We start from the raw sequence: 144,179 nt of genomic DNA, 5'->3' as shown, positions 1-144,179 counted from the left end.
GGGGTGGGCACTTTGGGTCAGAGGGCTCCTTGCCCTTGGGTGGAGGCTGGCAAGGCTGCTTGGTGTGCTGAGGTGGAGTTTAGAACTGCTTTGGATAGGGGCAGCAGTACCTTGCTGGGGGGCAGCATTGCTGCAGAGGGGGACAGTACTGCTGAAGTGGGGGGCAGCAATACTTTGGTAGTGGGCAGCATTGCTGGCGTGCGGGGAAGCAATACTTTGGTGGGGGGCAGCAATACTTTGGTGGGGGGCAGCAATACTTTGGTGAGGGGCAGCAATACTTTGGTGGGGGGCAGCATTGCTGGGATGGAGGGCAGCAATACTTTGGTAGCGGGCAGCACAGCTTCTGCTTTTGTTGATACATTCTGGTCTGGATGTGCACTGCAAGGGGAAAGACACACAAGTGAGGAAGTCTGGAGCCTTAGAGACGCTCCACCCAGGAGAACCTCCTGCCTCGTTCAAAACTGTCCCATTTCAAACTTGGCCTGCTGCCTTCACTGATTCAATGTGTGTGTGTGTGCAATGAGGTGCGACAGTATAAATTGTAGCTGCAGTTTGTAAGCCATTGCAAGGTTTTAATTGAGACAAATAAAGAAATACAGAAGGAAGGAAGGAAAGAAGGAAGAGAGGAAAAAAGGGAGAAAGGAAAAGAGAAATGGAGAGGGGTAGAAAAACACAAAGATGTAAAAAGGGAGAGAGAGACAGAGAGACAGAGAGAGAGGAGAGAGAAGGAAAGAGTAAGAAGGAAGGACAGGGGTAATGAGAACAAAAAGTAGTATGATGCCACAGCAGATACTGTGGAATTTAGAACATGATTTTCTTGGATCTGAGTCCTGTCTCAAAAATTAACCAGCTGTGTGACTTTGAGCAAGTTACTTAACTTCTCTGTACTCTTCTTAAAGTTGTTGTAAGGATCAAATGAGCATATATAACTCCACACAAACACATGTAAATACACAGGTAAGTATGAGTGTAAAGATATATGTATGTGTGTGCTCACGTGGTCACACACACACACACACACACACATGACAACCAAAACATGTTGAGTACTCTTGAAAAGATTTCGACTTTTTAAATAAATTTCTAACAATTTTAACAGATCATCTTAACGACTCTCTAAGAGAATTCATAAAAAAGAGGCATCTAGAGACAAAAGGACCGTTTAGATCGATTCTAAATTCTAGGTTAGAAAGCAAATCTTAGAGAGGGAAGTCATGGTTCCCCAGGCACTGAGCACACCGGGGTAGAACACTGGTCCCCGACTCCCAGAGAAGGACCTGGCCACTGTACCACCTCCTATTGTCCTTGCTGCTCTGAGCTCCCTGGGCCTCTGCCCCCTGCTCCCTGAGGAGCTCTCCTGCTTCCCTGCATGGGCCTTGCCCTTCAGGGCAGCCCTGCCCCAGAGTTGGTGCCACCCTCTCCTAACCAGCCCCGCTCAGCTCCTGGCCACGCACAGCAGCGCCGCCACACAAGCCAGCAGGAGCCTCATCACCAGAGTCTGTGCACACCCTGGACCCCCATCTCAGCCCCCGCCCCACACACTTCAGATGTTGACTTGCAGCCCAAGAGAGGTGGGTCCCAAATGGTATGGAGGAGACACATGCCCACACGAGGCCTTTCTTTGGGACCAACCACCAAGTGCTCCAGCCCCAGCTGCCCGCAGAATTTGGGACCAGGTAGAGCCAGGCTTCCAGGAGAGACGTTCCTTTGCCCAACTTACCTTAGTTCACCAGGGGCTGGAACGTGGAGATGCTGAGGCTTTGGGGATGCTCTGAGACTGCACACCTTTTATACATCCCATATCCCTCTTGGAAGCCATCAGGTGGCCTACGATTGGGGCATGCTTGGCCCTAGTCACAATAGGATGCATCTGCCCTTCCTCAAACTTAAGGTTTTACTCATATCCTGGGCTGGCAAACTCTTTCTTGGTTTGATGGCGCTTGGGGATGACAGTGCCTTCACTCTGGCCCTGGCCCCATTTCCGCATCATTTTACGAGCCCTGGCTTCCCCGGGTTTCCAAACCCACTCATGATGTTTGCCCTAGAACTTTGACATCTGGGATGGTGCTAAGCAAGCATTCAGGACACTGCTGGGTGTGGGGCGGGGGATGAGGGCAGTGTTCCAGGATATTCCCGTTGGTGGGGGAAGTGGTGGGCGGCGCCGGGTACCCAGAGAACCTTGTTTTAAGAAAAACGACTACTGCGGGATGAGTGGCTCTCTGGGAGACCCATTCAACTCAGTAAAGTGCTGACCTTGACTTAACATTGACTCAGAGCCACATTCAGCCTGAACTGGATAGAAAACAGGTCAAGCCACTATGATGTTTCACCTGTTGTAGTATAAGCAAAAAATGGGTGCTGCAGCCTTGTCTCCTGCCGCTTAGTGAGCAAACCATTAGGCTTCATTCAACGAAACTGGGTGTTTACAGTAGACAGTACATATCTCTCTACATGTGTATAAGTCACCAGACTCCAGGGTTCCCAGCGAAATGATTATCATAATGTGGAGAGGCTGCGGAGCTAAGAAACTTTGACCTGTCATGAGCTGCTGGACGAGTCACCTGGGCTGGCTCCTGGATTCTGAGGTCCCAGGGCTTGAGGCCTGATTTTCCTTCCTCTTCTGGTTCAAGATTCCAGAAAGAAGAGGGATCACACAGGGTATATACTTGGTTGAAAATGATGAAACAGCATCCGAGAAAGGATGAAGCATATCTTTAAAATATCCCCAAGTAATATGCAGACTGGGGCTCTGACTTTTACCAGTTGGGTGACATTGGTCACTATCATCTTTGAGTCCCACTTTCCTCATCTGCTAAAGAGGATAACACCTTTTTTTTATGGGAGTTCCCTTAATTTTAAATATAGCAGTGTATACATGTCAATCCCAAACTCCCAATTTATCCCTCCCCCCTACCCTTCCCATCTGATAACCATAAGTTCACTCTCTAAGTTTGTGAGTCTGTTTATGTTTTGTAACTAAGTTCATTTGTATCTTACTTTTTAGATTCCACATGTAAGCAATATCATATGACATTTGTCTTTCTCTGTCTGACTTACTTCACTTAACATGATATTATCCAGGTCCATCCTTTTTACTGCAAATTGCATTATTTCTTTCTTTTTTATGGCTGAGTAATATTCCATTGTATATATGTACCACATCTTCTTTATCAATTCATCATTCTTGGACTTTTAGGTTGCTTCCCTGTCTTGGTTATTGTAAATAGTGCTGCAGTGAACATTGGGGTGCATGTTTCCTTTTGAACCATGGTTTTCTCTGGATATATGCCCAAGTATTGGATTGCTGGATCATATGGTAGCTCTATTTTTACTTTTTTAGGAACCTCCATACAGTTCTCAGTAGTGGCTGTGCTTATTTACATTGCCCCTAGCAGTGTAAGAGGGTTCCCTTTTCTCCACAGCCTCTCCAGCATTTATTGTTTGCAGATTTTTGATGATGGCCATTCTGGCTGGTGTGAGGTGATACTTCATTGCAGTTTTGATTTGCATTTCTCTAATAATTAGTGATTTTAAGCATCTTTTCATGTGCCCCTTTGGCCATTTGTATGCCTTCTTTGGAGAAATGTCTCTTTGAGTTTTCTGCCCATTTTTTGATTGAGTTGTTGGTTTCCTTTTTTTGATATTGAGCTGCATGAGTTGCTTGCACAATATATTTTGGAGACTAATCCCCTGTTGGTTGCCTCATTTGCAAATATTTTCTCCCATTCTGTAGGTTGTCCTTTCATTTGTTTATGATTTCCTTTGCTGTGCAAACCTTTTGAGTTTAATTAGGTCCAGTTTGTTTATTTTTGTTTTTATTTCCATTACTCTAGGAGGCGGATCAAAAAAAATCTTGCTGCAATTTATATCAGAGTGTGTTCTGCCTATATTTTCCTCTAAGAATTTTATAGTATCCAGTATTACATTTAGGTCTTTAATCCAGCTTGACTACATTTTATTTAATGCATTTTATTTTTGTGTATGGTGTTAAAGAATGTTCTAATTTCATTTTTTTACATGTAGCTATCCAGTTTTCCCATTACTATTTATTTAAGAGACTGTTTTTCCTCCATTTTGTAGTCTTTCCTCCTTTGTCATAGATTAATTGGCATAGGTGTGTGGCTTTACTTCTGGGGTTTCTATCCTGTTCCATTGATCTATATCTCTGTTTTGTGCCAGTACCATACTGTTTTTATGACTGTAGCTTTGTAGTATAGTCTGAAGTCAGGGAATCTGCACATCTGTAGTAAAGATTGTAATGGGCAACATACATAAAGTATGTGCCTAGTGTTTGGTGCAAAATAAGTGCTCAACAAATTTTGGGTGCTCCATGGAGTCAGGCTATGAAGACTAGGGCAAAGCACTCTCAGAAGTAGGGAGTAGGTCATTTCTACATTTGAAGACAAGTAGTGGCACTTGTTATCAGTGTCCTCAGACCTTGACTGACAGAAATGGAAATAGGCAAGGTAGTCCTGAGGATGGACAGGATGACATTTTTCTCTCAGACCTGGAATTTAGCCATAGCTCTGCTGAAAGCCTTACAATATCTGTAGATCTTGTGAATTCACACTGCAGCATGAGAAGACAGGCTTGGAAATCAATGGTCTCTCCCCTGGGACTCACCAGAAGGGCAGGCTGTGCATGGGCTCAACACTGAGGCAGACCCAGAGGAACCCAGGCTTTCCTGGGAGAAGAATCCCTTTCACGTGGTGTCACTCTGACAGAAACAACCCTGATAGCCTTGGAGAGGGATTTCAGCTCAGGTCCCTAGTAGCAGAGAAGAAAGGCCACGTGGGGTAGCTGTCCTGGGACACTAATTCATCAAGAAGTAGTGAGCTCACACAATGCACCAGACACTGGGGACGGTGGTCAGCAAGAAGGGCCAGACCTTTGCTGTTCCCTAAACTGCTTGACATCCTCTTCTCCACCTACTCCTTCCAAAGCTGTAGATACTTTTCAATGGTTTGGCTTGGATTAGCAGAACTCAAACCCAGCTGTTGTATTAGCAATACCTGCATAACTAGGGAAAATATGAACATCAGCAGATCCATGAGTTTTGGGTGTTACATCCTGTCAATCTTCTGGCCTAAGCCCTCACTACCCAGAACAGATTTTTTGGGGGCGGAATCTGCTATCTCAAGCATGCATTATGTAGTATTGCTTCTACCACCAGAGGACAGAAGAAACAGGTACGCTAGAAGCCACAGGCACAACTAAACCCTTATCCTGGGCATTGGGACTGGTATTGTTCCCTGACTTTCATTAGCATCACTCTTTCTCTTTCTCCAAGCCTCTGTCTCTCATGTACACACACACACACACACACACACACACACACACTCACATACACACACGTGAGTCTCTCCCATACTGTAGCAGTAAGTGTTTGTGGGGGCATAATGCCAATTCTCGGTAAAGGTGATTGGATGGGAGGTGGCATTTTCTACCAATTTCCAAAACACATGTACATACTCCCTACCTACCATTGATCCATGTCTAGCAGGCATATGACCCTGCTTCCTTTGTATGGCTCCCATACCCTAAGACTCCATATGGTTCTTGAGAACATTTTTCCCTTTTAGGTTTCCCTTGGTGTTCGTATCATCTTCATTTTACTTGCATGAACATGAATATTTTGGTGAGGTATTGGGGATGAGAGGAAGGAGGTGGATGCTGGACCTTACTCCCCCAGATGTCTCTGTCTTGCAAATAGACAACTTCTAGCTTGATTTATAGTTCTAGGCACTTGGTAGCACATTCTACCTGAGAAAGACCAGGACCTAGCTGCGTAGAAGGTGAAGGGGCTGAGTTTGTAGGGATCTAGTCAGTCATCAAATGCACAGGAAGCAGACACCATGCCTAGTATTCTGGAGTCTGGGGAACTGAGTGACACACAGGCCCAGCCTTCAAGGAGCAGATGATCTTCCTGGGGAGGTAAAGCCAACCCAATGTGACAGAGGCACTAGATCTGGGAGGCAAACACCATGAATCAGGACCTAAGGGATGATATGGACCAAGGTAGGCACAGGACTCAGAGGAGTGGTCACCCCTCTGGGCTGGGTCAGTGTTGACAGCGAAGCATCAGGGCAGACAGGAAAAGCTCCTTGACAGGGGGCTCCTTCAGGGCAGAAACACTGACTTCATCTCTGTATCCTGGTACCTAACAAAGGTTCTGGCTCAGATTCAGAGCTAAATACATTTCTGTGAAACGAATGAGGACATTCCAGGAAAGGGAATATAGACTGAGAAAACATGTGAAGGTGGGGAGATGCTATGTGTGTTGGGGGGAAAAAAGAGACCAACCTGGCTGGAATGGATGGTCAGTTCTAGTGAGCCGTGGGCAGTGGAGGTGGGACCAGACCCCAAGGAAAGCAGAGCAGCCAGGAGAGCTAAAAAGCTGAAGCCAGGAGAGCTGAAATTGCAGGGCAGAAGGCACAATCAGGAGGCCTAGGCTTTGATTCTAAATACTGCAGAGGTGCCCCTTTATCACACGCCATACATTAAAAAAAGATACTATTGGTTAGCTTAGAGAGGCAGATAGGCATTGGCTTATAGTCCGAAGGCCTGAGTACATTTCTGGCTCTCACAATAATTAACTGTGTGCTTTTAGACAACTGGCTTTCCCACTCTGGGGCTCAAATTTTCTACTCTGTAGAATATGATAATTCCTAAGGCCCTTTCCAGGTGTAAGCACAGTGTGATTTTCCCATAGCGAATGGGAGCCAAAGGAGAGACATGACTAAAAATGTGTTTTTGGAGACCAGTGTGGCCGTAGTGCACACAGTGAGGTGGAAGTAGGGGTGAAGTGGGAGAGATGGAGATGGGGGACCCGACCTAATGTGGCAGTGATAGGAGTGGAAAGGGGGAGACAGGTTTAAGAATGTTTTTGAATTAAGAACACACAGGACTGGAAGACTAAGGGGATGGAAGGAGAGGAAGGGAGGAGTCAGGGGAACCCTTCTGATTCTATGTGACAAAAATGGGGAGTGCAGAGATTAGCGCTGGGAGGAGGGAAAAGGAAGACAAGATGCCTGTTCATACACGCTGTGTCTGGTACAGCAGGACCCCCAGGGAGTTGCGATTACCATACACTGTATACATACTGCTGCATATCATATGCGTGCTGTATATAAACAGTGTGTATACACTATTATATATTGTATATACATTGTATAAAGTGTGTATATATTGCTGTATATTGTATGTACACTGTGTATAAATGGTATGTATACACTGCTGTGTATGGTGTACTGTATCTAAACATCGAGTACACACTGCTGTGAATTGTATGTGCACTGTATAGAAACAGCATGTATACACTGCTGTATATGTACTGTATATAAACACAAAGTACACACTGCTGGGCAGCAGTAGAGAGGGAGTGGTGAGGGAATGGAAGGAGAGAGATTTCACCTATTGAGTGCCAGGTTTGTGCTGAGCACTTAGAAAGAAACACGAAAAGCAAAACAAGGAAGTTCTAGGTCCCAGAAGTCCCATCCTCCTTCCTGGTAGCAGGGCTTGGTCAGGGAACAGGAAAGCATTCTAGACTAGCAGGTTCCAGGGCTGGAAGGAGCCCAAGAATCAGACAAAATGCTCCCAATTTGTGGTTCAAGGACTGTGTCAACACTTGATGACACTCTCAACAAGCCACTGAGAAATGAGAAATGTTACTATATTTTGTAGAGGTTAGTATACGGTTGTTGACTTTTATTTCTTTGGAAGGTCTTCTTTTTTGTTTGCTTTTTGAGACTATACTCTTTCCAGAGTTGTTGGTTTTAATATTACCTTTATATATTGAAGTGATGGCAATCATAAAAGGCCTTTGCCCTTACTTGGAAAATAAAATGTTGGCCCTTTTTACTGAATGCAGTTTTAAAAAAATATAATTTTAGTTTTAAGTGAAATCCAAAAGCTTTGGTATCATTAATGTGGGTCCATCCAGTCTTTTTTTTGTTGGCTTGCTTTTTTTTTTTCTTCTTTTTTATTTTATTGAAGTGTAGTTGATTTACAATGTCATGTTAGTTTCAGGTATACAGCACAGTGATTCAGAAATATATATATATACTTTTTCAGATTCTTTACCCTTATAGGTTCTTACAAAATATGGAGTATAGTTCCCTGTGCTATACAGTAGTTCTTTGATGGTTATCTAGTTTATATATAGTAGTGTGCATGCATTAATCCCAAACTCCTAATTAATCTCTCCTCCCCCCTTTCCCCTTTGGTAACCATAAGTTTGGTTTTCTATGTCTGTGGGTCTATTTCTGTTTTGTATCTTTTTTTTTTAAGTTTCCACATATAAGGGATATCATATGATATTTGTCTTTTTCTGGTTTACTTCACTAATCTCTAGGTCCATCCATGTTGCTGTAAATGGCATTTTTCATTCTTTTTTATGGAGGAGTAATATTGCATTGTATAAATATACCACATCTTCTTTATCCATTCATCTGTTGATGGACATTTGGGTTACTTCATGTCTTGGTATTATAAATAGTGCTGCAATGAACCTTCGGGTGCATGTATCTTTTCAACTTATGATTTTCTCCAGATATATGCCCAGGAGTGGGACTGCAGGATCATATGGTAACTCTATTTTTAGTTTTTTAAGGAACCTCCAGACTATTCTCCATAGTGGCTGTACCCATTTACATTCCTACCAACAGTGCAAGAGGGTTCCTTTTTCTCCACACTCTCTTCAGCATTTATTATTTATAAATTTTTTGATGATGGTCATTTGGACCTGTGTGAGGTGATACCTCATTGTAATTTTGATTTCCATTTCTCTAATAATTAGTGATGTTGAGCATCTTTTCATGTGCCTGTTGGCCACATGTATGTCTTCTTTGGCAAAATGTCTATTTAAGTCTTCCGCCCATTTTTTGATTGGGTTGTTTGTTTTTTTGATATTGAGCTGTATGAGCTGTTTATATATTTTGGAAATTAATCCCTTGTTGGTTGCTTCTTTTAAAAATATTTTCTCCAATTCTGTAGGTTGCCTTTTCCTTTTGTTTATGGTTCCCTTTGCTGTTCAAAAGCTTTAGAGTTTAATTAGGTCCCATTTGTTTATTTCTGTTTTTATTTCCATTACTCTAGGAAATGGATCAAAAAAGATATTCCTGCAGTTTGTCAGAGAGTGTTCTACTTATGTTTTACTCTAGGAGTTTTATAGTACAGTTTTATAGTTACACCATCCAGTCTTATCATGAACAAATATGGAAAAAGTGAGGTAGACAAGGGAAGTGCCTTATGTGGTATCACAGCTTATAAAACGACAGAAACAGGACTTGAACTCTGGGTACCTGACCAAAACCCAGCCAAACTGAATGAAAAACAACCAACCAAACAAAGAAAACAGGACTTTGGCTGATGTCAGAATCTTAGGAAATTCTCCTCCTGTCCTGTCTGCCCCACCCTCCCCCACCCTGCATCACCTAAAAGCCAGGCCTTTGCAGTGATGGCAGGACCAGGCTTGTGCAGCACCCACACCCCACGCTTCTCCCAGACTCTCCCGGTCATGGTGTGAGGCTCTGGCTTGCCCTTCTTGGCCTGCCCCTCTCCTTGGGAGACACGCTGTGGCCTGCACTGTGACCTCATTAGAATGGAACCTCTTCTCTCTTGCCTTTCACCAGCCTTTGACATCAAAGGGATTAACCCCTTCAAGTCACCTCTCCCCTTCCTGACTCTTAGGAAGCCCCCAATTGTGAGAAGTGAGCAATTCACCTCCAAGCCCCCCACAGCTGGCTCCTCAGCCACCTGGCTTCTCCATGCCCAGAACCAGTGGCTTCACTGTCAATGATAGGGACGTCCTGGGATACTTTGCTGCCCCAGGGAACTAAGGCTTACCTTTGTTCTGCAGTGGCCCCAAGATATGGAATGAGGTCCCTAAAAAGTTGAGTTTCCACAAGGATCTGCCTCCAGACTCCTCATCTCCTTTGGTGATCTCACTCACTCCTGTACTTCTAATCATGACCTTTCTACTAATGACTTGCAAATCTGTATTTCCAACCCAGTCCTCTACCTCGTGCTTCAGATCCATGGCACATCGTTGCTTCTTCAGTATCTCCATCTGGATGTCTCAAAGGCACACTGGTCCCAATGCCCAGAACAGAACTTGTCATCCCTCCGCTGCTCACTCCCCATTTCAGTGCACAACACACCACCTACTATCTACCCAGCAGATGTGGCCACAAACATGGCACCACCTCTAACCACACCCCACCATTGACCAGTCCCATTGATTTACCACCTGGATATGTAATGATCTAGATCTATCACCACACACAATGTATGTGATTTTAAGAAGCCCCTACCCTGGTCTGGCCTTCATCAGTTCTTGCCTTGACTGCCAAAGAGATTTCTTAACCCACTTCCCTATCTGTGTCTCTCTAGAGGCAAACCATTTTCTACACAGAAGCCAAAATAATAATTTTGAAAGGTAAGTGTATGAGAATTTCTTTTTTTTAGGAAATATACACTGTAGTATTTAGGGGCAAAGCGACATCACATCTGCAATTTACTCTCAAAATGTTCAGGAAAATGAAAACAAAACATAGATAAATAGATACAAATATACAGATATATATGTATATACATGTATATATCTATATGTATATAGATATGCCACAGCTTTATATCTATTTATAGATATACATATATACATAGCTATATATCTATGAATCTCTCTGTATGTATATATATATCTGTCTTGTTTTCTTTTTCCTGCCAAAAATATATATCTGTATCTATATATGTAAGTAAAAAGAGAGAGAGAGAGAAAGAAACATTTGAAATCTGGGTGAATCTGCATAAGCACATCCAGGAATTCTATGTACTGTTCTTGACACTTTTCTATAAGTCTGAAACTATGTTAAAATAAACAATTTTACAAAGCTACAGTAATCAAGACAGTTTGGTACTGGCACAAAAACAGAAATATAGATCAATGGAACAGGATAGAAAGCCCAGAGATAAACCCACGCACGTATGGTCACCTTATCTTTGATAAAGGAGGCAAGCATATACAGTGGAGAAAAGACAGCCTCTTCAATAAGTGGTGCTGGGAAAATTGGACAGGTACATGTAAAAGTATGAAATTAGAACACTCCCTGACACCATACACAAAAATAAACTCAAAATGGATTAAAGACCTAAGTGTAAGGCCAGACACTATCAAACTCTTAGAGGAAAACATAGGCAGAACATTCTGTGACTTAAATCACAGCAAGATCCTTTTTGACCCAGCTCCTAGAGAAATGGAAATAAAAACACAAATAAACAAATGGGACCTAATGAAACTTAAAAGCTTTTGCACAGCAAAGGAAACCATAAACAAGACCAAAAGACAACTCTCAGAATGGGAGAAAATATTTGCCAATGAAGCAACTGAGAAAGGATTAATCTCCAAGGTTTACAAGCAGCTCATGCAGCTCAATAACAAAAAAACAAACAACCCAATCCAAAAATGGGCAGAAGACCTAAATAAAATAAACACATTTTAAATGTAAGTGAGCCAATGTCATTCTCCTACAAAGAATCCCTCAAGTGGCCCTCATTCCCTTACCTACAGGCTAAAGCCTAAGGTCTACCTCTCCAGCTCTATCTCACCCCTCCCCGGTTCAGGCTTCTGCCCCATCAATAAGGATCTGCTTGTAGTTCCTGGCAGACAACCTGTTATTTCTCATTGCAAACTCTGCTCACATAGTCTTTCTGACGGGAACCCCTGACAGTCACCTGGCACTAAGTAAGTGGATAAGTCAGAGGAACTATTCACACTCAGATCATGGTGGATGGAGCTAAGTGAGCTTCCTGTCTCCCCATAATCTTTTCCCTCCAGATGGTTATGGTTGTTTCCTCTCTCCCTGCAGTACAGACACAGGGTTTCTGAGCAGCACCCTATGGTTCTAAGTGTGTTCGAGACAGGTAAAGAGAACTTGAGAAGTGTCTTTGGTGAGACCACAGTCTCCCAATGGGGCTCCTGGATCTTTGGTTTTATGTTTTGTCCATCGGGGATAGGACAGTTGTCATTTAGTCTGGCCCTGCTCAATCCCTGATTCTCCTAAAAGAGACAACCAAACCTCCAGGGAGTCCCCTCTAAAGTGCATCAAGTAAGTTTAAGCTGGAGTCCAGGGGCATTTGGGTGCTCACACCTGTGTGTGTACATGGGTGGGGGAGAGGGGTAAGAGGCAGACAAGGTCACATTTCCTCTTCCTGGAAGTATCCCACCCTTCACCCCAGCTTCAGGGCTGCCAACCAGTTAGTACATCTCATTTTAAAAAGCATTAATGAGACATCCCCTCCCCATGCTAAGCTCCATGTCTGGGGAGGAAAGACATCAGCTAGCCTGAAAAGTCCAGATCTATAGGATACTGCATTTGCTTGTAACGTCTCTGACCTGGGAGGGATGAATTGAGCCAGAGATCTCTGTTCCCTCAGTAGCATTTGTAGAACCAACTATCCTCTTGCTAGATTTAGATTTGATGAAGATTAAAAGGAAGCTATGATAAGTGGCTTCAAACCATCTTGTTCCTCCAAATGGAGGGCTCTTACTTGTCTTTCTGTATTGTTCAGAATCAGGGAAATGGGCAATTGAGAAAAATGAAAACTAAGCTGAAGGAAATAGAAAGGCTAAGTTGATCTCCATATTAAAGAACTGAGCCTTAAAAGAGAGGGAAGGAGAAATGAGAGTGAATACACAACATTGAGTGCCTGGTGTCAGTACAGTTTCTATGAAATTTTAGAAAGGAAGGAGAGAGATATTTTTGGAAGAGGGTGATCTCTGTTGATGATATCTACATCTACTTAGCTAGCTGTCTATATCTAGATAGGGTAGTAAGATATATAATTTTAAGAAATTTTGCTCTGAGTGTTAATAGAAACTTTCCTTGGCATTCTTCTAGCGACCTAATTAAAACATTTAATTGTTTTTTGAGTACTTCTTTGGATGTGATAGCTCTCTTAAACCAGGCCACAAAACTGTCCAATTATATGCAGGTTTCCAAAAATTACATTTCAAATGCATTGTGGACTGTTCTAAAGTTGGCCTAACATATTTAACTATGGATACATGGAAATCTATAAACACATTACTATTTATCTACGTAAAATGCATTCTTACAATATTAAAATGTAGGCTGGCTCCTTGGTTCTTAATAGACCTAAAGAGAAATGCATTAAATAATCAGTTTAAAATATAGCTCCATTTTAGGCAATAAAGAATCAGGCAAAAGGGCTGGGGACTGGTCTCTCAACACTTATGGGCCTGAGACAAGGGAGTTCCCCAAAGCATGGAAGAGAAGATCCTGAGTGGGGTCCCAGGAGCCTCAGGTCCCAACACCCCAGCTTCTGTTCTCTGGCTTACTTCCTTCTGCTTTCAGCAGTGAGTCTGGGTCTGCACAGACAAAGGCGGTGAAAGGCCCCCTCCCTGCATCCTTCTCCTTTTCCATGCATACCCTTCAGCTGGGATGATACTGACAAGTGGGTGTGTGGAACCTAGACAAGCAGTTCTCATGTTTGCATCTAGGTAGAGATATCAGACTTTGTGTCTGAAATTCTGAGTCATACCAAGGTTCTGTGAGGTTGGGTCTCTCTATAACCTGTGTTACACACACACACACACACACACACACACACACACACAAACACACGCACACACACACCCTCAGCTGGTCCATTACTATGCAGGGTACTCTCTCTGTGTGCAATGTACTTTGCTAGGCACTGAAGGAAGTACATACAAATAAGATGCGTCCCCAGGTGTTTGCTGAGCATTTATCCTTTAGCTAAGCACAGGGTTGGGTACCAAAAAGAATGGAAGCAGAGTAAAATTTAGGTCTTCAAGATGTTTAGGTCTTCAAGATGTTTAGAGTCTAGCTGGAGAAAATAAAATTGAACAAAAGGGGAGCTCAATTTTTATATAAATATAGAATTCTATATTTCCAATGAAAATCAGGCTATGGACAGAAGGATAAGACTCTCAGAGGAGATGAGAGAAGAGTAGAACGGTGCTGAGTTGGGGAGAATGGAGTCGGGTAGAGGGCTGCACCTGTGCATTCCCCATCATCACTGTGGGTCCAGAAAGAAAAGCAGCAGGATTACAGTGTAAGGCTGACCTAGGGCTGAGGAACTCATGGGGGCCAAAAAGAAGGCCCTACTAGCAATGGAAACCTTGCGGGTGCGGTAGTTCAGACTGTGGTCCAAGGCCGGGGAAGGAGGCAAGTGGTGGAAATTTAGAGATTACAACAGGGATGTGATTGATGATTCTCAGAGACAGTGGAGCCCAGAGCTGTAGTAGCAAAGAGAGAATGGAAGTACTGTCCGGTATGGAGGTCAAAGCTAACTTGAGAAGCAATTTAGTGCTCTTGGAAATGAAGCTTAGACAAACCCAGAGGGAGCGGAGAAGATGTAGTGAGAAGTCAAATATCTCCATGTTAAATGAGTAGCTTCTGATATTTTGAGTTTCCCATATAGAGTATAAAAAATACACTTGAAGTATAAAATTGAAATGGTATCTTCTTCATGAAGCCTTTTTCATCCCCAAGAAATATGACCTCTCTGTCTAGAGAAACAACTCTCTCTCTCTTTCATAGCCTTTCTTACATCTACTAGGAAGTGTAGAATGTTCTTCTTGGTTCTTGAGTATTTGGGTATTAACCCCAGTGTCAAACCTGTAGGACAAAGCCAGAGATGTCCTCCGCAAAGACCAACACAGAGCCAGGCACAAGATCCCAGTAAATATTCCAGGAATTGAAGTCATGCTGTGTCATGGAGGAGACCCGTGGTAGAGGTAGTTTTTGCTTTGGGGAATATTAAATAGCAGTCTTAAGGAATAAAGTCATCCAAGATCACCTACTAGCAAGCTCAAATGAATGTGGAGCTAAACAATAAATATTTGTTGAATGACTGGTCCAAACAGAAGGTTATGGGAGGCTGAGTTGAGGGATACAGTCATGCAGACGACAGCTTCTTCACCCTCTATCCCGAAAGAGATGCCTGAGCACACATGTGCCTACGCACGTGTACCCCAACCCCCCACAAGCATACTTGCAGACTTAGGTGTGTGGAGATCTTTCATGTTTACAAATATGTCTGTTTCTTTTCGAGGAAAGGTATAAGTAGAATGGTATCTTCGTGATGCAAGTCCCAGATTTGCCTCTAGGTTCCTCCTTTTGTTGTGAGGCTGTTTGGGAATTTGTCCTCACAGCCCGTGGGTCTATGCTGGGGTGTGGTCTTGGATGGGCAACAATGAGTGGCTGCTTGCATGGAAAGTCCACCTCAAGAGTGGTATAGAAATAGAGAACTCACTCCGGCACACCCCAAAATATATTCACCCCACAGTTAGTGAGCACCTACAGTGTTCTAGGCACTGAGGATTCAGAGGTAAATAAGACATATTTTCTGCTCTATAAGTCCTCAGAACCTAGAGCAGGTAGTAGGCTATATAAATGACTTCAGTAGTATATGGTGAGTGCTTTGGTGGAGTTATTTGGAGGTTGTTGTAACAGGTAGAAGAGGACATAAACCAGCTGGGAGGCACAGCTGAAGGCTTCCTAGGAGGCAGACCATGCTCTGTGTTGTCTCCTCAATGCTCTCATGGCAAGCTGAGGTCAAGGACTTCCTCCCTTTTCTCCTAGAGCTTTCCTGGTTTGGGAGATAACTTTACCCATCCTTCTGGCTCAGAGAAATCTTCCTTCTTCACCTATTCCCCTCTACTCCTACCCAACTCTCTGCTAAACCATTCCACCATACCACTATTATTCTAAGGAAAGTCCAAAAGAGCCTGAGGATTGGGCATCTGGAGGGTGAGTCCAGGAGCTGGCTCAAGGCACTGACTAATTTCTAGGTTCATGGGCTGTGGGATAGGGTCTTGTTCTTATTACACCTCAGGGCCTTTGTGAGGCCTGATCCAGTGGAGAAGGGTGGGAATCACTAACAACACCCCACATGTGGAAAATTTGGTCTACAGAGAGCCACTCTGTCCATAGCAACACATGATCATTGAGTGCCTACCATGCCCTGGCCACCTTCTAGGCAGAGAGAACACAGAGCACAGTGAGGCCCACACAAGCTCTTCTCCCTAGGAGCTTACATCCTCATAGGGAACGAGAGGTGATAAGTACATATACAACCAAAGAACAAGAATTGGGGTTGACCCAAAAGTTCATTCGGGCTTTTCTGTAACATCTTATGAAAAAACCTGAACAAACTTTTTGGCCAACCCAATAAAGAGTGTGATTTCAGGTAAGTCATGGGGGCTATGGAGAAACTACAACATGGTCATGTTTAAATAGGGTGGGTAAGAAAGGCTTCTCTGAGGCAGAGACATTGGAGCTGGGTCTGGAGGATGGCAAGATGGTCATACAAAGGTCTGTGGATAGAGGCTGATCAAGAGCAAGTGCAAAGGCCCTGAGATGGGGATGGTCTTGATGTGTCCAGTGAGCATCATATGACTAGAGCCTGGGGGACCAGGAGCGGGTGAGTTCAGGGAGTCAACCAGGGACTGATTTCCATGGAGTGTGGGGTTATGGAGGGGTCTGGGCTGGTAGTGACTTGATCTAAGGTTTGCTTGAGAAACCTTACCCTGACTGCTCTTAGAAGGTGGGCTGAGCCAAGGCACGAGTCGAGGCTCCTGTCTTCTCCCTTATCTTGGATCCTAATCAGAACCCAGAGAGCATACTTCTATTCTAAATTTTTATTTTAAATTTTGTCAGGAGGAAACCAACATTTAGTAAGGTAACGATGATACAATTACTAATGCCAAGTGTAGTCCCTTTGCACTGTATTGTATGTCATGGTTTTTCTGGAAAAGTGTCCTGTTTTAAAAGTGTGTTCTTTGTCCAGCCGACTACATTTGACCTTGGTAGACCGCACACTGTCATTTGAGGTCCAGAGGAGAGTGTCACTGTACCAAGTGGCCTCTTGCCTCTCCTACTCTCCTTCTCCCAGGCAGAACTGCCATCTCAGACTAACCTTACTGGACTTGTTAACTTGGCCTTCACCTGGTCCTCCCACTTCTGCCCCTCAGAGTGCCTGGCTGCTCTGGGGCATCCCTGCTGATCAGTAAGAGTGACACACGGCTGGTGGGTTCTGTCTTTCCACATGGGTTGGAAACAACACCTCTTATTTCAATGTCAGCTGCTTTGTGCCTATCGCAGGGGACTTAAGAACACAGTGCGAAGAACACAGAACATAGTAACAAAGGCAGCCAGCATTTCCATTTTTTTCCCTCTGCTTCCTACCCTGCAGCCAACCTGAACCACTCATTCCATTCACACCCAGTGTTTTCTCAGGCTATGCCTTCATTCAGCTCGTTTCCTCTGGACCCTGTTCCATCCCCTTTTGGGATCCCTTCCTTGGTGTTCATTCTTCAAAGCCCAGATCGTATGTCATCTCCTTCAGGAAGTCCATCTCCTTTAGACAGTCCACTAACCCTCACGAGATTTCCCATTGCTTATTATCCAAAGCATTACCTGCTCTCTGGGGTCAGACATACACAAGTTTGAGTTTCAGTGACTAGCTGAGTGACCTTGGGTGCATGGCTTCTCCTCTCTGAACCTCAGTCTCCTTGACTCTGAGGTAAGGAGGCTAATCACACCTACACCATGGTGTTGTTGTGTCAGGAAGATGAGATCATGCATGTAAAGCTTTTGATGCTGTGACTGATGTATGGCCAGTGCTAAATAAATGGTGGAGGTTATTGTTAGTAGAGTCATCAGTGCATTTGTCTTATGCACCTGCTCACTCTGAATCCTTCAGAGCACAAACTGTCCTGTTCATCACCATTTCTTTGGAGGTGTCCTACATGGGTACCCAAGCCTTGCTTTTTGGACCTTCCTTGGGTGGAACCCTTCCCTTCTAGTCTTGCACTTCTGCATCATGACACATGAGGGTGGTGAGAGACCACAGACACTTTGGAAGACAGTTCAGCTTGGATGCCCTTCCTCTTAGCTAGCCTGTACCATGATGGGCCACCCACGGTAGTTTCTTCTTGCTTGGACTGTACTCTCATTCCTTTGTGCTAGGAAAATTCTAAAATCGCGTAAGCCAAGAGCCAATCATTGTAGTCCTTTTGGGAAGGCTTCCTCACTCCCCAAGTTTGCTTAAGCAGATTGGTTAATCAAAATCAGCCAGGAATTCCTGGTACTTATGTCTCCTTTACTATGTTTCATGTTTTAAGGATTAAATGGCTTCAAGAATACAAAATGCTTTGAACATTGCCTGGCACATAAGAAAGAAATCAAGCTTATTTTAATGGGCCAGTTAGGGAGGTGAATAAAAGGCAACAAGGAAAACAGAAGAAGCTTCTGAAATCCCAAATGCACAGTGTTTCATTTGCTGAGCTCTGGCTGTGTGCTAGATGGCTGGTGCTAAGTACTTTCCAAATATTCTTTCATAACCAAACCAATGCTGAAAAGTCAGTGCATTTCAACCATTGGCATAGACTGAATGTTTGTTTCCCCCCCAAACTCAGGCCCTGGCCCCTAATGTGATGGAATTAGGAGGTGGGAAGGGGGGATCTGACTCTAGCATGTATTTTTTGAACCTCCACAATGGTACCTCATCTGGTCAGGTTGTTTATTTGTTACTTTAATAATAATAGTTATTATTATTATTATTATTATTATTATTATTATTATTATTATTATTACCTAGTAGATTGGTCCAAATGTTTATCTCTGAGGGGTAAGAGCCAAGGTTGGCTTTCCTGTATGAGATATTGTGGCATTACAATAACATCTACTACTGGACATGACATTCAGGAGGAAATTAGAAAATGCTTAACACTAAACAGTAACATATACAATGCATACAAAAACTCATGGGAGGAGATTGGTTCAAGATGGCAGAGTGGAAGAACATGCTCTAACTCCCTCTTGCAAGAGCACTGGAATCACAATTAACTGCTGAACAATCATCGACAGGAACACACTGAAACTCACCAAAAAAGATACCCCACATCCAAAGACAAAAAAAGGAGAAGCCACAATGAGATGGTAGGAGGAGCACAATCACAATAAAATCTAATCCCATAACTGCTGGGTGGGTGACTCACAAACTGGAGAACACTTATACCACAGAAGTCCACCCACTGGAGTGAATGTTCTGAGCCTCACGTCAGGCTTCCAACCTAGGGGTCCGGCAATGGGAGGAGGAATTCCTAGAGAATCAGACTTTGAAGACTAGCAGGCTTTCATTGCAGGTGTTCGACAGGAATGGGGGAAACAGAGACTCAACTCTTGGAAGGCACACACAAAGTAGTGTGCTCATCAGAACTCAGGGGAAGGAGCAGTGACCCCATAGGAGACTGAACCAGACGTACCTGCTAGTGTTGGAGGGTCTCCTGCAGAGGTGGGGGTGGCTGTGTCTCACCGTGAAGACAAGGACACTGGCAGCAGAAGTTCTGGGAAGTACTCCTTGGAGTGAGCCCTCCCAGAGTCTGCCATGAGCCCCACCAAAGAGCCCGGGTAGGCTGCAGTGTTGGGTCGCCTCAGGCCAAACACCCAACAGGGAGGGAATGCAGCCCCACCCATCAGCAGACAAGAGGATTAAAGTTTTACTGAGCTCTGCCCACCAGAGCAACAGCCAGCTCTACCCACCACCAGTCCCTCCTATCAGGAAACTTGCACAAAGCTCTTAGATAGCCTCATCCACCAGAGGGCAGACAGGAGAAGCAAGAAGAACTACAGTCCTGCAACCTGTGGGGAAAAAAAAACATTCACAGAAAGATAGACAAGATGAAAAGGCAGAGGGCTATGTACCAGATGAAGGAACAAGATAAAACCCCATAAAAACAACTAAATGAAGTGGAGATAGGCAACCTTCCAGAAAAAGAATTCAGAATAATGATAGTGAAGATGATCCAGGACCTCGGAAAAAGAATGGAGGCAAAGATCGAGAAGATGCAAGAAATGTTTAACAAAGACCAAGAAGAATTATAGAACAAACAAACAGAGATGAACAACACAATAACTGAAATGAAAACTATACTAGAAGGAATCAATAGCAAAATGACTGAGGCAGAAGAACGGATAAGTGACCTGGAAAACAGAATGGTGGAATTCACTGCTATGGAACAGAATAAAGAAAATAGAATGAAAATAAATGAAGACAGCCTAAGAGACCTCTGGGACAACATTAAATGCAACAAACATTGGCATTATAGGGGTCCCAAAAGGAGAAGAGAGAGAAAGGACCCAAGAAAATATTTGAAGAGATTATAGTTGAAAACTTCCCTAACATTGGAAAGGAAATAGCCACCCAAATCCAGGAAGTGCAGAGAGTCCCATATAGTATAAAAGCAGGGAGAAACACACCAAAACACATAGTAATCAAATTGGCAAAAATTAAAGACAAAGAAAAATTATTTAAAGCAGCAAGGGAAAAACAACAAATAACATACAAGGGAACTCCCATAAGGTAAACGGCTGATTTCTCAGCAGAAATTCTACAAGCCTGAAGGGAGTGGCATGACATATTTAAACTGATGAAAGGGAAGAACCTACAGCCAATATTACTCTACCAAGCAAGGACCTCATTCGATTCGATGGAGAAATCAAAAGCTTTACAGACAAGCAAACACTAGGAGAATTCAGCACCACCAAACTAGCTCTACAACAAATGCTAAAGGAACTTCTCTAACTGGGAAACACAACAGAAGAAAAGGACCTACAAAAACAAAGAAAACACTTAAGAAAATGGTAATAGGAGCATACATATCAATAATTACCTTAAACATGAATGGATTAAATGCTCCAACCAAAAGACACAGGCTCACTGAATGGATACAAAAACAAGACCCATATATATACTGTCTAAAAGAGACGAACTTCAGACCTAGGGACACACACAGACTGAAAGTGACAGGATGGAAAAAGATATTCCATGCAAATGGAAATCAAAGAAAGCTTGGGTAGCAATGCTCATATCAGATAACATACACTTTAAAATAAAGAATGTTACAAGAGACAAAGAAGGACACTATATAATGATCAAGGGATCAATCCAAGAAGAAGATATAACAATTATAAATATATATGCACCCAACATAGGAGCACCTCCATACATAAGGTAACTGCCAACAGCCTTAAAAGAGGAAATCGACAGTAACACAATAATAGTGGGGGACTTTAACACCTCTCTTACACCAATGGACGGATCATCCACACAGAAAATTAATAAGTAAACACAAGCTTTAAATGACACAGTAGACCAGGTAGATTTAATTGATATTTATAGGACATTCCATCCAAAAACAGCAGATTACACTTTCTTCTCAAGTGCACATGGAACATTCTCCAGGATAGATCACATCTTGGGTCACAAATCAAGCCTCAGTAAATTTAAGAAAATTGAAATCATATCAAGCATCTTTTCTGACCACAACACTATGAGATTAGAAGTGAATTACAAGGAAAAAAACGTAAAAAACACAAACACATGGAGGCTAAACAATACGTTACTAAATAACCAAGAGATCACTGAAGAAATCAAAGGGGAAATCAAAAAATACCTAGAGAAAAAAGACAATGAAAACATGACAATCCAAAACCTATGGGATGCAGCAAAAGCAGTTCTAAGAGGGAAGTTTATAGCAATACAAGCCAACCTCAAGAAACCAGAAGAATCTCAAATAAACAATCTAACCTTCCACCTAAAGGAACTAGAGAAAGAAGAATAAAGAAAACCCAAAGTTAGCAGAAGGAAAAAAATCATAAAGATCAGAGCAGAAATAAAAGAAATCGAAACAAAGAAAACAATAGCAAAGGTCAATAAAACTAAAAGCTGGTTCTTTGAGAAGATAAACAGAGTTGATAAACTTTTAGCCAGACTCATCAAGAAAAAGAGGGAGCAGACTCAAATCAATAAAATTAGAAATGAAAAAGGAGGCGTTACAATGGACACCGCAGAAACACAGAGCATCATAAGAGACTACTACAAGCAACTCTATGCCAATAAAATGGACAACCTGGAAGAAATGGACAACTTCTTAGAAAGGTATAACCTTCCAAGACTGAACCAGGAAAAAATAGAAAATATGAACATACAAGTCACAAGTAATGAAATTGAAACAGTGGTTAAAAATCTTCCAACAAACTGAAGTCTGGGACCATATGGCTTCACAGGTGAATTCTATCAAACATTCAGAGAAGAGCTAACACCCATCCTTCTCAAACTCTTCCAAAAAATTGTAGAGGAAGGAACACTCCCAAACTCATTCTAGAAGGCCACAATCACCCTGATACCAAAACCAGACAGAGATACTACAAAAAAAAAAGAAAATTACAGACCAATATCACTGATGAACATAGACGCAAAAATCCTCAACAAAATACTAGCAAACAGAATACAACAGCACATTAAAATGATCATCCACCATGATCAAGTGGGGTTTATCCCAGGGATGCAAGGATTCTTCAATGTATGCAAATCAATCACTGTGATACACCATATTGACAAACTGAAGAATGAAAACCATATGATCATCTCAATAGATGCAGAAAAAGCTTTTGACAAAATTGAACACCCATTTATGATAAAAAACTCTTCAGAAAGTGGCACAGAGGGAACTTACCTCAACATAATAAAAACCATATACAACAAAACCACAGCAAACATTGTTCTCAATGGTGAAAAACTGAAAGCATTTCCTCTAAAATCAGGAACAAGACAAGGATGTCCACTCTCACCACTATTATTCAACATAGTTTTTGAAGTCCTAGCCATGGCAATCAGAGAAGAAAAAGAAATAAAAGAACACAAATTGGAAAAGAAGAAGTAAAACTGTCAACTGTTTGCAGATGATATGATACTATATGTAGATAATCCTAAAGATGTCACCAGAAAACTACTAGATCTAATCAATGAATCTGGTAAAGTTGCAGGATACAAAATTAATGCACAGAAATCTCTTGCATTCCTATACACTAAAATGAACAATCAGAAAGAGAAATTAAGGAAAAAATCCCATTCACCACTGCAACAAAAAGAATAAAATACCTAGGAATAAACCCACCTAAGGAGGTGAAAGACCTGGACTCAGAAAACTATAAGACACTGATGAAGGAAATCAAAGATGACACAAACAGATGGAGAGATATATCAAGTTCTTGGATTGGAAGAATCAATATTGTGAAAATGGCTACACTACCCATAGCACTCTATAGATTCAATGCAATCCCTATTAAAACACCAATGGCCTTTTTTACAGAACTTGAACAAAAAAAATCTTAAAATTTGTATGGAGACACAAAAGACCCCGAATAGCCAAAGCAATCTTGAGGGATAAAAAACGAGCTGGAGGAATCAGACTCCCTGACTTCAGACTATACTACAAAGCTACAGTAATCAAGACAATATGGTACTGGCACAAAAACAGAAATATAGATCAATGGAACAGGATAGAAAGCCCAGAGGTAAACCCACGCACCTATGGTCAACTAATCTATGACAAAGGAGGCAAGGATATACAATGGAGAAAAGACAGTCTCTTCAATAAGTGGTGCTGGGAAACCTGGACAGCTACATGCAAAAGAATGAAATTAGTACACTCCCTAACACCATACATAAATATAAACTGCAAATGGATTATAGACCTAAATGTAACACCAGATACTATAAAACTCTTAGAGGATAGGTAGAACACTCTTTGACATAAATCACAGAAAGATCTTTTGTGATCCATCTCCTAGAGTAATGGAAATAAAAACAAAAATAAACAAATGGGACCTAATGAAACTTAAATTTTTTGCACAGCAAAGGAAAGTACAAACAAGACGAAAAGACAACCCTCAGAATGGGAGAAAATATTTGCAAATGAATCAACGGACAAAGGATTAATCTCCAAAATATATAAACAGCTCATGCAGCTCAGTATTAAAAAAACAAACAACCCAATCCAAAAATGGGCAGAAGACCTAAATAGACATTTCTCCAAAGAAGACATACAGATGGCCAAGAGGCACATGAAAAGCTGCTCAACATCACTAATTATTAGAGAAATGCAAATCAAAACTATAATGAGGTATCACTTCACACTGGTTAGAGTGGGCATCATCAAAAAATCTACAAACAACAAATGCTGGACAGGGTGTGGGCAAAAGGGAACACTCTTGCACTGTTGGTGGGAACGTAAATTAATACAGCCGTTATGGAGAACAGTATGGAGGTTCCTTAAAAAACTAAAAATAGAATTACCATACGATTCTGCAGTCCCACTCCTATCTGGAGAAAATCATAAGTCAAAAAGATACATGCACCTCAATGTTCATTGCAGCACTATTTACAATATCCAGGCCATGGAAGCAACCTAACTTCCCATCAACAGAGAAATGGATAAAGAAGCTGTGGTACATAAATACAATGGAATATTACTCAGCCATAAAAATAACGAAATTGGGTCATTTGTAGAGACGTGGCTGAATCTAGAGACCGTCATACACAGTGAAGTAAGTCAGAAAGAGAAAAACAAATATCGTATATTAACACATATATGTGGAATCTAGAAAAATGGTACAGATGAACTGGTTTGCAAGGCAGAAATAGAGGCACAGATGTAGAGAACAAACATATGGACACCAAGGGGTGAAAGTGTGGGGAGGGTGCGGGTGGCGGTGGTGGGATGAATTGGGAGATTGTGATTGACATATATACACTAATATGTATAAAATGGATAACTAATAAGAACCTGCTGTATAAAAAAACAAAATAAAATTGAAAAATTCAAAAAAAAGAACCTGCTTTATAAAAAATATATATATATAATTAAATTTAAAAAAGAAAATACAACAGAGGGGAGTCAACAGAGGCAAATGGCTTATTTGAACAGATGAAAAAAATTAGTTAAGACTGACAATATTTACCAGGGTGAAAAAGACAAAAAATAATACTGGGAGTTAAAAAAGGGGGATCATGACTATAGTTAGAGCAGAAACTGCAAAGAAAAACAAATTAATAACAAATTTAACTTCAAATGAAAAGGGGAAATTTCTAGGAAAATAATTCAGTTGCTGTCAAACTTTATTATATGTATTTTCTTTTAGTAAGGGGAGACTTTATATGAAGCGATAATTTTAGTGGGGTTGGGGAGAGATGCGGTTGCAGTAGGGAGACTGCTCTGACCATAAGGTCTCCAAGTGTCTCCCGTCAGACTTTTTAGATTCTTACTGTCTGACATCTTCTATGTGCCATTTCCTATTTTCCTGACCCCCTTTTTTGCCTAGGAGTGTGTAGCTGTGTCAACTGCATATGCTCAGGGGTAGTATGACAGCATTTCACTTCATCCACACCAGGGATCTCTTCCTTCTCTCCCAGGGCATAGTGACAGGAACACTCAGGAGCCTGCCCCATCATGTGGGTGCAAGAACAGTGTGGAAGCCTGAGGGAGTTAGCACCCCCTACAGCAACCGCTCACTAGAAGACAGGAGTCCAAGGAGAGATAACATACTTTCCTATCTTAGGTGGACCATTCTGACCCACGTTCTACACAGTCCTTAGAAGCTCCCTAGTGGGTACCCACAGTAACACCCAGCTCAACGACACACCCTTGGACTGACTTTCTTTCCTGTCTTGTTTTACTCTTTCTAGTGCCCCTGACTTCTGCTTCTTGGGGTCACTTATCAGAAAAACTACTTATCTCATACTGTGTTTCTTTGGGAGAACCAAGTGAAGACATCTCTATAAAATATTTCAAAAGTTCTGCTCTGCTCTTTACATTTCAAGTTAAAAATCTAATTTTTTTACTCTATGTTTAGTTACAAAGGATACAATTTCTATATTGTTTATATTAGCATTTTTAAATGTATTTTTTACTATTTTATGGGAAATTTTAAACATATACAAAAGTGGACAGAATAGTAAAAAGAATGTCATGTATATCACCCAGCTTTTATAATTATCGAATTATGGCCAATTTCATTTCATTTATATGCCCACTCACTGGCCCCCTTCAATATTTTTTTAAAGCAAATTCCAGACTCATGTCATTTTATCTATAGATATCTCCAAATTGACTCTTTTTTTTCCCTCCGAAGTTATAGTAAATATTATCACACCTTAAAAATACCAGAAATATTTTTTATTATGCAATGTCCACTCAGTGTTCACATTTCCAATGATCTCATAAAAGTCATTATTTTTCTAACAATTTATTTGAATTGAGATCAAAACAAGGTAGGTACATTGTTATTGCTTAATCTATCTCTTATTTTCATGTATAGATTCCCTGTCCATTTTTCTTTTTTTGTCTCCTTTGAATTTTTTAACTGAAGAAAGTGTATTATTATCTGTCATACAGAGTGTTTCACATCTGGATTTTGCTGACCGCATCCGCATGGAGTTATTCAGCACCACGTGGGCTTTGGTATGGTTCTCTCTCCATTTGGTCACATGGTGGTGCTTCTTCAGATGACTGCCCTTGAACAATCTAATCTGCTCCGTCCTCACAGGCAGAAAGCCTGAGGTACCTGGCATTGTATGTCTCCCTGGAGTGGGCCTCAACCAGTGATTTATAGGCACAAGAGCACAACAGCCCAGCTCTCTTGCCTCCTGCCAACACAGCTCTGAGGCTTATTCTACATTCTAGAGTTCTCCTGTGGGGGCAGGTTGATGCTCTCCTCCCCCATCCATCTTTGCCTGAAACCACACCCACATGGCTCCTTCTCCTTCACAGTCCTGCTTCTCCTACTCCCTGACTAGTTTCCCCTGGAAACACAACCCTAATAAATTACTTGCAAATAAATCCTCATCTCAGGGCAGGAGATGATACCAGCTGTGGTTCCAGGAAGCTGATTCTGGTGGTGGAATTTTGGAGTCGGCTTGCTTGCTGGCTGCAAGGAAACAAAACTCCCTTCACTGGTTTTGGGAGCTCTTGGCATGTTGCACTATCTTTTATGGTGCATTGAGGCAAGATCCAATGGAAGGTGATGCACTGGCTTGTGCAATATCTTTGACATTTGAGATATATGGAGGAAATGGTAACCATAAGGATAGTGGGCTTGGGAAGTTGTTGCTGGATGCTATTGGTGCTTTAAAGAGAAAAAAATGACAAACTCAGGTCATCCACTCATTATCTTAAGACGTGATGTGAAAGTCAGAAGGCATCCATAGTAGTGTTTAAAGACACCCTCATCAACTGCAAAGGGCAGATGGTGCTAAACGCCAGGCCTAGGACCTAATAGTAACCTTTATAGAAAGCTGAATTTATAGCATCCACATGTTTCTTATACCAAGGGAAGGCCCCTAACAGGGAAAGAATGGAACCTCAAAACTTGGGATGGGAACATATTCACGTCTGTGCTTGGTAACACTGAACTCCAGAGTCCTCTGAATTTTCTCAGCTTGCAAAAGCAGGCCACTCTCCTTGGATAGAAGACATCAGTCTCCACATCCCCATTGGCTGAAGATATGAAGAGGATTCACCTGAAACAGATGCTTTGTAAGGCATTATCATCTAACTTAAGATGTCTCCCACCTCCTCTCCTGGCCATTGGTTCAAGTCTTAGCAAAGCCAACTGAGTTAGTCCTGGTCCTGCTAAGGGAGGGAATAATTATTCACTGATTGATCTGCAGGAAATGCGTACCAGCACATGGGAGCACTTACCAGATTGTCTATACAGAAAATCCCAAAGAATCAACTACAATAAACCTTTTGGAACTAACAGTAATTATAGCAAGATCACAGGATACAAGGTTAATATACAGAAGTCATTTGTTTTCCTATATCCCAGCAGTAAACACATGGAATTTGATATTAAAAGCATAATGCCACTTACCAAAAAAAAAAAAAAAAAAAAAAGAAAAAGAAACTCAGGTAAAAATCTAATAAAATATGTATAGGATCTATATGTGAAAACTACAATTATCTGAAGAAAGAGATCAAAGATCTAAACAAATGGAAGGATATTCCATGTTCATGGATGCAAAGACTCAATATTTTTAAGATGTAAATTCTTCCCAAACTGATCTATAGATTCAATGTAATCCAAAACAGAATCCTAGCAAGCTGTTTTGTGAATATCAACAGACTGATTCTAAAGTTTATATGAAAAGGTGAAAGACTCAAAATACCCAACACAAGACTAAAGAAAAACAAAGTTAGAGGACTGACATTACCTAATTTTAAGGCTTACTATAAAGCACAGTAATCAAAACAGCATGATATTGGTGAAAGAGTAGATCTACAGTTTAATGTAACTGAATAGAGAAGCAAAAATAGACCTACACAAGCATAGTCAACTGATCTTTGACAAAGGCATTTCAGTGGAGAAGGATAACCTTTTCAACAAGTCATGTTGGAACAATTGGACATTCATATACAAAAATAATGAATTGAGACCCAGATCTTACACCTTTCATAAAAATTAACTTAAAATTGATCATGGACCTAAATGTAAAATGTAAAATTATAAAATTTCTATAGGATAACCTAGGAGAAAATCCAAGTGACCTTGGGATTGTTGATCAGTTTTTATTTTTCAATTTTTATTTTTTTAATTAAAAAATTTATGCATTTTAAAGAAATTAACATTTTCTAATCACAACAGGTATCCACTACCACATTTCGTTAACCAAAGCAGCTCTCATCTATCACCACTCTAGACCCTATTTTCACTGGTGCCTGCCTCTGTAATTAATTTTCTTCAGAGCTGTGGTCTCTTAAAAAATGTAAATCATGTTGCCCCCCTGCTCAAATCCTCTAATGGCTTCTGTGATCCTCCAAAATAAAATTCAAATGTATTGTCTTGGCATGCAAAGTCACATGTGATCTTTTCTTACCTCTCTGATTTTATCCCATATCATGTTGGTGAGTTTTTAGATACAACACCAAACCATGATTGCCCAAAGAAAATATTAATAAGTTGAACTTTATTAAAATTTAAATCTTGTGCTCTGTGAAAGACACTATTAAGCCGCAGACTGGGAGAAAATATTTGCAAGACACATGTCTGAGCAACCCAGTATATACAAAGAATTTTTAAAAATCAACAATAAGAAAATGAGCAACTTAATTTAAAGATGAGCAAAAGATCAGGACACCTCACAAAAGAAGATAGATAACAAATAAGTATAATGAAAATATGCTCAACATCATTCTTCATTAGGGAATTGCAAATTAAAACAATAAGATACCTCTACACACCTATTAGAATGGTTAAAATCCATAAAGTTGTCAATATCAAATGCTGATGAAGATGCCAGGCAACAGAAACTCTCATTCATTGCTAGTGGCAATACAAAATACTGCAGACACTTTGGAAGAGAGAATACCTGTTTCTGACAAAGCTAAACATAGTCTTACCATACACTCCAGCAACTGTGCTCATAAGGGTTTACCTAACTGATTTAAAAACCTAAGTCCACAAAAAAACCTACGCACAAAGATTTATAGAAGCTTTTTTCATAATTGCCCCAAAATGGAAGCAACCAAGGTATCTTTTGATAGGTGAATGGATAAACAAACTGTGGTACTTCCATAAAATAGAATATTAGTGACAAAGAGAAATAAGCCATCAAACCACAAAAAGACATGGGTGAACCTTAAATGCCTATATCTAAGTCAAAGAAGCCAGTCTGAAAGGCTATATGCTGTACATTTCAATTATATGACATTCTAGAAAGGCAAAACTATAGAGACAGAATAAAGATCAGTGGTTCTCAGGGGTTCAGCAAGAGAAAGGAAAGGGTTGAATAGGTGAAGCATAGGAGATTCTTTTTTAGGGCGGTGAAAATACTCTGTATGATAATGTACTAGTGGATACATATCATTATGTATTTGTCAAAACCAGTAGAATTTTATAGTACAAAAAGTGAAACAATGTATGCAAAATTTTTAAAATTAGGAAATTGGGGGATCTTAGGAAGGAATACAGCCTGTGACAATAGAATCTGTGTTACAAATGTATGAAACTACCTCACAGAGGGGGTGAGAGAAAAAGATGCTAACTTAACTTTGGAAATGAGAGAAATCTGTAGGACTTTTAAAGGCAAAGGAACTGCTCTTAAGCACTGCGGTATAGTTGATAAGGATACTTACACTGGAAGTATGGGGTTTCAGGTTAACAATTCTGATTCTGCTATAAATGTAAACTAGAAATGAGCAACTAAGAAAATGGATGGTGTGCGTGAGGTTTCTCACTGCTGGAGTCAGAATTTACAGATGAGAAAGGGGAAGAGGCTAGTGTGATAATGGATTACAGTTGGAGGCCTTAATATGAACTATGTTTAGCTTAATATTCTATAAATACAGATGGTTACACATAAAAATGCACACACACATGTACATACACATGGGTTAGTATACACACATATATTTCCTTTGTCAGCTGGGAGGGCCCAAAAGAAATAATAAACTAGTAGCAATGAGCACACCAAGTATCTATATCTTAGTTTCTAATACCATTATCCAGTAAGATAAACAAGGGCTCCTTGAAGAAATTATTGACTCTAGGACTGGGGCAGGAATATACAAGATGCGCCTGGAGCACCTTGTAGCACCAGAAAGGATGGAAATGCTCAAAAGACAAAACAAAGGAACAAAGGAAAAAACAGAAAATAAAACAAAATTTTAAAACTCCACATTGATGTTTAATGAAGGACATAGGAGCCAACTGAAAGAGCTCCTGATGGCCAAAGCTGGAACAATCTGAGCAACAAAATAAAGAAAATACTATTCAGGTCCTTTGCCCATTTTAAAATCAGATTATTTGTTGTTTGTTTTGTTTTATTTTTGTTTTTTGCTATTGAGTTGTAAGAGTTCCTTACAAAGCTAAACATAGTCTAATCATGAAGAAAACATCAGACAAACCCAAATTGAGCGATATTCTATAAAATACCTGACGAGGACCCCTCAAAACTGTCAAGGTCATCAAAAAACAAGGAAAGTGAGAAACTGTCACAGCCAAGAGGAGCCTAAGGAGACAAGACAACAAAATGTAAAGTGATATTCTAGATGGGATCCTGAAACAGAAAAAGGCATTAGGTAAAAACTAAAATAATAGGGGCTTCCCTGGTGGCGCAGTGGTTGAGAATCTGCCTGCCAATGCAGGGGACACGGGTTTGAGCCCTGGTCTGGGAAGATCCCACATGCCGCGGAGCAACTGGGCCCGTGAGCCACAATTACTGAGCCTGCGCGTCTGGAGCCTGTGCTCCGCAACAAGAGAGGCCGCGATAGTGAGAGACCTGCGCACCACGATGAAGAGTGGCCCCCGCTTGCCACAACTAGAAGAAAGCCCTCGCACAGAAACGAAGACCCAACACAGCCATAAATAAATAAATAAATAAATAAATAAATAAATAAATAAATAAATAAATAAGCAAGAACTAAAATAATAGGAATAAACGATGAACTTCAGTTAATAATCATGTACCAATACAGTTTTGTTAATTATAATAATAAATGTGCTGTACTAATGTAAGATGTTAATAATAAGGGAAACTGGGTGTGAAGTGTATGGTAACTCTTTTTTACTGTCTTCTTGACTTTTTCATAAATTGAAAACTGTTCTAAAAAAAGGCCTATTACATCTACTACTATATGTAAAATAGATATACAACAAGGATTTGCTGCATAGCATATGGAACTATATTCAATATCTTGTAATAACCTATAATGGAAAAGAATCTGAAGCTGTACAGCTGAAACTAACACAATATTGTAAATCAACTATAGTTAAATAAACAAATTTAAAAAAGAAAATAACAGAAAAATACGGTCTACTAAAAAATCAAAACCTAAGACTTCAAAAAAATTTGCACATATTCTGGGTGTTTCTGATTACTTCTCACTGTGCCCCCAATCTTCCCAACCAGTTCTACTCAGACTTCCTTTTAACTCTTGTCCTGTTAGAAGGACTTGAGCCTTCATTCTCATCCTCTGAATAATGAGAGCCGCCGCCAAGCATTAACTCCAGGAGTGAAGTAGTTAGATCAGAATTTTAAGTAGAACACCCTGTTCTCTGTGTGATCGGTGGATTGCAGGGTGTGTGGAGACAGGGAGCAAAGGAGAACAGCTTGAGAGCCATTGCAATAGTTCAGGTGAGAAATGACCTCAGTCAAAGCTTGGGAGGTGTGGGTAAGGATAGCAAGGACTTGGTCTCTGGTGGGGAGTAGGGAAGCAAAGGAAAGGAGTGGAGAATGATGTGTTGTCTCTGGCTTCGGTGAATGCAGAGAAGGTATCATTTCCCGAGAGAGAGAATACCTAAGAAGGAATGACAGTGGGTGTCCCTGGAGTTGGGTGGGCAGTAAGAGACACTAAGTGCCCTTCAACCTATTGAGTTTGGGTGCCTATGGCAGTCTCAAAAGGGATGTCCCTGACATATGCTCATGGCTGTGATGAAATAGCTTTGGGTAACTTGAGACAACCTGCCTGAGATGATGTGGTTAAATAGTTAGAGCCAGGTGATTCCCAGGAAGGAGAGAGCCCCCACATCCTGATGTGACTGATAGCAGGAAAGGCTACAGAAATGTCAGGGAGGGTAACCACTGCAGTGACCTTGGATCTGTATTTCTCCAGGCAATTCAGCACTTTGGCTTCCATGATTCCAGCTGGCCCAACCTTTATTCCTTTAGTGACACTGTCACTTTCTCCTTCAGAGACCAGTCCCAGGAGTCTCTCTTCTCCCCATCTTGCCCAGTTCTGCTTCTTTGCTTTCCTAAAGTCTTCCTTAACCATGGAGGCAGTTAGTAGGACTCTTGGAAACCATGAGGACATTCTATGGAGAGAAAACCTGGGCAGGGACCAGAACCCAGGTGGAGCCTCCACTCCCTCCCTGTGCCTTTGGCCATGGGCTAGGATTGGTCTCGGTGGGTATAATGTAAAGCAGTGTTGAACTGAGATGAATAGATCCTCTTCCCCCAACCAGAATAACCTATCTCCTCTTCATGACTGCCAAGTGCTACTTTCAGGTGCATGAATGAAGTTGTTTCATGACTGCTAAGTGCTCCTTTCAGGTGCATGAATGAAGTTGTTTTGTTTTCTTTTGGTGTTGTTATGATTTCATTTTTAGAAGCTGTTGAATGTATTGAGTGGTTTGGGGAGCAGAATTAAAAAGGGGTCAAAATGTCTGTCCTCCTTTGGAAATTGGCCAAGAGTCATTTGCAACCATTAATCCCACACAGGTTTTTATATGGTGAGCCGACAGAGGGTAAAAAGCCAAAGAGAATACAGGATCCCAGGCCTTCCAACATTTATTCTGTATTATTGTATGCACTCACAGATTCAGCAATAGTAGTGGGGATGCAGTCAGAGTTGCTATAGTCACTGTCTCTTCAAGCAGAGGCTCTGGCCACCTGAGGTTGGGATTGGGCTCATCAGGGGTGGGTGCTGGGCAATAGCTCCCCTCCCTTCCCAAGCCCTATCCAAGAGACATGCAGAAGGACAGGGTCAGGCAGGTTCACAGATAAGGTGGGCCACCCAGGCTGGGGACTGGAGGTAAGCCAGGCCACTGGCTCTCTCTTCACTTGTGTGGGATTTCCAGGGGCCTCTGGGACCCTGGGGGTGGTTACATATGTTTGGGGGACACTACACCTCCTGCTTCTTTAGGGGGCAAGACTTCTCCCTTCAGGGGCTGGACTGGGTCAGTCTCTTAGACCTGGCCAGGAGCTGGGACAAGCAGAGGCTGCTTCAGCGGCCCCTCCTGCTGCTCCAGCAGCTGCTCCCCTTTCTTTCCCAGTTGCTCATCTTTCTTTGCTGGCTCTTGATCCAGCCGCTGGCCCAAGACCTTCTTCTCCTGCTCCAGCTGTTGCACATGCTGGTCCTGCTTCTGTGATTCTTGCTGTTGCTGCTGCTGTTCTACATGCTTTTCCTGCTTCTGTGACTCTTGCTGCTTCTGCTGCTGTTCTACATGCTTTTCTTGCTTCTGTGACTCTTGCTGCTTCTGCTGCTGCTCTACATGCTTATCCTGCTTCTGTTCTACATGCTTTTCCTGCTTCTGTGACTCTTGCTGCTGCTGCTGTTCCACATGCTTTTCTTGCTTCTGTGACTCTTGCTGCTTCTGCTGCTGTTCTACATGCTTTTCTTGCTTCTGTGACTCTTGCTGCTGCTGCTGCTGTTCTACATGCTTTTCCTGCTTCTGTGACTCTTGCTGCTTCTGCTGCTGTTCCACATGCTTTTCTTGCTTCTGTGACTCTTGCTGCTTCTGCTGCTGTTCTACATGCTTTTGTTGCTTCTGTGACTCTTGCTGCTGCTGCTGTTCCACATGCTTTTCTTGCTTCTGTGACTCTTGCTGCTTCTGCTGCTGTTCTACATGCTTTTCCTGCTTCTGTGACTCTTGCTGCTGCTGCTGTTCTACATGCTTTTCTTGCTTCTGTGACTCTTGCTGCTGCTGCTGTTCCACATGCTTTTCTTGCTTCTGTGGCTCTTGCTGCTTCTGCTGCTGTTCTACATGCTTTTCTTGCTTCTGTGACTCTTGCTGCTTCTGCTGCTGTTCTACATGCTTTTTCTGCTTCTGTGACTCTTGCTGCTGCTGCTGTTCCACATGCTTTTCTTGCTTCTGTGACTCTTGCTGCTTCTGCTGCTGTTCTACATGCTTTTCCTGCTTCTGTGACTCTTGCTGCTTCTGCTGCTGTTCTACATGCTTTTCTTGCTTCTGTGACTCTTGCTGCTGCTGCTGTTCCACATGCTTTTCTTGCTTCTGTGACTCTTGCTGCTTCTGCTGCTGTTCTACATGCTTTTGTTGCTTCTGTGACTCTTGCTGCTGCTGCTGTTCCACATGCTTTTCTTGCTTCTGTGACTCTTGCTGCTTCTGCTGTTGTTCTACATGCTTTTCTTGCTTCTGTGACTCTTGCTGCTGCTGCTGCTGCTGCTGCTGCTGCTGCTGCTGCTGCTGCTGCTGCTGCTGCTGCTGCTGCTGTTCCGGATGCTGTTCCGGATGCTGTGGCTCCTGTTGCTGTGGCTCCTGTTGCTGTGGCTCCTGTTGCTGTGGCTTACACCCTTGCTCGGGCACCTCCTTCACAGGAGTTGTGTGTTTCTCCCCAAGTTCCAAGGGATCCTTCCCTGGGATGACCTTCTGGCATGGGGCAGGCAGTGGAGTTGGCTGCTTCACTTGCTCCTGCTGGATATTGGTGGGAGGAGAAACAGGCTTGACGGGCTCCTTACAGAGGGCAGGGGGCAGGGTCACTGGCAGAGTACCTTGCTGGGACATCTTGGAAGCTGCTTTAGGTCAACCTGAAAAACAGGAGGGGTCAGAGGGTTAATTGAAGGTGAGGAAGTAGATGAACCGCTGGAAATATGCAGCAGCGCCTGGTTTCTCAGCATCCCCTCTTCCCTTGGGTGGGGGTACTCTCCCACCCACGCTGGGCTATCATTCCCCAGAAGCAGCAGAGTGAAGGGTAGGAATGGAGAGGGGCAGGGAAAGGCCCTCCTGGGAGCCTCTTGTTCCCAAGAGCCAACAAAGAGGACTCTTTCCAGAGGTGCTCTGCAAAGGTGGGCTGGGTACCCCTTCACCTCCTGCCCTTGCCTATCCTTGTCTCTCCCTTGTTTCTGACCTTCACATACAAAGAAGAGAGATGAGCTCTGGGATTATGACAAGAAGAGGGAAGGTGCTAGGAAAAGAAAGGTCTCCTGCAGGACTCCCGAGTCCTGGAAAATCAGTAGCCCATCCCGAGAGGATCTGAGAGGTGAGGGTGCACGCCCTGGACTGGAGTCACATGATGTGATCTCGGCTTAAATCTCCCAGTGAAATGCTGTGTGGTTCTGGACAAGTCATTGAGCCCCTCTGGACCTCAGATTTCTCCTCTGTAAAATGAACAGATTGGCCTATTCAGCTCCAGAGCTGCTTTCTCTCCTGACCATCTGAGCTTTAGCTGGTGGTGGTGGGAGGGGGCTGGAAGGTTGCTGAGAGTTGGAGCTGGTTCTTTCAAGTCTCCTACTTCTAAGCTGGGTTTCCCTGCCCCTGCTCAGCCTGGGTTCTCCAAATAGAAAGTGTTCCCCATGCTGCATTTCTCCCTTTGGTAGCACAGCCAAGAGTTACAAGCATGTCCCCGGACACCCTGCCTCCATAAAGAAGGCAAAATCACAGTCAGCCCAAATCAATCAGTTTTAGGAGAGAAATTGGCCATATTTCCCCTTCATCCCCATCTTACTCCTCTCTCTGTCTCTTTCTGTCTCTCTGCCTCTCTCTCTCTCTCTCTCTCTCTCTCTCTCTAAAATACGGTCCCAAAAAAGTATGGGGTAGGAGGAGCTTGCTGTCTGTTCTGTGTTTCCATACCATGGCACCTAGCCCTCAGCACAGTGACCTGAGCCCTCCTAGAAGAACAGTAGTCTTGTTGAATCCAGCACACAAGTGATACCTGCACCCACCTGGCTGGCCACCCCCAGCCATGTTCTGGCCTGTGGGAGGCCCCCGGTCCCAACCTTGGTTCTGCCAGCTAGCACTTACCTGACTCACAGTGAGGACGGCTGGAGGAGCTTCTAGTGGAGCACTGAGCCGAGCAGGGGCCGGGATGCCCTTTATACTGTTCCCCAGCCTGGCCTCTTTCCCAAGGTGAAGGAGATGGACTGGTTTCACCGCTCCAGTTGGTCAACTTCCTCTAGCCCCTTCCTGACTCATCATAGGAACCTTAAGCAAAAAACCCCTCAGGGCCCCTTTTTGCAGGGACACACAGCTCCTGCCTGGCCAGCGGGCTCTGGGGGCTCATTCACTCCTGTGATACTTGTGACCTGGGCACAGGGAGGTGAGGGAGGCATCTCAGGAACCTGGTCCCCTTTTCCTCTTGTTTTGTGACCTCAGCCAAGCTTTTTTTCTGAATCTCAGTTTCTCCACCTGTAAAATGGGTTTTTCCTCACTATTAGGCTGTGGGATTCATTTCCAAGGGCACAGAATAGAAAGTTATATGTCTTTCTGGGATGTCCAGTCTGGAGATGTTGTGTAAAGGTGGGAGGAATCACTTTTCATGAAGGGGTGGGGCTGTTGGGGGGTGCTCTTGGCCACTAGCCCACAACCCATCTGCTCTCAAGACACATCTATAACTCCATTCTGTGTGGAAATAAACTCTGTCCTGGGATGGGGTAGGGTTGAGTCTGACAACTTTAGGCCCAAAAAGTCAAGCAGAAGGCTTTGCAGGGGCTACCATGTGCTAGGGGCTATCCAGGCCCTATGCTGAAGGCTGTAGTTACAGAAGTTCCCAAGAATGCCATGCTCACCAAAACTCCAAGGCATGGACCATTCTAAGTCTGTAATATATAAATCTATATATATATTTAAAATAAATATATAATATATAAAAATTAAGTAATAAGGATTGCTTCTTATGGTGATAAAACAAACATTTCATACAATGTTTTGGGGAAATGCATGAAGGTATAAAATCAAAACTAGATCATCCATTACTTTCTCTAAACTACTCTCTAAAAATAGCTTATGCCAGCTTTCAGAGTGGGGATTAGAGCTTGCTTGTCCCTCCCCGGTGCTGATGATGACTTAACACTCCTGGAATACAATCCAAACCACTGCCTCGTGTTCAAAGACCCTTGCTGAGGGTCCTCAGTTACTAGGACAAGCCCAGTGCTCCCCACCTCTGGGGGCTCTCTGTGTTTTTCAACTTCACTGTAAATGTGGGGACCTGCCAGAGAGCCTCCCTGAGACCCCATCTAGAGGGTTATTCCCTGGTTCACTTCATTTCACTAAGAACAATTGAGGGCCCTTTTATATGCTTTTGTTCACTTGTTTATTTTCCATATCTCCCATTGGAAAATAAGCTCTAAAAGGCAGGAGTTTTGCCTGGTGTGTTTTCTACTATGTCCCCAAAACCTGTCATAACCGTCGAATATAATCAGTGCTCTATAAACATTTGTCGAAGGAATGAAAGAACAGTGCATCTCACCACCTGGAGACAATTACCATTGAGCATTTTAGTGTTGTGTGTGTGTGTGTGTGTGTATGTGTGTATAAACAAAACTGAACTGTGACTTGCCTTTCTTTTTAATGATTGGTTAATAGCTTATTTTATGAACATCATTTGAACTCTCTTCTTCACAACCTAATCAAAAAAGAAATATTAGAATAATATCAAGGAAAATACTCATTTCTGGGGCTAACTTCGAGATGCATTCTGATTTCCCCATAGTTTTCCTCACAGGCACCTACCTCCCTCCCAGCCCCCAATAGATCTATTTATAGTGCTAATTTTGCCATGCTCCTGGGGCTTAGTCTGGAAAGACAGATGGAGGGACTCCTGCCTCCAGATTACTACCCTCTGCTCATGCCCTCTCTGGTCCCTGAGCCCAGCTGGGACCTCACACGTTCTCCCCCTTAGCACAGGGATGGCCATCTTCTGGGGCTGGGAAAGCCCTCTCCACCCTGCCCCCTGCCATCCCCCTCCCCCAAGCAGAACCGACCCAGTATCCTCACACATGGGCACCCATGCCTTGTGCTCTGCTGCTGACATCACATAGGAGGCATCTGCCCCTCCCCAGCTCATGACAGTCAGTCCCAGGGCAGCAGACCCTGCTCCAGGTAGTCACACTGGTCTTATGGGTTTCCAAGGGCTAGTACCCGCCAGATCTACCTCCCGCCCTCTGATTCATAGCATAATGAGAGCTTTGCAGGGAAGACAGTGCGTGTGAGCCTTCGGCTGCTGGGTAAAGCTAGGGTGTGGTGAGGAGGGCGAAGCATGGAGCTGAGGTGTGTGTGTGCAGGGGAGGGGTTGGAGGAGCCCCAGCCGTTTAGGGGCTCAGAGGCCCCATGCCCTGCCCTCAGGTTGCCTCATCTGGGGCACAGACAGGCATGTGTACAGGGGAGATTCTCTTGGTGCCTGCGAGAGTGACCCCACAGGCCCACATGAAGAGGCCGGGTAGCTGTCCATCCCCCGCCCAGGATAATGAGGATGAGCTCATATCCCGTGACACATGCAGAGGCCCTGACGTCAGCTCATCCCCAGCTCAGAGAGGCCCCGGCTCTTTCTCTTGCAGAGCTAGAAACTCTCCGAATGAAACAACCTTCTCGAACTGTTGCTTAGCTGTGGGGGCAGGAGGAATGGGTCACGAATTTCACTGCCTGGGGGAATGAGGACAGCCCTTCGTAAGGGTCGGGATGAGGGCAGATGGTCCTGAGAGGCAGACTTGGACCAGGAGGTCTCACGTTCCCACCTTGGGTCACCATGACTAGGCTGTTTCCTGAAGAGGCAATACCTCCATCCTCTGAGGCCACTAACTTCCTCTCCATCCCCTGAGGCCTCCTCCTCTGCTCAGTGCACTGTTGCCTACATCGTCTCACAATCTGCAGCCCGCACTGGTCACCTTCCCACAGGCCCAGAATCCTCACCCTCCTCCTCCGTGGCCTCCTGAACCTGACCTCCTTGCCTCGTTTGTCTTTTATGCCCATCTGCTGCTCCAAGAAGGGGGAGAAGACCAAGAAAGGGCCAAGAGGCTGACTCTTCCTCTCCGGGCTCCTGGGTTGGCCTGTCTGATGTGCCCTGGTTGCCTTCCTTATGTCTTCCTCTGGCTTCCCCTCCTTGGCCTATGGGGTTGCTGGTTCCCAATTTCAGTCCCCATCGCTGGCCCTTGTTTGTGAATCTGATCCCTGTGGAGAGACAGTCACAGTTCTGCCCCTGGTGCAAAAAGTGGGGCAAAGCCATGAACGTTTATCAGTAGCAGAGAAAAGGAGCTGTTCAGTGTCCTCTCCTCCAGCTGGCAGGACGCCCTCCCCTGGGGCTCCCTGGGAAATCACATTCTGGGCAACATAAGAGTACTATACAGAGGATTGGCATCACCTGATCCTGGAGAAGAGGCTTTCACCAAGAGGAGTTAATTGCCTTACTGGGGTCCTGCTCAGCCCCACTGTGAGCAGCCCCAGTGTGGCCCTTTTCTAACCTCACCTGTTCTTTGTATTTGTGCACTGTTTCACTGTCATTAAGCTGTCTAACTGCTCCAGGCGTCCAGATGGGTCTGTCTGGTGCAGAGTATCAAAGAGTGCCTCTTCCTTCTTCCCTAAAACGTGCCTCCCTGCTTACTATCTGCATCAAACCAGGCCACAATGCAGAGTCAAGGTGAGTCTTGGTCTCTGGGGCCCCAGTTGGGCCAGTGTACTGGGGAAGGCCTTGACTACCACCCCAGCCTCCCAGGGAGATACAACCCCTGACCTCAGAAAGCCCCAGATTTAGGAGGACACAGCTCCTGCTCCCAGGAAACTCCCATCTGATGGGAAGACAGGTACAGGAACAGAGCGATGGGTACGATTCAATGTCATGCCACATGAGCACACAACTAACTGGCCTAGGCATGGATGCAGGGGTGAACAGACCAGGGCTGTGAGTCTCCCTGGGGAGAAGGCAAAGGAGGCAAACCTTCAAAGCCTACTGTTTACCAGACATGATGCTAAACAAGCCTCATCCACTATCTCATTTAACCCGCTGCACTTCACAGACGAGCAGCTGCAGCTCAGAGCAGAGGTCCCCCAGCCAGCAAGTGGAGCAAGCGTGGGTGTGTCTGCTCCCAGGCCAGCCTCTTCACCAGGGAAGGCAGGGATGTCCATCAAGTGCAATAGATACCGGAGATACCGGAGAAGCAGCGTCCAGGGTTGCCACAGAGGAAGATTGGAGAGCTGCAAACTAGAAGACGCCTGAGCTGGAAACTGCAGGAGTGGCCGAAAAGTTATTTTCCTGCCACTCAGGTTTTACTAGAAAGCCTGCTTGGAGTGGGGTGTGGGGGGCAGGGCAGGAAGGAGAGAGAGAAGTCAGAAGGCTTTGGGGGAGAAAGGCGAGCCCAGGTCTTCCTCTTACAGGCAAGTCCTTGCATGCTCAGCTATAGCCTCGCCTTTTCTCTCCCCTGTGGTCCAGCCTCCAGTACTTCTTCTAGGAGCCTCAGGCCCCAGGCACCCCCAAACTAGCTCCTTCCCCAGCTTAGGATCCACATCTGAGAAAGCTGGTGCTGGAGGAGCCTTCACGGTCATCAAGTTCAACCCTGGCTTCATGAAGGATGACACAGTCTAGAGAGAGGAAGGAAGAGCAGGGATCACACAGGGGGTCAGTGGCAGGTCCTGGCCAGGTCCAGATCTCCTCATCTCCTGAGTTCACCTTTACTTACCTCTGTGCTTCTGTGCTGGAAATCCCTTTATCACCTTCTGCCTTACTGATCTTTTGTCCATTGAGAGCAGATTGAGAGCTTCCCATGTGCCTGTGTTCCAGACACTTAGGGGTACAGCCTTGAACAAAACAGGTGAAAGTCCCCACCCTCCTAAAATTTTCATTCCAGTGTGGGAGGCAGGTGGCAAGTGAAATAAACACATACCTGGAATATAAAGCGTGTTAGAAATACTGTGTAGAAAAATAGGGCAAAGAAGAGGTTTATGGAACCCTCAGGGAGGGGATGTTGTGTATTTTAAATGGAGTAGTCAAGAAAGGCCTACAGCAAGAACCTGAAGGAATGAGGTCAAGGTGAGGATAAGTGGAGGGAGAGGGAACAGCAGGGGCCATGTCCCTAAGGCATGTTCTGAAACCAGCAAGGAGGCCAGTATAGCTGGGCATGTGTGAATGAGGGAAAGAGCTGTCAGAGGTGAATGTGGAGGAGTGGGTGATGCCGGGCAGTGGGAGAAATCATGCAGCAACTTGGGCTTTTACGGTGAATGAGATGAGAAGCCACTGCAGAGTACTGCACAGAGGATTGGCATCATCTGACTTACTTTAAAAGGATCTCTCTGGCAAGGGTGGAAGCAGGTCGAACTGTAAGAGGCAACCACAGCCACATAGCAGCTGCTTAGGACTCGGGTGACAGTAGCAGAGGCAGGGAGAAGTGGTCAGATTATAGATATGTTTTGACAATAGAATCAGTAATACTCACTAACAGATTAGATGTAAGGTATAGGTGAGAGCAAACAATGACTCAAAAATTCTTGGCCTGAATGAATGACTAAGGATGGAGCTGCCATTTAACAGATATAGAGAAGACCACAGGAGGGGCTGGCTTTGTGGGAAAAATCAACAGTGAGCTTTGGGACATGTTAAGTTTGAGATACCCATTAGACACACCCAAGTAGAATTGTCAAGTAGGCAGTTAGATATACTAGTGGAGTTCGGAAGAAGGTTCATGCTGTAGACATAAATTTGGAAATCATCAGTGTATAAATGGCAGGTGAAGTCACGAGCCAGGATGAGGTTATCAAGGGAATGAATACAGATAGTAAAGAGAAGAGGCTCAAGGACCATCCCCTGAATTACTCCAGTGTCAAGGGGTCAGATGAGAAGGAACAAGTCAAGAAAACTGGGACAAACTGAGAAGGAGCAGGTAAGAAACCCATCAGGAGAATGGGGTATCCCGGAAGACAAGTGGAGACGTTGAGAAGAAGGGATGAACAACTGGAGGAAATGCTGTAAAGATGAGGACCAAGAACACCCATTGGGCTGGGCAACATGGAGTCCATTGGAGACCTTGACAAAGGCAGCCAAGGGCAGAGGTGAGGATGAAAGCCAGATTGCAGTGACTTCAAGAGAGAATGAGAAGAGAGGGCTTGGGACAGTGAGAAGAGACAGCATTTTCAAAAAGTCTTATAGGGAAGAGAAGCAGATAAATGGGAGAATAGCCAGTGCTGATTCCCTTCCTCCAACATCTTCTAAACTCTACTCATGACTCTACCCTTCCTCTGCTGGGAAGTCGTCACTGACAGACCAAAGTCCATGAGCCCCTGACAGCTCTACAGCCCATGCTCACTTCAACCCCATCACCCCACTCCTCTGCTCCTGCCTGTGGAGGTTTGGATCCAAGCTGGGACTTTCCCACTTCTTCTCTGTTCCTGGAGACCTCTTCTGCAAATATCTCCATGACTTACTTCTGCACCTCATTCAGACCTCTACTCGAAATGTCGCTTCCCTGAGATGGCTCCTCCAGCCACCCTATCTAAAATAGACTGCTCATTCCACCATGCTATTTATCTCATTAGAGTGCTCGTCACCATTTGAACTTATGGTTTTTATTTGTGTGCTTGCTCCGCTAGAATGTAAGTTCAGGAGAGGAGAGCTCTTTACTGTATTAATTTCTCGACTTTCCCAATACTTAGGACCATACTTGGCACATGGTCTCCTCAACATGTCCACTATGTCTGTCACCTATGTAAATACTTCTGGAAGGAATGTCTACTCATGTTAAAAAGATGTAACTGTGTTTTCCCATAAATAAATTTAACCTCTATTATCTAGTCACTGTTCTTGATGAGAGAAAACTTAATGCATTCAAGTCCGGATAAACTCAATCAACTCTGGCTTAACCTCAGGCAATGTAAGATCCCCTCTTCCATTCCTTCTCCTCTTACCCCTCAGATTATTTTAAGACTGCTTTCTGGAAAGAATAAGATTTTAGATCTCTGGCATGAATCCCAAAATCCTGTTTAGAAACTTAATTTTTGTTTTGAAGATCCAGCTATAGACCCTCCTCTGGGGTCTGTGCTGCTGACAAGATGGAAGATGGCTCCTCAGGGAGTCTTGTGTGAGAGAAAGGATGCGATTAAAATATTCCAAAATTTCACCCCCTATGTAGTCTCTCCTTCTTTGTAGCAGTAGTGATCATGTGACTTTGTAAACATTCCTTCCTCGCCATTAATAGTCTCAAGCTTTAGAGAGCAAAACCAGGACCCCATTTTCCCTTCTGCATCTGCCCTGGCTCTTTTTGGTAGTATTTCTGTGCTTAGAGTTTCACTTCTCCACTCCCTGCCTCCAGCCCAACAATACAGGAATTCCAGCCATCCTCTGCCCCTGCCTCTAAGTAGTTCCAAGCAGCAGGTGGAGCTAACTGGCCATGAGGCCAAACAGGAGTGTGAAATCTGCATTCATGGATGAGACTAGGAGAGACAGTCCTGGCATCCCTGCAGGCACTGGGGGCTAATAGAGCCAAGCCAGCCCCAGCCCTTCTGGAGGGTCTGTGCTATGCCCACCTCCAGGAGGCAAGAAAGAGGAGGGGGCTGGAGCCAGGGTAAGTATAGTATTATTTTAACTGGGGAAGGAGGAGCATTCAGTCTGGCTGAGGTTCAAGGAGCCCCATCTTCCATGCTTAACTTGCCATTGCAGCTTCCTGGGTCTCACATAGTACAAGCATCTCTGGTGTGTGCAGCAAGATATCAGAGTTTAAAAATTCAGTTTGTAATTTTTGTCCATGACTCCTAAATGTAACCCAACCACTTCATCCAATGCTTAACCAAGCAAACAACAATTGATCTAGTGTTGAGTGGAGGGGAGAGGAGACATTTAAGTCTCCCCAGTTTGTACCTTTCTAACCTGAGTTTTCTGCCATTGAAATGGTTCCTCTTTTTTCCAGCTTTATTGAGATATAATTGATAAAAATCATGTAAGCTTAAGGTATACAATGTGATGCTTTGATACACATATATATTACAAAGTAATTACCACGATAAGGTTAGTTAACATATTTATCGCATAATTACCATTTGTTTGTGTGTATGGTAAGAACATTTAAGATCTACTCTCCTAGCAGTTTTCAAATAAATAAGACAATATTGTTGCTTACAGTCACCATTTTGTACATTAAATTCCCAGAGCTTATTTACCTTATAACTGGTGGTTTCTACCCCTATTCCCTCCCCCATCTGCCCCCACCCGGTCTCTGGCAACAAATACTTCACTCTGTCTCAATGAGGCTTTTTTTTTTTTTTAAGATTCCACACATAAGTGAGAGAATACAGTATTTGTCTTTCTGTCTGACTTATCTCACTTAGAAATTATCCAAAATGAAATACAGAAAGACAATTTTAAAAGAAAAGGAACACTGCTTCAGTGAGCTGTGGGAAAATATCAAGCAGCCTAATACAAGCACAGCTGAAGTCCCTGAAAGATGGAGTAGAAGGGCAATTACTGAAATGTTTAAAAACTGAGGTGGGGGGCTCTATACAGATACAGAAATATTAATGAACTCAAGCACAAGAAATGTGAAGCAAATTATATCATCACATCAAAATAAAATTGCTTCTAGGAAGTGATAAAGAAAATAATCACAAAAACCAGCACAGAAAAATAGACACATTGCACAAGGAAGGTCATATTACAGAGGGAAAAAGAGTACGAACAAATTGCTCACTCTTCACAATGCAAGCCAGAAAATAACAGAGCAAGTGTACTGAAAGAGAAACTATATATACATTGGAATTCTATATTCAGTAAAATATCTTTATAAAATGAAGATAAAATGAAGACTTTTTCAGACATTTCAAAGCTGAAATAATTTAATACCAGAAGACTCTGAACTCTAAGAAATGTTAAAGGTAATCCTTCAGGATGAATAGGAGTGATATAAAATGGAATTATAGATCCACACAAAGGAAGAAAGACCACTCTACCCAGATAAAAACAAAAGACTTTTGCTTACTATTTAAAACTACTTGGAGAATAAATAATTATTTAAAGCAAAATTGATAGCAATGTATTATGAGGTTTTTAACATATGTAAAAGAAAAGTGTATCACACCAAAGCACAAAGGTCAGAAGGAAAGAAATGGAAGAATATTGTTTATAGGTTCTTAGGCTGCAAGTGAAGTGGTGTAATATGAAGGTAAACTATCCTAAGTGAAGGATCTGTACAATGCAATTTAACCACCAAAATCACACAAAGAGTTATAGAGTAAGTCAACAAAGGAGATGAGATGGGATTATATAAAAGACTCAGTGGAAAGGAAAAACAAAGGCAAAAGAAAACAGAACATAGGTGAGATAGAAAACAAATAGTAAGATGGTAGATTTAAACTCAACCATATCAATAATCGCATTAAAAGTATTGATCTCAATACTCTGATTAAAAAGCAGAGATTATCAGTTTGAATAAAAAAGACCCAAATATATATTATCTAGAAGGAACCCATTTTAAATATAAAGATGCTAATAGGGTGAAAATAAAGTGATGGAAAAAGAAATGTCTTGCTTATACCAATCAAAAGAATACTGAAGTGACTAAATTGAGTTGAAAGTAGATTTTAGAGCAAAGAATATCACCAGTGACAAAGAAAGTCATTCTGTGATGATTATGAGGCAATTTATGGAGAGGATATAATAAACCCTAAATGTTTATGCATTTAATAAAAGATTTTCAAAATATATGAATCAAAACTGTTAGAGTTACAAGAAATAATAGAAGAGTTTATGGTTATCTTTAGAGATATCAACACTACTCATTTAATAATTGATAAGTGGCCATAACATCAGTAGAAATATAGAAGACTGAAATCACACTGTCACAAAAATTAACCTAATTGACACTATAGAACATTCTGTGCAAAACAGATTCCACTTTCTTTTTGAGTGTACCTGGAGCATTCACCAAGATAGAGCATATTCTGGCCCATAAAACAAGTCTCAATAAGTTTAAAAGGATTCAAGTAATACAAACTGTGCTATTTGACCACAGAGTAATAAAATTAGAATTAACATAAAGATCTTTTAAAAATCTCCCAACCTGGGGCCTCCCTGGTGGCGCAGTGGTTAAGAATCTGCCTGCCAATGCAGGGGACACAGGTTCGAGCCCTGGTCTGGGAAGATCCCACATGCCGCGGAGCAACTAAGCCCCTGAGCCACAACTACTGAGCCTGCGCATCTGGAGCCTGTGCTCCACAACGGGAGAGGCCGCGACAGTGAGAAGCCCACGCACTGCGATGAAGAGTGACTCCCGCTCGCCACAACTGGAGAAAGCCCTCGAACAGAAACGAAGACCCAACACAGCCAAAAATAAATAAATAAATAAATTTATTAAAAAAAAAAAATCTCCCAACATTTAGCAAAAATAATAATAATAATAAGTAACACATAGATCAAAGGACAACTCAAAAAGTTAGGAAGTCTTTTGATCTAGAAAAGTTAAAACACAACATATAAAAAAATTTTGAAACTAGCTAAAACAGTACTGAGAGGAAAATTAATAGCATTAAATGTGCATACTAGAAGAGGAAAGACTTCAAGTTAATGGCCTTGGCTTTCATGTTAAGAAACTAGAAAAGAGAAGAACAAAGTAAGCCCAAAGTAAGCAGAAGAAAGGAAATAACAAAAATCAGCTCACACATCAGTGAAATAGAAAAGTGAAAACAACATAGAAAACCAATGAAACAAAAAGCTGATTCTTTAATACTGATAAAATTGATGAAAACACCAGCCAGACTAAGCAGGAAAAAAAGGGAGAAGACATAAATCATCAATATCAGAAATGAAAGGACTTCCCTGGTGACGCAGTGGTTAAGAATCCGTCTGCCAATGCAGGGGACACGGGTTCGAGCCCTGGTCCGGGAAATCCCACATGCCGCGGAACAACTAAGCCCGTGTGCCACAGCTACTGAGCCTGTGCTCTAGAGCCCTTGAGCCACAACTACTGAGCCCACATGCCACAACTACTGAAGCCCACGCACCTAGAACCCGTGCTCCGCAACAAGAGAAGCCACCGCAATGAGAAGCCCACACACTGCAAAGAAGAGTAGCCCCTGCTCACCACAACTAGAGAAAGCCCATGTGCAGCAACAAAGACCCAACACAGCCAAAGATAAATAAATAAAAATAAATAAATTTTTTTATAAAAGAGCAATGAAAGAGGTCACCTTACTACAAATGCTATAGGTATTAAAAAATATTAAGGACATATTATAAAACACTTTATGCCAACAAATTCAAAAACAGATAATATGGATAAATTTCTTAAAAGAAAAAAATTAGCAAAGTTCTTTCAAGAGGAAATAGATAATCTGAAAAACTCTAAATCAGTTAGAGAAATTATATTTTAAATTAAAAACTTTCCCACAAAGAAACACTGGTGAATTCTACCAAACATCTAAGGAAGAAATTATACCAAATTCTCCACAAGATACTCCAGAAAACTGAAGAGAAGGGACTACTTCTCACTTCATAAGGACATTATTTTTACACCAAAACCAGAAAAAGACATTACAAGAAAAGTAAACTATAGACCAATATCCCTCCTTAACATAGAGGGAAAAAGGTAACAAGAATTTGGCAAATCAAACTTAAACACATGTAAAAAGGACTAAACAACACAATCAAATAGAGTTTGTCTCAGGAATGCAAGGCTGTTTTAATATTCAAAAATCAATCAATGCAATTCACCATATTAATAGATGAAAAAAGAAAAACTGTATGATCATTTCAATAGATGCAGAAGAAAACATTTTTCAAAATTCAACATCCATTTTTTGTTAAAAACTCTCAGCAAAGTAGAAAGAGAAGGATCATCCTGAAATGGCAGCAAAAAAAGAGATAAAAAGCATCCAGATTGGAAAGGAAAAAGTAAAACTCTCTTTATGCTCAGATGACCTGATCACATATATTGAAAATCTTACGGAATTTACATGAAGCTATTGAAACTAATAAGCAGTATACAAGATTATTATACAAAAATTGCATTTTCATATACTAACAATGAATAATCAGAAACTGAAATTTAAAAACCCATTTAAATTATGATCAAAATAGATGAAATACCTAGGGAAAATGTGACAAAATATGTGCAAAACCTTTTCACTGAAAACTACAAAACTTAAAAAGAAATTAAAATGACCTATATAAATGGTTAGATATTCCATGTTTATGAATTGAAAGACTCAATATTGTTAAGATGTCCATTCCTCTCCAATTTATTCTATAGATTTAATTCAATCCCAGTCAAAATCTCAGCAGGCTTTCTTTTTTTTTTTTTTTTTTTTGTACAAATGGACAAGTTTATTGTAAAATTCATATGGCAGTGCAAAGGACCTAGAATAGCTAAAGCAACTTGGAAAAAGAACAAAATTAGAGGACTTACATTATCTGACTTCAAGACATTTTAAAGCTATATTAAATAAGATGAGAGTGTCAGGAAGGACAAATAGATCAATGTAACAAAGTAAGAATTTGGAGGTAAATACAAACAAATATGGTCAGTTGATTTTTGACAAAGATGCAAAGGCAATTCAGTAGAGAAAGGAACAATTGAATATCCATATATTCCCCTCCACACTGCCCCCCCCCAAAATAAATCCTTTGTCCAAAACTTTCACCATATACAAAAAATAACTTATAGAAGAACACATAGGAGAAAATCTTTGTGTCCTAGGATTAGGCAAAGATTTCTTAGATATGACACTCAATGCAAGATCCATAAAAGAAAAAAAATTAATTGGATTTTGCCAAAATTAAGAACTCCTCCTCTTTGAAAGAAACTCTTTAAGAGCATGAAAAGATAAGCCACAGACTGGGGAAAATATGTGCAGATAGCTTATCTGATAAAGGACTTATACCAAAATGTATATATATCTTTAAAAAACTTTCAGAATTCAGTAATAAGAAACCAAACATCTCAGCAAAGTAATGGAGGAAATATTCGAACAGATAATTCACCAAGGAAGATACCTGGAGACAAATGAGCACATGGAAAGATGCTCATATCAGTAGCCATTAAGGAAATGCAAATTAAACTCAATTAACACATATCAATTAGGATGTCTAAAAATTAAAAACTGAGCATACAAAATGTCGGCAAAGATGTGCAGCAACCAGAATTCTCATGTACTTCCAGTGGGAATGTAGAATGGCACAACCATTTTGGAAAACAGTTGGGCAGTTTCTTAAAAAGTAAAACATATACCTACCATATAACACAGTTATTCTACTCTTAGGTCTCTATCCGAGAGAAATGAAAGCATATACCCATCCAAAAACTTGTCATGAATGTTCAGGGCAGCTTTGTTCATAAAAGTCAAAACCTGGAAACAATCCAAATGTCCATCAATAGATTAATGGATAGACAAAATGTGGTATTATCCATACAATGAGGGCATTTACTACCCAGCAATAAAAAAGAATGAACAATTGATACATGCAACAACTTGTTTGAATCATCTCAAAGTAGTTTTGCTGAGTGAAAGAAGCCAGGCATAAGAGAATACATACTGGATGATACCACTTGTATAAAATTCTTGAAAGTTCAAACTAACTTATAGGGACCAAAAGTAGATCAGTTGTTTTCTGGAGATTGGTGGGCAGAGAGAATCATGAGGGAGGAAACACAAAAGGTCATTAGAAAAATTCTGAAGGTGATGAATATGTCAGCTGTATACCAAGAAAGCAGGAAAAAATGAAGTTTACAAGTATAGTGAATGAGGCTGATTTCTCTATTTTTACCTGTCCACCTAGATTAACGGAGGTGTGTTTTGGGGACAAATTGCTGGAGCATGATGGCTTCTTTGGAGAGAAACAGAGACCTGGTGACAGAGAGAAGTTTGAGGAGAACCATGCATTGCGTATCCATGATGTGTCAGATCCTATGTTAAGCACTTTAAATGAATGATCCCATTTAATTCTCACAAAAACCCTTTGAAGTAAGTACCATTATCCTCATTTTACAGATGAGGAAATGGAGCCTGAGAGGGTCCAACAGCCTGCTCCACCATCGTAGAGCTGGTATTGATGCCGTAAGACTCTGCTGCCTGGGCCAGCTGCAGTGCTGTGCTGAGTCCTGGGAGCTCTACCTCTACGAAAATCTCTGGGATAAGGGAGGGGAATCACTCCTTGGCATGTGCTCTTGCTGGTTTGACCTCAAAGGTGGTGCGCAGGGGCCCAGGGGCACTGGAATTCCTGCTCTTAGGTGACTGACCGCCCCCTTTTCCTGGGACTGGAGGGATTCCTGGAACGCGGGACTTTCATTTTAAAACAAGGATGAGTCAGTCACACTAATTCTGGCTCAGCAGAAGTCTTGTACTTCTGGACTCTGGTTTTCTGGGTCCTGGGCCCTTGATGACATGCCTAGAATATTTTCTTGGACTTAGGCCGGACAGGTGAGATGGTTTCACAGGTAAAGGAGGAAACAGAGGCAATTTAGTATTGCTCTTTTATTTTTGTGCTATCTAACATCAGGATCGCTAGGCAAGGTGTTTCCAGCCTCTTCAACCTTCCATTTCCAGTTGGGGCCTCCCTAGGTTGGGAGGCTATGAAGGGAAATAGGGGCTTCTGGTTGGGAGGAATTGGTGGTCAATGAGAATCAGCTTTTCTAAAAGTAGGTCTAGCCTGACCCTACCAGGTGGTGGGCATGGCACCGTCCACTTGTTTGTGACAGTCTACTTGTTTGGCTGCTTCTGCCTCCGGGGGACCTGATTTGGGCTCCAGTTTTGGACTTTGGGACTGCTGTTGGCTTAGGGAGTTATTGTTCTGAGTTTGTGGTGCAGTGGGATCAGTCTCCTTATTAAGGCACGTGCGCTCAGGCTTGGGCTCCAAACAGCAGCACGTGGGCTGAATGTAACACGGGGGCTTCGGCGGGCAGCATGGGTTGCATTTTGGTGGGCAGCTTGGGTTGCACTTTGGTTGGTCACACATCTTCTCAAGTTTTGGAGGTCCTAGAACAAAAACAACATTTTCAGAGGGAAAGCTGGCTGCCTGCATTCACTCCCCCCTTCTTTGACCCCCAGATACATCCAACTTCAGAGTGATGACACAGACCAGCACTGGGAAAGCAGGGCCGGATGCTCAGAGGGAACCCAGTCCCACAGTTCTGTACCTTCATATGGGTCAGTGTGCTGGTTCCTCACTAGGGAGCCGTTTTCCAGATAGAAAAAGGAAAGACTGGAATATGTAAGAATTTTGCCGAAGGTCTCTTAGCTAATGAGGAAGAGTATGACCCTTGGCAGCCGAGTCTGAGTCCAGCGGCAGGCACTTCAAAAACTTCATCTCATGAATGGTTACAGCCAGCCTGAGAGGTCGGTGTTTTCACCCCATTTTACCTACAAGTATGATTGAAGTTCAGAGATCTACCTCAGTTGCTAGTAAGTGGATTCAAGTCAGGTTCCATTCCAACTCAGAGCATGTGCTTGGTCTGGTGTCCAACGTGGTACCCAGGGACCCAGGTGCAACGGGACTCTTTCTAGGGTGACCGACTGTCTTGAGACAGATGGATGTATTTGTCTCGCCCTTCCTGAAAGCATCATCCCCCTCACGCCCCTCAGCACGTAGGAAGTGTCTGCCTTGGGGGTCTTTCCAGCAAAGGAGACGGAAAGGTCATTGCTCTTGGCATGGAGGACTGAGTTCCAGGCTTGGCTCTATGACTCCTGAGCCAGGGGGCGGGGCAGCTCTTTCACCTCTCTGACCTTTATCTCTTCCTTTGTGTGGGGGCAGCGTTAGGGGTGAAGAGGATACAACTGGACCTTGTAGATGTCCTCAAATTCAACCATTCAGGGCTTCTGTAATCTCCCGATTCTTCTAGGGGTAGGAAAAACCCAAACAACTCTTTCTTTGCTCCTTATCAACCCACCTACCTCCCACCCAGGAAATCCAGGAAAGTTCTCCTTAAGTCCATACACCTAGGACTCAATATATGGCCGCTAGGGCAGCACCGCTATGGTTTCTGCCCAGTCCCTCTTATGGCGCGTGGACAAAAGCCACTGGGAGGTCCCAGAGCAGGACAGAGTGTCTAGAAGCGGCCCAGAGTCAGCAGGCAGAGGGATCTGGAGTGTCTTCTAGCCCAGGGGGAGACGTGGAGGAGAAGAAATGAGCAAGCACCCTGGCTGGGGGCTCATCCCACAAGGCCACACACCCACGTCAGGGAGGTGCCAGGTCTGTCAGAGCCTGTCACCTGGGTGGAGGAGGATGGGTGTGGGAGTTCAAGTGACAACTGCTGAGATCAAGTTGCCACCACCCTCCAGCCTCCAGAGCCCACAGATAAGCCACTGGCCCAAAATGGTTTTTCTTTTTTTTTGATTTAAAAAATTTTTTTCAACTGCGTAGCTTGTGGGATCTTAGTTCCCCGACAAGGGATCAAACCCGGGCCCCCTGCAGTGGAAGCGCAGAGTCCTAACCACTGGACCACCAGGGAAGTCCTTCCAAAATGGTTTTTTAAACTGAACCAGTTACTGCCATGGGCTTTCCACTAGACACACACACTTGTGTATCTGTGTGTGTGCATGTGTGCACCCACCTGTGTGTGAGTGTGTGTGTGTGTCCACGCAGAAGCACAAGCACAAGGAAGGAAGAACTTGAAGTTTATGACCATGGCTGCGTGGCTGGACCAAACTGAGATTTCATTGTATTTGTTCATCAGGCTTTAAAATTGGAGCCTGTGTGAATAACTCCTAAGGAGGTCACTTCTGTTCTGGCCTCGGCCCCTCCTGCAGGTGGATTCTTCCCCGTCCTCTATCCCACCCCTGCCCCGCCATCCACCACCCCCTCCCAGCCCTACTCCAAATACTCCATCCGGTGCTGAGAAAGCCATGGCTCTCATCTTTTTGTTCTTTTCTCTGTGTCCTGAGGATGGGGGGACTCCTGGGGACAGGAGTTAAAAATCCCCCTCACACCAAAGGTTTCCTGAGGGTTCCCTGAGCAGGACGGAAAGCCTTACCATCCCCTTTTTGCCACTGAAGGCAGATCTGGTTCCCGGAAGGTGTGTGGGATTCTCACGTTAGGTGGTTCCTGAAGGAAACCTCTCCGATGACCCACTTTGCTGTAGACCCAGGGCCTCGGCTGTCTCGGATGATGGGTGTCAGGCCCATAGCTCAGCCCTTTCTTCTGGGGATCCACCTCACTCAGCTCGGGTGCACAAGCTGGGCCCCACTGAGCCAGGCGTGGCTGACACCTCTGCCCTGCCCAGCCTCTCTCCACCTCAACTTTCAGAACCACCAGACCCTCATCATGTGGTTTCTCTGGGGGAAGGAGCCACCACCACGAGTCTGAGAAGGCTGTCACTGTGCTGCTTGATGTTGGCTGAGGACAGACTGGGGTGACTACCCTTTGGGGTCCACTAGGCTTTGCATCTCCTGAGCTAGAGCACCAGGAGGGAAAGAAATCTGAGAAGGGTCACCTCATGGGGTCCCTACCGCTGGGTCTGCACCCTCCACACTCCCAAGTCCCTGGCAGTCTGGCTGCAGCCTCAGCTGGGTCAGGGGCAGGTTCTCACCTGAGAAGCAAAAGTGACTTGTGGGGTAGGGTGTTGGCCTCAATTCAGTTGTGACTCTATGCCTGCCAGTTATTCAGGGATTAATTCTGTCATCCAGGAAGAGGTCTCTGCTCAGTTTTAGGCACACGACGCTGGACCAGGACTCCTAAGGGGTGGGAGTAGGGGACAAGTGACACAGTCCCTCCCTCCAGGTCAAGAGACGCTGCAGAGAGGCTGAGGTGGCAGAGTTCTGCCCTGTCAATGCCCTGACTTGCCTGGGATGGAAGAGGAAGGAGAGGCAGGGCAAAGGGAGACACACAGACATGAAAATAGAACCCAGACATCAGCAGGAAAATGGGGAAAAAGAGGGGAGAGTTAAGGGCCATAGGAGCCTTGCTCAGTGCCTCCTTCATGGTCTTTGAAGCTGTTTGACAGAAAGTCTGTGTGCACTTGGGCGCCCTGGAGCCCTGGGGGGTGAGCTTGGGCATGTGCATGTGTATGCACGCACGTGCGCAAGTGAACGTGTGCGAGGAGCCTGGTATCTGGCGCAGTCTCCTTGTTGTCTGAATCTGTCCCATGGGGGAGTCAGACCTGAGACCAGGGGAGAGAAGAAGGTGGGGTGGGGGGAGCAGGAGAGTGGATAGTGAGCCCTTTAAAATTTTTTGTTGCTTTTCTGTGTGCCTGTTTTGCTTCCTTTACAATTTCTTCTCCCTGCCTCTCTGTCTCTCTCTGTCACTGTTCTCCGTTCTCTCTTTCTCTCCTCCTCTGTGTCTGTGGTTTACCTTTCTCTCTCTGTAGCCAGTGCCCCTGGACTGACAGTTGGGAGCCTCCTGTCCACCAGGAAGTCCAGTATGTCAGGCTCCATCCTTCCAAGTCCAGGCTGGGCTGTTTCTACAGGAGCAGTTCTCATCCCAGTGGCCAGAGGGTACCCAGAGCTCCCATCCAGGGGTTCACCTGGCTGCTTCCAGACATCCCCTCCCAGCACGTTCCCTTTGGGCAGTTCCCGGGAACAGGTCCCGATTGGGGGTGGGGTGCCGCATCAAAGATGGAGAGCATCTTAGGCATCAGTCCTGCGCACTAAAGCACAGAGAGGGAAAGGACAATGCCCTCAGGTCCCATGCCTTCCGAGCCAGTGCGGTCTCCTTTGTCTCACTGCCCTCTCTTTCACCTCTGCCCACCAGCCCAGCCTCATCTCTCGCCACTGTTCCTTCCATGTCATCAGACTGGCCCAGAGCAGATCCCTGCTAAATTCTGCCGGCCTCTGTCTGGATCTTTGTACCACTCTTCCCGTGGCCTAGAACACCTATCCCCGCACCCTCACTAAATATTACTCAAACCTGAAGTCTCAGCTTACACATCACTTGAGGAAAACGACACTAACCCATAGGGTTTGTGGCCCTGATATAAGTTCTTGGTGCTCCCTATACTTCTCGCTACATTTTTATCATGATTTCCCTAATGGTCTGGCTTCTCCTCTAGTCTGTTAGTTTCACGGGCACAGGCATCCTCGCTGTCCTGCTCACCACCGTTCTCAGCATCTAACACAGTGTATGACATTATGTGGACTTCAGTACTAAGGAATGAATGAATGGATGAATGGACAGCCATGAAGGCAGGACCCATCGACGAGTTTTCTCCGGGTTACCTGCTCTGGACCCTTCTTTTTTGTCTCTTTTCAATTCGTGGTTCTCACGCTTGGCTTCCGAAAACTGTCTTCCCTGGACTGGCAGCAGATATGCCCCTCCCTCAGCAGCCTAGTGAATCCATGACTATCAGAAGCCAAATGGTTTCTGTTCCCTCCGGATGCCAAGCTTCCGAGGTTCTAAGCCTCTGTGACCTTGTCATTCTCTCTCCCCAAGATTCTGTGACACTGACTGACTCACAGGCGCCCCCTGCTGGCTGGATAGCAGGGTTCCTCTTGGTTTCTTCTCTCCTGAAGGGCACAGGCAGCTCTTGAGTAAACCCATAATGGTTCGATTACCTAAGGCATAAGCCTAACGCACACATAGGTACGGAGTGTCTACTGTCTACCAGGCTCCGTCTTGAACATGAAGTATACAAGCTCAATAGCTGACATTCTCAAAGCTCTTTTAATTCGGTATAGAGACAGTAGACGGCGTCAGTACTGTGTGATGAGAATGATGGCAGGGGAAGCACAGGTTGCCAAGAGAGCACATGGGGTCGGGTTTGGGGTCTGGCATGCTTTCCGGAAGGAGTGATGTTTAAGCAGGGATTGGGTGGCAACGGGAGATAAGGAGTGGGACATGGAGGTGTCCTGTGTAGGGGAGAAGCTCGGTGAGGCTGGAGCACAGCGGGGAGAAAGGAGAAGAGGTGGACGCTGTACCGATGAGGGTCTTATACCCATGGGAAAGGGTTTGGATTTAACCTGAGGACAATGGGAGCCACTGAGGGGTTCTAAACAGGGGAGAAACAAGGATACCTTGAGGGGCAAGGGCTCTATTTTATTCATTCCTAGCTCAGCATAAACACCACCCCCCCTCCACCTAGGGCCCTTTGCTGGTACTGGCTGGAATAGTCTCCCCAAGAGATCTTCATCACTAACTCCCTCGCTTCCTTCAAGTCTTTGCTTAAATGTGGCTTTATAAGTGAGATATTACACTGTCATCTTCCTATTTAAAATTACAATCTGCCAATAGAGACACGGATGTAGAGAACAAACATATGGACACCAAGGGTGGAAAGCAGGGGTGGAGGTGGTGGTAGGATGAACTGGGAGATTGGGATTGACATATATACACTAATATGTATAAAATAGATGACTAATAAGAACCTGCTGTATACACAGGGAACTCCACTTCACTGTACAGTAGAAACTAACATGACATTGTAAAACAACTATACCCCAATAAATTAATTAATTAATTAATTAATTAAAATTACAATCTGCTACCCTTTCCCTCACTCCAATCACCTTTATACAGTTCTACTTTCTTTTCCTAGGTAACACTTTTTATATACATACAATATACTCTACGTATAATTTCTTTGTTCTGTTTTTGTCTATTGTCTTTCTTCTCTCACCAAAATGTCGCCTCCAAATGGGCAAAACTAATTTTTTTTTCTCATGGACTCACCTCAAGCTTCTAGAATAGTTTCTGACATATAGGGAATAAACAATGTTGGTTGAATGCATGAATGCGGATTGTTAGTTACTTTTTTTTTGTGGGCTGTGGTCTCTGCTGTAACTCCGAACTTCATTTGCCCAAGATGAGAAACCTGTTTTTAAAGTCTGTTCTCCAAACATCATCCAAACTAACAGAATGTGTCCCTTCACAGCCCCACTCCTACCTCTATTTTTTTTTTTTTTTTTGCCTCTGTCATCAAAATTAGGGTTGATTATGACCATCTTCTTTAGCTATAGGAGCTAAATTTATTGGTGATGAGAAAATTGAGGTCAGTTTGCTCTGTAATGGAGCAAATCCTTGTGGTCTCTCACTTCTGGGTTCAGGTCCCTGAGGCCCAGCTTCCTGCACTTCTCCTTTGATATTATCCATTATTATCATATATTTATTTGGTTTGAAACCCAAAAGGTAAAAAGGACACACAGTGCAATTTCCCCCTGCTACTCCAATCCCTTCATCCAATAGCAATCAGTTTCTCACATATCTTTCCAGGGATATTTTATATGCAAAAAGCCACACACAAACATGTATACCTTTCCTTCTTTTAACAAAACAAGAGAAACTCCATATTGTTTTGCTCACTGCTTTTTCTCATGTTGGGGATCATTCCATTTCGGTACATAAAGAGTATCTTCATTCAGTGTGCTGCCTGAATAATAATCTAGAGACACATGGGAATTCCCAATTTGGGCTCTTGCAAACAATGCTGTGGTGTAACACTGTACATACATCGTGCCTCGGGGAGAATAGATATAGCATACATTTCCCTAAGTGCAGTTGCTTCCTCAAAAGATAAAACTGAGAGACATTGTCAATTTTTCTTCCATGGATGTTTCACCAATTTACATCGTTCCTCACAATGTGTAAAACTGCATATTTCCCCACAAACTCACACAATGAATTCATTATTAAATTAATTGTGCTCTATCAACCTCATAAAACTGATATTTCAGAGTAGGTTTGAGTTTTTCTTAGTAAGTCAGCTCAATTTTCTTTCATTATGCTTGGGAGCCATAATATTTCTTTTTCTGGAAACTGCCCAGTTATGCAATTTACCTGATATTTAATTAGATTGTTGATCATTTTATTATCGATTTGTGGTGTTCATACTATATTGGGAAAATTAGCCCATTTTTGTGCTATGAGATGCACAATTTCTTCTGGTATATTTTTAGACTTTTGACTTTGTGTGTTAGATTTCAGCCATATAGAAACTATTCATTTTTACGGAAACACTTTAAAAAATATTTTCCTTTATTGTTTTTGATTGTGTGTGTTATAATGGTAAAACTGATGCCAATTTTGAAATTATAGAAGAACACTCCTAAAGTTTCTTAAGGAATAATTTGTAATGTTTTGAACCTTTAGGAACTCATCTTAGTATAAAATGAGAGGCTTTTTTCTTTTCTTTTTTTTTTTTCACACACACACAGTGTATTTTATTTTTACAAGAGATAAATAGACTGACACGAAGCACTGTACATGGATGACCACAACAAAAGCAACAATGATTGCAATTACCAAACCTGAAACACACTCATACTATGTCATAATATTGACATTCAGTCCAGTAATCCTCCACTGTAACAGCTCCTTTACTTTGCAGTGAAAATTGATTTGTATATTCTTTGCCTCTGAGTCCTTGTGGGATTTTTTTTTTTTTTAATTCAGACAGAAAGTCACAAAAATTATACTCATCCTCATCAGTTCACTCAGTCCCATGTAATTAATTTTTTTTTCATCTTGATCTTTTGTTAGCACTTTTTTGAGTTCATCAGTTTTTCATTAGAGTTCTGAAAATGCTTATTCATTCAGTTCAGCAGTACAGTCAGTTACCAGAAACCTGTAATTGTCAGAGTCTTTTCCATGAATTTCTTGAAGATGAAACCCTTTAATAGGAACATATTTGCAAAAGCATCAGAGTACACCCAGAACTGTCTGTAAATGAGAAAAGACTTAAAAATGACCAGTTAAAGATTTGATGAAAGTTCATAATAATGCAGTTGACAAGAAAATTAGTTATTTCTGAGATATACATTTTAAAGTAATAACTAGGATTATTACTTATAACATTATACCAGAACATATAAGATTTTTAGAAATTTCATGTAATGTCTGAAACATTTATATTAACATATTTCCATACATATTTCCATACAAATACAAATATAAGATTTTTAGAAATTTCATGTAATGTCTGAAACATTTATATTAACATATTTCTATACAAATAACCCAATGAAAGTTTAGTATTAGTTGTTTTGTTTGTTTGTTTTTTTATACTGCAGGTTCTTATTAGGCATCAATTTTATACACATCAGTGTATACATGTCAATCCCAATCGCCCAGTTCAGCACACCACCATCCCCACCCCACCGCAGTTTTCCCCCCTTGGTGTCCATATGTCCATTCTCTACATCTGTGTCTCAACTTCTGCCCTGCAAACCGGCTCATCTGTACCATTTTTCTAGGTTCCACATACATGCATTAATATACGATATTTGTTTTTCTCTTTCTGACTTACTTCACTCTGTATGACAGTCTCTAGATCCATCCACTTCTCAACAAATGACTCAATTTCATTCCTTTTTATGGCTGAGTAATATTCCATTGTATGTATGTACCACATCTTCTTTATCCATTCGTCTGTTGATGGGCATTTAGGTTGCTTCCATGACCTGGCTATTGTAAATAGTGCTGCAATGAACATTCGGGTGCATGTGTCTTTTTGAATTATGGTTTTCTCTGGGTATATGCTCAGTAGTGGGATTGCTGGGTCATATGGTAATTCTATTTTTAGTTTTTTAAGGAACCTCCATATTGTTCTCCATAGTGGCTGTATCAATTTACATTCCCACCAACAGTGCAAGAGGGTTCCCTTTTCTCCACACCCTCTCCAGCATTTGTTGTTTGTAGATTTTCTGATGATGCCCATTCTAACAGGAGTGAGGTGATACCTCATTGTAGTTTTGATTTGCATTTCTCTAATAATTAGCAATGTTGAGCATCTTTTCATGTGCTTCGTGGCCGTCTGTATTCTTCTTTGGAGAAATGTCTATTTAGGTCTTCTGCCCATTTTTGGATTGGGGTGTTTGTTTCTTTAATATTGAGCTGAATGAGCTGTTTATATATTTTGGAGATTAATCCTTTGTCCGTTGATTCGTTTGCAAATATTTTCTCCCATTCCGAGGGTTGTCTTTTCATCTTGTTTATGGTTTCCTTTGCTGTGCAAAAGCTTTGAAGTTTCATTAGGTCCCATTTGTTTATTTTTGTTTTTATTTCCATTACTCTAGGAGGTGGATCAAAAAAGATCTTGCGGTGATTTATGTCAAAGAGTGTTCTTCCTATGTTTTCCTCTAAGAGTTTTATAGTGTCCAGTCTTATATTTAGGTCTCTAATCCATTTTGAGTTTATTTTTGTGTATGGTGTTAGGGAGTATTCTAATTTCATTCTTTTACATGTAGCTGTCCAGTTTTCCCAGCACCACTTATTGAAGAGACTGTCTTTTCTCCATTGTATATCTTTGCCTCCTTTGTCATAGATTAGTTGACCATAGGTGCGTGGGTTAATCTCTGGGCTTTCTATCTTGTTCCATTGATCTATGTTTCTGTTTTTGTGCCAGTACCATATTGTCTTGATTACTGTAGCTTTCTAGTATAGTCTGAAGTCAGGGAGTCTGATTCCTCCAGCTCCGTTTTTTTCCCTCAAGACTGCTTTAGCTATTCGGGGTCTTTTGTGACTCCATACAAATTTTAAGATGATTTGTTCTAGCTCTGTAAAAAATGCCATTGGTAATTTGATAGGGATTGCATTGAATCTGTATATTGCTTTGGGTAGTATACTCATTTTCACAATGTTGATTCTTCCAATCCAAGAACATGGTATATCTCTCCATCTGTTGGTATCATCTTTAATTTCTTTCATCAGTGTCTTATAGTTTTCTGCATACAGGTCTTTTGTCTCCCTAGGTAGGTTTATTCCTAGGTATTTTATTCTTTTTGTTGCAATGGTAAATGGGAGTGTTTCCATAATTTCTCTTTCAGATTTTTCATCATTAGTGTATAGGAATGCAAGAGATTTCTGTGCATTAATTTTGTATCCTGCAATTTTACCATATTCATTAATTAGCTCTAGCAGTTTTCTGGTGGCAGTTTTAGGATTCTCTATGTATAGTATCATGTCATCCACAAACAGTGACAGTTTTACTTCTTCTTTTCCAATTTGTATTCCTTTTATTTCTTTTTCTTCTCTGATTGCCGTGGCTAGGACTTCCAGAACTATGTTGAATAATAGTGGTGAGAGTGGACATCCTTGTCTCGTTCCTGATCTTAGAGGAAATGCTTTCAGTTTTTCACCATTGAGAATGACGTTTGCTGTGGGTTTGTCATATATGGCCTTTATTATGTTGAGGTAGGTTCCCTCTATGCCCACTTTCTGGAGAGTTTTTATCAGAAACAGGTGCTGAATTGTGTCAAAAGCTTTTTTCTGCATCTATTGAGATGATCATATGGTTTTTATTCTTCAATTTGTCAATATGGTGTATCACATTGATTGATTTGCGTATATTGAAGAATCCTTGCATCCCTGGGATAAATCCCACTTGATCGTGGTGTATGATCCTTTTAATGTGTTGTTGGATTCTGTTTGCTAGTATTTTGTTGAGGATTTTTGCATCTATATTCAACAGTGATATTGGTCTGTAATTTTCTTTTTTTGTAGTGTCTTTGTCTGGTTTTGGTATCAGGGTGATGGTGGCCTCATAGAATGAGTTTGGGAGTGTTCCTTCCTCTGCAATTTTTTGGAAGAGTTTGAGAAGGATGGGTGTTAGCTCTTCTCTAAATGTTTGATAGAATTCACCTGTGAAGCCATCTGGTCCTGGACTTTTGTTTGTTGGAAGATTTTTAATCACAGTTTCAATTTCATTACTTGTGATTGTTCCGTTCATATTTTCTGTTTCTTCCTGGTTCAGTCTTGGAAGGTTATACCTTTCTAAGAATTTGTCCATTTCTTCCAGGTTGTCCATTTTATTGGCATAAAGTTGCTTGTAGTAGTCTCTTAGGATGCTTTGTATTTCTGCGGTGTCTGTTGTAACTTCTCCTTTTTCATTTCTGATTTTATTGATTTGAGTCCTCTCCCTCTTTTTCTTGATGAGTCTGGCTAATGGCTTATCAATTTTGTTTATCTTCTCAAAGAACCAACTTTTAGTTTTATTGATCTTTGCTATTGTCTTCTTTGTTTCTATTTCACTTATTTCTGCTCTGATCTTTATGACTTCTTTCCTTCTGCTAACTTTGGGTTTTGTTTGTTCTTCTTTCTCTAGTTTCTTTAGGTGTAAGGTTAGATTGTTTACTTGAGATTTTTCTTGTTTCTTGAGATAGGCTTGTATAGCTATAAACTTCCCTCTTAGAACTGCTTTTGCTGCATCCCATAGGTTTTGGGTCATCGTGTTTTCATTGTCATTTGTCTCTAGGTATTTTTTGATTTCCTCTCTGATTTCTTCAGTGATCTCTTGGTTATTTAGTAACGTATTGTTTAGCTTCCATGTGTTTGTCTGTTTTACGTTTTTTTCCCTGTAATTCATTTCTAATCTCATAGCGTTGTGGTCCAAAAAGATGCTTGATATGATTTCAATTTTCTTAAATTTACTGAGGCTTGATTTGTGACCCAAGATGTGATCTATCCTGGAGAATGTTCCGTGCGCACTTGAGAAGAACGTGCAATCTGCTGTTTTTGGATGGAATGTCCTATATATTTCAATTAAATCTAACTGGTCTATTGTGTCATTTAAAGCTTCTGTTTCCTTATTCATTTTCATTTTGGATCATCTGTCCATTGGTGTAAGTGAGGTGTTAAAGTCCCCCACTATTATTGTGTTACTGTCAATTTCCTCTTTTATAGCTGTTAGCAGTTGCCTTATGTATTGAGGTGCTCCTATGTTGGGTGCATATATGTTTATAATTGTTATATCTTCTTCTTGGATTGATCCCTGGATCATTATGTAGTGTCCTTCCTTGTCTCTTGTAACATTCTTTATTTTAAAGTCTATTTTATCTGATATGAGTATAGCTACTCCAGCTTTCTTTTGATTTCCATTTGCATGGAATATCTTTTTCCATCCCCTCACTTTCAGTCTGTATGTGTCCCTAGGTCTAAAGTGGGTCTCTTGTAGACAGCATATATATGGGTCTTGTTTTTGTATCCATTCAGCCAGTCTATGTCTTTTGGTTGGGGCATTTAATCCATTCACGTTTAAGGTAATTATCGATATGTATGTTCCTATGACCATTTTCTTAATTGTTTTGGGTTTGTTTTTGTAGGTCCTTTTCTTCTCTTGTGTTTCCCACTTAGAGAAGTTCCTTTAGCATTTGTTGTAGAGCTGGTTTGGTGGTGCTGAATTCTCGTAGCTTTTGCTTGTCTGTAAAGCTTTTGATTTCTCCATCAAATCTGAATGAGATCCTTGCCGGGTAGAGTAATCTTGGTTGTAGGTTCTTCCCTTTCATCACTTTAAGTATATCATGCCACTCCCTTCTGGCTTGTAGAGTTTCTGCTGAGAAATCAGCTGTTAACCTTATGGGAGTTCCCTTGTATGTTATTTGTCGTTTTTCCCTTGCTGCTTTCAATAATTTTTCTTTGTCTTTAATTTTTGCCACTTTGATTACTATGTGTCTTGGAGTGTTTCTCCTTGGGTTTATCCTGTATGGGACTCTCTGCGCTTCCTGGACTTGGGTGGCTATTTCCTTTCCCATGTTAGGGAAGTTTTCGACTATAATCTCTTCAAATATTTTCTCTGGTCCTTTCTCTCTCTCTTCTCCTTCTGGGACCCCTATAATGCGAATGTTGTTGCGTTTAATGTTGTCCCAGAGGTCTCTTAGGCTGTCTTCATTTCTTTTCATTCTTTTTTCTTTATTCTGTTCTGCAGCAGTGAATTCCACCATTCTGTCTTCCAGGTCACTTATCCGTTCTTCTGCCTCAGTTATTCTGCTATTGATTCCTTCTAGTGTAGTTTTCATTTCAGTTATTGTATTGGTCATCTCTGTTTGTTTGTTCTTTAATTCTTCTAGGTCTTTGTTAATCATTTCTTGCATCTTCTCAATCTTTCTTATTCCGAGGTCCTGGATCATCTTCACTATCATTATTCTGAATTTTTTTTCTGGAAGGTTGCCTATCTCCACTTCATTTAGTTGTTTTTCTGGGGTTTTTTCTTGTTCCTTCATCTGGTACATAGCCCTCTGCCTTTTCATCTTGTCTATCTTTCTGTAATTGTGGTTTTTGGTCCACAGGCTGCAGGATTGTAGTTTTTCTTGCTTCTGCTGTCTGCCCTCTGGTGGTTGAGCGAGAGGCTTTTTTCTTAATGGCTACCCAGCTGTGGCAACATAATTCATTGATCTTTCTTCATAGATTTGAGGGTGTGTTTATCATGTATTAATTTCCCCTATATATTTGGTCCCAGCTCTGAGCTTCCCACTGAGTCCTATTGATCTGTCTGTATATTCACGGTCTAGTACCACACTACCTATATAACAGCTTTGTAGTATATTATAAATATATAATATCTGGTAGAGCTAGTCCCTGCAAATTACTCCTGTTTTTTAGAATTGTCTTGGCCATTTTAATATTATGCTTTTGTGCTCAACATCACTAATTATTAGAGAAATGCAAATCAAAACTACAATGAGTTATCACCTCACACCAGTCAGAATGGCCATCATCAAAAAATCTACAAACAGTGAATGCTGGAGAGGGTGTGGAGGAACTGGAATCCTCTTACACTGTTGGAAGGAATGTAAATTGGTGCAGCCAATATGGAGAACCGTATGGAGGCTCCTCAAAATAACTAAAAACAGAGCTACCATGTGATCCAGCAATCCCACTCCTGGCATATACCTGGAGAAAAACATGGTTCAAAAGGATACATGCACCCCAATGTCCATTGCAACACTGTTTACAATAGCCAAGACATGGAAGCAACCTAAATGTCCATCGACAGATGAATGGATAAAGAGGATGTGGTAACTATATACAATGGAATATTACTCAGCCATAAAAAAGAATGAAATAATGCCATTTGCAGCAATATGAGTGGACCTGGAGATTATCATACTAAATAAAGTAAGTCAGACAGAGGAAGACAAATATCATATGATATTGCTTATATGCGGAATCTAAAAAAATGATACAAATGAATTTATTTACAAAACATAAACAGACTCACAGACTTAGAGAACGAATTTATGGTTACCGGGGCAGGGGGAGGAGGGGGGAGGGATAGATTGGGAATTTGGGATTGACATGTACACACTGCTATATTTAAAATAGATAACCAACAAGGACCTACTGTAGAGCACAGGGAACTCTGCTCAATATTCTGTAATAACCTAAATAGGAAAAGAATTTGAAAAAGAAGAGATACATGTATATGTATAACTGAATCACTTTGCTGTACACCTGAAACTAATACATTGTTAATCGACTATGCTCCAATATAAAATAAAAATTTTAAAAAAGAACCGTAGTCCTGAAGGATGGGCAGAGCATTGCTGTTGCCTATGGCCCACTGTTGGGTTGGAAAAAGTACCTTGAGAACTTGCCCCCCCAACCCATGATATTTGTCCCATTAAATAGAAGAGGAAAAGAAACCACATAGGGTGGATAGCAACACCAAGGCCCAAATGTCTCTTGGGGGTATTATGCTCACTGGACCATGGTGTACATTCCCACCAGATTCTGGCGCCTGTATGAAGAGAAGGCGTGAGGGACTCAGTCAGGAGGATTCACTCAAGGAGAGTGTTTCTCATGGCTTTTTGAACTGAGATCTGAAAACTACAAGTACCCCTGTGGCACTTCCTTCTTAAGCATGTGATTCCCCCAAATAAAAAGGATCTGGAGGCTAAATTCTGGGACTGGGAAGTATCGTGTCCTTTATGAGTAGGAAGAAATTTCAGTGATGGTGGCAAATGTGGCAATAGCAGTGGAAGAGGGTCACTGATACTTTGGGAACATCCCCTTCTTATTCCCCTCTGGATATTTTTTTCACAGCCCTGTCAGACTGCTCAGACCCAGGGTCTACCTAGAGGGAATTTCCCATCTGGTGGCTATTTGTGGGAATCTGCTTAAGGAATCCAGGTTCCTGGAAGCTCCTCAAAGCTGAGGATGGGGGAAATCAACAAACTCTAAGAAGTTTTGGGTGCCAGGAAAGATAAGCTTTATTTGTGCACACTGATAAGGCTTTGGGAAGTAGCGTTTTCTCCAGCGGTCAGGTCTTCTTGACCTAAGACCAGAGCTAAGGCCAGGAAGTGTGAGATTTTCAGGAAAAAGAGGAATCCATCATGTATACATCTAGGCAGCTTAATTCAGGAGGAGAGGGACGAATAAAACCGAGAGTGAGAAGTGATATCAACTCCAGACTGGTCCTTGGCTGTGGCTCTTTGGCTCCTCAAAGGTTGCAGGTCAGCTGTAGCCCCCAAAACCATGGCAGCAACTGGAACATCCAGAAAGCTCCACCTCACAGCAGTTGGAAGGCTGGGGCTGGCATAGGTAGACACTTGGAAACCGGTGGGACACCAGAGAGCTGCAGCTTCCAAAGCCAGAAATACAGCAGCTGGGGACACAGCAGGAGGGGGCAGGAAGGGGGCAGGGAGCCAGGGCCTGAGGAGCCTTTGGGGGGGTGCTTGGGTGGATATTTGGGGAGGCACTTGGCAGGGAGCTGGCACTTCTGCTGGTTTGGTTGGCAGGACATCTTGGAGAATGTTCAGTTGCTCTATAAAGCAATGCAGATATTTCAAAAGTTCAGTGATTATAAATCTCATTTGTATCAGTATTTTTCCTACAGAGTCTGAAGTTCTGTAATTGATTTTGTGGTTCCAGGGCCCATGTCTTTACAGCAGAGTAGCTCTACTTTCCTGGCATAGGAGAAATCAGGCAGTTGGCAAGTTAGACTTTGGTAACACCTTCTCTTACCTGTCCTGGTTCTCCTACGACTCCTGACTTTAAAGGCAGTAACGTAGGGCACTAGGCAGTTTCAAAAATCTTAAGCTTTTTTTAAAACATTATCTGGTGTATGCATTCTAGAAACCACACGTTTAGCCTGAGCCCATGGTCACTCCACCTGTTTTCATCATCTCCCTTTTTTTCATTCTTACATCATGGGCTCTGCCTTCAGCCCTGTCTGGCTGTCTCTTGTCCTACAAAGGCTTTGTCCTACAAAGCCTCCCCCACCACTGGCGCAACCTCTGGTTACCATTTATCCCCCCTAGGATTGCTACTTCTGAGCCACCCCAATGATCTCCATGAGCCTTATCTTCCTGCAATTACCAGGTAGTTTCCATTCTCTCCAACCTGTCCCATTCAGCTGATGTGTGGCAGTCCCGGCCACCCCCAAATTGCCATCAGATCAATGAGGACACTCACCTTGTTCTTCTAACCTTGGGCAAGTGATGATATGTTAAATGCAATGAGGAAATAGTCTGATCTGATGTCTTTTATACATATCCTGCACCTAACTCAAGGGAATAAACCACAGTCATGTGAAAGCTGTTCTCAACCAGGTGGTTATGATGACAATTTCCCACATTCAAGTGGCTCTGTCACTCTGACACTTTGTCACACTGGGTCACTATTGGATGTTCATGAGTATCTTTCCAGAGCATCCCTCCCCTCCATAAGCCCTGGAATTATTTCCATAAAGATGAGAAGATCGTGATTTATAAGGGAGTTTATAATGGCACAGCTTCGGGATTGAATTTAGGGTTTCTGGAGGAATCCAACTCATGCTTGAGATAAAAATCTAAAGCCACAAATGTTGGGTCACCCGAACATATGAAGGAGTTTCTGAAAACTCTATCAACAGGTTTGGGACCAATAATCCAAGCACCCTTGGGCCACAACCAAAGGCTCAGTGTATCTGATTCAGATCCCAAAGTGCCTAAAACATTAACCAACAATGTAGCCTCATAGAAAGGCCCAGCTGGAAAGGATTTCAGGCCACTATTTACCCTCCACACATGGATGACACAACTGAAAGCCAGAGCAGATGAGGGAGATGCTCCGAGTCCTGCAGAGTCTGAACTAGAAACCAGGTCTCCTAACTCTCTGAGACCATGAATCCAGCCACCTCTTTCTTTGATCACAGTTCCTTGTTTCCAACTTGCTTCATTATATCCACTGGAATCTACTAGTGCCTTGCCCACCAGCAACCTTTCCTAGTTTGCTTTTCTTAGTTCATCATTTCAACCACTCTTTGGCCAATATAATAAACTTTCTTGCCCTTCGGCTTGTTAATGCACTTGACGGACAAAACCCAGACCCTGGCTGAATCTGCCCTGCTATGCCTAGCTGCTATAAAAATTAAAAACAAAACAAAAGCAGATCCTTTGGAAAGTTGGCATTATCTTAAGATCATAATCATCCACCTGGTTGAGCCCAAAATACTGCTTGGCAATCCTGTATACTTCTCTGTATTTACTGTGCACACACATCATGCCTTTCCCCTCTCTTGAACCTCTGAAACATTTGCTGCTGCCTCTAGATAGATGATACTGCCCCTACTTCATGGGGTAAACAGCACCCGTCAAGTGTAAAGTACTCCGTTTCCTACCACCAGGTCTACTCATGCCTGCAACCATCCTTTGTGACTTCCTGTGTTGGAGAAGGATCAGCTCCTTTTCTTTTCTAATGCCTGTCCCTACTCCTTTGCTCTGAATCCTTGTATCTCCTATGAAATGCTGCCACAGTTTCCTGTATTTCTCATAACACCATGCTTGTATTTATTTTTCGATATCTGTCATCCTGGATAGAGTGAAATCTCGGTGTTTGCTGGTTCACTCTTTATCCTCAGCACCTGCACAGTGCCTGACATCTTGTAAGTGCTCAAAAAGTATTTGCTCAGTGAATTAATGAGTTGTGGTTGAGACAAAAGTCTCTCTCCTTTCGCTCCTGGAGAGAGAGTACCTGGGAGGTCAGGTTAGCAGCAAGCAAATGGGTCAGATGTGGGAGGCTGCTCCCAGGATAAAGTCATCAATGCCAATGAGTCACAAGAACTTGACAATGGAAGTCAGGAATCTAGTCCTGGCTCTGTTACTCCCCCTGGGTTTCAGAGGAGACTGGACCGGATGGTCTCAGTACATCTTCAAGTGTGTATTTGCATTTATGAGCATCAGACCTCCAAGGATTAACATCCAAGTGCTACCTTTCCTGGTTTGCTGTTTTCCCTGAACTTATTTTATCTGAGGTTGGGAGCGGTGGTGAACTTGATGAAGAGGGGAGAGATGATGGCTGGTGTGTATGTGAGGATGTGAAACATTGCAAGATAAGCCACATGATGAAGAAGCAACTCCATATAGTCTATTTATTTCATCCCACTTATTAGAGGAAATTACTTAACTCGTCTGGTTGTGACAAAGGAGAGTATTGTGTATATATGTGACTCTTGCTTAATCGTGGCCCCCCTATCGACGAGTGTGAGCTATTGAAGCCCAGATCTGTGGGATGGGCAAAATTATGCTCCTTCTTTGCATGGCCCCCACTAAAATATTACAAATAATTTTCAAAGGTTGGAAAACATTGTTCTATTGTATTGATCCAAAATCATCAATGAATTACTGGTTCAATAATGAAAAATTATTTATCCCAACAGAAACTCCTTTCTTGCAGTAACTTTGAAATGACCATTTTAATGACATTAATTTTTCACTGAGTACCTGTTAGGTGCAGGGTTTTGTGAATTCAAAGATTAAGATACTTCTTTGCCCTTAAGGAATGAATGATACAAGTGGGATGATATGAGAGAAAGGAAGGGAATTAAGATCTATTCTCAACCTCTCATCCATCAAACATGTTATTTTCATTATTCCAACACATTATTTCTTTGAGTTTCTTGCTGTTAATCCCATGTTACAGATAAAACAAGACTGAGGCTCAAAAACAGAGTGAGAGTTAGTCAGGGGGTGAGAGGGAAACAGGCATTCTAGGTAGAGGCAAGCAGAACACATGCATAGGCACGGAGATGTGAAAGGGCTTGATCTTTTCTGGAAACAGAGTGGCCATACTATTGGATAAAAGCAAGAAGTGGGGCACTAACTGGACAGAAAGGAAAGGAGGGTCCAGAGCATTAAGAGCTTTACTTGCTGGGTTGTGTACTTTAGCCTATAGATGAATGGCTTCCAGAATTATATCCCTTGGAATGCTGTTGCCCAGGTTGTGCAAACGTCACCTCTTCGGAGAGCCACACCTGCAGACAGTATGAGTTGCTCTGTCTGGGGGCGCTTCCAGCCCTCCCTCCCTGCCTCCACCCTTGTCTATGTGTCAGTTTCATGTCTTTGCACGTACAGAAGCTGGAAGAAGATGGGGCTTGGAATTGGGGCATTGGCCTTTGAATCATGGGTATGTTATTTAATATTTTTGAGCCTCATCTCTTTTTTTTTTTAACGTGTAAAATATAGTTAACCATAAGAATCTCATAGAGCTATTTACTGTAATAATGCAAATAATGTTTGACAGGTAGTACATTGAAAATACATTTTAGTTTCCTTCCTTTCCCTCACCATTCTACTGATATGGGGGTTCCTAAAAACTTTGAGTCAGATTTTAAAAGATTGTTTATCCTAAATTCTTGACTATTTGGGCTACCTGAGAGGAGGAGCCTGAGCAGACAGAAATCTGGACCTTCCACTTACCCCCTGTTGCAATAAGAGTCACTGCACCTTTACCCGCTTTATGTATTAAAGGCAAACAATCAATTTCATCTGAAAACTAGATCATGCTGCCTAAAAACTTTTGACTAGAGACAACTGGGTCATCCTTGACCATTTAAGCAAAGGAGGGACATGATGAGATTTATATTTTAGAAAGATTACTTGGGTTAGGTGGCCTTAGGTGCCTTGATTTGGTTACTTAAGCTGAAGTCTATGGTGACAACCAGGCTACAAATCTGATGTGAGGATCAGAGCTGGACTTGGGGGAGCTCTTTGTTAATGAGCTTGTAGACAGAGGGACTGGTTAGAAGGTGATTGGAGGGTCTTCTCTTCACCGAGGGCTGCCTGGACCTCGTATATTCCTCTACTCTATCCTCATCTGCCCAAGCACTTCCTCACCATCCTGCCTGCCTGAGGATTCAAGCATGCTCTGGATTCCTGCTGTCTCAGCTGTGCCCTTAATAGAAGGGTGAGGTACCAATCAGGCCAGCATTGGTATGCATGAGATTCTTATCAAGCTAATTCCTAAGTGATGAAATAAAGGAAAATAAGGATCTTCTTTCTGACTGAGCGGTCAGATCTTTGAACAGTCCTCCTATGGGACAGAATCCCAATGGGAAGGCAGACATGTGGGTCTGACTCTGGCAAACTGCACTGGGAGAGGATTCATGGTCCTCTCAAGGGCAGTGGGATTCACACCCGCATTGCTGAAGGACCCATGCTGCTTGTGCTTTCCTTGGGGTGGAAGGAACAGTCATGACCCATGTTCAATGACCTGGCCCCGGGGGTCTGAGACCATCCCAATTAGTGGATAGGAGAAAGGGACAAGATCTGCTCAGCATAACACATCCCCATGACTTCTGTGACATGGCCACAAAAGTCAACCCCCTGCCCCTGTCGGTATAGTGTCGACTAGAGACATAGGCCCACCATATATAGGATGGTGGTTTGAATGAAGAAACCAACACCAGCATTGAGTGGGGTTCTGTAAACTGTAGGTACAGTATGAACATCATTGTTTATTGCAGTCCCAAGTATTCCCCGACTGCTGAGTCCTATTCCTGTGGTATTGGGGAACACACACCAATGTCATCTGGTGCCAGTATTATGGCCCCTCCTTTCTCTAAAGTCTCCAACTGTAGAAAACTCCCTTAGAATGAAGTAGCAGGTCATCCCTGGGGCACAGGCCCAGTCCTGACACTGACCAGCTGTGGGTCACTTGCCTCTTCCAGGCCTCAGTGTCTTCACTTGTAAAATGAGTGTTGTTATTGGTGTTTTTTTTATCTTGATCTCTGAGGTAATGATGAGACCTCTGTGCTTAGGGGCTGCTTGATCATATTAGGACCTGAGTGACTTTCTGACTGGTCATCTTTGATGGTTGTTGTGGTAACAAATGTAAGCATCCCTCTTTGAATCCTAGGCTCTACCCTGGCCCTTCAGTTGACCTCAGTGAGTGGAGCAATAACTAAGACCTCCTATTGCGGCTTGTAATTACAAATGTCACCATCAAATGATGCCTTTTAGCCCTAAGATCAGAAAGGATGCAGAGAGATCACCTTGCCTACGCTTCTCCTCCAGACAAAGATCCCAAGAAGATATTTATAAATCTTCCAAGAAATGAGACACCACAACCTATAGTAACAGAGCTTTCCTGCTCTTGTATAACTTCATCCCCTCTCTTCTGATATTCGCCAAGGTGAACAGAACAGATCTTTGGCTCCACCATCCTCCCATACTTAGTGACTGCTGTACTCATAATATCTCTGGCTCATCACAACCCCATGCTAAAGACTTCACCATCATTCTCTCCACTGTGTCAAAAAGAGATAACCCAGTAGATTGTATCTTTCAGCTTCCAATTAACACATCTTAAGGAAAAGACAGGGATGGTGATACCACCCCTCACTGAAAAGCCAGCTTCCAGTTGGATCAAGAGTGTTATCTTTACCTAGGAAAGACAGTTCTATAAAGTATAAGAGGATAGGGGGCAGGCATTAAGAAGCCTCAGGCAAGTTGCTCAGTTTGTGGCATCAGGACTTTCTGCTCTGTCAGTCTGTGGACCTGTAGTTCTAAGCCATTCATACTTTAGAGACTTTAGAGACTCCCACAAGGGGAGTCCCTCACATTCCCCCACATTTGTCTTACATTTCACAGGTTTTACTTTCTCCTCTGAACAACACTGTGAGTTAGGTGTTACTGCCTATGGAAAAACTGAATATTGGAAAGTTTATGAGCAAGTGAAGATCACACAGTTCTAGGCTGAAGAATAATAGGGTTAACCCAGCAAGGAACTGCATGAAGCAAGGAAAGAGTTCTTTCAGTCTTGATCTTGGTGCTGTTATAGATCAGAGACTCTAAACCTTCTGTGCATCTGAGCTATCTGGGAAGCACTGTTAAAACGCAGATTCCTAGTTCTCAACTAAGACCTATTGAGTTATAATCTCTGAGGAGTGGGTCCTAAGTATTTACATTGTTTAAATATTCTCTGGGTGATTCTGCTAGTTTGGGAAATACTGTCCTAAAGTGTAGTATGTATGTATGGTAGTACCATAGAATGAAAGTCAGCCCTAGTACCTTCGGGCAGCACTGTTTCCTCAGCCTGCTAAACCCTTCCTCCAAGCTCCTCCAGGGATCTTCACAGGCAATTAAAAGATGTAAGGAGCACTGGCAACTCACAAACTCATTCCGCCTTGGAGGGGTCTTAGCAAACATCTAGTCAGGTGCTTATATTCCCTCTCCCATATGCCTAATGCTGAGCTTTCTGGCCTGAAATGAAATGCTTTTATTTGGAGAACTCATTACCTCACAAAGTAGGCCATTTCCTTTCTGTTATTTTTGTTAGAGAATTTTATCTAATAAATGCATGAGATCAGATAATAAAGAAATAATGGCAATACCTCAAAAACTGTTCTTGACATATAGTCAGTACTTATTTATTTGCTGAATGAGTGAATTAACTGCAAAGAAAATATGATGTTTGGCTTGGTTATATGGTTTCATTTCACACATGAGAGTTGAAGGATCAGATTGTGATGTGTGTTGTGATGATTACATAAATAATATGCATACAGTCGTTAGAAGTAAGGTTGTACATAGTAGGTGCTCTATAAACACAGATTGTTGCTGTTGCTTTTTGTGTTGTTGTTGGTATTATTATATTACTATTTGGCTAGTTCAGTGTCACTCAGTGATGAGGGTCTATATTTTTATTTCTCTAAAGATTTATAAATAACAATGAATATCATGAGAACATGTCAGTGACTGGGAAAAGCTGGTTTCACAACACTCTTCCCACCTCCCGCCCCCAACAGGACCACCACCATCTCCTCCAAATATCCCCATGAGTCATGCATGGGTTGAGGCTGTAAGCTGTGACAATGGACATTGGGATGGATCAGGCAAGGATTCAGGGTTGATTGGAGTCATATATTTGAAAAATGGCTCTCATATCAGAGCTATTATATAAAGCTATAATGAGGAAAGTTCCCTAAAAATCATTTGCCTGTAGGGTCTGAGAGCAAACTTATTAACTAGGCACTAGAGAAATGAGTAGAGTTAGTGCTCGATCCAGGCAGGGACTGAGTTTGTATGGGGTTCAGAGTATGTCCATCCCTCTACTCCACTGGCAATCAAAGCAGGACAGAGAGAACCTGTCAGAGATAAGGGTAGAACTTCTAGGACTTCAACCAGAAGGAGAAGAATGGAGACATCAAAGGTCCACGTCGAGAGGGCATACTGAAGCTCAAGGGAGGAGGAGGGATCCGTGAGAATTCAGGGACTTGAGAGAACTGACAGAGCTGCTGTAGAGAGAGAGAGCAGTCTGGGACTTAGGTTCTGTACTTGTTAGGTGTTAGAAGATGCCTGAGCAGGTGGATAACAGAGCAGTAAGAAAGGTTTATTTAGACCCCTTTATCTTATTTGAGCATCATTTCACACCAGAATGAAGAATGGAGGTAATTTTATTATCCATGTTTCACAGATGGGTGAGTTACAGCCTTTGTGAACAAAGCTATGACTAGACCTGTGAGACCTTCTGTTTTCAGGCTTCCTTATACTCTCGGTTGACCCTCTCTGCCATGTTAATAAGCAGCACTTTGTTTTAATGTGACTTGCTTTTCTCAGTGGGAGGTAAAACAATAGTGGTTGTCATCCATCTGTAATTTTGTTCTAGTAATGTTTTTCAGTGTATCACTGATCATTGCAAACAATTTCTTTTAGAATCCATTGTTAGGAAGGGCAAGCCTTCTCTTGAAGACTATATATATCAGATAATTTGTCTCTTTAGATTTTATCTACCAGAAAGTTCAGAACTAAACATTAGTCTGAGGTATAGTAACTATTTAGGTCACAAATTTAATACTTGTGTTCTTTTATCTACCTATAGGCTGTCCCCTACTGTTTTCTGGTCTCCTACATGCAGTTTTGTGACAGAGATGCTATGCCCTCTCCTGCCCTGATTCATAGGGAGAATCCAAACTGGTCCTAACCCATGCCTGGGTATGGAATGAGGCTTTCTCATGCCTATAGTCCCACACAAGGTGTCTGTGATCTCATGCTTTACACCCAAGCCATGTGATGAGTTTGCTCATGGGAAGTGAGTCTGCTAAAGTGGGATGGCGGGAGGAGGAAGCTGAGCAGAGTCTATGTTTAGCAGATGATTTCTGGGGAGTGGAAGTCCTCATGGAGCGACAGTCCATTTCAGTTTAGTCTCTTGGTCTTCAGGATGCCTGGTCTCTATCCTGACCCGTCTTTACCCAGTTTCAAGGACCCTGGCTCACCATTCTTTCCTCTTTAATCAATAGTCTATATAGCCTCCAGAGGCAAGAAAAAAAGTTGCTTGCACAGCATGAAATTACTTCTGGGCTTTCATAACTTTGTTTTCAAAACAGACTATACCATTCCTGCATACTGGGAATGAACAAATAAGTGAATGTGTGGCAAATGGTGGGAGCTAATTTCTCATTGCTGGAGTGGAAGATTACAGATAAACAAAGAAAGAGGCTAGGATAAACCATGTGATACTGAATTAGAGTTGAAGACATCAGTATGAATTCATTTTCAGCTGAATATAGATACCGACATATAATTATTGAAAGGATTACAGACCCGTGCCTATACACTGGTTAGTATGCACATGTATATTTCAAAGCTCCATCCACTGCGAAGGCCAAGAAGCAATGACACCCCAGTAGCAGTGAACACAACCAACACCCAGATCTTGGTTTATAATATAATTTCCCAATAAAACAAACCAGGGCTCACAAGACAAATAGCTGAATCTAGGTCTGGGGCAGAGAATATGCAAAATGAACCTGGTTCATCTTATAATGACATAAAACAAGGAAGTGCTTAAAAAAGAATCCAAATGGGGTTAAGCCAAAGGGACACTGGAGCTCACTGAAAGAGCTCCCAAAGCTGGAATAATATGAACAACAAAATAAATAAATTGGCATTGGATTAGAACCCAAAGTATAAAATAAATAGATACCCAATATCTATGAGTTCCTACTGATATAAATAAATGATTGAATAAATTTAAATAAAGAGAGAGAGAGAAAAACAGAGAGAAACAGATAAATCTTCCTACAGAAAAATTCAAAATAATTTGTGTAGCTACTGCCCACTCAAAGAGGTAGAGCATAACTTCCTACCCCTTTGAATGGGCTTGCATATAGTGACTTCCTTCCAGAGAGGAGTACAGAAATGAAAGGAAAAAGAGTAAACTTACAGTTTGGAAACCTGACAAACACTACCTCACCCAGGTGATCAAGGTCAGTATCAACAGCGATGTCATGTTGATAGTATGTACCGTTGATATGATGATATGATATATGATATGATATGATGAGAATGGCATTTTACCCCTGTGATCCTCCTCCCTCAAATCCATAACCTCCTTCTAATCATGAGAAAAACACCACACAAATCCCAACTGAGAGACGTTCTACGAAATGCCGGACCAGTACTCGTCAAAACTGTCAAAGTCATCCAAAATAAGGAGAGTTTAAGAAACTGTCACAGTCAAGAGGAGTCTAAGGAGACAAGACAACTGAATGTAATATGGTGTCCTGGATGGAATCCAGGAACACAAAAGAGACACTAGTTAAAAATTAAAAGAAATCTGAATAAAGTATGGGTATGGACTTTAGTTAATAATAATGTATCAATATTTATTTTTTAATTGTAATAAATGTACCATACTAGTGTAAGATCTCAACAACAGGGGAAACTGTTACAGGGGACGTGGGAAATTCTCTGTACTATCTTTGCAACTTTCCTGTAAATCTAAAACTATGTTAAATAAAAAAGACTATTAAAACATAGAGTACACCCCAAATGTAAATTACAACTAACATTTGCATCAAAACATGTTACCTACAATATCATATATAATCCCCTCCACAGTTTCATGAAGCAGATACTCTTATTTTACTTTATTTCTTTTTTTTTTTTTTAAACTTTGGGTTTATTTATTTATTTATGGCTGTGTTGGGTCTTCGTTTCTGTGCGAGGGCTTTCTCTAGTTGCGGCGAGCGGGGGCCACTCTTGATCGCGGTGCGCGGGCCTCTCACTATCGCGGCCTCTCTTGTTGCGGAGCACAGGCTCCAGACGCGCAGGCTCAGTAACTGTGGCTCACGAGCCTAGTTGCTCCACGGCATGTGGGATCTTCCCAGACCAGGGCTCGAACCCGTGTCCCCTGCATTGGCAGGCAGATTCTCAACCACTGAGCCACCAGGGAAGCCCTTACTTTATTTCTAAATGAGGAAACTGAGCCATAGAAAAGCATAGAAACTTGAGTAAGATCACAGAATTATCAGAGATTTGAAATGGGTTCCATCTGACAGGGGTCTGAACTTAACACTCACCCTGTTCAGGAAGGTTTGGCCTAGGACTCATACAGGGATGTAAAAACGGGATGTGGTTTGACTGATTTTTAGAAAAAGTAATATATGTAAATGAAAATTTAAAAATCAAGTGATTCAATAGGTTGTAATATGAAAAAATGTGTCACTCTAAATAACCTGCTTATACGTTTATTTCTTTGCCTCCTTTCAGACCTATTTACTTCCCCCAAAGAAACACAGTGAATGAAGCTCATGTTCATTGTCCCTTCCCTTCCTCCTCCTTATTTAGACATGGTTTTATTTTTCATACTACTATTGGCTACCTCTATAACTTTAAATACTATAACGAAAATTCTATTTCTTCACCTGCCAAGTTTAGGCAGTATTTCTTGCCTTCCACTAAATAAGAGTGGAAATTAGCACCACATACTTTCTTTCACCTCAGGATGATTTTGTTTTAATATTTTATTTGTGACAGCTTTACAAAGATCAATAAAAACAATGACTTATTACTATTTGTGCTATGTCATGAACTGTATAGGATCTAGTAATATAAAATATGGTCTGCAGACGTTGTAAACTAAGAGCTGCTGAAAGCGCGTTAGACCTAGGGAGTGGGCTAGGCCAGCCTCACTAGAGGTTGACCACAGAGCCAGGCAAACGAGAGGCACGTCTGTCCTGACTGGAGACCCAGGGAAAGCTGGGCACTCTGAGGCAGGGGCTGGCCTGGCGTTAGATCACTGGGCTCAACATCAGTTCCCCTGCGAGAACTCCCTTGTTGTAAGGCTGGAATCCAGACTGGTGAAGAAGGTACACAGTGCCGTGAAACCTTCACTCAGGGACCTTTCAAAGTCCTTGGGGAGCTCTTTAAAATATCTAGCAACTTGCTTTCTTTGATTCTTTTTTTTTTTTTAATTTACATGTTCTTTATTTAGCCCATACAATACTGCATTTAACATTTTTTTTTAAATTAGGTAAAAGGGCATATTAAATGTCAATGCTCTGTCAACATAAAATTTTTCTAAGTAGAAAATATTTAAAATGTGTAAATATTTAATATTCATTAAAAGTGTAAAGTTAGATACATTCTAAAGAAAAATGATGGTACCACTTATCTATTTTTGCTGGCCCAAGATTTCGTATATAGCACATTTTGCACAAAATGTGAAGTCTTTGTTTTTCATTATTTGTTACTATAAAACAAAGGTATACTGTGTGTACGATATTAAAATAAAGCCATACTAATGCAACACAAAAAAGACATTTATAATATTGACATTTCTGATGTACAGACATATTTAGAAAATGTGAAAATGTCAAATGAAGACCTTTATGAAGAAAAACAATGATCAGATTACTAGTTTATGTTCAATGTAATTTTGAAGTCAGTTTGATACAGACTAAGCAGTGTGTCAATGCAACAGTATGTAAGTTGAACAATTAGTTCAGGGAATTGAAGAACTGAGTAGGGAAATCTGAATAGGCCAAAATATTAAGTAGTACTCTTGTCAAAGAAAATTTGTTTCTGTCAAAACTTAATTTTTTTTTTTGATTTGGTGAATGTCTGTTTTCAATAAAGAGCAGAAATTAAAAATAGAAAAAAAATATTCTTTTACATTAAGCTTTGCACAATCAACCAAGCATTGATATTTTGCTTTTTTCTTAGGGAAAAATGAGATTTCATTTCCAGAAATCTCTCACACAGACATAACTGAATATCTAAAATCAAAAATATTTTAAAACCTATCAACTAAATATGGAAGCTTAAGCAATGGTATATCAAAATTCCTAAGACATTGCTTTATACAATATAAAGCATCCTTTTTCCTTCAAAAGGAGAAAGCATCTAATCTTTTTTTAATAGTATGAATTTCATGACAGTAAAATAGATAGATATTTGTCAAGTTTCTCAGAAAGTATTTCTTCTCACAAGAGGGATTCTTTTTCTGTAGCTAGAAATTTTTTTTAACATAGTACTCACTCTTGCTCTCGAAAAAAGGCATCCTTTTCCCAAAGATGATTTTCTTAAATGGAGGCATTGTAATTGCTACCAAGATGCAATTTTCCTGGAGGGTCTGAAAAAAAAAAACAACTTTATAATCTTTGGCAATTCTAGAATTCCAGCAATTTCATTCCTGGGCATATATCCAGAGAAAATTCTAATTCGAACAGATACATGCACCCCAATGTTCGTAGCAGCACTATTTACAATAGCTAAAACATGGAAGCAACCTATATGTTCACTGACAGATGAGTTGATAAAGAAGATGTAGTATATATATGCAATGAAATATTGCTCAGCCATGAAAAAGAATGAAATAATGTCATTTGCAGCACATGGATGGAGCTGGAGATCATTATACTAAGTGAAGTAAGTCAGAAGGAGAAAGACAAATACTATATGATATCACTTATATGTGGAATCTAAAATATAATACAAATGAACTTATTTACAAAACAGAAACAGACTCACAGACATAGAAAACAAACTTATGTTTACCAAAGGGGAAAGGGGGTGGGGAAAGGATAAATTAGGAGTTTAGGATTAGCAGATACAAACTACTATATGTAAAATAAACAACAAGGTCTTACTGTATAGCAAAGGGAACTATATTCAATATCCTGTAATAAGCCATAATTGAAAAGAATATGAAAAAGAATATAATATATATGTATATAACTGAATCACTCTGCTGTAGACCTGAAACTAGCACAACATTGTAAACCAACTATACTCCAATAAAAGATTTTAAAAAATAGAATTCCAATTCTAAATTATTATATATATATATATATATATATATATATTTTTTTTTTTTACTGTTGTTTAAACAGCAAAAAAATGGAAACAATATTAGTGCCAGATATCAGAGAACTAGTTACATAAATTTATGATGTATTCATCCAATAGAGTATAATAGTGTTGATCGATATTGTTTTGCATGGAAGAGCATTGACAATTACATTGTTAAGTAAAAAGCAGGTTATAAAATATTCTGAAATGATCTTATTTTGTGATTTTTTTAAAGTTTGGAAATAGATCCATGAAATTATTAGCAGTAGTTATTTTTAGGTGATAAGATTTTTGGTTGGTCTTAATCATCTTCCTTATGCTTATCTACATTAACATATCTTGCATACACACAAGTATGTATCATTTGTTTAATGAGAAAAAATTATACGTTTAAAATTATAATTATATATAATTATACTATATCTATATGACTAGGTATAAATATTTCACAACAGAGGCAAAATCAGGTCCTAGCAATCAGGGGGATGGCTAAGCTATGGAAATAAGCATCCTGTGTACTGGAAATGATAGAGAAGCTGATATTCTGCTCTGAGCCTGGGCAATATAGTCCACTGGGTTGGGTACTTGGTTAAAAAAATACTTCAGTGTCCCCCAGAAAATAAGAATCAGCTAAAATTTTCACATGAAACTTATACTGATATGCAACATAGTTGAACCTCAAGCCTCTCCAGGCCTCTATACTTTACCTCAGGTCCCCTCAATCCCAGACTGATAGACTCTGAGCTTGGGTACAATCTTTTGGTAGCTGGAGTTTTAAACCTTAAGTTCAGCAAATTCAGTTGGTTTGAGTTTTCATAAGGAATTGGAGTTATGAACTGTCCCACATTATCATCCTACACCTGGCAATCCAGCCAAATTGAAATCCATGTCATTGGCAAGTACCCCATTTGCCTTGCATTCCATTGTGCTGTATCTTCCACCTGGAAGATTCTTCCTCCTCATCGCACCCCCAGTACCAAAGTCTGCTTATCTTTAAAGGCCCTGTTTAAATGCTTCCTATCCTACCCCGGGGAGCCTATTCTTCTCTCCCACAAGTGGTGTGCTCTCTCTGTTTTGAATTTCTCCCTCCAAGGCCCAGGAAGCCACCTTTGACCTACACCATCAGGATGAGTCTCTCCCTGCTGTCCTTGACCTTTCTTACTTTTTTTCCCCCTTTAAGTTCTTTTAGATGCAAAGTAAGAAAAAAATAAGTATGTCAATCAGCTTAAAATTATATTTATTAGTCTACATATTTCAGTCTGGAGTGTACTTTGCTTCTCCCACTAGACTGTAAGGTTTTCTAGAGCAGAGACAAATCTCCAACTTAATCTGTGAACACAGAGCCTGGTACACAGTAGGTTTTCAGCATATGTTTATTACATTGATGCCTTCAGTGCTAGGATCAGGGGATGACACAGGTCAATGGATGTGAGGATGCTGAGAACTCAGACATAAGTCTCAAACCACCTGTCTCTTTAAAACATCCTCAACTCTCTTAGGAGGAAAGGAAGGGCAGCCTCCACCTGCAGAAGTCTCAGCACGTCTGAGCAGAAACCTCAAGTGTTCACAGCAGCCGCAGCTCCAAAGCAGTTGTGTTGGTGCTGAGCTGAAGGGGTGGGTGGAGGACAGATGCGGAAGTACAGCTTAGCAGAGTTCTGGCCTCCTAAGTGCAGGGGCGCCAGGAGGTGTTTCCCAGCGCAAATGAGAGGGAGGGGCCTGAGCTTCCAGTGAATGAGTGCTGGAGACCCGGGTGGGGCCAGAGCAGCTGTCCTCGTGCCCCCTCTTCTGGGCCAGTCACCTTAATACTCCTTAACACTCCTCCTCTTTGATGTGGTAGGTTGTGCCACCCCTGAGGCAGTGGGGCTTCCGGCGAGCCCTCCAAGAGCCTGCCGGGCTCTGATGCCAGGCCCTTTGGGAAACAGAACTACAGCCTCCTGTACAGGGAGCTCAAGGAGTGGAGCAGGAAACCAGGGAAGGATTTGGGCCTTGGGGAGGGGGGCATCTGAGAGCACTTGGCGTCTCCTGAGATTGCTGCTTCTGCTGTGACATCGCCTGGCTAGCCCGTGGTAGCTGGAAGGAAAAAGAACATTCGGTTAGATCAGGGACCCAGGTGCCTTGAGTGTTTGTTTCTCTTCTGCATGAGCTGGAGCTGTCATGGGAGCCTAGCATTTACAACCTGCTAAAATCCACCCCAGGAGGGGAAAATGGATTTGAAAGGAGAGCAAATCATGGTGGGAACTCCCAGGGGTCCCACCCACCAATAACCATAATAACTTACTTTTTTTCTTAAATAAGAAAAACAAAAACTGCAACCTAGTTGAGCTGATAGTTCACTTTTCCCAGGCCAATGTCCATCATGGTCAAGTGTAAAGGAGGTCCGAGTCTCTACCCTTTCTTCACTTGGTCTTATTTTGCCCTGAAGTTCCTAAGCCTGCATATACCTTCTCTGCTTCTCTGGCCCTCTAGCTTCTGTGGCTTTCTCCCATGTTACATCATTTGGGGTCTTTCAAAGGGATCCATTTTGCTTCCCTTCTCCCTGCCCCAGACCTCTCCTACCTGGAGTATCTACTCCCTGGGAAAAAAGCAAGAGGAGGAAATGGGGCTGCCTTAGCAGCCTCTGAGTCAGAGATATCCACGCGTATACCCACCCAGATGTAGCCTCACCCCAGAGGAAGACGTGTGGACAACTTATCCCGAAGGAGTCTGGAGGCCTGTGGGGCTGGGAAGGAAGAGGCCTTTTACACCTACGCAATTAAAGCCTCCAGCCTACATGTTACTGGAGGGCAACCATGGAGCAGATTATCCAGATGTTTCACAATTCCCAGGGCTGGATTCCTCAGCTACAGGCAGCTGGATGTGGGTCAAAGGGATCCCCATGTGAGTGTGACCAAAAAAAGGCTGGGGCCTTCAGATTGGCCTGAGTGGAGGTGGGTACACTGACCAAGTCTAGATGACATCCCTGGGGGGCTAAATGGGGATATGACAGTTCTATCCAGGACTGGAGGGGGAGGATCAAAGTCAATACCATGCAAGTCTGAGGAGGACCCTTCTTGTCCACCCCCCACCCATCACCTATGACTTTCATCATCCAGCTCAATGCCATCGCCTTCATGGAGACTTGCCTGGTCTCCCAGCCACATCCAAGTCCTCCATCCTCTGGAGGATGAACTTTGTAGATGCCTTGCTGCAATAAAAATGGAAGTGAGGTTTTTTTTTCCCCCCTCTCCTGAGAACAAGGAAAATAAAGGGAACAGTGAACAGGCTAGAGAAGAAACATAACCTGGCCTGAAAAAGTTAATCACTCCTTGTTTTATTTTCACTGTTACTAATCTGTAGTGTCTGTAACTAGATTTGTACTTCACAAAGCTAACCTACCACTCCCTGACACTATGTAAATTACATCCTGGGCCTATCACTCCCTAACTTTATGTAAATTACATCCTGGTCCTGGTGTTTACATTCCCTGGTCTCTCTTGCAACAATCACCCACTGTAGCTTTTGCATTTCACAAAGAAGGTCACAGACCAATAAACCAGAGACAAACGGACCCAATTACCAGGCCACCTGACGCCAGCTATGACTGTTTTGAAATAATGCAAGGAGAAAAAGAATGCAAGACCTTCACTACTTTGATCCTTATCATATACCCCGGACTGCAAGCCCCGCATATAAAATCTCTAATTCCCAGAATTGGGGGGGGGGCACAGTTCTTGAGGCACTAGCCTGCTGTGTCTTCCCTTCTGCCTGGCAGAGGAATAAAGCCATCTCTCTTATCCTCCAAAATCTCTGTCGCTTTATTTCTGGTCGGCATCAGTGCACAGAGAGCCAAGATTTTTTTGGCAACAGCCTCTCACAGCCTTTAAAGCTGCTCATGGTCAAGGTGACCTAAATTCCTGTCCTATCTCCTCTATTAAACAGTTCCTTGATGACAGGGACCTTATCTTTATCAATTCTGCATTCCTAGAGCCTGATACTGTCCCTGACATAAAGAAGATGCACGTTAATATTTGTCGAATGAAGCCATCTAAGTGCCATTAGAATAGACTTTGTGTTTGGGGAGAACAGAAAGCGGGAGGAAAACAAAATCCCACTCATTTTTGTTTTGTGGATCAGATCTCGACTTCTTGTGTTCACATCCTCACATAATACCGTTTCATAAATAGTGCAGAGAATACTGTGGATGGACGTCATCTTACAGAACAGGCTGAAAATAGTATGGAGAGTAAAACACTCATAACACTATCTCTTAAATGCAAAAAGGGAACTGTTTATGTCATCATCAAGGGACCTCATGGAAAAGTTTTCCACAGAGTGAAAAGTTTTTCTTCATCTTTCATTAAAATGTTTATCAGCACATGTTGTCTGTGCTTAGAGTGGGGACACTCTCATCTAAATATAGCCCCTCACTTATGCATGTTTCCATCTCAGAATTGCTGCTGACGTGCACAGCTAAGTAGGGAGGGTGGGAGGGAGGGAGATGCAAGAGGGAAGAGATATGGGAACATATGTATATGTATAACTGATTCACTTTGTTATAAAGCAGAAACTAACACACCATTGTAAAGCAATTATACTCCATAAAGATGTTAAAAAAAAAAAAAAAGATACTGAAGAAACTCCTTGATCTTAGGGACAATGTCTTGCCTGCCTCCGTGTTCCTGATGTCTGACACCCAGTAGGGACTCAGGAAACAGTTAAGTAAATGAAAAAGGTGAGCAATTACAAGGGATATTCTGATTAAAGGGGCAGTCCTCAAAGGCTTCAAATCATATATAGGACAAAAGTAGGCAAGATTGGGATGTGGGGTGAGGGATAAGTACCTAGCCAGGGTGGAAAACAGGTCAAGACCAGAATAGGAGCAGCTTTTGGAGCCCCAAGCCCAGCAGGACAGGATTATCAGGGCTCACCTGCTTCATCTGGGAAGGCTCCCAGGAGAAGACAGCCTTGATGTGTAGTTTGATTGAAGGGAGAGAAAGGTCCTTGTGAGTGGAACAGAGAGGATGGTATGAAGCCCATCTGAACCCATGAGAACAGGACCCTAGAGAAGGAGCACCTGATTTATGGGGCCTTGGAGATCAGACCCATCTTTTCTCACTTCCTCCTCCCTCCTCCCTCTCTTCTTCCTCCTTCACTTACTCTTCTTGCCCTCAGGCATCAGAAACAACCCGAACTACTCCTCAGAAAGGCTGCACACACACTAAGCCTTAGTGAGAGGGCAAAGGAACTCTGGTCTCAGTTTACCAGGTGTTCTTTAACCCCACCCAGACCTGTACCTCATAAACCCACGCCCCCTAGACCTCACACATCACAAATGCATTTCCTTGAGGTCAACTAATAGCTACCCAACCCCTGCTGCCCCTATGTAAGGGCCAGAGAGTCTTTCTGGGGCTCTGCCCCAGGGAAACCAGGCTTCCCTGCTTCCTCTCCAGTTCCTGAGACCACTCCTCATAATAATTGCCCACAGGAGTCTCTAGGTCCAGTCATTTTCAGCACAATGAAATATCGTCACATGTAGGATGGTGCTGGGGATCGACTCCACCAGGATTGGTGTTTTCAATGGAGGAGATCAGCGTCTAGCTTTGCCCATTCCCTAAAGTGAGCCTGCTTGAGGCCCCAGAGCTGTCCTGTCCTTCAACTAGACTTGCAAGTCCAACCAGCTCCAGATCAGGAGCCCAGAAAGTTAATATTCTCCTTCTCTCTTCCTGGTTCAGGTTGTGTCTATGAGTTTGATTCTATGATTTCTATAAGCACTGAAGCCAAATCTGGCCTCTGTACCCTGATACTGAATTAAATCTCAGAGAGAGAGTTTTGGGTGAAGTAGAAAAGAATAGCTTTATCACTTTGCCAGGCAAAGGGGGCCACAGCAGGCTAATGCCCTCAAAACTGTGTGCCCCCACTTGGAGAGAGTAGTGAGGAGTGTTATAGTAATGGTTCAAAGACGGCATGATCAGCTCGTGGACATTTCTTCTGATCGGTTGGTGGTGAGGTAAGTGGGAGTCAACATTATCAACCTTCTCATTCCAACTGGTCTGGGGTCTACATGCTTGTGGGCAGCATGCCATCGTTAACTGTTAACTTTTTCCACCTGGAGGGGGTTTTAGTATCTGCAAAACAGCTCAAAGATATCTTTGTGTGTATCCCTTGATGGGGAGCCAGGACCTTGCCCCAAGTCTGCGCTATGGTTTCTCTTGACTCTTTGTTTCTCCCTGGTCTCACATCCCCTCCTTCCCTAATTAACAACTGCTTGAATCTGTCCACTGGAACTCAAGGAAGGTCATGGAGGCTGAATGTAGCCTATTTCCTGTAATCAAAGAAATAGGGGACAAAGAAAGGCTTTTGTGTCCAGGAGCCCCACAGGGCCCTGCTTGGTATCAGCACCTACTATATTCTGGATGCAAGAAGAATATGAGCCCCATCTTATTTTTCAAAGTTTTCACACTAGAGATAATGTAGACACGTTGGTATCTAACACAAGGCAGTAAGTGAAAGATAGGCAAACAGAGAGGCAGGTGAATTCTGGTTATGGGCTGAGACTGGAAATAGTCAGCTTAAATGTACCACATTACAGCGATAGTGTTGCCAAAATCTTGTCTCTCTGTGCACGGATGCTGAACAGAAATACGGAGACAGAGTTATGGAAGAGGAAGAAAGAGTGGCTTTATTTCTTTGCCAGGCAAAGGGAGAACACAGTAGGTTAGTGCTTCAAGAACTGTGCTCCCCTCACTGGGGAATAGGGAGAGGTTATATAGTCAGGGGCGGTGGTCAGAGGTACGTGATAAGGATCAAGGCAGTAACAGTCTTGCATTCTTCTTTCTTCTGCAAAGTGTCAAAAGGGTGGAGTTGCTGACAAGATTAGGGTATGTGCAGGGTCTCAGGTGGTCTGTTCTCCTAATCTTGATGAGGTTTTCTGGTCCCTTTAACCTTGCCTCATGTGGTTTTGTGGCTGCTCCTCCCCTGATTAGCAACTGTTTGAATCTGCCCTTTGGAACTCAGGGAAGGCCATGGAGGCTGGAGTCTTGCCTACAAGATATGGGAGACAAAAAGGCCTCTGTGCCCGTGACCCCCACAGAGACCTGCTCGGCATCAATCCCCCCTTTTCTTTGATACTCCTCAATCTTGAGGCGAGCAGAAGTTGGATGAGAAAAGGGAAAAATTGTTTTGGACAAAGGTGTTAATCATAAACTCGGCAGAGGAACTCGGTTTTAGGGGAACTTGGTTTTCAATATTATTTTGACTACTGTGGCTCGCACTATCACTAGCATCCAGCCTGGTCTGGGAACAGAAGCCTATCGCTGAGAATCACCCATTCCCTTCTCACTCCTAGTCCCTATTTGTGACCCAATTTCTCTGAGCAATAGACATCTCCCTCCTTCCCTCCCTTCCTCCCTCCCTCCCTCTTCCCCCTTTTTCTTTCTTCCTTTCTTTCCTTTCCTTTCCCTTCCCTTCCCTTCCTTTCCTTTCTTTTCTTCCTTGCTTCCTTCCTCTTTCTTTTCTTTCTTTTTCTTTCTTTCTTTCTTTCTTTCTTTCTTTCTTTCTTTCTTTCTTTCTTCTTTCTTTCTCTCTCTCTCTCTCTCCCTTCCTCCCTCCCTCCCTTTCTTCCTCCCTTCCTTCCTTTATTCCTTCCTTCCTTTCCTCCCTCCCTTTCTTCCTTCCTTACTGTCTTTCTTTTTCTTTTTTTGTTCTGGTTCCTTTTCTGAGAACACCTCCCCTTCTTCTCTTTGCCTTTGAAAAATCTATCTTCCAAAGACCAGTCTAAATCCCATTCCTCTGTAATGGGCTCCCTGACAATGCCTGACCAAGAAAATCTTCAGAGTATTTATTGCTTGTCATACATACAATTCATTATCACAGACAATTTCTTTTATGTGAGATTGTAAACATTTTAAGCATGGGGCTATGTCTCATACATCTTCTATCCCCTTTCAGGGTGTACAGTGGTTCACTGCCATACCAGTTTAATAACTAGTTTTGTTACTGAGTCCAAGCTCACTCTGCTCGCTGCACTACAGGCCAGGAAATTGGGAGACCAGGTGTTGAGGCAAGGAATAGTGACTTAATTTCGAAAGCTGGCAGACCGAGAAGATGGTGGACTAGGGTCCCTAAAAAACCATCTTATCGGGGTCTGGATACCAGTTTTTTTTATAGAACAGAGGGAGGAGGTGAGGAAGTAAAGTAAAAATGCTATTAGTTTTGCCTGGCTTGGCCGACATCTGGGAGGGGATGTGGTAATTTCTTCTTTTCTGCAGCCATTCATAGGTGGGCAGAGTCAGATTGTCTCCCTGTGAGCTGACCATTCAGGCAGAGGGGCAGGGTTCCCTGAGGCAGGCCTTTATGTATGATTATAATAACAAAAGCAACAAAAAGCAAAGGTTAAAGTCATAGAAACAGATCCAACATGGGGGTCAGATTTTGCTCTTCCCTGTTACTGTTTCAAAAAATCCCTCTCACCAACATTTGCCAAACAACAATTTACAGAATGCTTTCCAAACGTTATGTCCTGAGTTGATTAATTTCAGGTGAATACGAGCTCAGCCATGACAAGTTCAGACACTTACAGTGAGGTGGGGTTGTCTGCGTCACACTGTGGACACCTCAACTACATTTCTTACATACTATGATATTTTGCTTAGAATGTGTCAAAGAATTTAGTTTAGAGGAAGTGTTCAGGACATTTATCCTATGACTCTCACAGGTACTTCTTATTTCAGAACTTATCCCTGTTATTTTTTTCCTAGGGAAAAGGGCTAAGAGATCTTCTGGTCTTAGATTTTTCTTCCAGGTAGGACTGTAGCCAAACCACCAGTGATGCTGACTTGTACACAAGGCTATAACGTTATGAGGATTGGCTTGTTAACAGAGACTATAGAGTCTAAATACTTGGTTTCAATTTTAATAGAAGAAATTGTCAACAAAGGATGGGCTTAGAGTAAACTTTCCTTCATCAATGGGGTCAGTCTCTTTTCTTCTTCTCTCACTATCTAAAGAAGGAAAAGAAAAAGCTCCTGAGATTTAGGGAAAAAGAATTAAAACTGTGTTCAGAAGTTAGGTTGTCCACACTCCTCATAAAATAACTTTTAAAGAATAAATTATAAAAGAAATCTATAAATACATAAAATCTTGAGATGCAGTCTTTTTAAACCTCAAAGAAAACCTAAACCAAATTAAACAAAAGACCTTAAAGGAAGACTTCCATAGTGACAGCATGAAGACCTGCTTGGACACTCTACCCCCGCAAAACAGCTATAAATGTTGGAAATTTCTTTTAAAAAATGTTAAAGTCTCTTTAAATTGTCCTGGGGGCATACAACAAATGCAGAAACTTCTGTTCAAGAAAATCTACTAAATCTCACTAATAACAAAAAGAATCTATGACCCTAGAGTGCACCTGGTCTCAACTGGAACTTTACACTTCTCAGGAATATAGGATCCTTTTGTTTGAGAATCCCAATTTAAATAACATGGTGGTCATGTGTCCCTTTGGCCACCAATCAACTCCATACTTAGTATGCTAGTTGACTTTATTGGAGGGGATCCACCAATATGTATAGCGTTGGATGTCTCTTGTTACTGAATCCAAAGGGGATGCATCCCTCTTCTAGTTTCCTGGAACAGCCAAGGAGCAGGTGCATGCTGAGGATCAGTGTTCTGGAAGATCCCTTACTGGACTTTGAAACTTGAGTGACTGACTTAAGACATAGCGGCATCTTGAGGTCATATTAATCGCAGCAGTTGTGGGGTGTGAACCACATTATTCCTGTGATGTGTTCCTGCTGTCTACTCTACCAGACACCTGTGTCTTTTAATGAATTAAAATACAAATTCAAGGTATTGGGTATTTATCCAGTTCATAATAAGACTACCGAGGCATAATAAACTAAAAGTTAACAATGATTAAATCTCATGTGAAATTTGTAATTGAAAAAAGAAGATTGATGAAAATTCAAGACTTCTTTACAAAATATAGAGATGAAATATTTGACCTGAAAAATTGGACTTGGGACTCAGGGAGAAAAAAGGGAGAAATGATTGCTTTTTAAAAAGTCCCTGATTCCTTTTATAGGCATTTTTAATTTTTATGACCTTTGCGGCAGGCTGTATGGATGTTTCTAGTTAGAATTAACTAAGATTCCTGGTTTATTTGCAGAAAGTTCATGTTTAATTTTCTAAACAAATTTTTTGGCTAAAGGAGAAAAGAAATTTGGGGGTGAGTTGAGGTAGTATCACAAACGGAAGGAGGAGGAGATCAATGGAGGGATTGAATACATATCTGTCAAGTCTGTCTTGTTCCAGGAGCCATTGGACCCAGAAGAAAACCCAAAGTCCAAGGCACTGTTCATGAGAGACACCAGGAGGTGTGCTCAAGCAGAGCTGCATGGTATTCATCTGGGAAATGGTATCAGAGTAAATAATAGGTAGAGCCATTTTTCTCACCCCTCCTCCTAGTCCCAACCATATATCTAGCACATATTTGATTTCCAAGGTCTCGGGCAGCAAGAGAATGGATAGCAGTGAGAAGAATATTGGGGCACAAGCAAGCAAGGAAGTGTCTAGAACAAGATGTTGAGCAGATTTCTTGCTTTACTGTTTTATTTGAGGCTGCAGACTGCAAGGAGATTAGCTGGGGAGTGAGTTAGAGTCTGTGGTTTGGGGATCCCAGGGCAGAAAATGCAGTTGGTGTCAGAGTTCAGCAGATAGATTCTCGGGAGTAGATTCAGGCTTCTGAATCCCAGGGCAGAGGGACACTCCAGCCCAGAGCTCAGAAACTTCTCTGGGACCTCTCAGGTAAGCCCAGGAGGAGCAGGAGGAGGAGGAGGACGTGTTGGCCATTTGCTGGCCCCAGGTCAGCTCTTCTTGGCTCAGGGTCCCCGTCAGCAGCAGCCTCCAGAGGACTGACCACTCCCCCCCTCTGCAGCACCCGGAGCCCCCCGAGGCCTCACTGCAGCAGTCAGGGCTGTGGTATCTGCAGCGGTGGGACCTGCGGGATCTGTGGCGGCTCAGACAGCAGCCCCCAGCCCCAGAGCTGCAGCAGTGCCCACAGCTGGGGCCACAGCAGGAAGAGGCTGGAGGGCACTTCGGGGGACACTTTGGGGGGCATTGCGGGGAGGGGCACTTGGGGAGGCACTGGCACTGCTGCTGGTTCTGCTGGCAGGACATCTTGGTAGGCGGGGTTCAGGAGCTGAGGGAGAGTCAAACAGCAAGTCAGACCCAGCACATGGAGACCTCCTTTATTGACTTTCACCGTCTTGTCTTTTCCCTACATTCTAAAAGCCTGTTCAAGTAAGTCATGGAGAAATTATCTCTAAAATATAGTTTCTCAAATGCTTTCACACTATCTCATTGAACCTTGGGAGCTTTTCATAAAACGGACATGGGTTGTCTTCTTTCAACAGAGCAAGACACAGAGGACAACTATATTGACAAACTTGCCCAAAGTCAGGGTCCTATAATTGGAGAAGGCAAAATTGGCCTTCATAAAGTCTGACTCAAGTTCACTCTACACCACTCAAAATTCTGAAAATGTCCAGTCCAGGAGCCAGTTTAGAGCAGCAGTGCTCTTTGCTAAGGAAGAAATAAGAATTCCCTTCTGGAGGAACTTCCCAGATAGCTTTCCAGAAACACATATTATTATCAGATCATATATCATACATAATTTCATAATTTTATATATATATATATATATATATATATATATATGGGTTAACCAGTGCATATGTTGACCTTTTGTAATCCTGTTTATATATTATCTATCTATATCTATATTTATCTATGCATATGCTTGTATATATCTATAAATACCTATATGTATAAGTATACATGTATATCTATATGTATGCATATATAAAATGGAGCTACCAAATCATTTTAGAAATAGAGAAGTGAGCCCCAAACCTAATCAAGGCAACCTGGGTTGTGAACCTAGGTTTTCTGGTCTTGCGAAGCTAAGCTTAGTTATGCACTCTTTACAAAACATAACCTCTTCCATTTTTTACATCTTAGCAGGTGAGTTTCAGCTTCTGATACAGATGACCAGGCACCACTCCTGACCAACTAAATGACACTTGGTGAGGGTGAGGCCCATGGATCTCTGTGTTTATCAAACCCCAAATATGCTGGCTCTGGTCTCCACTGTTTCAAAATTGCTGTGACCCTAGTAGAGGCTTTGGGGAAGAAACAGCTGATTTCTCCAAGGTAAGATCTTCCTTCTGAAAGTTTTGACTTACCTAAAATCTGAGAAACTCGAAAAGATACCGACCTAATAGCACAGACACACAAATGATTTCTCCTGCCTCACAGCTCATCCTTCATCAGACTTCTAGATTTTCTCTCCCTCTCTAGCTCCCCCTATCCTTACCACCCCCAAGGCCCTGCCCCCCTGCCCTCGCCTCTGGCCTGAGCATCTTCTGTGGAAGGCCCTGATCCCTTTCCCAGTGGACACTCACCAGTGCACACGCAGCACAGTGTCCGTCAGCAGCTCAGGAGAGGATTGGATGGAGGTGCTCGGGCCCTGAGGCCCTTTTATCCTGGCCTTGGGCTCTGCCCTCAGGTGTGACACAGGGCCTGGGCAGGAGAGGACTGCCTCCGGCCACCCACTTGGCTCCTGTGACAGGAGATGCCTGGCAGCTCCTCCCGGCGTCCCTCTACAGAGCTTAGGGAAGTTGCTCCCAGCTAGGAATATGGTCACATAGAAATGGGGGTGGGTGTGAATTCTTCCTATCATCTGCCACCTTATTATCCTTAGTGATACCTGCCTTTCAGTTCTCTTCCTTGGTTCTTGGTCCCCCAAACCTTATTCTTCTTCCTCCTGCAATGTTAATTCATGAGCTCCAGACCCTTTGGTTTGCACAAAGAAATATTGATGCGTCCAAGGTTTTTCACTTTGCTGTTGGAAATGAGTGTATCTGTGTATGCCTGTTTGTCTATGTCTGCATTTGTTTTCTAAGTGTGGTGTATGTATTAGATGTGTGTTGTTCGTAGCTCACATTCCAAAATATATTTACCTCTTAAAATCAACTCGAGCTTGGAAAAATTACCTAGAAATTAGGATTGTGGCTCTGGAGCCAGACATCCTGAGCATGAATTCTAGCTCTGACACTTACTGTTTAAGTAACTTAGGGCAAATTGTTTAACTTCTCTGCCTCAGTTTCCTTATCTGTGAAATAGTGATTTTAATAACTTCTACTTCATAAGTTTGTTAGGAATATTAAATAAGATGACATATGTAAAACTCATAGAACTTTGCCTTGCGCATTCCACACACACCAAAAGCTATCATCATTATCGTCATCATTCTCCTTAATCACCTTCTTAGATGCATGCTGTGGCAATCAATAGATGTTTTTGTCAAGCATGAAGCCAATATTTGCATAGGACTTTAGAGTGTACAAATAGTTTTCTCATATGTCTTTGTCCATCATTGTAAGGCCTGGAGCATGCAGACATATGTGGTTAGCAGACATCACCCTGTAGAAGTCTGGCCCTATGCTGCCTGAGTATGACTCTTGTCTTCCTGCTCAGGTTGTTACTTATAAGGGAGTGGTCATAGTATCAATTTGGCTCACATAGGTAAGTCTTACTCAGGAGCAGAGCACTGATACTTAAAGTAATTGGCCTGAGGATTCATATGGTCCATGCCTCTAAAGATGTAGTACCCAAATCATCAATCAATCTGACTTAGATCTGAGTGATAAGCAGGTTTGAAACCTCATAAGGATTGGTCTGCTTGCCTTGATTGTGCGATGTCAATGGAGTTCAATTCAAAAGAGCGTTTTTATTAAGCAAATGATTACTTTCTAGGTCTTCTGTTATCAAGGGATTGGGAGCAAACATGACTGAGTTCTAGATGCAACTATAAGGCAAATCAAAAGTAATGCAATATGCTCCACATTGGAAAATTATAGAAATAACTGTAATAATTTCTTTTCCAATTTATTTTGACTATGTACAATTATAATCTAGTAACTAATTAACAAATTTTTGAAAGTGTTTAATTTTTCTAGAATCACCCTGAACTTCATACTGAGTGCTACTTTACTTTTATGCACCAGAACCAGTGTCAAGTATGTTTATGGATTATTTATTCTTCCATCAGTCTTTTCTTGTAACATACATTGTTAAGTCATAGTCAAAGTAGTAAAGAAAGCATAGTTGTTTTTTTTATGGCTGGTGGTCCCCAAAACCATGGTATAAAAGGAAAATATGATAAGTTTATCCACTTCTAAATAAAACTATTTATGTGGAAAAGAGCAACATTTAAGCAAATTTGAAAAGGAGATGACCAATTGAGAGGAAAATTATAACACATATTCCAGGAATAAGTTAAAACAGTTGATATGCAACTATATTTTACAAATTAATAAGGAAAATATCCCAATGAAAATAATAGACAAAAGAGGTGAACAGGCAATACAAAATGTTAGACTTATATATGACCAATAAATGTACAAAAAGCTAGGAAAAAAGGCATCTTTTATTTTCTCCTAACAAATACATTTACTCATATTAAATAGGCAAAGATTTAAGTTTTATAAACCGAGAGTAAATGTGGAGGGAAAAAGCCACTGTAAATGGAACATAAGTAGGTGTTACTTATATTCTGAAAGGCAAATTGGTGGTCCATTCATTCAAATAATATTTATTGATGAATAAAATAATTAAAATTTAGAATGTACATACATTTTGAATAAGCAATTCCAATTCTAGGGCTTTTATTCTATAGATATTATCACAAAATATGACAATCTGAATACTCAATGATATAAACTGATATTTATAATAAGAGAAATTGGGAACATATTAATACCTATAATAAATTGTGACATGTATAAATACATATATAGTGATTAAAATTTTTTGTGGTTCTATATTTAGGCATGAACAGATATTTCTTAACTGAAGCTGTCATATTATTTATTGACTGGTGCTGTTATAAAGCACAAATATTATACAAGAATCAGAAAATGTAATTTTAATTTTTTAATTTTCTTTCGCATCTTTATTGGAGTATAATGCTTTACAGAAAATGTAATTTTAAAAATAGAACTATATCTAATAGCAAGAAAAATATGAGATATCTAAGAATAAATATCTCAAAAGTTGTACAAATGGAGAAAATTAGATTCTGCTATCTAGTTGCATCCAATATTGGAAGAAAATTGCACCCACATGTGAGACTGTGTTCCTTTCCCCTAATCTTCATTCAGGGGTCAGTAAATGCATTTAGAGAACTGGGAGAAAAGGACAAATATCAGGTGTGAAACAGGGGTAGAAGGACCAGGCTCCCTTTTCCTTCTGTGATCAGCCAGCACACAGGAGCAGGGAAACGGACAAATGTGCCATTAAATCAAGTTTGGTATTTTGACTGTTTCTCAGACTGGATATTCTAATTTCCAAACTGAAACCAGGTTTGCAACTTAAAAATGACATTGCTTGGGAAGAGCTATAAAGTCACTAAGCCTTCCCAAGGCATCACCTATGAATCAGAAGACCATCTCATTGGGTAAAATTTTAAGGACAGTCATATATAATAAAAATTATATTTTTATTACATCCTACAAGCTAAGCTTGCTCAATATGAGGGTAGAGACAGATTGTTTAATATCCACCTGCTTGAGGAAACTCTTAGATGACTAGATAAGTCTTCCTAGAAGGATGGTGTTTTGGGTGGGCCTTCAAGGAGGGACAGAACTCCAAAATATCCAGATGGTGGAGAAGAAATTGAAGAGTACTTCAGATAGAGGAAAGAGCAGGTAATGCTGCTAGTAATAGCAGCAGTAGTAGTAGTAACAGTAGTAGCAGTAGAAGCACTTATAAAATAACAGTAGAAGCTACTCTTTATTGAGAACACAAATATTCTGGACACTGACTACAGATAGTAACCTCTGAACTACAGACAATAATCTGCTTCCCAGACTAAAAGGCATCAAGATGTACAAGTTTAAGTTATACCTTGTTAAGGGTGAGTTGTTCAGTGTGGCAGGAGCATGAGGTTTCATGAGGCAGCATGAATGGTGAACCTTAGAAATTAGGTTGGAAATATTTTCTGTTGAGCCTTAAGCATAGTAATGCATAAGAATGTGCATTATTCTGTAGAAAACACTGTTTTTCAGAAGTGAAGTGACAAGCCTATAAATGTGGCATAGGGAACGTGTTTGGGAAAAAAAGTGTAGAGGATTTAATGAAGCTGGAAGAGGAAGAAAGAAGCAGAATTTGCTGGGAGGTTAGTACAGAAGCAATTTTCACACCCAAATGTGCCTGAGACCAAACTGATTACAGAAGTGGTGGATAGGAAACATGGATTTTCAAAACATGTTTAATTTTTCTTTTATTTATTGATTCATTTTTTCTTTTCTTTTTCTATCGTGTGTGTGTGTGTGTGTGTGTGTATGTGTGGCAGGAAGAATGCCTTGGTGATGTGGGTCAAGAGTAGCAGAATGAGTATAGAGAAGAGGAGGAACATGGAGGGACCAGGTTAGGGCCTTGAAGGTGGCCAGGAAAACAAGAATTTATGTTTACAAAGAGGCATTTGAGACTTGGCCCATCAATGCTGCTTCAGGGCCCAGATGACATAGGACATAACAGAGTTAGGAGCATTTGTGTCTTTCACGCTCTCACCATCACTCACCCCATTTTAGGCCAGAGTGCCCCTCTGGCCACTGAGGTTCAAGGCCACCGGCAGCAGAGGACAGGGTAGAGGAGAACAATGGCAACTCAAGACAAAGATGTTGCTCAAACTCCAGTCTTATTGTTTTACATCAGAGAACACACTGTAAGAAAATACCACAATGAGTGACTTAAGGGCTATCTACTGAGGATGTGAGGGTAGACACAGAGATGGATTCTAAGGCCATGGATGGGGATTCAAGATAGGATTTGAGTTTCTGGACCCCAGGGAGGATGCACTGTCTTTGCAGGTTCAGAGTGTTCTGCTGGACATCTCAGACCCAGAAGCAAGTGAAGGAGGAGAAAGACAAGGTCCTCGGCAGTGTGCTGCACAGAAAACTGCACTTCTTATCTCAGGGTCCACTTCAGCAGCAGCAGCCTCCAGAGGACTGACCGCTCCCCCCTCCGCAGCACCCGGAGCCCCCCGAGGCCTGGCTGCAGCAGTCAGGGCTGTGGTGTCTGCGGCGGTGGAACCTGCGGGGCCTGTGGCGGCTCAGGCAGCAGCCCCCAGCCCTGGAGCTTCAGCAATGCCCACAGCTGGGGCCACAGCAGGAAGAGGCTGGAGGTGGACAGGTGTCTAGGCACTTGGGGGGACACTTGGGGGGACCTTCAGGGGTGGGACACTTTGGGAGGCATTTGGGAGGGGGTTGGCACTGCTGCTGGTTGTGCTGACAGGACATCTTGGTGGGATTTCAGTAAATCTGAATGACAAAATAGAAACAGATCCAGAAACTTAAGATCCAGAGACATTCCATTTTTCCTTAGTTTGAAATCCTTCCCCAAAGTTGGGGAGGGATATCTAGAATATGCACAGTGACAGAAACCTCTTGGAGACAATGAGTATGACTTCTCCACTTTTGTACCTGTAAGGTCATCCGCGGTTCTTGATTCTTATGTGGTTAATAAATGACTGCTGAACTAAGAAATCAAGCACTGTTTGAAATACTAGAATGGATATCTCATGTCATTTCAAAGACATGTTAAGTCCTTTGCAATTCTAACTACTTGAATCTATCTAGAAATGTTGTGCAGGAATTGGTAGAAGAGCTGTCATATCCTGATATATATATATATATATATATAGAGAGAGAGAGAGAGAGTACATATATATGTATATATACATCTGTATAATAAATTTGTGATCTGCAGAGTCAGGGAAAGCTTCCCTTAGAGCAATGGGCTCAGCACCAGCAGCGCACTCATTGCAGTACTGTAGCTGTCCTAGGTCACTTATCACCCCCGTATCTGATCACAGGGATAACACTTCCCAGGTGGTTCCTGCTTGGTTTAGAGCAAACATTAGTCCCGACCCTCTCTCCTTGTCCACCACTTTGTCCCCCTCCTCCACAGTCCACTCTATCTCTGTCCAGAGGCACTCTCCAGTCTCACCTCCATCCTGTTTATCACCCCACCCCCTGGGTTCTAGAAAAGTACTCACCCTGGTGTGAGGCAGCCATAGACACGTCCCTGAGGAGGCCAAGCAGAGGAGGGACCCAAGGATGTGTCCCAACTGCAGGGACACAATTTACATGGGCTCCAGGGCTGGGCTCAGGTGAGCTATGCTTCTGGAAGGAGCAGGATGTGGCTGTTGAACAAGTGAAGCACGTGCAGGTTCTTCCTGACATTCCCCCTCCGCTTTGTTCTTTCCACACTGAGCTGGGGGTCCCAATCCCAGCTTAGAGTCAGGGCTTCGGGGGAGCAGTTCTATATGTGGCATTCTGTAAATCATACCCTTTCCCTCGGCTATGGCCCAAGGTTTGGGGAACCCATGGCCTCTAGATAGAGGATTCTAGTGCTGTGGCCCCCAAAATTCTTTTTCTTGAGAAGTCTTGAGTGTCCTTCTTTCCACCCTCTGTCTTGAACTTGCTCTTGTCCCTCCCTGAGAAAGAGTCTTTTGGCCACATGGGGTCTAGACCTACCTTTGCTTTGGGCTCCAGCAGCTTTTAGCAAGGTCTATTAGGTGCCGTGAAGTTCTTCTTCCCAATGAGTCCAGTCATGTTTGGTCTGGTAACCCAAGTCCAGTGGTGAACTGGACAGCCAACTAGTGTGCACCTCTTCTTAACTCTGCATTCAATGTCATCATTTTAGTAGCTTGAAATCTGACATGATGGGACTATTTACATCATTGATATTGGCAACAATTCTCCTCTCTTTTTTCCCAGATATCCCATTGTTAAACTTTACCAACATACCACGTTCCAGGTTTCAGTCCACTTCCGATGGGGTAAACATTGCCCTTACTTTTAATTAGGTCAAGTCCATGAACCTGTGTGTGTGGGAATAGATTCCCTCAAACAGTGCACCAAAATCTTTTACAGAGCTGCTACTCTAAGAATCCCTCATGTTGGATCTCAAAGGCTAACATGTTTGTAATTGTGCTTGGGTTAGCCTGTGGAGTTGGGGGTATAAAATGGTCTTACGTATGGAGGGTTGACTTTGGTTGATGTTGTGCTTTAATTCTGCCCTGTCTCATGGAACGCACAATGAGAGGCTTGGTAGCCCTGTCTATACTTCTACTGACTTGTAATATTTCTGAGAAGTCTCTCTCCCTCCCATCCTTTCCTCCCACACCATCTCTCTCTCTCCCTCCTTCTTTCTCCTTCAATATGTTTCTCTCTTTCTATGTGCACATGTGCACACACGCATACACACACTCAACATATTCACACACAGAGACATGGGCACACCTACACTGTGGTAACCAATAAGAAAACAAGTGAGTTTTCTTAACATGCAAGAAAATTAGTGTACATAAGGAATTCTTTCCATAATTAAAAAATAAAACCAAAAAAAAAACAAAGCAAGAAACTGCACAGAAAAAAAACCTTTCCTTCTACCCCAGATCATAGACACCTAGGATGAGAAAATTTAATGTTGGATGTTCCCACTTATGGAAAGTTCCCTGTGGTATCCAACTCTTTTTTTTTTTTTTTTTATGCTACTTTGCCATAAGGATTATTTTTTTTTAATTATTTATTTATTTAATTTATTTATGGCTGTGTTGGGTCTTCGTTTCTGTGCGAGGGCCTTCTCCAGTTGCGGCAAGTGGGGGCCACTCTTCATCACAGCGCGCGGGCCTCTCACCATGGCAGCCTCTCTTGTTGCGGAGCACAGGCTCCAGACGCGCAGGCTCAGCAATTGTGGCTCACGGGCCCAGTTGCTCCGCGGCATGTGGGATCTTCCCGGACCGGGGCTCGAACCCGTGTGCCCTGCATTGGCAGGCAGACTCTCAACCACTGTGCCACCAGGGAAGCCCTCCAACTCTTTTCATAAGATATACTTATTTATGTAGCTCCTCACAAGGCACTTCTAGAAACATCTACTATAGAAAATAGATGCCTAATGATGACAAAGCTGCTGTTGGTGTTGATGATGAATTTGATAACAAGGACGAGGAAAATGACTAAATTTCAAGCTTGCATTCCCTCCCTTCAAGAACCAGGAACTAAATGCCTTTGTGGTAAGTTTGGCTACCAACTCAGAATGCATGAGTTGGGATAGGGATGGGAAAAGAGTTTCCTGGCAAGTATCTCTCTAGGAATGTCCTCCTGTTGCCCCATCTCTCTCCACTAATACAATGTCCCAATCTCAAGGCATCCAAAACTCACACGGGCGTCTCATGGAAACAGGGATGAAGTCATGGGCTACAGGAAACAGTTATCATAACAATCTCACCCACATCTGGGCCTTTAATCTGTGACCAACTCTGCCCCAGTCCTGTGAAAAATACTGACAAACAAATCTTAGCCCCTGCACTCAAAGAGTTCACAGTCAAATTGGAGAGAGAAGCAGAAACACCTGAGAAGTTAGATAGTAATGCTGACCATCAGCACAAAAGAAACAGTAGACGGGGCATGGCTGAAGCCAAATTCAAGAGTCTGCACCAGCGTTTCTCAGTAGGCAGCCTTTAAAAATGATGCCAGGACACCACTGATTCTGAATATCTGAGAATAGGGTTCCACATCAATATTTTTAAAAAGATACCCAGCTGATTATAATGTACAGCCAGAGATAAAAGCTGTTGATCACTCTAGACATAGAGGAAGAGATCCTTGTTAGATGAAGAAATTCGTTAAGGCTCATGGGAGGGCAAGGCAGCCACTGGATAGTGGAGGGTGTACAAGAACGAAAGCAATAGTTGTCACACTCTGTTCCTGTAGGAGATCAGCATGAGAAGTGTACAAAGAAGTGTTCTGGTTTTTAAGAAAAGGAACAGGTAGCAGTCTTTTTTTTTCAATTCACAAAAACATTAATGCTCAACACACTCTCAATTATATGTTAGATATAGCTTTATTTAAACCTTTGCCATTCAAATAAAGCTCTCACAATTAAGCTTCATAAACAAAATAATTAATGGGAAGGAAAAAATAATAAGAACACCCACTGTGACAACTTGCATACATGCTTGTTCCAGACGTTGCACAATACTGTCCAGTTAGAGACCCTGGGAAAGATGTAGAATCAGGAGGCAGAGTCTTCCAACAGGATGAACTCAGGGGCAACAATGAGATCTCTGATGTGACCTCTGTTGAGGTTTTCGACGGGCCCGATGAGGAAGGGAAACTGAGAAGGTAAAATGTGGGCATAGACCATAACTAACTCATAACTCAGGAATTTTTAGTAAGTTTGCCTCCTTCTATATGCAGTTGGGAGCCGTATCTCTGAGTGGAGGGGCTGAGTTCTAGTCCCAACCTTACCACTACCTTCACTCGTGACTTTGAGTCAGTGACATCACCTCTCCACACCTCAGGTCCTTTAGTTGTGCTCTTTCCAAGCTCAAAGAATCTATCGTTTAAAGGCCTCAAATGTCAGTCAGAAAAATATACACATAACTGTCCCAATAAATTCTGAAAAAGAATTTAATAACATTCAATCTTAGATCTCAATAAAAAGATCTTAGAAAATTTAGAGTAAAAGGAGTATCAATGGGATGACGAAAACAATTTGCTGCAAATGAACAAAAGTTGTAATGCACCAATCATCATTCTAAATTAGTTTTGTCCTAAAATTCTTACAAATTAAATAACACAAAATATATGTCAGATACATATGTACATAAGTGTGTGTGTGTGTATATATATATATATAAAGATGTCAAAAACTATCATCATTTGCAAACAAGATGATTATAGAGTTAGAAAATTTAAAAATTGATTTGCAAGTGATTAGAACTAGTAAGAAAATTCTCTGAATTGACCACATGCTATATATTAACAAACTCTGAGTTGAATTCATGAGCAGAAATGTCCCTGTATGTAACAGCCACTAAACATGAAATATTTAGAAATCACCTGAATAAAAATTATTCAGAACCCAGATGAACAAAACTACAAAGTGACCTACAGAAGAGTTGAATTATGAAGAATCATACCATTCTCTTCAAAAGAAACAATAATCTACATAATTAATAAAACCCCAATCACAATTTGTATCTTTTCTTGGGAACATAAATGACAAAATTACTTGAGTTAGTAACTTGCAAAATCTAATGTGATCAATAAGAAAACACTAAGAGCTGAAAGATAAATCGGCATTATTTTTTAAAAAAGAAAATTCACAAAACAGAAGTCAAAGGAACAATAAATATTTAGGAAAATGGAGCGTCCTATTCTTTCTACATCTTTCCTGACATCCAGACTAACTTAGGTCCCCCAGTTTGTTCACCCATAACATGAGTTACTGTAACTGCTTGTTTAATTGTCTGTCTTTCCTAGTAAACTATTGTAATAATCATATTTTTTGTTTCCTATATTTGCAATGTTTTGACATCTTTAGGGACCACTGAGGGCTGGGGAGAGACTATCCCTCCCAGAGATAGCTAATTCCACCTTTCCTATCAAACCAACCAATCCCAAGTCTATACCCCACCTCCTTTCTAACTGTCATACACCAAGCCAGTATTTCCCTTCCCCTAAACCATCCCAGGGCCAGGCACCAGGCAACTAGAGACAGCCCCTATTCCCCAAAGCCCTCTGGAATTATTCAAACTAGCCAGTCCTAAACTGTTTCTCCTGCCCTGTCTTTCCTTTCCCATGGAAAACACAGTAAAGGCTGTGACCTCTGTTTTCCCATCACTCCTGCTGCTGCCCCCAAAACCCAGTGCAACCCCATGTGGCCCTGTGAGACATGATGTACCTCCTTCTCTTTGGAAATGTAAGTGATAAACATTTCCAATTGCATCGACCCCTCCATGTCGTCACCTTTGTAAACTAAGACTCAGGCACAGGTCAACTAAAAGCTCCATGTTCACAACCAGGATCTGTCTCATGTTAGGTTCTTAGTAAACAAATATTTGTTTTTATTATTTGTGGCCTTTCTTCATAACTTCAATTGTTCCATGAAAATTGTAATATTCATGTTCAGATGAGAGGTTATTCTTTTCATCTTTTTTGCTGCATCATTTGTCTCCTGTGTGTTTTTGCAAGAATGAATTTCAGTGCAATTTTCCACACCATTTAATGATGTCTTATGGTTTCTGTGTTTATGTCTTTTTGTTACACGTCTGCAAAGTTGGATTTTCCCAGACCAACTTTTAGCAGGAGGTTCCTGTGGAGGCAGTAGAGGTGGGGAAGGACTTGGCGGATCGTTTTCCAGGTTCCTCTGCTCAAGGGTTCCCCCTTCTGTTGCTACAGTGAAAGACGGGTAGTCATTTCATCTGGACTCTCAGGACACGATGTGGTTCAGGGGAGGTCTGAAGCCAGCCCTGTGACCCCCACCCACTCCTCAGCTCCGTATCTCCACTGGCCTCTGCCACCAGGGGACCTACCTCTGCATTCCAAGGGGCTCCACTCCCTTTGCTAAGATGCTGCTTCCTGAGATCTGCCACTCCAATCTGCCATAAGTAATTCAGTGTCCCGCAGACACCCCCAGTTTTATCTTAGTCCTGTTCATAAGTGTTCCCACTCAGGGTAGAACTCTCTCCTGGCAGTGAGTATTGGCAGGTTATTCCTGAGACTTGCCATTGCTAAGTGCCTGTGCCCTTGCTATTCTCCATGGCCCCATCCACAGCTGCCCGTGCAGGATGTGTGAGACCCTCACCTTGGCCATACCCACACATCATTCAGAGGCTGCAGGATTTCTCTGTATCCCAGATTCACTGAAGATGTAGTGTGTATGTCTCTGTGTGTATGTATCTATGCATATGTGTCCTGTGCTCCTTTTTGCTTTGTATGACTTCCTGGAGGAAAATTGGTTAAGATTTGAAACTAAGCTTCTCTCATGTTTTATAGGAATAAAAACTGCTGCTTATATAAAGTCAGTGAACAGAGCAAGATAAAATATTGCATTCATCTTATAAGCAAAGATATATAAAAGTGCAAATAGAGAAAGAACAATAATCCCTAGAGTTAACGGTGGCCATGATTGCTGATTATTTGTATTTTCCAGTCTACATATTTTCCAGGTTTCCGCAAAAACACATTTTCTTTTCATAATAAAACAAAATGAACATTTACATTTAAACACACGCACAGACACACACACAGACACACACACACACACACACACACACACACACACGAGGCTTCTCTGACAGGGAAGAGGATGATTTGGAGGGAAATTCCTGCAGGAGCGAGGCGAGTCCGTTGGCCATTTCCCTCATCCAGGTGACCCTCATCCAGGTGACCCTCATCCAGGCGACAGAAGTGAGAGGGCTCCTGGGCTGATAGCCATGTGCTTCCTCTGTCCTTAAAGTTCTTTCTAATCTTCCTGACTCTAAATCCCAATCCTCTACATAAAAATCTCTGTTTTGGGTAGTTTTCATTGACCCCGCCTTCATCTGGAATGCACTATCCTCCCCCTGATTTCAGCACGGTCCTCCCCATTCCCTCGGCTCCTCTGTGTCCCTCTGATGGTCCCTTTCCAGTCGTCATGTGGGGTCTTTCCTCTCTCACCTCACCTGGGTCACAGTACCTGAGACTTCCTCCTGCCTGCCCAGGCCAGTGCTTTGGTCTCACTCTCTGACCATGTGTTTTCTTCCCCATCACGAGCTCCTGCTTCCTTTTTCATTTCATATTTTTCGAACAGTTATCTGCTGAATATTTTATAGCAATGATGGAGAGAAAAGTTTTGAATTTCAATTAGTTCACAAATATATATCTAACCCTAAAAATGATCATAGAAGGCATTAATATAGATGGAAGCAAGCTAATTTTTCAACTAGCAATTCACAAAAAACACACAAATATATCCTGTGGGCAACTCACCTAGAGCTAATTTGTAAGCAAAAATTTGGCTTTTAGAAAATTGGCATGAGGGAAAAAAAGAAATTAGCATTGGGTGACTATATTTCTTTTAAAAAATATGAAGGTCCATAGTGAGCTTGAGGGATTTATGATGTTTTGATTTCTGATTACAAAAGCTTTTATTTAGGTCTCTGAAATTTCCTCAGGAGCAGATATTTTCAGCTCAAAGCTAATGAAAGGGACCATAAATTATGACAGAGGCTCCCTGCTTCTTCAGGAGGTGGCCTTCTTTCTTAGGTTCCCCATCCCTAATTACCCAGAGAACTGGTTAAAAATGGGATGAAGGAGGAGAAATCACCTACAAGTTCTTCACTGTCCAGCTGAGACATGAAGAAGCTCCCCTGTGAGTGGCAGGACAGGCACAGAGCAGCTCTGGTCCTCTAGGCAGAGGCAGATGGTGGGGAGGCACAAAGCGGTGTGACACTGGGTCCATGGGGAGCCTGACCACAGAGCATGATACTCGGAAGTTGTGCACTGAGCTCCCACTGACAGCAACTCCACCTGGGGCAGGGGACTCTCATCTGCCAGCAGAACATTGCTACTGAGATTCAGTCAGCCTACTGGGACCAAGTCCAAGCTCGCTCTGCTCGCCACACAACAGGCCAATGATTCGGAGACCAGGTGTTGAGGCAAAGAATATGACTTTATTTGGAAATCCGGCAGACTGAGAAGATGGCGGACTAGTGTCTAGATGCCAGTTTCTTTTATAGAGAGGGCGAGGTGGTGAGGAAGTGAAGTAAAAGGGCCATCAGTCTTGCAAAACATCTCCTGGAATGGCCAGCCTCCATGAGGAGATGTGTTAGTTTCTTTTTCTTGCAGCCACTCACAGGTGGGCAGGGTTCCCTGAGACAGGCCATTATGTATGATTATAATAACAAAAGCAACGAAAAGCAAAGGTTAAAGTCAAAGAAACAGATTCAATGTGGAGTCCGACTTAGCTCTTCCCTGTTACCTACCACAGAGTCCAAAACTTTTCCAGATACATCCAGCCTATGGTATCGTCTCTATACATTTTTTTTTTTTTTTTGTAAATGGATGACCACAACAAAAGCAACAATGATTGCAATTACCAAACACGAAACACACTCATACTATGTCATAATATTGACATTCAGTCCAGTAATCCTCCACTGTAACAGGTCCTTTACTTTGCAGTGAAAATTGATTTGTATATTTTTTGCCTCTGAGTTCTTGTGGGATTTTTTTTTTTATTCAAACAGAAAGTCACAAAAATTATAATCATCCTCATCAGTTCACTTAATCCCATGTAATTGATTTTTTTTTCATCTTGATCTTTTCTTAGCACTTTTATGAATTCATCAGTTTTCCATTAGAGTTCTATACATTTTTTAATTAGCTCTCATTCTTTCCTTTATCTGCCAAGCTTCTCCTTCCAGGCCCCCAGCCTCTTTCTCCGCTGGTGCCTCCCCAGCCACACCTCCTCCGGCTCACAGCCCCCCTGCGAGCTCCCACATCACCTTCACCCTGGCTCACTCCTGACTGTCCACTCGCCTGTGAGGAGTTGACACAAATGACAAGACCGTTCTGGGCATGCCCTCAGGGGATGCGGGGATTCCAGGATGAGCCCCTGGGCTCTGATAGGAGCAGGAGGGGCCCCTTGCACAACCTATTCATGCCAGGTCCCTGTCGGCACTCCCTTGGCTCCTCGCTGTCTCCACTAAGGAGGCCATGGGGACAGCCGGAGCTCCTCTTGGACCAACATTGTAGTTGAGCTTCAGAAAGTCACCTGCTTCCTCAGGCCAGGGTCCCACAGTGTATTCAGGAGAGGAGATTCCCAGATCCTGGCATCAGGAGCTTTTTGCTCAGGTCCATGTTATGCTAAGAAATCAAAGGTGCCCTGGTCCCTTACTTCGCTCCCGGGGAAATGTCTATCTGCCCAGAGGCCCAGCCGCGTCTCTGCTTGCGGTCCCCACAGCTCCCAGGCTGTCCTACCCTCAGCTCCTCCCCAGTCCCTGCTCTGCTCAACCCTGCACCTGGGGCTCTAAGACTCTGCGTCCCTCTTCGGCAGCCCGTGGGAGGCTGCCAGGGCCAGGCGCCCCGTATCCAGCAGCAGTGATGGGGGAGGAAGGGGACGAGGAACCGCCGAGCTCTCCACTTTTGTAGCCGTCCTCCTCCCCACACCGGGCTCGTGGCTGTTTTGGATAATATGGATGTTCTAAAGTTAAGGAAGAGGAGGGAGTGACTACCGGGGGCAACTAGCAGTTTCGATCACAGTATGACTTTGTAGGAAAAAGTGGCTGGACCTCTGGGTATCTAGAAGCAGCGTGTCCTGGGTGTGCGGCATTGTATAGGACAGAATAACACCTGTGATCTTCACCACAGAAAGCAAGGAAACTCATACCTACGATGCCACCTCTATGGGTCCAGACATGAGGAGGTGCCAGTTTCCGGGGGTGAGGTGGAAAAATGGATTTGGCCATCACCTTGGCAGTTTCCAAAGGTGTGGCTCTGAACGGGGTGTGCACTGCATTTGGGGGATGCTGTGAGCGCTCCCTGGGTGGGGGAGGGAAACCACTGACTTGGCTTTCTCTGTAATTGAGGAAAAGTATGAAAATGTCTAAAGGTGGAGCTTTAAGAAAGCTCAGTGAAGGGGCTCACCGACCTGGTGGTAGCCTTTTATTACATCTCTTTTCTTCTTTCTGCCTGAGACCGAGATATCATGGTTGGAGCCCAGCAGCCTGTGCACTGGCAGTGTTGTGGATGGAAGCCAGAGCTAAGGATGGAGAAGGAGCAAAGGAAAAGGGGCCCAGGTCCTTGAGGACATCATGGAACTACCAAGTTGCCCTGGGCTAATCCCTGCACATGTTCAGGATGTGAAATAAATTTAATCCTCTTGTTTCTTTAAGCACTGTTATTTCAGCCAAACTCAATTCAAGTCAAACTGAATTTCTAACACAGACACACAAACAAAAACAAGGTACGATACAAATACAGACTTGCCAGAGCTCATACTGTATACAGAAGAAGCAGATAAATAAAGGAGCTTCTCATCACAAAAGGAGCCCAAGAAGCCCCAGGTAACACTGTGGCAGAAAATTCAGCTGCTCTCACTTAAAGAAGGAAGTTTCTGTAAATGGACCTGGGTATCCAACTCCTTTTAGACCTTCCCTGACCTCAGACTAACTTAGATACCTTGTGAAGAGCTTTTATACACCATCCTGATATATAAGTGATATAATTAATATCACTTCTTTCACTGGTCTAAAAACTTCATATTCAATATACAATGCCTACCTCATATGAGGTCTCCAGGGCATATCTGATTAATAGATAAACAATAAAAGAAGGAAAGAGCTTTCTATTGTGATTACAGGAAGAGCATATTTAGAAAGCAAGTTATGCCAGTTAGATGTTAACTTATAATAAGTTTGTCTGTGCCACAGCTATTGATGGTGTTGCTGATGGTGACGGTGATGTTGGTGCCAGAAGTGACCTAATGTGAGTCAAGCTCTTGACTAATGGCCCCTTAGCCAAGCCCACTCTTGCCTCCATGGGTGCTGCCATCACCTGGTGGTGGTAAAGGGCATGTTCACGGAAGGTCAGAGCCTTGGCAGTTGTACCCTCTCCTCCTTTCCTTTCCTCATATACCTTAAACAAGATGTCAGTGTTTGTGTGTCTATTCTCTTAATGTTGGATATTTAGACAATAATTGATTTTTCCCTAACAATAAATATTGCTGTCGACCTACTTAATGAGTGTCCTTGTGTGCACATGCGAGTGTTTGACTAGTTAAGATACAAAATTTTAAAATTGTTGAGACAGAGAGTATGTCATTTTTTTTGTTGTAATATTTATGGAAATTTTACCTCCAGTGACCAGATGACAACTGACACTCCCACCATAGTCTATAGTAATATCTCTTTCTCAAACTCAGTTGGTATTTAATAATATAAAACTGTTGTTTTTCATATTTGCTGAATTGAAGGGCAAAAATGATATCAAACTGTTTATTTAACTTGTAGTTCTCCAAATACCTATGATGTTTGGCATCTCATTTTACACTCATTTACTGCATGAATTTCTTCTGTTGTAAAGGGCCTGCCCATCCACCTGTTCAGTCTTCTTTTTTTTTTTTAACATCTTTATTGGAGTATAATTGCTTTACAGAGTTGTGTCAGTTTCTGCTGTATAACAAAGTGAATCAGCTACATGCATACATATATCCCCATATCCCCTCCCTCTTACATCTCCCTCCCACCTATCTAGGTGGTTGCAAAGCACGGAGCTGATCTCTCTGTGCTATGCAGCTGCTTCCCACTAGCTATCTATTTTACATTTGGTAGAGTATATATGTCAGTATTACTCTCTCACTTCATCCCAGCTTACCCTTCCCCCTCCCCGTGTCCTCAAGTCCATTCTCTACATCTGTGTCTTTATTCCTGTCCTGCCCCTAAGTTCATCAGAACCATTTTTTTCTTTAGATTCCACATATATGTGTTAAAATACAGTATTTTTTTTTCTCTTTCTGACTTACTTCATGCCGTATGACAGACTCTAGGTCCAACCACCTCACTACAAATATCTCAATTTCGTTTCTATTTATGGCTGAGTAATATTCCATTGTATATATGTGCCACATCCCATTGTATATGCATACCACATTTACTTTATCCTTTTATTGGTCAATGGACATTTAGGTTGTTTTTTGTATCTTGGCTGTTGGGAATAATGCTGCAGTGAACATGGGAGTGCAGATATCTCTTCAAGATCCTCATTTCAATTTTTTTGGATATATACCCAGAAGTGAGATTGCTGGATCATATGGTAGTTCTTATCTCCATCAAAACTTCAATGGCATTTTTACAGAAATAGAAAAACGTATGTTAGGATGGTTACTACAAAAAATATTTAAGATAAGTTTTGGGGAGGGTGTAAAAAAACTGGAACCCATACACACTGTCAGTGGGAGTGTAAAATGGTGTACTCACTAGGAAAAGCAGTATGGAGGATCCTGAACAGTTAAAAATAGAACTGCTATGAACATTTTTGTACAGGTTTTTATGTGCACGTGTGTTCTCATTTTCTTGGAGATAAATCCAGGAGTGGAGCTGCAGGATAACATGGTAACCGCATGGTTCACATTTGGAAGAACTACAAAACTGTCTTCCAGAATGGTTGTATGCACCATTTCATGTCCATGCCAGCAGTGTATGAGGGTTCCAATTTCTTCAAAGCCTTGTGAACCCTTGTTATTTTTGTATTTTTTTATTACAGTCATCCAAGTAGGTGTGAAGTGGAATCTCATTCTGGTTTTGATTTGCATTACTTGATAACTAATTACGTTGAACATGTTTTCATGTGCCATTTATATATCTTCTGGGAGAAATGTCTGTTCAGAGCCTTTGTCCATTTTTAATTGGGTTATACGTCCTTTTTATTATTGAGTTGCTGAGGTCTTTACGTATTCTGTATATAATCTCTTGTCAGATTTATGATTTACAAGCACTTCCTCCCATTCCGTGGGCTGTCCGTTCACTTTCTTGAGAGTGTCCTTTGAAGCGTAAAAGCATTACATTTTGATGGTCCAATTTGCCTGAACCTCAGCAGTGAGCCAGGTGGCAGAAACGAGAGTGGGACAGAGGCCCAAACCCCAGTTTCACACCCCGTGACCCTCAGGCCACTCTCTGTCTCTCTTAGCCGTGGACTGAGCCGGGGGACTGGGCAGGCTCAGACTGCCGGGCCCCTTCAGCCTAGATCACTTAAACATTTATGTAACATTTGTTTAAAGGAGCGGCTGGGGCATGAATGAAGACAAGAATGAGGCAGACACCCTCCACAAAGGCAGTTGAGTGGCAAGGAGTTACCATTGAGGCTTGTCCCTCCGGGTTCCAATTCTCATGCCAAGCATTTTAAATCAAACGGAAGGAGTTCTGTTAAATACACCTTTCTCCATCTACTTGAATTCCAAATAATTTTCAAATGCTGTTATCATGGCATGCGGAAAAACTACAATAATTTATGTGCAGCATGGTAGATTAAACTGACTAGGCTGCCCATGGTTCAAAGGACTCAGCCCCGGGGGCCCCCAGGCCCTTCTGCTGAGCTCATGGGAGAACCCAGGGCTCACAGTCCACGATTGCTCAGGGCAATCCCATCGAGAAGCTCTATTATGCAATTGCTCTTCTATGATTACCCTTCTGGAAAATTCTTCTGGCTTAACCCTTTCTCAGACTCCACTCTTAACCAGAGCGTCCTATGTGTGTGTGTTGCAGGGACGCTGAGCTATAAGAGATTTAAGGAGAATGAAAGAATGGACAATGTCCAGGACACTTCATAAGTAGGCAACAGAGACTTATTGTCGTGAGAGGGGAAGGAGGAAGGGAAGATCGGGATCCAGTATAAACCTTGGATGATCAGAACAGGACACCTCCTATGCCCTATCAACCCCATGAAGAGAGATAGGAGTGGGAGAAGCTTCATTCTAGAGCTCCACTCTTGAGATTTCTCCTACAGATTTCTCTGTGATACCCAAGGTCTGGGTCAGCAGGTGTCCCCAGAGCCTTCACAGCACCTGGTGCCCCCCGAGGGCTCACACTCACAGAAGTCAGGGCTCTGGTGCTGGTGCCGGTGGAAGAGACGGGGCCTGTGGTGGCTCAGGCAGCAGTCCCCACTCCCAGAGCAGGAAGAGACTGGAGGGCACTTTGGGGGACACTTTGGGGGACATTTAGGAACAGGGCACTTGAGGATGCACTTGGGAGGGGGCTGGCACCTCTGCTGGTTCTGCTGGTAGGACGTCTCGGCAGGAGGTCAATCAACCTGCAAGAGGATAATTACATGGTTTTCAAAGGTTAAATCAAGAGCCCTGCTTTCCACCTCCTTTAGCGTCAATCCATGATAAGTACATTCTAGAACACATGGCAAAGCATCTGAAGGAAATAACATATGTCTTTCCTCTAGTTAAAAGTGCATAGATTTAAATCCAGATGTAGTAAACATTTTATTCTCCTTGGCAGCAGGGATTTCTCCGTCCTCACAGTCCTGCATGCAGTGCCATCATCTTAACATAAAATAAGCCCCTAATCTCCATGAGGTCGACTAGGCCTTTTATAGCCCAGGGCATCTTCCAGAATAGCAAAGTGTTAATGACTCCTTAAGCCACAGTCTTTCCCTCTGCTTCTGAATTTTCTTCCTGCTCAGTATGGCAGGAATCAAAGACATCATCCTCTTTCCTCAGCCTCCCTCCTTCCACCCCACCCTCTGCCCTGCTCTTCACCTCTCAGCTGTCAACTCCTCCCCTGTCCTGCTCAGAGCCCCTCTGGCTCCACTTCCCACTCACCCTGGTCACAGGCAGGAGCAGAGAATCGTCCCTGGGGAGTCAGAGCTGATGAGATGCTGGAGCCGGGATGTCTTGTATAGACCCCAGGCTTGGCTCCAGGAAGGGCAGGAGGTCGCTCTTGCACAACCAGGCACGTGCTGGATCATTCCTGACACTCCCCTGCCTCCTTGTCCCTCTGTCCCAGGAGGCCTTGGGTGCTTCCAGGACCCCCCTCTGGGGCAGGGTCTAAGGAGCTTACCAGCCACAGCCTTCCTCAGCCTGAGTCCCCAAGGAGCTGACTGCGGATCCCCAAAGAGCCAGTGCCTGGGCAAAGACTCAGGAGGTTACTTCTGAGGAAACCAGAGGTCCATAGCACAGCTTCCTTGTGGAAGAGTTTTATCCCACCTTATCCAATCCCTGAGTAAGGGCTTTGAGCCCTGCTTCCACAGCATGGCTCCTTTCTCTGGGGGATTGATTCGGGGACCACTTCCCTCCTTCCTAGAATACAGTCCTCCACACACCCCTCCCTTCCTGGTCAGCTCCTCATTCCTGACGGTCGTGTCCCTTGGTAACCCACAGGTCTCTGCCAACAGCATCACTAGAGGACCAAGGTAATTTCCTCAGTTTCCTTTGATGGTGTTGATGATTGTGACTACACCCCTTCCCTTAGAAAACAAAACTCTTTTACACAGCAGTTCTATTATCCATAAATCGTCTCTCAAATTGAAATCGGGATATCAGGGATCAAAGTACAGCTCTGCTGTTTATGAGCTGGGTGAACTCAAAGATTTCATTTAAACAATAAAAATCCTCAGCTGTAAAATGAGCAGATTTGTACCTTCCTCACTGAATTTTTGGGGTTTATTACATGAGAAAGCACAAGGAAGATACTTAAACAACGTCCATTGTAAAAATACTGTATGCCGGATCCAGGCACTTTGCCTAGGTGATATGTGAGAGGGAGAGATGAAAAATATTCAGTTCCTACCCTCAGAAATTTTATGTCAAAATATAGGTACGTTAATAAAAAATCTCCTGGGAGTGTATGTTACACCTTCAGGGTTCTAAGGGCAGAATTATTTCTAATCCAGAGGGTAATGGGAACCAAATGTTTCATGTAATGGTCTTACTGAATGGCAGGAGAGTAAGGAATAGGATATGCTTTGGGATTAAATACATTGGTCCATTAATTACTTAATTCATCACACATGTACTGAGGCCTTACTCTATGGCATAAACTTGGAATATAGCTTTGAAAAAGGGAGACAGCCCTTTCCTTAATATGCATGTTGTCTAGAGGCTGAGAATATGGTCTTCAAATTTCTGTCACCTAAGAGATGCCCATCTTCAATTTATTCATCTTCTAGTCTCAAATATCGTCTCCTACCCCTGATTAAGAGTGAAAAAATGGATATATAAACATAGCAATTAATCAAAAAGACACTGTTTGATCACCTACAAGGTGTTAAGTGCACATTCTGTGCAAACACTCAAGTGAATAAAGGCAAATAATGCAGCGTCGTGGCCTCCAGGCACTGACAACCCAGTGAATACTCTGAAGCCCACTGTGAAATGCCACGTGCACGCAAGGAGATGAGAATTGGGGCTGGGACTCTCCTGAGTCACGCTATCACAATGAGATGGTTGGGATTCCAGATCACCTGACAACAATGTCATTCCAGGTTTCCTCATCCTCACTGACAAAGATGACAGTAACCATGGAGGAAAGAATGAGAAAGGCTGTGCCTTTGTGAATGTGTGTGTGTGTGTGTGTGCAGCATGTATGTGGATGTATTGAAAGGTGAGGCACAAACACGGAAGTGTGGATGACTGTTGGATAGAAGACTACAAAGCTGAAGGGGCCTCAAAACACCAGGAAGCTTGTCTCAGGGGATAAAATGTCCCTCTGTGTTTCCTCTTGTGATCCAATATGACCAGCCACTGTTGGGGATCAGTCCCGTGGCCTTAGATACCAGCACATAGAATTCCAGGTATTCTTGGGTCCAAAGTCATTGTATCATCAGAGTGTGAAGACTGAACGAGGTCTTACTACTTGTTTCTTTCCCTGGATAGTCTAGCAATTGCCCATGGAATATTGATTAGATAAATGGATAAATGAATTAAAGTTATTAAAAGAATGACCTGGGAGTTATTTAGGATACTCCCCTTTAACCACCTCCCCTTTCCCAAGAAAGTCACTGATCTTCAGGTGTATCCCATCAAATGTCACCTAAAGATGCAGATGTTTTGCTGAGTCCTCAAACCTATTCTACCACAAAACCTACTCACCTCCAATACACATTCTTTGTGGCACCACGTGTCCTATCCACCAGATATGAGACAATCAGACAACACCTTTCATTCATTCCTCTCCTCTATCTTCCACAAGATAATAGGTTAATTACTTTAGCATTTCTTCCTGTAAAATGCATCTCAGCCCATTTCAACTTCTCCTACCCACTGAAAACAGATAACTCCAGTCCCAAGCCACCAGTTCACAGAGCAAACCTGGAGTTGAGGGTATGACCTACACTCTCCTAAGAAGGGAAGTGACCTGAGCCTCTGGAGCCATTGCCCAGTGGCTAGAAACTTACTGAAATCACTTCTAACTTCTGGGTACCAGAATCTGGTGGGGCAGCTTGCAGTCTCTTGTGACTTTCCAAGGAGGGGAGACAGGAGATAAGGATGTCCGGAATAACCATGCATGCACCCTTAATGCATAAGTGTTACCTCCTGCCCCTCCTAGAACCAGAATGAACCCTGAAGTGGGTCCCCTATTTAAGGCATCCCTGGCCCTGGTCCTGTGCCCTCGTCTGTTTTGTCTTCTTAGGAACCTGTTCTTTTCTTCATCTGTCATTAATGTGAATTTTCCACAGGACCCCCAGGAGGGTCTGTGAGTAGAAGGGGTAGGCAAATAGAGAGCCCCACTGAGAGAGTGGATTTAAGAAAGACAAAAGGACAAGGAAGAAAGAAGGTCATGAGAAATGGAGACTTTGTGCAGGATGAGAACCAGCCCGGAAGAAAGTATTACATGAAGCCAGAGGATCTGGGAACAGCTGGTCTGAGTCTAGCTTTTGGAGAACAATTTACCCTAAGTTGTTCGAATTTCACATGCCATGTATATATATATATATATATATATATATATATATATATATATAAATATGGGATTTCTGAGTTAAACTCTAGAGTACTGGTTAGAAACACAGGCTCTGGAGTCTAATTATTTGGGTTTGAACACTGAGAACCAGGTACTTGTTATGAAAACTTAGGCAAGTTTGGCGCCACCTCAGTTTTCTCACCAGTGAAGTGTGGATAATAACTGTAGGTCCTTAATAGCAGTGTTGTGTAAATTGTGTGAATTAACAGTGTAAATCACTTGTTACTTGTGTAAATTGAGCTACACATCAGTTAGAAGAAGGCATGCCTATAATAAGTACAAATATTGAGAATAGTATAATTACATAGTTCTGAATTGGGTGTGAAGACAGAAACGTGGCTGGGATGTTGGCAGACTAGGGTTGAAACCTGATGTAGCACATGTTCAATGTCAAGGGCATGGAACAACCATGAAATTGCAATGTGTGTAACGTCAAATAAGCCAGGGGGGCAAAACAAGACTATTGGCCAGACGGAAGACAAAGACCCAGAAGAACTGCTCCCTTATAAATGATTTAAACTTCCCAAAGGCTGGACGCTCGCCACTCACTCGCATAGTTTGCTCGTGAGTCTTTCCACATGTACTCTGCTTTTCCAATAAACGTTTTACTTTCCTCTTTACCTTCCGCCTCCTTGTCAGCATTTTCTTGTCAAGGCAGGCAAGGACTGGGAATTTAGTCTCTAGCTGCTGACCTTTGTGGTCTAGAGGTTAGGAGTCCTGGTTTAAACCCAGGCGACCAGGGTTCGATTCCTGGTCAGTGAACTAAGGTCTCACTTCCAGCTAATGCTCAGTGCTGCTGCTTACTGCAGGCTACTGCTCACTGCTGCGTGCGTCAGGAATCACGACTATAGTCACAGAGATCTCACCTCCTTAGCCTGCCTACTTCTCACCAGGTCAAGTGTTCATTGTCTTGACTAAATAAGTTCAGTCATCACTGTCCTTACAACAAAAAGAAATTAAGACCGCGTGACCGCCTCTTAGGAGACGTCAGAAGGAGAAGCAGAGACTCAAGAGTCTCCCTGAAGGTCAGACCCAGGCAGGATGAGTGAAAGGAGATGATTCTTCCCAATTCAGCGCTCTTGAGCAAACAGCCTGGGAACAGCAAGTACCTAAAGCAGACCTAAAACACCAACCTGGACTGTGGGAGGGAATTGGAATAGAATATTTCCCCAATGACAAAAAAATTTTAAATGAACAAACTGTGGCTTTGACCTGAGGTTTCAAGGGGACACATAGAGTTTCCTTTGGGGTCTCAATTCCACCCTCCAGGGTTCCAGCCTGTGGGACACTGTGACTGGTAAAGCCCCTTAGACCCTGCCCCAGAGGGGGGTTCTGGAAGCTCCCAAGGCCTCCTGGGACACAGGGACAAGGAGGCAGGGGAGTGTCAGGAATGATCCAGCACGTGCCTGGTTGTGCAAGAGCGACCTCCTGCCCTTCCTGGAGCCAAGCCTGGGGTCTATACAAGACATCCCGGCTCCAGCATCTCATCAGCTCTGACTCCCCAGGGACGATTCTCTGCTCCTGCCTGTGACCAGGGTGAGTGGGAAGTGGAGCCAGAGGGGCTCTGAGCAGGACAGGGGAGGAGTTGACAGCTGAGAGGTGAAGAGCAGGGCAGAGGGTGGGGTGGAAGGAGGGAGGCTGAGGAAAGAGGATGATGTCTTTGATTCCTGCCATACTGAGCAGGAAGAAAATTCAGAAGCAGAGGGAAAGACTGTGGCTTAAGGAGTCATTAACACTTTGCTATTCTGGAAGATGCCCTGGGCTATAAAAGGCCTAGTCGACCTCATGGAGATTAGGGGCTTATTTTATGTTAAGATGATGGCACTTCAGAGACTCGAATACTGCATGCAGGACTGTGAGGACGGAGAAATCCCTGCTGCCAAGGAGAATAAAATGTTTACTACATCTGGATTTAAATCTATGCACTTTTAACTAGAGGAAAGACGTATGTTATTTCCTTCAGATGCTTTGCCATGTGTTCTAGAATGTACTTATCATGGATTGACGCTAAAGGAGGTGGAAAGCAGGGCTCTTGATTTAACCTTTGAAAACCATGTAATTATCCTCTTGCAGGTTGATTGACCTCCTGCTGAGACGTCCTACCAGCGGAACCAGCAGAGGTGCCAGCCCCCTCCCAAGTGCATCCCCAAGTGCCCTGTCCCTAAATGTCCCCCAAAGTGTCCCCCGAAGTGCCCTCCAGTCTCTTCCTGTTGTGGTCCCAGCTCTGGGAGTGGGGACTGCTGCCTGAGCCACCACAGGCCCCGTCTCTTCCACCGGCACCAGCCCCAGAGCCCCAACTGCTGTGAGTGTGAGCCCTCGGGGGGCACCAGGTGCTGTGAAGGCTCTGGGGACAGCTGCTGACCTGGGCCCTGAGGACTTCCGAAGAACAAATGAACAAAGCACCAACTTTTTTGCTTCCGCTCATCCCACTCCCCCTCTTGGGCATCCTGACATCCTGAGACTGACAGGTCCTAAGCTAACTCAGGCATTTCTGCACATAGAACTTTCTGCTTCTCCTCCATTATCTTTGCAAAAAATAAAATTTCTGTTTCCTACTCAGAAGGTGTCCTGGTCACTCCCTCAGCCCTCCCTCAGCCAGCTGTCTCTCCTCTGGGGGGCCTGGGACAAGGGAAGGGCATGGCTAAGGGGTGGGTAACTGGACAGTTTCCCAGGGCTTTGTTTTATAAGTTATGGGAAAACATCACCAGAAGTGCAATTAAACTGACGAAAGTGTACCTATCAGATCTTGTCCGGAGGAGAGAACTTATGTTGTTGAAAGAAATGGGGAAGCCGGTAAAAGTGAGAATGTGCTATTTGATCACAACATTTGGTCATAAATGACCTTCTAAAGAGAGTACACGGAGCTAACTGCAGAACTTAATTTTTCTGAATTGCGATTCACCCTTTTTCTTGAACCTCCCCCTAACACAGAACTCATTCTCTTTTCTAAATATGTGCTGAACAAATAATTACATGATACCAGATTGACATGGACCAAGTAATGAGTTAGTCCAGGTGCCTCCATGTCTTCGTCCAGTCTGGCACAACACCTGGTTGATTAGTAGCATGGACTCTGGATCAAACATCCTGGGTTTAAACCTCAGCCTGCCACTTGCTGGGTGTGTGGAAGTTACCGAGTCCAAGCTCCTACTGTTTGCTGCAGGACAGGCCAATAAACTGACAGACAAGATGCGGGGGCAAAGAATAGCAACTTTATCTGGAAAGCCAGCAGATGGAGAAGATGGTCGACCAGTGGCCCAAAGAACCATCTTACCCAAGTTAAGATTCAGGCTTTTTTTTTTATACTGAAAGGGGCGGGGGTGTGGCTGCTTGCTGCAGACTTCTTGGTGCCGGCCAGACCCTGGAGGGGATGTGATAGTCCTTTGTTCCTGCCGCCATCCACGTAGGTCTAGTCGCGATTTTCCTGCAAACCTCCAACAAGACAAATGTTATTCTCTGTTCTGCAGCTGTTTACCTCTATATGAATGACCTTTCAAGGTCAAGCCTGGGAGGCAGAGCCTGGAGAAGGAACTATCATGTATATTTCAGGGCAAAGCCAGCATGAGGCGACAGAGAACAAGGGTTACAGCTAAAGGAATAGATCCTACACGGAGTCACTTTTGTTCTTTTCTGTTCCGTGAACTTCTCTGAGCCTCAGTTTCCTCATCTGTAAAATGGAGTAATAATAGTATCTTCCTTTAAGAGTTATCGTGAGTTAAAAGGGTTAATAGATGTAATGTGCTTAGAGAAGTGCTTGTCCCAAAATGAAGCTATTGAAGCTATCTCAGCTATTGTTGCTGTTGTTAGCTGTTGCTGCTGCTGCTGTTTTGTTGTTAAAAGTGCGTCTGGGTTGCCAGATGGACTGGACCAGGGGGCTGGGTCAATGTCCTGCTTCCATGTGGACTCACTTGGCAACCGGGCCTCCCATAGCTGATGGTCACCATCCTCGCTGTCTTCCCTGCTTGCTGGGAATAGGTGAGAGGTGAAGAGAAATCGTTAGAACAGCTGCAACCCCCATGATCTAGCTAGAGTCTCTCGTCTCTCCTTTCATTCCTTTGCTTCCCTAGCTTAACCCTCCTGGTAGCAAAGGGCTCAGGACTCAGGAGAATGTGGGAAAAGGAGTTCCAGGTACCAGGAGGGAAACAAAGACAATTCTCCTTAGTGCCGGGCTGAGAAGAATCTATGTGGAGAAAATTCTAGACTCAAACTGGACAGAGATCCGGAAACAGGGTGGCTTTGCCTATGATGCAGCTCTTTGCTCCCCTCTCTCCCCACAGCCACCAGCCACGTCCCCTGTTTATCTTCTGAGCTAGCGGGGTGGCCCCCTGCCTGAGGGCTTACCTCAACAAATAGATCTTCCATGTCTCAAGGGTAACCATTTAGGTTTCTTTTTCGATCAATTTTAAAATTGTAAAAACAAATTTTGGTCAAAATAAAACAGCTGTAACTTATGGAAAAACAGAATAGATAAATCATCCCCATATATCCCATGACTCAGATAGTAACATTGATATCCCCACTCCGATCCCAGAGTGCATCTTGTATTTGCCTCCTGGCACATGTTCATACTATCCATGGGCTTTGAATAGCCTTCTTCCTCCTTACTTTCCATTATTATCAGAATTACCCTTCTTCCTTCTGATGCTGAAAGCTCAGCCTCTCTGTACACAAGTGCCGAACCAAATCTCAATCTCAGAGGCAGAGTTTTGGGTGAAGTAGAAAAGGATAGCTTTATTACTTTGCCAGGCAAAAGGGGACACTGCGGGCTCCTGCCTCAATAAACTATGTGTCCCAACCCGGGAGGATTTGGTGAGGGCTTTTATAACAATGGTTCAAGGGTGGGGTCTTTGACAAGATCAGGGTGTGAAGGGGGGGGGCTGCACTCCCTTAATCTCCTCTCAGGTGGTAGGTCTCCTAATTTTTTTTTTTTTTTTTTTTTTTTTTAATTTATGGCTGTGTTTGGGTCTTCGTTTCTGTGCGAGGGCTTTCTCCAGTTGCGGCAAGTGGAGGCCACTCTTCATCGCAGTGCGCGGGCCTCTCAGTATCGCGGCCTCTCTTGTTGCGGAGCACAGGCTCCAGACGCGCAGGCTCAGCAATCGTGGCTCACGGGCCCAGCCGCTCCGCGGCATGTGGGATCTTACGGGACCAGGGCTCGAACCCGTGTCCCCTGCATTGGCAGGCGTATTCTTAACCACTGCGCCACCAGGGAAGCCCTTTTATTTTTTTATTTTTTTTTAATTTATTTATTTTTGGCTGTGTTGGGTCTTCGTTTCTGTGCGAGGGCTTTCTCCAGTTGCGGCGAGCGGGGGACACTCTTCATCGCGGTGTGCGGGCCTCTCACTGTCGCGGCCTCTCCCGTTGCGGAGCATGGGCTCCAGACGCGCAGGCTCAGTAGCTGTGGCTCACGGGCCTAGTTGCTCCGCGGCATGTGGGGTCCTCCCAAACCAGGGCTCGAACCCGTGTCCCCTGCATGGACGGCAGGCAGACTCTCAACCACTGCACCACCAGGGATACCCCCGGTCTCCTAATCTTGATGAGCTTCTCTGCTCCCTTTAATCTTGCTTCAGGTGGTTTTTTGGCGGCTCCTCCCTTGATTAGCAACTACTTGAATCTGCCCTTTGGAACTCAGGGAAGGTCATGGAGCTGGAGTCTTGTCTACAAGAAATGGGTTGATACCGAGCAGGGCCCTGTGGGGCTCCTGGGCACAAAGCCTTTATGTGTCCCCCATTTCTTTGATTACAGGAAATAGGCTTCATTCAGCCTCCATGACCTTCCCTGAGTTCCAATAGGCAGATTCAAGCAGTTGATAATCAGGGAAGGGAGGGGATGCCAGACCAGGGAGAAACAAACAGTCAAGAGAAACCATAGTGCAGCCTTGGGGCAAGGTCCTGGCTCCCCATCAACGGATACACACAAAGATATCGTTGGGCTGTTTTGCAGATGCTGAAACCCCCTCCAGGTGGGAGAAGTTAAGATTCATGATGGTAGGCTGCCCACAAGCGCGTAGACCCCAGACCGGTTGGAACCAGAAGGTTGATGATGCTGACTCCCAGTTACCTCACCACCAACCGATCAGAAGAATGTCCACGAGCTGATCACGCCCTCTTTGAACCATTACTATAAAACTTCTCACTACCCTCTCCAAGTGGGGATGCACAATTTTGAGGGCATTAGTCCGCTGTGGCCCCCTTTTCCTGGCAAAGGAATAAAGCTATTCTTTTCTACTTCGCCCAAAACTCTGCCTCCGCGATCTAATTTGGTGTCGGGGTACAGAGGCCGGATTCGGCTTCAGGGGGACAAAAAAAAGGCCTCTGCATCTGGAGCCCCACAGGGCCCCGCTCAGTTTCACTCCCTCTCCATTATTATCCTGGAATTATCAGAGTAATTCTGAGGGTGGTTAACATGATGAAAAACATGAAAAAGTATGGCATGTGTCTTATGACACAGGAATAATTCTACCTGCAGAAAATATGTGCATAGTTAAAGGTTTATGCATCTAAAAAAAAACAAAACATGATTCACATTTTGTTTTTAGTAAATCTCTTTTCAGAGTTTTCAGTTAACAGTAGTTTAGGATACATTTTGTTACATAATAGACTTTACGAATAGATAAAGGTGTTGGATAGGATTCCCCAGAGCAGAACTTAAGAATTTCTGTGCAAATGATACTTTAAGGTAGGACTTCCAGGAGAAAGACTTCAATGCTCTGTAATTTTTGAGGCCTCTTTTATGATCCAAAATATGGTCAGTTTTAATAAATGTTCCAAAAAAATAAAAAATTTAAAAATAAAAATAAAAAAAAAATAAATGTTCCAAGTACACTTGAAAAAGAATATGAGTTCTGTCATTGTTGGATGTTGTGTTTAAATATGCTAAAAATATCAAATTTGTTAATCGTATTTTTCTATCTTCTATACCCTTGCTGATTTTTTGCATTTTTCCATTAATAACTGCAATTAACATGTTCATATCTACTAATTATTGTGGTTTTATCTATTTTCCATTTGATTATATAAATATTATTATTATTATATATAAACAATATTCACTTAAGAGTTATTGTTTGTTTATCTTTCTTGTTTGTTATTCTTTCCTGTATCTCTAAGCTAATATCTGGGGTCATTTTCCATATGCTTAAAAATGTCTTTTAAGTATTTTCTTCTGCCTTGGATTCTACTAATAATTATCACCATTTTCCTTTGTTATAAAAGTGCCTTTACTTTGCAATAGTATTTCCAGTGTATATAAGTGCTAAATTGATTGCACTAATGGCCCACAATTCTTCACCCCTCTTTATACCCATGCCTTTTGCTGTGTGACTTTGCAGCTCCTCTTTTCAAAGGATGGAATATATTTCTAGGATCCTTGACTTTCTGTGCAGTGGTAAGAACTGTTTTATCCAATGGAGTGTTAGCAAACATGATAAGCAGGGGCCTGGGGAAAAGTGTCTGCTTGCCCAGTCTGCTTTGTTACCATCATGAGAACATGCCTTATGTAACATTGTAGAAGATAAGAAAGGTTGTCCCAGTCTTCCTACTTAAGTCCAACCTAGATCTGCCAGGATCCGACTCCCAGACACGTGAGCAAGTCTAGCCAACTGCCTAGTCAGTCTGGATGGGTAGCCAAGAAGTACTTGTCCTATGCCACTGAGGATTGTGGTTGTTTTTTGTTTGTTTGTTTGTTTTTTATTTATTTATTTATTTATGGCTGCGTTGGGTCTTCGTTTCTGTGCGAGGGCTTTCTCTAGTTGTGGCAAGCGGGGGCCACTCTTCATCGCAGTGCGCGGCCCTCTCACTATCACGGCCTCTCTTGTTGCGGAGCACAGGCTCCAGACGCGCAGGCTCAGTAATTGTGGCTCACGGGCCCAGTTGCTCCGCAGCATGTGGGATCTTCCCAGACCAGGGCTCGAACCCGTGTCCCCTGCATTGGCAGGCAGATTCTCAACCACTGTGCCACCAGGGAAGCCCAGGATTGTGGTTGTTATTCAGCATTATTTTGGCGATAGATAACTGCTCAATAAATAATTGTAAGTTCGCAGCTATTTTCTTTGGGCACTTTGAAGATGTTATTAATATTTTAATCTGACTTCCATTATTTCTGTAAAGAAGTCAGGTGTCAGTATGAATTTTTGGCCCTTTGAAGGTCTTTTTTCTGTGGCTGATTTTAAGTTTTCATTTATTTTGTTTGTCTCCATTTTAATAGAATGTTCCTAGGATTTGTTTTCTTGGCACTTATTGTACTTGGGATTCATAATCCTGTGGCTTTGTGCCTTTCGTCACTTTGACAAAATTCTGAGGCATTATCTCTTCATATCTGCTTCTTTTTTTTCTCTCTTCTGGGTCTCCCAGTGCAATTACCCATGTATTAAATCTTTTCACTATAGTCATATATCTCTTATGTGCTTTCCTGTATTTTCCAACTGTTTGCCTTCCCATGCTTCAATATTTTCTTCTGTCCCATTTAATAGTTGTCCAATTATCTCCTCTGTTGTGTTCAGTCTGTTATTTAACCTCTCTACTGAGTTCTTAATTTCAGTTATTTAGTTTTCAGTTCTAGTCTTTCATTTTGTTGCTTTTCTAATTTATACACAAGTTCTCCACCTTGCCTTTTAATTTCTTGAGCATACACATCATTGATATTTTCAAGTCTCTTTCTAATAACTAGATTAACTAGATTTCCTGTGCTCTATCTGCATTGTCTGTTTTTCTCTTGTTTTTTTCAGTCAAGTGTTTTGTTTTGTTTTTTTTTTTTGGTGAGTCACCTTTATTGTATTTATTATTCTCACTTTTATTGTGTTTATTGCGGGTAGGGTAGGGGGTGTTTCCTTTAAAATGCTTTTCCTGAGCCACAAGAACTCCAGGGCCCCTGCCCGTGAGTGGGCAGCTGGCACATGTCACTCCTGCAACATTTCTGGAAAGAAGGATGAGGTGGGCAGGCAGGCCAGCTCTGCCGGCCTCGGCCGCCCTGAAAAAGAAACCCAAACCCCAGAAGCACCCCACCCCTTGGGCTCACGAAGCTGGGTGTGCATCTCGGCTACCCCACAAGCGGCCTCCTCTCCCTCCTTCCTACCCCCTTTCCTTGGGCTTCTCCATGCTCCCCTCATGGGCACTTCAGCCCCAGCCTGCCTGCTTCCCGCGCTTCCCTGGAAGATGCTTTCATACTTGCCGGGCTTGCCTGTTGTCTACAAGACCCAGGATGCTCACCCGGTGCACTCCAGCTGATTCTGGCTGGGCACCCTTCCCCCACCACTGGTCGCCTCTACCCTGTGACAGTGCACTGGCCTAGGGGGTAGAGGCGACCAGGCCCACCAGCCTCCCGCTAGCTTGAAGGGAGCAGGTCCCGGGGCCCGCAGAATGCCTTCCGGTAGCAGCTCTTGGGCCGATAGTTCCCCGTCCTCCCCGCTGCCTGCCCCAGATCCCGGGCTGCAGCAGCTCAGGTCTCCCCAGGAAGGGTGTCCGAGCCCTTTCCTTCAGGATGCCGGGTGCACGGAGGGAGCCAGGCAGGCCCCTCACAAGTAAAGCTTCATGGCCTTGTGAGTCGTGGGGCAGTAGCGGGCGTGGAGCTGGGCCAGCAGTGCCCTGGACGTGGCCTTGAAGCGCGTGCCCTGGCTCTTCTTGTTCCACACATGGACAGCGTAGGTGGCATTGAACAGCCAGGACAGCTCCTCGGGGCTGACGTCTTCGAAGTACTTCTTCCAGTTCTGCCAGGGGATGGGGTAGAACGCCTCGTAGGGCAGGGTGGTGACGCCGCGGCAGGCGTGGCTCTCGCCCAGGCTGCGGATGGAGCACCACTTCTTGAAGACCCGCGTGAGCAGCTGCGGGCCCTGGTGGCCCCAGATCCAGCCGTTGTAGTGGGCCACGAAGTCACGCATGCACAGCGCCAGGAACTCGTGGTGGCGCTCGAAGGCCAGGAAGGCACCGTTGAGGACATAGCGGGACTGGGTGCCCAGCGCGTTGGTCAGGTTCCCCAGGCTCTTGAGGACGATGAAGTCCGTGTCCACGTAGATGCCTCCGAACTTCCACATGAGCGCAATCCTGGAGGCATCGGAGAGCACGGGCAGCACGTAGGGCTCCCACCGCCGCTGCAGGGCCGCGTACCAGGCTGCCAGGGGCGCGTCCCGAAACAGCTCCTGCAGGTCCAGCGGGAGCATCTGGACGTTGGGGAAGCAGCCCAGAAGCGAGAGGCCCAGGTGCCGGGGCAGGGAGGCGTTCCCGCCGGGCAGCCCCTTCATCAGGACCGCCACCCGGGACTCAGGCTGGGCCCTGGCTGCTGACTCCACTGAGCACATGAACAGGAAGTTGGGGTCCGTCCGGTCAGAAGTCTCCAGGAAGAAGATGTTGCCAGGAGGTGGGGTGCCGGAGGGTGGTGTGTGGGAGACCAAGCGCGGGCAGGGTATGTCAGCAGGCAGGTTAGAGAACTGTCCTTGGCCCCCAGGCTTTCCCACAATGTGCCAGTAGACCATGACGGAGACCAAAAACGTGAACTTGAAGCCGATGATGAACAGGGTGCAGACCCGCTGCCTCGGGGCACCCCAGAGCAGCCGCAGCAGGCAGTCGGGGGGCCTGGACGTCATCTCCCCAGATGATATCAGGAGCCTCCAGCAGGAACTGGATGGTCTGTAAGAGACGAGCACCGCATTCGGGCAGGCTGCTGGCATCCCTGACCCAAGAAAGACACTTCCTACAAACACCAGCCACAGCCGACGCCGGCTTCCAGAGCCCACGGGCCTGCCAGGTGGTCAGAGCCCCATCTCCGTCCTCATCTGTAAAATGGGGGCAGCGGGCCATGGACTGAGATCTGAGCAGGGTCCCTTTCACTCTGTGACATACCTGTGAGCTCCCCAAGGGCTGGGCCAGCACCACCTACGACATGTGGCCAACATGGGCCCAGGGCAGGGTCTGGCCTCTCTGCCTGGCAAGGCCTGTCCCCTTTGAACTACCAGGCTGGCAGCCTATGATCTGATGCCCAATGCATGCACCGCTCGGTCCCATTCAGTTCCACCAGCCAGGCCTGGAGCTGGTCCAAGAGGAAGAACTGCCAGCAGCCACAGGGACTTTTAGCAGGAGGCCTGGGGCTCTGGGGGGCCTGGGTGCTGGCAGCCAAGCTCGCTCAGGAGCAGGACGGGTGGACTCTAGGCACGTGGGCATGCTGGCCGGGTCCCGAAGCCCTTGGGCAAGACATGACGGGGTCTCCTGGGCCCCTGGCTTCCCCACCCCCTGCCTGGAGGGAAAGCGACAGGGAGGTTGTGCTATATATAGTCTGTGACTTGACTAGTACTGTTGCCCTTGGACTCTCATTCTCTCCTGATGCCCAGGCTGCTGCTGGCCAGCAGCAGGAACATTCTTGGGTGCCTTGCAGGAGGTTGGGAGGAACAAGAGAGGCTTGCGGTGGGACTGTGTGAATGCCTGGGACATGAGGGGCCCCAAGTCTGCCTGAACCAGCAGCAAGACGGTAATACTGGAGCAAGGGTTATATTCATTCATTCAGTGAATACTGACTGTCCACCACGCACATGTCAGGCAACCTTCTCAGCATTTCCCACATATTAACTCATTAAACACTCGCAGCCGCCCTGTGGTGAGGAAACGGAGGCACGGAAGTCCGGTAACTCATGCAGACTCCTCTGGCCAGCAAGTGGCAGGGCGGGGTTTGAACCCAGGCCACCTGGCTCCAAAGTCTGTATTCTCTCCACTGTGCCATCCTGCCTGGCAGACAGAGCTTGCAACCATGAATGCGCCTGGCACTTGGGGACTTGGTACACACTGACCTGGACAGTGCTCACTATTAAGAGAGTCCCGGCCACCATTTACTGTAACCCCAGGGGACAGCTGCATAGTTTCCCCTTTAAGGCCAGGAAGCTTGGGTGCAAAGCGGTGGGGGACTGGGTGCAGCCTGGGGGCCAAGGGGGGCCGGAGTCAACCCCTCCCAGGACAGAGGGGTCTTGTGGCCTGAGGGTGGTGCCAGGAGCCAGTGACTTGCTCCCCAAGGCTGAGGCAGGGAACCGTGACCACGTCATGGGTTGGAAACTGACCAGCCTGGCTGGCCCATGGTGGCGAGGTGGGGATCCAGGCAGCCTGGCAGGCCTCCTGGAGACACGCCCTGGCTCAGCAGCCGACCTCCTCTGCCAACAAGAACTCAGTCCTTCCACATGCTCTCCATGCCTGCAAATCCATCTCCAGTTCTCTCCTGCCTTCAACCAGGTTTCTCCAAAGAGTCACCTCCACTTGTTGTTTCGGATCCTTCCCTTCCTAGGCCCCCTTGCCTGTTGTCATCTGCTTCCTGTCCCCTCCAGTCAAGTGTTTTATTTATACGTTTGGTTATTTTTGAATTGATTGTAGAGATTTGTGTGAAAATTCTATAGAGGTAATTTAAGTCTCCGAATGTGGATTTTCTTTTACTTTGAGCAAGCACCTAGGCCAGGAACACTGGCAATCATGGATGATATTATTCTGACCAGGAACTGAGATCATTCAAAGCTTGGCTTCCATCTCTTTGCAGGCTGACCTATTTTGGTTCTCCTTATTCCTGGTTTAAAGCTTGACGTATTTACCAGAGCTCCTCATCCTTGACAGAACTGAGTTCCAATTCTGCCCCCACCTCGCTTACTGCCCATGAATTTTATGAGAGATATGCTCAGATTTTCAACCTCCTAGCGATGGCTTTTCAGAATAGCAAACGCGTCAAAGGAAAAGCTGTGTTAAATGCTAGGCTGATTTCTCAGCTTCTCTCCTCTCTTAGAACTTGGCCCACAATCGTCACTGTATTGGCAGATTTATGACACATTCAGACAGATATTTTATTATGTATTACCTAGCTTTTGCAGTTTTTCTCAGTGGAGATTTTGGTCCAAAGTAATTTCCTGCTTCTATATCTAAAGACATTTAAAATGCCCATAGATAGTCAATATTCTTATCCAGCCACTCCCATCCCCTGCTTTAGCAAGGTAAAGCTAAAGGCATCTAAGAAAAAAACTGAAAAATAATAAAGGCAGAACAAACCAGAGATGTTCGAATTAAAAGCAGAGCCAGAGATTAGCAGTCTACACCTGCTGAAGTGACAAGACATGCACATCTAAGGACATTGTTGATTTGCCTATGCTATTGATCAGAAAGTGATAGGAATGGTTCAGAGATGGAGATGCTCATGTCACGTTGGCCAGAGAGCTTTGGGGGAAGTGGGAGATAAGATCTGAGTGATAATTAATGGAAATAATAATGACGTGATTGATAATAGTGATGACTGATTTCATTTCACCAGTGTTTTGGTAGATATATATTAGCTGCATAATATTTTTCCATTGTATTTTATTTTAATTTTATAGAATGAAGTAATGATTTAATATGACATATGTAAAAAAAAACTTTGATGTCTTTATTAGGACATTATTGTTGCAATAATGATTCTGAACATTCTAGTTACATGAAGGCTATAGGAGCAGCCATTCTCTTCAAAGCTTGAATATTTTGCGACCATGGCCAATATTTGAGCCTTTTCAAAATTTATACTGAGGTTTCAGGAATAGGTAGTGTGAGCTGGAAAGAAGTGAGGATAGTGGTCAATATGCCCACTGCAATGGTTTTAAAACATAGCTCAAACTTCTTTGACTCTCTTCTCATTGAGAAATGACGTCTACGTTCCCTCCTCTTGAATCTAGGCAGGCTTGTGACAGCTCTAACCCACAGAATATGGTAGAAGTGATGTTGTGTGACTTCTGAGGCTGGACCATTAAAGGTCATGCACATTCCACCTGGTCCTCTTGGGATGCTCTCTCTGGGTGGGGTGGTGAGGGGAGCCAGGTACCATGTAAGGAGTCTCAGGAACCACCCTGAGACCATCAAGCTAGAGAGGCCAGGAGGAGAGCAACCAGCTGGCAGCCAGCATCAACTCCAGCCGAGTGAATGTCACTATAACACGACTATGTCTCTTTATTGCTGTTGAATTTGAAAAACAGGATTCAATAGCCAAAAAACAATGAAAATGAGTTCCATTCTATCTGAAATCTCTTGAAAGAAATGTACAGGTATCCAATCTGTAACCCTCTGAGGCACTTCACATGTCCTCTTTTTTCTCCGTTTTCTCAAAGCCCAGAGCCTCTCATTTGCTGAATGCCCCATGCATTCTTTGAGGGAAAACCCTCACTTCGAGTTTCTTCAGAATTCACTGACCTTGCAGCTCACCTCTCTCTCAAGTCCATTGTTTCCAGATTGACTTGCTCTCCTTCCACCAGATCTATCTCTCTGCCTCCAAGCCCTCCATCCTCTTTGGTCTCGTTCTCCTCAATGTCTGATCCTTCACACCAGCCTCAACAGAGACGGGGATTCTGAGGACCATTCGTTCCTCCCCCAGCACGTTACACATGGCCTTTTGCTGAGAGTGTGCTCAGCGGCCACTCTCTACGCCTCCCCTTCTCCCACCCTCCCACCCTCAAAGCTCCCACGGGGCCTCGCCCCCATGTGAGAAAAAGCAGACCCTTTAATGTGCCAGCCCCACACCAGGATCATTCCCTGGTGATGGCAGGCCGGACCTTCAGGAGCTGAGGGATTGGCCCACTGGGCAGTTTGTGTGGAGCAGACAATGGACAAGTAAGGGGAAGGTGGTGTGAGAAGAGGCTTTATTTCTCTATATGGTCAGACACAGGTGAGAACATTGTGGGCACAGAGCAGGGGAGCCCACGGACTCCTGGGAAATATACCTGTAGAGCCTTCTTGGGGAGAGCTCACCCTGCCCCTGTGAACATTTCAACTACTCAGCTGAAAGGAATATTAGGAAAAGGAAGATTAGGGTGTCCAAGAAAGGATGCATCAAGCTGAGGTTTTTCCTTGGCCCTTTGGATTCTTGTTTCCTCTAAAATTGCATGTCTGAGCATCAGGGGCCCAGGTGAGCAGTGGCCCCTAGAGCCCTGGTCACAGCCAGAGCCCCCGGACTGCAGACCCCCGTCACCATCGCAGGGGTCAGAGCTCTGGTGCCAGCATTGGCGGGACCTGCAGTGCCTGTGGTGGCCCAGGCAGCAGCCGCCCTCAGAGCTGGGGGCGCAGCCTGAAGGGGAGGCTGGAGGCAAACATTGTGCTGGGCTCTTTGGGGGGCACTCGGGTGAGGGGCACTTGCGGGGGGCACTGGCACTGCTGCTGGTTCTGCTGGCAGGACATCTCGGCAGGAGGTCAGTGAGCCCAGGCAAAACAAAAGCACCTTGTCAGCTGGGAATCCACAGTTCAGTGTCTCCTCGTTTTTGGTTTCCTGATCCCTCACTTGGAAGACCAGCTGCTTCCTAAGCCAAGGCTGAAGGAGGGAGAGGGAAACTGATGAGGGGTTACTCTGATGATGCAAGATGCCTCCTATGTTGCTCTCCACCCAGGGCCCCATGCTGCCCATCTAACTGGGCATTCAGGTTTTTGTATCTCAAAGGAAATACACAAGGTATGTACCCATTTGAGGAAGGTATTCTGAAAAATGAATGTCACAGGAAACATGTGTGAACATGAATAGAAAGAGCATGGGAAGGATCATGAGTTCCTGTGGCCTTTGCTGTTCCCAGAATTCTTGTCATGCCCCAAAGGGACTCCTTCCTGGCCCTTACTTCCCTTCCTGGCTACCCTCTCTGCAGCCATACTACTGGGATTTCATTCCAGACCCCTCTGTTTTCCTCTCCTCTGCTATGATCTCAGGGTTCCTTTCCAGCATCTCAGCTAGAGTTCCATCCCCTGCTGGACACTCACCAGATGCAGAGGAGGCAGGAGAAGGCTGTTCCTGAGGAGGCTGTGGATGGGGACCCCAGGGCAGGAGTCTTTTATCCTGTGCTGGGTGTGTGATGCATGACTTGAGCACGCTGCTGATTTCACGACCAGGGGGAGCGTGACAGTCTGGCACACTCCCTGGACGAGACCTCAAGCATTTTTCTTGGGCACTTGCATAAAGTCCAACTAAGGAGGTTCAACCAGGAAGCATGACGACTGTCCACACACCTCCCCCTGGGGCCTGTTGGGAGCCTGGCACTCTACCTTCCTTCCTTCGTTGTTTTAGCCCACCTGCCTCGGTTCAGATTCTGACTCACATTCTTTCCTGGGAACAGGTACAACTATGGAAGAATTCTGTTCTTGCATTCATGAGTCTACCAAGACAGACACACAAACAGACAAATGAATCAATCATAGAACAAAGTCCAAGTGATGAATATAATTAAATGTGGACCATGTTTCCAGACTGCCCCAGTGATTATGACCTTCAGACGTAAACCACTACTGCCCCCTGAACTCCTTGCAATGAGATACGGGCAAGGGATGAGGACTGGTGCTGGCACCCTGTCTAGGGGAAGTGAGCCCCTCAGATGACCTCGTGGCACCCAGGGAGCAGCATGCATTTTCACGCATGGGAGCAGAACCAAGTTAGGTGTTGATGGACAAATAAATAAATTGACCTGAGCTGAAAAGACATTTTTTAGCACAGTCATCTAAACTCAAAACTATTTGCACATTCGAATCTATTATACTATCTAACTATAGTCAAAAATATATAATTAAGACTACAAACTTTAATAATCCATATATAATTTAAACAATTTTTGCTATGGTAATAATATTATATCATGGGCCTATATTTTCTTACTGAGAAAAATGTTCATAGGCTATTTTTAACTGGTAAAAAGCAGGTGATAAAGCACTGCACACAGTTAGTTGATATTTTGAAGGAAGTCTCTTTTTGTAGAGGAAAGGTATCTTATTCTTTCATGACCATGAAAACCTCTAGGACTGGCTTCCTGCCTTTAGATAATTTTATTTTTCTCACTTCAGTCTAATGCTCACCCGCACTAAAGCATAGGGAACCTACACAGTATTTCAAGACCCTATGGAGGAAGGACTTGCTGTGAAGTGGACCTTGGGAGTGTTGGCTCAGGATGGAGGTGTTGGGGACAGTGGGGAAGGAATCATGGCCTCACTGACATTCTCCTGTTTTCAGAATGATGTTCCTGACAGCCCTGAGGCCATGCTTTCAGTCCCAGCCTCCTTTCAGTTTGGCAGCCATTCCCCTCACATCATTGAGAGTCCCACGACTAGATACTGGATTGCCAAGGGAAAATATGAGTGATGAAAAAAGACATTATTTTTTCACTTGGACTCCATGGTGAGGATGCAGAGGGAGAAAATAGCAAGAAACATTTATTTTCATCAGCTTTGCCAGACGGGGAAAACCTTCGGTAATGCCACAAAACTAAGGCTGCTCTCCCTCCTGGTGTACCGGGGAAGTCTTAGTTTACAACACATGTCCCAGTGTAATTACTCAGTCGTGTCCTACTTTGGATGATAATACAGAGAGAAGAGATCAGCCTAATGGAAGTGATGTTCACATCACTCTTGGGGATCCTCCGAAGGTCCAGCCTGACCTTCAGGTGTGACTGGGAGGGGAATATCACCCACTCTCTTTTATCCCACAGACCTGATCCTCCTATTGCCGGACCTCGTTCCTCCTGAATTTTTTCTCATTCAGTCATTAATTCCCAGGTTTCTACATTCAACAAACTTTAAGTGAGTTTCAGCTGTGGATTGGGCACTGGGCACAGTGCTGGGGGTATAGCTACGAAGGAGACACAGCCTGCCCTCACAGGTCTGCCAGTCTAGCAGAAAGGGGAAACACAGTGATGACTTACAACTGTGCTGTACATTAAAGAGAGATTGCAGGTGCTGTGGAGGGGTGTAAGGATAAGGCCTAAACCAGTCTGGGGTTCAGGTCTCTGCAAAATGTGAATAGTTTTCCCCTTTGACTTGTGGGTCAACAGAAGCAAGTACAAAAGCTATTTTTGGTCCAAATGGGTACAATCGCGAGTTATTAGCCAACAACTGCTGAAGGGTAATATTAATTTCAGTGGTTGGGTAAGTTCCAAAGTTTCTGGGTGGCTCTCAGTGGGGAGATTTCTCCATCCTCCCTAAAATGCAAGTGGACTTCTGTCTGGCTTCCTTCAGGCCACATCCCTGGTTCCATGTCTTATAGGCCCTTGGTTTAGTCCTGGAGTTGCTGCTCTATGATTTTATAGCCCCCTCAGGGGGGAAACCCCTCTTCACAGCCTCTTACATTTCTTACAGAGCAGCTGCTCCACAGGCCTGCAGACCGAGCAGATGTCCTTGATGATGGAAGAAGATGCTGTGAGGCCATGAGGTCTGCTCCGTGAGGGCCAGTGCTGGGAGCAGCCCATCCTCAAGAGCCTGGCACCCTGCAGTGTGGAGCTCTCAGAGGCAACACAATTTATTTCTGATGTATCTTCCTTAAAATGCACTCTGGGGAGTTAAATCTCAATTCATCAATATATAATTCATCATCTTACATAAGATATGAAGCAAAGACCAAGCTCTCCCTTGCCTCAGGGATGGGACCAGGAGAGGACAGGATTGTGGGAAAGCACCTTCCACGACAAGTGGCTCAGCTTCTTTTAGGGAAAAGGGGGCAAGGGAGTGTAAAAATACTACCCTGTCTTCTCATGTGAGGATATTATTTCCTGGCTTCTCATCCACATACCAATTTTCCTCTTAGATGGTGTCTAGCATTTATGGGATGTAAAATACCTCCTCATATGGAACTACTGAAAACATTCCATATGGATTAAGGCTCTCACATGACGTTGGTTTGTGATTTTTCTTAGTATTATATATTTTTTCTTTTTTTGGTTTTACTTTAAAATTTTTTTTAATTTAATTTTTATTTTATATTGGAGTATAGTCTATTTTCAATGCTGTGTTAGTTTTAGGTGTACAGCAAAGTGATCCAGTTATACATACACATATGTCCATTCTTTTTCATATTCTTTTCCCATATAGGTCATTACAGAATATTCAAGCTCCAACCCTAAAACCATATCATCTAAATATCCTTAACTTCTAAACAGAGCCCTGGAAGATTTCCAGATCTCCTCTATGTATATTAAGAAACTATAGAAGAAGCTCTCCTATTAGCACCATCATATGAAAGTAGAAAGCCAGGAATTTTATGAAAAATGTCAGAACAGAAGATGATTTTCCTAGCAGACTATAGTGGGGAGGGTGGACATTGAGGATGTGAGCTGGACCAGAACAGGACAAGCTGGGAGGACTGTGTGGTGATGAGAGCTGTCAGACTGGCCTCTATGGGGGCTTCCCTGGTGGCGCAGTGGTTGAGAACCTGCCTGCCAATGCAGGGGACACGGGTTCGAGCCCTGGTCTGGGAAGATCCCACATGCCGCGCAGCAACTAGGCCCGTGAGCCACAACTACTGAGCCTGCGCGGCTGGAGCCTGTGCTCCGCAACAAGAGAGGCCGCGATAATGAGAGGCCCGCGCACCGCGATGAAGAGTGGTCCCCGCTTGCCACAACTAGAGAAAGCCCTTGCACAGAAACGAAGACCCACCACAGCCATAAATTAATTAATTAATTAATTAATAAAAAATAAATAAAATAAGTTAAATAGAAGGGACTCCCCCAATTTCTGTTGTCCCTGTATATGATTCTGACCTCTCTGCCCTACAACTTTGACCTTATTACTCTAAGAGCCTTTGTTCCCCTCCTGACCTCAGGTTCTATTACAAGGAATCCTCGTTTAATTTGTCACTGAAGGACTTCTTTAATCTCCTCACTGCTTCCTAGTTCCTGGGTCTTTTCATTGGGTACCAAGGCAGAGGGAGAGGGTGCAGGACAGAACGGAGGACAGGCAGTGGGATGGAGGAGAGCCGAGAGGTGTCTGGCACACAGCTCAGTGACTGAGCCGTTTGGGACCGAAATGGCAACCGGAGGTTGAGAGGTTAGGGAAAGGGAGCAATCAAGGGTGACCCTCGGGCCTCGGGTTTGTGCCAGAGTGTACTGTGGTGTTATTTCATCCCTGAGCTGAAGGATGCAGGACGAGATGTTTGTTCAGGGTGACACTAACAACTGCAACCTTAGACAGGTTAACCTTAAAGTTTATGAGATTTTCAAACGTATAGAATGTTACAGTCACTGTAGAGGTAAGGAAACTTTCTAAGAACGTTAGGGTCAAATATACCCAGATCTTATTCCCAATTCTGCTGTTGTTTAAGTGTGAGCCTGGAGAAGTTGTATAACTTCTCTGAGCTTCTAGTTCTTTATCTCTAAATGGAAGATACTTTTAGCACCTCCCTCACAGTGAGTGAGGGCTGTGAAAAACAATGAGAAAAACGTGTCAAAAACGTGTCACAGTGTCTAACACGTAGAAAGTGTTTAGTAAATGGTAGTTATCATCATCATCATCATCATCATCATCATCATTATTCTTGCTGTTGTTGATAAAACATCAGCAATTGGTCAGTAAATGGAATTCAGTTCTCATCTTCTCCCACCATGCCAGCTCTTCCTCCTGATTTCCAAAGTTCTGTTATTGACACCAAGTCTCAGTTACCAGTCCTGGAAACCCCAAAGATTTTTGGGGTTCCCCATCCCTCACATCTAGCCAACCCCCAAGCCCTAGGGAATCAGGGAGTCAGCCTCTAGGAGGGTTCACACATCTGCTCCCTCCTCCTCAACCCCAGGGCCAGTAGCCTCGCTCAGGCCCTTCTCATGTCTTGCCAGGCAATGGCCATAACCCATCTCTCTCCCTCTTCTCTGCTTTCCCGTTGGCCTAAAGGCAGAGAAGACTTCCAGTAGCTCAGGTCAGATCTCTCATCGAAACTTCCAGTAGCTCAGGTCAGATCTCTCATCGAAACCTCCAATGAGATTCCATAAAATGGAAACAGGTTCATCATGTCCCAAGAAGAGAAAGGGGGCATGGAGAGGAATGGGAAGGGCAGGACAGGAGAGCAGGGCTGACAGGGCACCGATCACAGAGGTCCTGGAGGCCAAGGTCAGGAGCTTGGGTTTTATTCCAAATACTGTGGAGTATTTTAAAGCAGTCTAATCTCATCTATGCTTTTCTTTATTGTTTAATAATTGGCTTCCATGGGAAGGGGTGGGGACAAGAATGGAAGCATGAGGGCATTAGAAGGTTACCACAGTACAGCTTAAAGGAGATGCTTATGACCGAATGGGGCAGTGGAAAGTGGAGATGGAGAGACACAAGCAAATCCAGAAACTATTTAAGAAGTGGGTTGGACAGGACTTGTTGGTGGATTGGGTTTGGAGGGGAGGGCATCTAGGGGGCGAGAACAGTGGAGGCTGGATCCTCTCCTTCCTCTGAGTTCTAAATGGCAAGTGCTCTGGAGGGCTGGCAGTCTTCCTACTGGAGGTCCTCACTTTTGTAGCAACTACCCCAAAGGTGATTCAAAGCCAAGTTCTGTGCTGACTACACTTTCTATTGTCTGGGAAGTTGCGGGGTGGTAGGGAGGGAGAGACGAGTCACTCTGCCTATGTAAGAGCAGCCTGTGTCAGTCCCAGGGAGGAAATCAGCTTGAACCCTCCAAAGGATGTTTGCCTCCTATACAATAAGGCCAAGGTCCTTAGTGCTCCATCCAAGGCCCAGCCCTTCTGGCCTTATCTAACTCTTTAGCCCCATTTCTGGCCTCTCCCTCACCTGTGCTCAGGTTACCTAGGAATATCTGTGCTTCTTAGAAGCCATCCCACGGTTTGTGCCTGGCTTGTGCTACACACTGCTTAGTCTGGAGTGTCCCTTGGCCTGGGGAAATTTTGCCCATCCTGCTGGACCCAACCCAGAGGTCAATTCCTTCATGAACTCATTATTTTCTGACCCTTTACATATCCCCAGTCCCCTGTCCAGTCAGAATCAGCAGTCCCACTATAGCACCTGTGATTGTTTGCTCATCTATCTGTCTCCTCTGCTAGACAGTGAGCCCTAAGACCTCTGTTCACCTCCCCCAACTTATATTTCTGTAATGCCCACCCCAGCCCTGCCCACTCCTTACACCAGCTTGCACTTAGGATGATGAGCTGCTTGTTCTAACAGGACCAGAGCAGCATGGACCAGGTTGGGGACCAGCAGCAGGCTGGCTGGAGCCCTGTGTGTTGATTGCTAGGCATCTATGCTTTGAGACCCCAGAAATCTCTGTACCAGATATGCCCCCAGAGTCACCCAAAAGGACTCGCATCGGCCCCAAAGCACAGGGTGGGGTCTGTTCAGAGGCACAGAGTACCAGGAAAAGGCAGACTGGGTCAAAGACAGTAATCAGGACGGTGGCTAAAAACAGGGAAAGGGAATCAGCCACAAGGGCAGCTCCACCCACATGAGCTGGCTGCAAGTTTGCAGGCGGAGGGCTGCAAGAGTGACCAGAGCCACCTAGCGGCTACCTGCGGTGAGTGTTCCTCAGCCCCTCCCCAGAGACATCTTCCAAATCGGTGGGGAGCTGCCCCAGCTGACCACACAATTTGCAGCCCCAGGGGGCAAAAGTTATCCTAACAAGTTTAAAAAAGGAAACAACAAACAGAGTAAAATTGTTTAGGGTGTTTATTCAACTGCATTAATATTATTACGTATTATTAGAGCTACATAATTACCAAATAGCACAAATGCAGAAAGTCCTATCATATTAAGGAATAAAAATTATTCCCAATTTTGAAAAATTGAGAAAGGGCCAAGGCAATTCATGAGAGAACTGTAAATAGCCAATAAATACGAAAATATGTTCAACCTCCTTAATAAACAAACAAAAAATGTTCTACCTGTCTTTCTGTAATCACCAGATTCTAGGCACTTGAGGTTGTGAGGAATGGGCATACACGTGGCAGTGATATGGCCAATATAACCGTGTGTCCCCAAAACTTAAAAAGTCATTGAATTTAACAGAATAGTAACTATTTCTAGAAAAATGCCCCCATTTAAATCAACAGAATTTGACTGTGTGTGTCATTCTTTAGAGGAGCAATAAAATAGAACTTGCTTCAATGTCCAACAATAGAGGAAAGTTAACGAAAATATTGTGCATCCATAAAATGAATGAACTATTGATCTGCCATGTAAAGCACTTTTAAAGATGGGCACATTCTCATAATGCAATGTGAAAAAGCAGAATATATGGTATGCAGGTGTTGTCAAATTTGTATTCACATGTTTCTGTGAATTTTTCACATTTCCAAAGTTTTCAAAAGTTTAGCAAATGTGCATTACTTTAATTACAATAAAATCACATTTTTTTAAAAGAGAGTAATTAGGCAGGGTGAAATTCTTAATAATTAAGGGTCCTGATGCTGATGGGCCCAGGGGGAGAAAGGGCTACGGCATCAGCGCTGGAAAAGTCATCCCCCTCGTTTTATCAATGAAGAAACAAGATATCACTGCTCCTCCCTGGTCACCCCGAGTCGGTGACCGCCTCCCTGACCACTGCTGCAAGGGGAAAGCTCCTTAACCAGAAGGAAAGAGAAAGGGGACTGTCCCCAGGTGAGCAGCCTCCTCTAGGTTCTGCCATGAGCCCTGGGAGGAGGACCCGAGTCCAGCAACTCGCCCCAAACATTTGGCAGCTGCCCAGATTGACCTACTCCACTCCAGCAAATTAAAGCTGTGGCGCTGGCCCTAATCTCAAAGTTGACTTTTCCCGCCCCACTTGCGGTGCTGCTTCTCACTGCTCTCTACTGACATTTTATCACTTTTGTCGTTGTTTACAAAATAAGTAATTCAATGCCATTGTATGCATGTGCACTACCTTTGACATCGAAATGCTCTGCCATTGAAACCTTATTTCAAATAAACAAACAAAAACTCAAAGTTATGGGGATGCTTCCATGGATCTTTTCTAGGCAGAGAAGGGATGCTGGGAGAGCCACCTCATTTTTTTTGACTCTATTCTGAGCCTCCATCAGGCCCCTTTCTACAAAAACCTTCTGTCTCTCGGTGCCTTAAGAAGCAGAACAAAGCAGGGGAGAAGCTTCCGTGGGCTTTGAACGTTCACCTTAGAAGACTGCTGCTGGCATCTCCCGCCCGGCGCTACCTCTGCTCCTCTGGCTTCCCCAGGTCTCCAGGGCTGCGGGGTGGGGGCAGAGGAGAGCCCTTTGGCGATCAACAATACAGTAGGATTTTTACTCTGTCATACTTGCACACTCACCCCTTTAGGGAAGTTATAGGCCCTATTGTCTTTCTAGTTGTCAATATAACTTAAAATTAAATTGAATTAGAAAGAAAAAGTAATAATAAACCTACAGTCATTTTAAACTCATGAAAGTTTTTATGAGTTTTTACTGTTAAATGTACCCAAACTACATTTGGGGACAAACTGGGACTTCACAGCCTCTGCCATGTTTTCTGAATGGCCATCCTCATTAATTTCAAAACTACTTTCCTCTTGTAAAATGGTCCCCACATTTTCCTGAAAGGGGTTTCCAGGGATAATGCCATTATTGTATCTCAATTCCACATCACCATAGTAGATATTAACAGAAAATGACAGCTTTGGGGGATAATTTGTTTCCCTAAAAACACGCACACACACACAAATACACAGATGCTTATTCACACATATTTACCCACGTGTTTCTCTAGCTCCAGACACCAAGCAACACCTAGAGTCCAAAAATAGCTGGCATGATTATTTTGCATAATTCTAGAGTAGGAGGAGAAATACTGAAACAACCTGGTTAATTTGGATGTCTAACCTAAGGGTGACCAGATGGCCGTATCGCCTTGATGAATTTCCTCAGGGTGTCTGTAGGGGAAGTGTGGGGCATGGGGAAAGAGCACAGTATTTGGATTCTGGTGCTCTTAGTTTTAAATGGGCAGGGCTACTTCCTTTGTGATGGAGATGATAATAATAATCAGTTTCGTGCCAACATAAAAGTGTTAAAAATAAGATTAAGAGTTAAAGGAACTGTGGGCTAAACCTAGAACTGATAAAAATGATTATGTATAGGAAAGAGAAATGGGGCAAGGAAGGAAGCTGGACTTTGATGAATGTACCTTGTTTTATAGCTTTGACTTCAAAACAATATAAATGTTTAATTCATGATTAAAAACAAAAGTATTAAACTTAAAAATATCAAAACAGAGAAAACAAACTACGAGAAATGTGTCTAACCGTATATGAGGTTGATGGGATAACTACACTGAGAAGAGAATTATTTCAAGTAGCTTCAAAACACAATATTTTGACTCTACAACTCTATTCCGAGGATGAAAAGAATCTCAAAGAAACCTTACATAACATTGAATGGTCTTATCATTAGTAGTAATATTGGCATTATCATTTGAATAATATTATAGGTATATTGTAGGATAAAACAAAAAAGACCAAAATTTTCATCATAGGAGGAAAAAGATACAAGTGTAAATATGAAAGTAGTGTTATTCTAAAATGTTATTTTGAATATAAATATCATTATTCTTGATTTTTTTCTTGAAAGAAATGTATTTCCTAGTGTTGCCCGCTAAAAAGGACCTAGCTACAATAAAACCTTAGTAGTGTTTTTCATCCATACCACCCATTTTAAGGTCTCTAAATACCATTTCCCACTAAGAGAAAGTGAGACTTCTTGGAGAAATGTCTGAGGCTAGATCTGAGGCAGGTGATGCTCAAGATGAGCCTGGGACATCTTACCATACCAGAAAACAAGGAAGCTGTGGTAGACTACTGGGGTTGTGTCAAAATGACACAAGAAGCTAAAAAATGGAACAATTTGAGAGTAAAAAAGAATAATCATTGCAACTGATCAAGGCACATCAAAAATAGAGAAATCCATGGGTCCATAATGATACTTTAAAAAAAAAAGTCATCTTTGGAAATCGCTAGGCCACCAACTTATTATTCTAAAAATTGGCAAGAGAAAGAATTTAGCATTTATTCTGTCTTTCTTACCTAAACTGTATTTCAGGTTACCATGTAGTTGTTGAGGAATGTTCTTCTTGATAAACAATTTTAGTTAATAAATGAAGAATGAATGATAGAATTAGAAAATCACCATTTATTGACCCCTAAAGAAATGATGGGTCTAGGAATAATCATCAATACGTGTTTATAGCATTAGGTGAAAGGTTTATGGAGAAGTTTAAAAGGAATGAATGGATGGTGCTAACATCCTACAGATTACCCGAACCTACAGATCAATCTCAATATCACTAAAGTAGAACATCTAGACAGTGTGCGCCTCTTGTATTGTGCAATAAGAAGTACATAACGTCACATTTTATGTATGTTTGCCATAAATGAATGAATGAATGAATGAATGAATGAATGAATGAATAAATAAATTAAAAAGAAAACAAACTTTAATTTAAGCTTCTGATCTAATTGTCAATTTATAAGAAGTATTGGAGATATAGGGACATCACAAAAAAAGTTAAATGACACCAGAAAAAAGCAATCAGTTGAAATCAAAACATGAGAAATTCTTCAAGATGAATAATCTGTTTCTTCTAAAAGTAAATGATGTGAAAGAGTAGGGGAACTATTAGAGACGAGAAGAAATTTAAGAGACCTATCAACCAAACATGTGGAAATTGTTTGCAACCTGATTCAAGAAATCAACTTTAAAATCCACCTTTTTTTAGATAATTGTGGAAATGTGAATGTGAGCTAGGTGTTGCATGATATTAAAATTTTGTTAATTCTGTCACAAATAGTAATGACATTGAAGTTGTATAAGAAAAGAAAATGTCCTTATGTCTTCGAGATACATACTCCAGTGTTTATGGGTAGGAAAATATGTCATGTCTTAGCTTTGCCTAAAATAATCCAGGAAAAAAAGTTTCTGCAGGGGCAGGGGGGAGTGGGGGGAGTAGCTGAAACAATATTGACAAAATGTTTTTAAAAAATCTGAGTGCTGGGTAATTAGGGGCTTATTATCCTATTCTATCTCATTTTATTCAGATTTGAAATTTTCCATAATAAAAACAATAAAAACAAAACAAAATAATGAATATATTAGGTTAGCATGTGAAAGTTCTTTGTAAAGTGTGAAGTTCTATGTGCATGAGGAACATTATTGCTGAGGCAAATAGAAAGCTGATGGCTGGTCCTGAGCTGATCCCCGAGGGCCAAAGAGCAGCAGTAAGACTCAGCACAGGAGCCAGCATTGGTATGAATGCCAAGAAGCAGGCCCTCTACACCATGGTGGGAGAATAGCTTAGTGCCAAATGCAGCAATTCCACTCCCACAGGTTCATCTAAGGTTTAGCCCATGGTTGCGTCACACAGTGTATATTCCCTGCCTAAATTACAAACTCAACCCCATCACTTTCTATCTCATTACCTTGTTTTATTGTCTCCATATTGATTATCACTATTTGTGAGTATCTTATTTGAGGTCTGTTTGTTTATTTTAAATCTTTCACTCCCCTCTTCAAAGATTATCATGGGGGGCAGGAATATACCCCCATTCTGAATCCCCAGCACCTAGTACAGTGCTAGGCAGAGTTAGGATGCTTAATATTTGTTGAATGAATCAATTATGTGCATTACAGCATATTTAATTATAGCAACAAACTGGAGGCAAGATAATGCCCAGCAATAAGGATTTGGTTAAATAAATGGGGGACTATCCATAAAATGAAAAATTATTCTGGTATTAAAAAGTATGCTATGGATGAGTGTTCATTCTCATGAAAAAATGCTGTAACATATTATTGGGTGAAAAGTTCAAATGGAAAAATAGCATTCACAGTCTGAATACATTTTGTTAAAAGAAAAAAAGCTTGCATAGATAATGATCTGGGGAAATACACAACCAGATGTAGAAATGATTATCCGTGGATGACAGAATTATAAGTTATTTTGTTTATTTATACTTATATTTTTCTACAATGAAGAGAATTATTAAATAATAAGAAAAAAGTTACATTACTGAAAATTTAATACAAAGATTATCTAACAAATTAAAATTTTCAAAATGAAATAAACTATCTTGTGAGGTAGTGAGTTAACATACTATTTCTAGTATGTTTAAGCATTAACCAGGTTACTGTAGAGGGACTTTTTTCTGCATTGAATGAGTGATTCTATTACACGGTCTCTAATAATCTTTTCAAATGTTAAAAATATTGTGAGTTTTGGACTATTAACCCTTAAGTTTTAAAAGAAACATACTTTTAACTAGCCAGGTAATACAGTAATAATTTCTACTTTATTATTGATAGTGATTTAGTTACGGAATGGATATAATGTCAAAAATGAGCCCAGGCATTTTTCGTATGTTTCTGGCCTGGGTGGAGTTCAGGGTTAATGTGCTGCTTTATATGAAGAATGCAGCACACTTTGATGTAATTTTCTGACTAATACAAAGCACAAAGCAAGGAGTAAATTATAGAGCTCATCCTGTCAACAATCAATCAACAGTTGTTTTTGAGCAACTTCTATATACCGATCATAGCGCTAAGCAGGCAGGGAAACACCAAGACATGTAAGATACAACCTCTGTCCTCAAGAAGCCTAGAATCTAGTAGTTGTATAAGAAATCTGCCTTGCTTGGTAATAGAATGAGAATCAACAATTGGTCCTTGAGGTTTGGCTCCCCTTTGAGTTTCTCTTGAAACAAGTACTACCGGTCCCTCCACAGCACTCCCCAGAGCATATCTGGCCCTAAGAAGAGCAGAAATTCTTTACCTTAATTTCCTTTAACACAGCTGAGACAACCTGGAACTTTCAAAAAACCAACTACCGGTTCTGGCAATATTTCTTATAACCATCTCAAATGTTAGGTAAAATAGTATAAATATTCTTTTAATG

General features: G+C 43.1%; 6 protein-coding genes across 6 annotated transcripts; all 6 read right to left on the bottom strand.

The window, feature by feature from the left end:
• Positions 1-33,578: 33,578 nt before the first annotated feature.
• IVL (involucrin) lies at positions 33,579-35,135 on the bottom strand. Its single transcript, XM_068538203.1, has 3 exons — positions 34,886-35,135; positions 33,909-34,615; positions 33,579-33,872 (listed from the first exon to the last, which is right to left on the bottom strand). The coding sequence occupies exons 1-3, from the start codon at positions 35,133-35,135 to the stop codon at positions 33,579-33,581; spliced, it is 1,251 nt and encodes a 416-aa protein (XP_068394304.1).
• A 31,267-nt stretch (positions 35,136-66,402) lies between these two features.
• LCE7A (late cornified envelope 7A) lies at positions 66,403-66,691 on the bottom strand. Its single transcript, XM_068537582.1, is given in 2 exon segments — positions 66,403-66,622; positions 66,624-66,691. Coding segments are annotated over 2 exon segments (288 nt in total).
• Positions 66,692-82,091: 15,400 nt separating this feature from the next.
• LCE6A (late cornified envelope 6A) lies at positions 82,092-82,331 on the bottom strand. Its single transcript, XM_068538419.1, is given in 1 exon segment — positions 82,092-82,331. A coding segment is annotated over 1 exon segment (240 nt).
• An 8,628-nt stretch (positions 82,332-90,959) lies between these two features.
• Positions 90,960-91,436, bottom strand: LOC137760652 (late cornified envelope protein 1A-like). Its single transcript, XM_068537581.1, has one exon. It carries the CDS (start codon positions 91,434-91,436, stop codon positions 90,960-90,962), a length of 477 nt encoding a protein of 158 aa, XP_068393682.1.
• Positions 91,437-97,306: 5,870 nt separating this feature from the next.
• Positions 97,307-97,621, bottom strand: LOC137760651 (late cornified envelope protein 2B-like). The gene is given in 1 exon segment (XM_068537580.1): positions 97,307-97,621. A coding segment is annotated over 1 exon segment (315 nt).
• A 27,507-nt stretch (positions 97,622-125,128) lies between these two features.
• Positions 125,129-126,277, bottom strand: LOC137760650 (lactosylceramide 4-alpha-galactosyltransferase-like). The gene has a single exon (XM_068537579.1). It carries the CDS (start codon positions 126,275-126,277, stop codon positions 125,129-125,131), a length of 1,149 nt encoding a protein of 382 aa, XP_068393680.1.
• Between the last annotated feature and the right edge of the window lie 17,902 nt (positions 126,278-144,179).

The sequence above is a fragment of the Eschrichtius robustus genome, chromosome 3, assembly GCF_028021215.1.
Source record: "Eschrichtius robustus isolate mEscRob2 chromosome 3, mEscRob2.pri, whole genome shotgun sequence".
Taxonomy (NCBI): Eukaryota; Metazoa; Chordata; class Mammalia; order Artiodactyla; family Eschrichtiidae; genus Eschrichtius; species Eschrichtius robustus.
The sequence above is the reverse complement of the archived record's forward strand: the minus strand, read 5'-3'. Positions and strand labels throughout refer to the sequence as shown.

What these genes read in the sequence shown, in the direction of transcription:
- IVL (XM_068538203.1), bottom strand. Translation starts at nt 35,135, where the DNA reads ATGTCCCAGCAAGGTACTCTGCCAGTGACCCTGCCCCCTGCCCTCTGT. An exon ending in GGAGCCACAGCAACAGGAGC is followed by an intron (nt 34,616 to 34,885) that starts CACAGCAACAGG and finishes AGAAGCAAGAAA; the next exon opens with AGCATGTGGAACAGCAGCAG. An exon ending in CACAGAAGCAGGAAAAGCAT is followed by an intron (nt 33,873 to 33,908) that starts GTAGAACAGAAG and finishes GTAGAGCAGCAG; the next exon opens with CAGAAGCAGCAAGAGTCACA.
- LOC137760650 (XM_068537579.1), bottom strand. Translation starts at nt 126,277, where the DNA reads ATGCCAGCAGCCTGCCCGAATGCGGTGCTCGTCTCTTACAGACCATCC.
- LOC137760652 (XM_068537581.1), bottom strand. Translation starts at nt 91,436, where the DNA reads ATGTCCTGCCAGCAGAACCAGCAGCAGTGCCAGTGCCTCCCCAAGTGC.